General features: G+C 37.8%; 1 protein-coding gene across 2 annotated transcripts; it reads right to left on the bottom strand.

Moving 5' to 3' along the window:
• Window positions 1-33,025: 33,025 nt before the first annotated feature.
• Window positions 33,026-119,619, bottom strand: LOC150086763 (uncharacterized). Of its 2 annotated transcripts, none has more exons than XM_090371567.1 (2): window positions 119,565-119,619; window positions 33,026-34,895 (listed from the first exon to the last, which is right to left on the bottom strand). In XM_090371567.1, the coding sequence occupies exon 2, from the start codon at window positions 34,824-34,826 to the stop codon at window positions 33,189-33,191; it is 1,638 nt and encodes a 545-aa protein (XP_090227693.1). In that variant the 5' UTR covers window positions 34,827-34,895; window positions 119,565-119,619; the 3' UTR covers window positions 33,026-33,188. The 2 variants fall into 2 exon arrangements, with proteins under 2 accessions (XP_090227693.1, XP_090227692.1); XM_090371566.1 differs by lacking the exon at window positions 119,565-119,619 and adding an exon at window positions 66,565-67,151.
• Window positions 119,620-144,179: the final 24,560 nt, after the last annotated feature.

Genomic DNA, 144,179 nt, shown 5'->3' with positions numbered 1-144,179 from the left:
GGTATTCAATCTTAAAAAGAAATATTCATAACCTATTTAATAATTAAAATTTATTAATCGCGTAGTTTGCCTAACTGTTAATTACTAAAGGCATTTGTGAATAGGAGGTACAGTTCTAGAGTAATTACACCAATTTTATTATACGGTTTCTACAGAGTCATCATTCTCAAAAACATTCAATTAGAGAACAAGTCTCAAACATTAAATTCAATTAGTTTGCCGGTTTAGCATATACTGCGTTTTAATTTTTTATGTGGTCAAGATGTGAGATTGTTTTTTTAGAACACAGAAATTAATATAAATATTCTGTTTATACTAGGGGACGATCACAGGAATTCACACGGTAGAGATAATACAAGAGACAGCACCGTATTCAGCAGTCACGGGCTTGAACCCGGGTCACTCAAGGCACGTGTACTTATTGTATTGCGGTCATACCTGTTGTCACGTTGTTTCATATGCTATTCGCTGTTCGGCTGTAAATATTTGTGCTTATGTAAATATGGTGAAACTCTCACTTGTGTGTGTTTAAGCACAAGGTATGCTTCAATTGTCACGGTATTAAGTTCTTACCAGTTTATACTAGTTAAGTAGTAAAAGCCTTAGCGGGTAATTAATAACTCAAGTATTTTATATTCCAGCTAAGATGTACTGTACTTATAAATAAGATAACATGTATTTCATGTATTTTAAAATTGTATTACATTTTGTAACATAATTGTATATGTATCATCACCCCCTGGCCAGTGGCTGTAACCGGGTGTTCTCCTAAGGTGTTCTCCTATAAACTGATAATAATAATAATTATTATGTACCCGCACGCCTGACCACTAGGCTACGGCGGCCTCAAATTTTGCTTGAACTTGGGGTATCTTGCAGGCAGATAATTGTGGTAGTTAAGTGTGAAGTCTTCACACTTACTTCACAGTGTGAAGTCACCCCCCCCCCCCAATGAGTACGCCCAAGAGGTTGGGCGTACTCATTTTCCAGTGATGTTAATCAAGGAGCCATCTGCGTGTTATAAGTCTTGATCAAGCTACCGCTTGGGAGACTAAAGCACTTCGACGGGGTCGAAATTATACACACCCACACGTATACACATATAGAGCTCTCAGTTGTGACCTGCATATTACGGCCGCCGCAGCCGAGTGGTCAGGCGGGTGGGGGCATAAATACACATTCCTTGAATGACCGGGGTTCAAGCCCATGACTGCTAAATACGGTGCTGTTTCTTGTATTCTGTCTATCTTGTGAACTACTCTGGCCGTTTGGTCGTCCCGGAGTATAAACAGAAAATTTATTTATATTAGCCCCATCAGCATAATGTAAAAGGGATATAAATGGATACTGGAAGTGATCACCAGATGTAAACCAATATAGGCGGGGATTATGGCGTGGCGCTAAAACTCCCACAAAACTGGGAAGCCATCGTGGAATTAGGCAATAATAGATTGTTCATGCCCCTCATTACCCGTGCAATACTAACGCCTTGCTTATGGGAGTCCTCAAGTGGTCAAAGTCAATGTTCGGCTATAAAGCAAAGCTCTGGATTTCCTCATCTTTTCTACCTTATAACGACAGTCATCACTTTTGAGGTTATGACGGGCACCATGTTATTTGATATCCTAGGATGTGGTATCTGCCCTACCTCCTGCAAACATAGGAACCCAATTCTCATGATTACCATGAATGCCTCCTAAACCCTTTGAAACAACTTTGCAACAAACCAGAATCTATTTGTGCTGACAACTGGAACCTCTGCAGCAGTCAATGCTGATTTAGGACAGAGGAAAAGTCTTAATGACATCGCTATTTACACACTAACGGATATAATACCTGATATTATTTGTAAACACTTTGAAAACTACCCTCACCAGGTTCTCATATACTGTTCGAAATCTCAAAGAAATTAGCACTTTCTATATATGAGAAATTAAACAAGCTAATAAATGAGAATTAACTACCCACGAACCAAAAATATGGAATTTCTTCGTGAGCTCAATTCCTTAAGGCATAAATAAGGTGAAGGACCTGACAGAAAAAGGAAGGACTCAACAAACCACATGTGAAAAACAGCCAATGACTACAAAACCTCTAGGAAGTAAAACTAAGAATAAGGATGCGACTACAAGTACAACCCACTTTCATCCACAAATAACATACAACTATCCCTCAACTCAGTGGGATACCATTAAGATTAATGAAAAGGTGTTCATTCAGGGCTTGCCGTTGCCCTGAACTTCCCACCAACACTTCTGATCCTACCTTGACTGCATATTAACAGCTTATAGTCCTGAAGTGCCTTTTACTGGCGAACTACCTCAGTTTCAGGAGAGTCCTAATAATCCGCATTCATAGAAGCAAACGTATGCGAATATCATCCACGAGTTGCTTTCAATCAATCAGTCTGGACCGCCAAAGTAAAATCTGCCTGCTCAGCGTAATCCAATCTACAACTTATCAGCTGTTCAAACAAGGGAAAGAATATTTAATCTTTAGTGAACCCACAGACAGCTCCCTCTAATATAAAAAAACATGCCAACTAAAGATTATAGCATATCCATCAAAATTAAGCAATGAGGGACTAGTCATCCTGCCTATCCTCATTTAATTTGACTTGCTCTCCCTTAAAGACCAACTGCATGATGCATGAAGTGAAATCGCTGCCTGCATGCTAGTTAAGTTGTACTAAGGTCGGCCATGAGCAATGTTAATGCAAGCACCCGAGGACATCTAAGAAGATTGTAACCAGCCTTACTTGCGGCTGCGAACCTAAATGCCGATTTCAACCTCCTGAACTGTGAACAAATCCTGCATCATGAACAAATTGCATACCATCCAATCTCTGCTCGTTCATGCAGATTATTATTATTATTATTATTAAAAAGTGCAACCTTCCGCTGCACGTGCTAGAGGTGGTATGTCATGCTGCAACAATGGGTATCATTATCGATGCTCATTGAAAGAAGCAACCTATAAGGGGATGGCGAAACAAAAGAAACAGCAGTGGAGGTGTATATTGTGCAGGAAAGAAGAGAGGGAAGAAAGAAGTGAAATTTCCTACTCGGTGGAAGAATTTCACGATTTGCTGCATTCAACAACAGTAGCAAATGAAGACTTAGAGGTTACACAACCGCAGGCGAACATCCTAAATATAGAGGACGTACTAAGGAAGTTATCCAGTAAAATCCATTTGCTGGATTTGTTAATAGAAATAATACCAATGAAGAAGCAAATGGAAGACCTGAAGACAGAAGTAGACGATATCAAGAAATCGATTACATTTGTCTCAGATTCCTTTGACAAGGTACAAAAAAGCATAAGTAAACTGCAGGACTTCCACGCTGCAATCAGCAAAAGAATTGTGGATCTGGAAGCTTCATTCAAACAAAATGAGGAAAATTCCAACCTACTTAACTTAAGGATTGACTCGATAGAACAGCAATTACTAGCAAATAATGTAGAAATAGTAGGATTAACAGGACTAGCGGGCCGAGATCTAGAGCTAGTTATTGCCGACCGGGCTAGCCAGGCGGGTAAAGTGCCTACCTAGCAACCCAAAGGTAAGTGTAAGTGTAAGTGTGTGTTGTTGTCTTACGGCACCAGGGGTTTCCCCCATCTCCGCGTTGCTTTCATTGTGGTGAACCAGTTCACTGGGAAATGCCAGAGATTTAAAAGTGTGTGGGAATTGTTCATGTGTTGTGTTCTGTACCGTTGTTCATCTGGTCATTTAGCCGTTGGACCCCTATTGAGGCCCAACGTTGTCCCACTTACGCCCCGTGGAGGCAGACCAGGAACTCAGTAGCTGTAGATTCACTCTGGCAGGTCCTGCCGCTTAATTTCCTGGGATTTCGGCGGCTAGGACCTTAAAAAAAAAATAATAATAATAAAAAAATAATAATAAAAACATAAATAAAATAAAAAATAAATAAAATAAAAAATAAAAATAAAAAATAAATAAATAAAATAAAATAAATAATAATAAAAAAATAATAATAAAAACAAAAATAAAAAATAAATAAAATAAAAAATAAAAATAAATAAATAAATAAAAATATATATAAAAATAAAATAAATAAATAAAAAATATATAAAAATAAAATAAATAAATAAATAAAAAAATATATAAAAATAAAATAAATAAATAAAAATATATAAAAATAAAATAAATAAATAAAGAAAAAATATGAATAAGTGAAAAATCTGCGCTATCGTAGGGGTAATATCGCTTTGGTTTGCTAGGCCGAGTTTTGGGCGTAGGGTAATTTTATCATGTTAAGTTTTTGACGTGTGGGGCTTTCGCTATGATGAAGGTAGAGAGGGGAGGAAGACTGGAGATTGGGGGGGAAAAGACAGAAATATAGGGCCAATAGAGTAGATAGCCCCAGTTTTCAGTGAGGCATGCCCATGCCCGACCAGAGTAGAAGTTTGGGGGTGGAGGAGAGGGAACAAAAAACGTCCCCTCCCCCCAAGGAAGTGGGAATAATAGGTGAAGAGGGCTAGGATGTCCTCTTCAGATCGCCATCAGGCTGTTTGCAGCTGTGCTGCGTTTAGTCTGTTCTCTACTGTCTGTGCTGCATTCTGTTCTGTTCTGTTTTGTCACACATGGGGCGAGCCCCGTCCTTGCTTTTCTTTTCCGTGTGATCAGCACTCTTCTTGTCTAAGTACCCTCCGGGGTTTCAGTTTTCTGTCACATTTGGCGGCGATTGTTGTCAATCTCTGTGTACGTTGTCGAGGGTTCGAATCCCGCCTCGGGCTTGGATCAGAGTTAAATGCAAAAATTTTGGGAGGTGCATTATGGCCACAGAAGTCGATGCGCCATCAACTAACAAAAAAAAAAAAAGAAAATAAAAAAAAGAGAGCTAGTTATACAGCAACTAGGACTTGCATTGAAGCTACAGCACAATAAAGAAGTAGAACACACCTAACAATAAGAAAATAAACGACAAGCCTACACTAATTGTAAAATTTTCAAACCATGTGATAAAGGAAAAATGGATGAGAAAGGCAAAGGAGATCCGACTGACAGCAAATGATGTATTTCAGAACAACAGAAATATCCAGTCTACATAAATGACCAATTAACAACTCACCTCAAGCAATTGTTTTGGGAAACAAAACAATTAGTAAAAACGCACAGTTACAAATGTCTATGGATAAAACACGGAAGAATTTATGTGAAGAAGAATGAATCTTCAAGAGCCATAAGAATTTCGAGTACAAAAGATCTACAGTATATAAAATAGATCCTTATATTGTGAAAAATTGAAATTTCCTGAAATCTAGACCTAAGTTAAAGTTAAGACTTCAGTTATGTTTTTTGAGGAATCACAGATTTTCAACTCACTTTTACATTTTTTTAATAATCCAAATATTCAAGATCTTATAATTGATAAAAATCAGTTCTTTCTGGTAGCTGTAAATATTAGGTCATTAAGAAAAAAATTGGAACAACAATATATAAAGGCAATGAAAGAATATATTTCATGTATAGTTTTAAAGGTTAACATAAAAAGTGAAAAAATTTCTAATTATAACATACAAGGTTATGGCAAGGTCTATATGTTGAGAGAGTTGAGAAGGGGTGGAGGAATAATAATATACAATAGAACATACTTTAAGGCAATACAGGCTTACCGCTCGACTCAGTCTTGTGAAAACTGGTGTGTCAAATTATTAGGAGAAGATCCAAAAAACACATTCATGATTTGTGCTTTTTATAAGCCACCATTAGATTCCATAAACAACTTCCTAATAGAATTAGATAACATAATTTTGCAATGGGATGACATACAGACTGATAAGACCATACTAGTAGGAGATTTTAATATTAACTTACTAACCGATGAAACTGATAATGTGATACTCAGATATACTGCAATCTTAAACAATTATAGATTTGAACATACCTTATTTGGAATAACTAGGCAACAAAGGATAGAGGGAAATAGAACAGTAAGCTCTTGCTTAGATTATCTTATAACAAATATAAAGTTAAAATATACTAATTCTTACATATTACTAAATCAACTTTCACATCACAGAACATGTGTACTAAGAGTAGATAAGTATTCAAAATAACATCCATGTGTAGATATAAAATTAACAAATATTAGTAAGGAAAATCAACAGGTAAACTGAAACAGAACATAGAAAACATGTTAATACAAGAGCAAGCATCCTACACAACAGATGTAAATGTCTTTTCAAATAAGATAATACAAATGATAAACAATTCGAGGTTTAATGAGGAGAGTAAAGTAAATCACGCAGCTTGCAACATAAATTCTAGGAGTAGCAGGATTAAGCTTAAGAAACCTTGGATGACTAACGAAATAGAAGAATTAATGGTAAAAAGGGACAAATGCTTCAGGCAGTATAGAAATTGTCCATCAAAGATAGAACATTATCACAATTATAAAACACTCAGAAATAAATTGACAGGTGTAATAAGAAAACAAAAAAACACTTATTACAATCAACTTTTTATGGATAAACAGATAACTCAAAAGGATAAATGGAACATTATAAATAAACTCTTAAGTACAAGGAAGAAAAAATCAAAGGGAAATCAAATTAAAACACTATTAGAGCAGCTTTCTGGTACAAACAAACAATATGAGGCTGCAAATAGGTTTGCCAAAGCTATATTATATCTCAATAGATATTATATTCATTATTACCAAAATTCCTTTAATCAACAAGATAGTCTTCCTGAGATAGTAAACTCTTGTGTAGTCTTAACTCCACAATACTGTATACTGAGATTCTTAAGATTATAGAACAGTTAAAGAACAAGAAATCTTACGGACTGGACTGTATTACAGTAACCGAAGTAAAGAGAAATAAAGAACAGTTCTCTGTTCTCTTGGTGAAGCTTATAGAGTCGGGAAGCTAGCCTACTAATTTACTTTCATTTAAGGTAATTCCAATATACAAAAAGGGATCACCAGATGACTTTTGCAATTATAAACCAATAACAATACAGTCAGTTATAAATAAGATAATAGAAAATTATATTTTTTCCCATATAAGCAAATATTTACATCAATATGGACTGTTAAATAACTCTCTATTCTCATATCAGAAGGGCAAGAGCACACAGACATTATTAGAGAATTTAGTAGTCTTTTAACTTACATTTAAACAACAATAACTGCATAATGATTTTATTTATAGATTTGAGCAAAGCATATGACTTAATATGGTATAAGGGGAAGAATCAATCAACTCTTAGCATGTTATTTAACCAAAAGAAAAATAACAGTTGAAGTAGAAAATACAAAGGGAAAATCATATAATGTAAAGAGAGGAGTACCTCGGGGCACTCATGCAGGGCCAATCATGTTCAACATCTATATAAATGACATATTCGAAGTAATAAATAACTCCTTTATAAAAATGTATGCAGATGATATAATCTTATATACAATTGGAAAGAACATGACAAAAATGACAATAGACTTACAGCAAGATGTAATCCATTTACAAAAATGGTTGCATGATAATAAATTAGCACTCAGCTTTGAAAAAACAAAATTCTTGGTAATTAGACCTCCTCATCAAACCGTGGACATACATCCGTCTATTAAATTACATAAACATGAATGCCTACATGATCAGAATTTCCAGAATTGCAAATGTCAAACTGTGGAAGAAGTTTCAAATCACTGTTACCTTGGGTTATGGATCGACTACAGTCTAAGTTGAGCAATGCATATAACATATTCCCAAGTTTGGGAAACTGTAAGCCCCTGGCTTTATGGCCGTGAAGGGTAATAAAAGATTATCTCTCTCTCTCTCTCTCTCTCTAAATTTATACAAGAAAATTAGATTTTATGTGTACTTTTTTTAGTACATTAAGAATAAATTAAATCTAAGAACAAAAGTAACCTTATATTATGCATTAGTGGACTCCCAACTCAATTATTTAGTAAATGTATGGGCAAGAGCAAATATAACGGAAATAACAGTAATAAGCAACTTAATTAACAGGATTTTGAAACTATTAATGGGGAAAAACTCTTGGAATGACCTGAATAAGAGAAGGCAATTCTTGTTGAAATTTAAAACACTTTATCCAGTTCAAAAACTGAAGTTAAATCTTGAAAAATCTTAACACTATTTTTGAAGAATCGAATCTACAAAGGAATGTCTTACTTAATTTAAGGAACCCAAAACCAATTGTTTTGCCACACCCTAGGGTACTAAATAGATTTGGAAACAGGCACACAATGAATATAATAAACAGCATGTTGGCTAGTGTTGATTTCAGGCTCAGGAGAAGCTATCCTATCTCCAAATTAAAATTCCTAATAAGAAAATTTTTGATACACAATAATACAGTAGATTAGTATAGATATGCAGAAAATTACTATCTCTGTTTGCAGTGTGGTTTGTACTATAAATAGTGACATCATTGTCTTTTCTGTAAGATAAAAAAATATATGCAAAAAATGTAAATGAAGAATTACAACTTGTCAAGAAATTTACTTTTCTTAACAAGTTCATTTATTGTAAACAAATTCTCTTGATAAAATTGTATTGTATTGTATTATTATTATTATTATCATCAATTTATTTGTCTGTGGAGGCTACACTCCTGGGACAACCATTGGCTAGAAGGGTGTGGGTTAGATTCTAAGGCGTGAAGCGGACCCCATGAGCAAAAGGTTACAAAGTCCATGGGTCGTTCACTCTGAAAGATTGAATATAAAATTTTGATATGCATGTGTAATTATGATCTTATACTAGAATATTTCAAATTTTGACAGCTTAGGTTGACATTTAGAATAATGAGAATATATAGTTAAAAGGGGTCAAAATTAAATACAGTTTTGGGCCGAGTGGCTGTGCACTACAGTTGCACGAGACGATAGGAGTCGGCAAAGATCTGCAACCTGAAGGCGTTATCTTTACAGAGGTTTTCCGGTTCAACTCTTAGTTTATTGAAGAGTTCTGTCGTGTTTGCTGGAAAAAGCGACTTAGGCTGTCCAGGTTTTTTTAGTTGCTTTGAAGAGGATGTCTTGTTTCAGCATTCCTGTGGCTTCTGGAGGAGAGTGAAATAAACCATTAATGCTGGAAGCGTCTAATCTTCTTATTAGCAGTTGGGCTAATGTGAAAATGTTTCTTGTGTTAATTGTCTGTTTCCAGGGAGGAATACTGAGATTGGAAAGTAGGATGGCTCTAGAGATAGTAAATGGGTGATTCGAGATCCTGTTCGGCCATCTCAAGAGCCAGTATTCAATACTGAGGAAAGCTTTCAGGTTGTTCGGTGGGGCAGAGGACCAAATCTGTGAAGCATACTGTGGGATGGAAAGTATATATGTATTTCAAGATATACTTTTTAACAAGATCTGGGTTTATAATGCCGATTAACTCCTGTTTGGCAGTTCAGAGCGCTGCATATATTTTTGATTTGATGTAATCAAAGTATTCGGAGAATGTTAGTCCCTCATCCCATTTTAGGCCAAGGTCTACGTGCAATTTAGCCTTTAGAACTTCGCATCCGCTTACCGGCATGGAGATATTGTTCCTGTTTTTTTTCTTCTTTGTACTGTAATTGTCATCTGGGCAGATTTTCTTGGGGTTAAACGTAGTCGAATACAGTCGAGGTAATACTGTACTCCAGGTTCATTTATTGTGTTCGCTTGTTGATTTGGTTGCTTAACTTGTTGATCTTTAGATTTGACGAAGAATTTCCGGTCATCAGCATATGTAATAAAGTGTCTTTATGGGACCCAAAAAATGGTTCCAGAGCTGCAGCAAATAAAAGTGAGGAGAGAACGCCCGCCTGTGGCACTCCCTGCAAAATGGAGTAATGGGCAATAAAATCGTCATGAGAGATTATGAGGCGTCTTTTCTTCAGAATGTTACATAAAATCTTCAGGAGATTGCCTTGTATTTTGAAGTAGTAAGACAGAATTTGTTCCAGAGCCGTTATCGAGATATTGTCAAAAACTGCGGATATATCAAGGAAGGTAATATGACTTCTTCTGTTTCGTTGAAAGCTAGTTATGTTCGAGAAAACAATATGAAGCTTCAACAAATCGATTTCATCGGGAATGGAAGAATAGACAGAAGAGGCGGGGCTGAAGCGCTCAACTATAGGAACACAGTTACCTCGATAAAAACTGAACGGAAGAATAACTAAATTTTGAAGCAATATATGTCGTCCTCCAAGCGAATAATAATATCTGTGAAAAACAACGTCATTTGATCCCCACCGGCTTACCGAACTAATGGGGCACCTAAACTTCTTTAAAAGGTTACTAGATGAAAAAAAAAAAAACTGATCGCTATTGAATTAAAGCAACCAATAACCCCTACAACGAGAGGCAAAAATCAACGTGACAATCAATTTTGACATCTATATCATAATATAGACGGTATAAAAATCACTGATAGCGTGGATAAATTCCGATCAGATTGCACTCTATGTACGTATATCAATCCCATTATACTCACAGCGCAGTCGGCCATTCCATCATGCCAGTGCTAGCAATCGAAAATATTTACTTTTTAAACCTTCCTCAAACTCCAGATTATTATGCCGTATTGACAACCTATAACTGGGAAGATATCTTCAATCAAGATATTGAGAACATATAGACCCCATTAAAGAACTATTGAGCGTATCGCAAATGGAAATGCTTGCTGACAACTAACAATAACAATTACAAAACACACTAAAACGTGCTCAACCCTCAGATTAAGCAAACTTGCCAAAGTAAACAAGAAACAGAAAACAACAGAAAATTATAAAAAAAAAAACAAAAAAAAAAACCGACCTACTCAATGTTACAAAAAAAGAAAGAACTAACTTCCTCGAATGTAAAAGTTAAGCCAGCTGTCCAAGATGCGCACAAAAATTAGTAAAATCTAGAAGGTGAAATGTGATATATGATTTAAATGTTCAGAATTACTTAAATAAAAAATTAAAATTATAAATTAAACTTAACTAGAAGTTAAACTGTTAAAATAACAATATTTATTTAAAAAATTAATATACTTCAGTATAAGAGACTCATAAGATGTTACGTGATGTATCTTTGGTAACAATTGATGAAATTGGTACTTATTTGAAAAAATGCGCTATTATTAGCAACCTGCTATAATGATAAGCTGTAACATACAGTCTTCCCCTCCTAGGCATTATTGCCCTATAGGGATGAGTTCTGTAACTAAACTGAAATAAGTAAATAAAAAATGTTTATATGAGAAGACTTTTCATTGATTGGGCATATACAACTTAAATAAAATAAATAAATTTTCTGTTTATACTCCGAGACGACCAAACGGTCAGAGGAGTTCACAAGATAGACAGAATACAAGAAACAGCACCGTATTCAGTAGTCACTGGCTTGAACCCCGGTCACTCAAGGCACGTGTACTTATGCACCCGCGCGCCTGACCACTAGGCTACGGCTTTCAGTCGTCCTGACTCCCAATCAAATAACCGCCCCCATTATAGTGATCTGTTGCGCACGGAATACGAGGGATGTGTAAGCTGATGTGAAATATTTATTTATTTTGCTGGTTGGGATCAGTGCCGGATTAAGATTTCGTAGGTCCCTGGGCTACAGGTGCTGTGAGACCTCCGTAATATTTTCAAAAGGGAAAAAAAGTTAAAGAAAAATTAAACTGATTTTTAAAAGGCTAACAGCAATTAAAATTATGCATTTGCTTTGCATAATTTCTTGGAAATAAATTTCTCCAAAACATCAGTAAATTGTAAGTTCTTGAGAACATCGTTTTCAGTTGCCATGAGAGCGAATCTGTTTAGTCGTTGTTGTGCCATTGTCGATCTGTGTACATTCTTTAGACATTTCATCTTGGAGAAACTTCTCTCGCCAGTCGCATTAGTAAACACAAGTAAATCCGTAGTGCTATTTCAACATTAGGGAATGAAGAAGTTAATCCATTGTTTACTACAAGGGTGTAGATATCAGAAGCTTGTAGTGTTTCATGCTTGTGCCTGAATTCATCAAATTGCCCAACAAAGTTCCTGAAGTGAAGAATGTCTGGCACAAATCCAGGCTTGATGTCATCTGGTAAATCTTCTGAAACTTGGCTGCTGCTGTTGAAATGACTTCATCATTCATTGTTGGAAATTCGACCAGGAAACCAAATAATGAATGAACATTTTTATATGCTTCAATGAGATGAGAAAGAGCTGAGCATAACTTGTCTATGATATTAATTGAACCCTTTTTTAAATAGATAATTTGAGTACTTATACTTTGATTCAGTATTCACAAATGAAATAACTTTTCACTTAGTCTCTGAAAGCCCTCCAGCTGGCGGAAGGCTTTCAGAGGGCTTTAGGGGCTACAGATTCAGCATTTGCTGAATCTGTAGCCCCTAAAGCCCATGCCTTAATCCGGCCCTGGTCGGGATGTTGAGTGCTACCATTAATTGTTTCCATGGTGCAACTTCTAAGTTTGTGTATAAAATCGATGTAGAGATGGTATATGGTTTCCATGCGACCCTGTTCATCCAGTTTAGCAGCCGATATTCAATGTTGAGGAGTTTCTTAAAGTTCGTTTGGTGGAGGAAGGAGACTTTATCAAGGTATACAAAAGTATTGAGTACAAGTTATGTAGCTTTGGATGTACCTAGCGGTGAGTTTGATGTCACGAATGCGAATACTTGCTAGCTCCTATCGTATTGCCCACTTCACTGTTAGAAGATTGGGCTTTCATCTCACGTGAGACCGAGATCAGTATGACTCTTTATCTTCCATGTAAGCTATTCGTCATCTGAAACTTCTGTGTTGTTCCGGATCCTTCTCTCGGTAAATATCATTTGAGCTCTTTTCTCCAGATTTATTTCTGGCCCAATTGATGTTAGGTATTTCCGCATTTGCTGAATCTTTTAGTTTGTTTACTGACTTATGATGGGTACGTGTTTGGAATATGATAATCTTATGTACACTGGTCTGCAAAACTTAAGCACCAACACTATTTCTAAAGGTTACAACCACAAAATCTTTACTTAAGATACTCTTTACTGATGAAAGTAGATTCAGTCTCAGCAGCAATTCTGGACGTCGGCTAATCTGGCTAGAGGTTGGTACACGGTATCACCCCGCAAACATCACTGAAAGGGATCAATATGGCGGTCGAGATATTCTCGTCTGGGGAGGCGTTATCTTGGATGGACGTACACAACTCCAGATACTGGAAGGCGGTACTATAACCGCTGCACGCTAGTGTACTGAGGTAATCCTTCCCCATGTGCGTCTGTTCCGAGGTGCCATTGGCCTCGAGTTCGTGTTTATGGATGATAACGCCACATCCCATCGCACTGCAGCTTCTGATATGCTTTTGGAAAGTGAGGACATTGTTCGTATGGATTGGCCTGCCCGTTCTGACAATCTAAATCCCATCGAACACATGTGGGACGCTCTGGGGAGACGCCTAGCAGCACGTCCACACCCACCAGAAAATGTTCACCAGCTGAAGATGGCGCTGACAGATTAATGGATGATGTTACCGCAAGAACTTATCAACAACATTGTTCTAAGTATGGACAGGCGGTGCAAAGCCTGCATCGACATTAGGGGTGGCCATATCTCCTACTGAGTACCACCTCTTCCCTTTGTTCCATCTTTGGCAGTGATGCATTTGTATCGTGGCAGCCAGTGCTATGTTGCCATTTTGGAATAAAGTCCTTCTGTATCGTTTTGTTTCCATTGTTGTGTCGGTGTTGTTCCCTTCATGATTTCTATACCTCACGAGGTTCCTTTGGTATGCTTTTCCCATATCCGGGCCACTCCTATGAGAAGCTACAGGTGAAAACCTGACTGGTTCTTAAATTTTGCACACCAGTGTATAATTTCAAGTCATCAGCATGAGAAAGAAAGTTCTGCTGAATGGACAGAGAGGCTCTGGTGCAGTAGCAAAAAGGTTGGCCGATAGTGCACCTCCCTGGAAATTGTGCGCATGTCGTGGAGATTGTGATGGGAAATAATCAGATACTTTTGCTCCAGAATTTCTTAAATTGTGGATTCAGTAATATTAAAATACTATTTTAAGATTTGGATTAGTACTGGGTTCTCCCGTCATATCAGAGACAATTTGATGTCAAAGAATACATCTAATTTTGCCCTATCGTGTGTTATCTAGACCCGAAATAGCGTATCCATCAAGCTAGTATTAGTGAACTTACTCTTAATTACTGTGTGCGAGCAGAGAGGTTTGTATGAGCAACAACGCCCCGAAATTTTAGGTTGTATTGTTTTTTTTTCAAAAACGTTGAGTAAAATACAGCTGATGGTAGTAGGCCTGTAGTCCTTATGGCTCTTAAGCTGCTTATACAGGGTGTCCATAAATGATGTTTCCGATTTTGATATTTTTTTATTCAGAATTATTTCAAGCTACACTCATGAAACACATACCAGCTAAAAGATAAATTCAATAAGTTTTATTTAAATTGGCACTCGACTGCCAGTTTTGCATTCTACCCGCTACGCAGCGCTATATTCTTTGGTCTTCAGTGATGAGGCGACCTTCCACCTGTCGGGACGAGCTAATCGACACAAATTACGAATCAGTGAAAATCCCCATGAGTTTTTTGAACATGAACGGGACATTTTTAACGTTAACGTTTTTGTCGCAATGTCTCGAGAATAGCTGTACGGGCCTTTCTTCTTCATCGAACCGACGGTGACAGGGTTCGTCTACTTGGACATGGTCAGTGAATGGTTAATGCCACAGCTACAGGGGGACATTACAGATGTGATTTATCAACAAGACGGTGCTCCTCCGCATTTTCATAATGAAGTGAAGTCGTACTTGGACGAACATCTACCTCAGCGTTGGATTGGGCGTGGAAATGGAATGGCCCCCGAGATCACCTGATCTGACGGCGATGGATTTCTTTTTGTGGGGTTATGTGAAGGACAATGTGTACATCCCTCCGCTACCAACGACACTGCAAGAGCTGAAGGCACGAATCACAGAGGCCTTTGGTAAAATTGATCGCGAAATGAAGCACAGCGTGTGGCAGGAGATTGAATATCGTTATGATATCACTCGAGTTACTTATGGTTCCCACATTGAACTTTACCAATGACTTTATGTACCATCATAAAATTTATTGACTTGATCTTTCAGGTGGTATGTGTTTCATGACTGTAGCTTGAAGTAATTCAGAATAAAAAAATATCAAAATCGGAAATATCATTTACGGACACCCTGTGTATTTCAAAACTGGCCCAACATAGTAAATGCTCTTGATGGATGGGAGCTTTCTACTGTTAAGGATTTTGTTCTAGACGTGATGCAGAAGGTCAGCAATGTAGGTACTGCAGATTTTGAGAATGAACAAGGAGAAAACTGTCGGAACCGACCACTGCTTTCTGGGGGGAGTAATTTATAACACCAATGAGATTTTACCTTGTTATAGTAAATTTTGTAATGGGGAAGATTATGTTGCTCTAATCTCGGATATGTCCGCTGTTTCTACGTAGGTTTTTGAAAGGTTTATTAAGCCAACTCTAGGAAAATTCAAGTGATTTTTTGATCTGCGTTTCGACAGTGCGTAGATGTGCTTCTACTTCTTTCTTCCAAATCAGTTCAAATATGTGCATCAACTAGCCAGCATTCACGATTCAGTTGAAAACTTACAGAAGTTGTAGGCCTTAATAGAAGGTATAATCACCCCTGAGAGTAAGACAGCACTTACAACGGGCTCTCTTGCTGTTAACGACTGCAACTTCTGCCACTGACTGCTCAAGAGGCCTAACGATATTGAATCTGACTTTTCAGAAGAGCTATTCTAACCCATGTAAGTTTCCATGGAGAAGAGATTAAGGATTCGAACTTTGTCTCCACAGAGTATCCTGTACATGTTCAATAGGATTCAGGTCTGGTAACCTTATTGGCCACTGTAATTGGATTGTTTTCACACGAAGAAAGTTCTCTATCAGTTGTGCTCATTGAAAGGCAATTATCGTCCATCAGAAAGAACTGAGGGTTTATTGCATTTGTAAAAGATTTGGCCGAGTCGAAGAATTTCGTCCCTTGGCAACATTAGGCATAGTTACTTTCTCAAAGATATGTTGATGTTTATAGAATAATTTTCCTATCCAACCCCCCCCCCCTCTCTCTCTCTCTCTCTCTCTCTCTCTCTCTCTCTCTCTCTCTTGTATAGCTCTTCCGGATACGGCTCCTGTTTTCTGAAACTGTCTACACACTAAAATGAAGATGTCATATTTTGGTGGGCATTCAAAACTCTTACTGTCTCTGCACTGATTGGCCAACTCCCCCATTGGAATGAATTAATAATATGGTGCAGTTGGTGCATGATGGTAGTGGTGCGTTGTTACTGTTTGGCGCCACGATAACTAAGGGCATGATCGTGATTATTGGTATTGGGTTTTAGGCGCATCAGTGGCTTAGACCATATTGCACCGTATATACCCTGATGGAAAAAATTAACAAAACAAAATGTTTTTCATGAATGTTTTATTGTAAACAGTGTCACCGAAGTCGTAAATTTGTTATAATAAGCATCCTGGCATGCAAATTCCAAGTATCTAATATAAATCGATCTACCACCATATACAGCCGCACATTATGCAAATTATTCATGCCTATAAAAACACGGGTTGCGATCAGTCACTCCATTCCTGTTTTTTGGCTTGCCCAGTGGGATAACCACATCTCCAGTACTTAGAACGGCAAGTCATCATCGTTTAGATGATTTTTTGAGATGGCGAGCTGTTGGACGACTTGAAGCCGGACAGTTGCAGATGGAGGTAGTATGTTGGCTTAAAGTAAGATGTAAGGTATATTGATGTCATGCAGCACCAGGGATTTCCCCCAACTCCGCGTTGCTTTCATTGTGGGTGTACCAGTTTGCTGGGAATGCCTGAGGTTTAAAAGTGTGTGGGTATTGAACAGGTGTAATGTCGTGTACCGTTGTTCATCTGGTCATTTAGCCGCTGGAGCCCAACGTTGCCCCACCTTCGCCCCGTGGCGGCAGACCAGGAACCCAGTAGACTTAGTTACTCTGGCAGATCCTGCCGCTTAGTTTTCTGAGATTTCGGCGACTAGGACCTAAACAAAAAAATAAATAAATAACTTCATAATATTTACACATGCCCGTACACGCCGCTGGGGGTTTGATATTACGTAGATGGATAGGCCGAGACTAGGCGAAGATTATTTTGAGTGTTGTTATTTTTTTGTAGAATTTTTTTTTTTTATTCACCAATGTAGCTAATGCAAGAAACAAGTAATAAGAAATAGGCGTGGCAAGCATTAATAAGAGGTATCAAGTGCATTCTGTAAGTCAGTTTTTAAAAAAAGTGGTATTTATGCAGTTTGATCATCTTCCTTATTCACCAGAATTTTAACTCCCTCTTGTGACTTATTTTCTATCCTTATTGGAAAAGTTCAATAAAAACGAGGAATTTTCAATATTGATGTTATTAAGAAGAATGTGACTATCTGCTGAAGAGTATTTCCAAAGCTTAATTCGAAATGGTAGTGTCACCATCGTCTGTTAAAGGCATACTTTTTTATAAAATTAATCTGATTACTTTATGGCCTTACCTCGTGTAATAAAATATTCCACACATTTCTTTATTCAATCAAAAATACATGAAAATATATTTTTAATTCGTGCACACTTTTTTGCAAGCAGTTTTTATTATTTTAATCATAAAAATCTCACATAAAAAACTTCCCTAAGAATTATAGAAGCTCGGAAATAAAATTCCCCAAAGATACATCCACGAATTAAAAATTGATTTTGATTTATCTTATTCTAAAATCACTTTCATGGTTTCGACTACGCTAATATCAAACAGCAAAAAAAGTCATTTCAATCTCCCTCCTGAAATGTTTCTGCAGGGAATAATTACGAAATTCCACACTTGACTGTCATTAGTGCATACGTTTACTTTCTAAAGTAAATAGACTCCAGACCTTTCATATCTTGTGAGATAAGAGTGAAAAGAAATTTTTAGTGAAGTTAGTGAGGAAAAAACCAACTAATAAAAGATGGAACTTTGAAAGCATGGGCGTTAATTTTTCAGAAGTACAAATGTCTAGAGTTAAGATGTATAGAAAAAGCGGTGATTTAAAAACAGAGCTCGTAAAATGCAACTAAAAACCTTCATCTTACGAAATTATTATTATTAAATTATTTTAGAAAATATTAAATTATTTAAGAACCAGGCTTAATTCAAATTAGTAAATTGATAGGCTTTTTTTAAATAAACCATACTGCCCTACCATTAATATCCTGATACCTGCATATCTATAAATAAACTTTATTTACAGGAAAACTAATGTGTGCTGGAACCTTTAGCCTTTATGTTAACCTCTAGTTTTCGTGGAACACTGCTCAACAGTTTAGTGTAAATGTCCTCAGATATTTTCCGCCATTTGACCTTCAAAGGGGTGACCAATTCAGCTCTGTTTTTAAGACGGTCCCTCTTCACACGTACCCTACGATCCAGTTCATTGCAGAGGTTCTCTGTAGGGTTAGGGCTCTGGGCTGGCGGGTCCAACTTTTCAATGCTCTTGTTTTTAAACTAGCCTGGCAACGCGAGCACTGTGATTTCGAGCGATGTCCTTCTGATACAAGTATGAGCTTTCTCTAACGTGCTGCCATAGCATAAATAATGCATTGTCCATGACATTTAGATAGACCCTAGCATTCCTGGCCTTGTCCAAAATAACCAATGGTTCCTGGCCAAACCATGAAAACCAGCCCCAGACTATCAAGCTACCTCCGCTAAACTTCATTGTTGGGACGATACAGTCCTGCAAGTAACTTTTTCTGCGCATTGGCCACATCAGGTACGACGTCAAAGTTGTAGACCCTATATTCTGACTAATAGCTACAAAGCACAGCTTTCCATTGATCTACAGTCCAAGAATGGCGGCCTTACACCAAACTAGACGGAGTCTGGTGTTAGTCGGGGTGATTAGTGAATTGTGGATGGCTACACGACCGTGGTAACCCATATCATGCAGCGTCCTGCGCACTGGTGCAGACGTGTCCCAATCGTCTCACTGAGGGTTTCCGTCAGCTTCGGAGGTTTCCCAAGTCTTTTTGTGAGGTTTCAGCATCACCAATTGCCAACCTAGTGATCTTTATGCCGTTGGAATGTCACGTACAACTGATTTCTTATGTGGCACCCTATCATAACCCCATCGATGGAGTTAATTAACTCCGTCAATGCGTTCTCAATTGTATTACTGTCTTCTCGAAGGCCTACGATCATATTTATAGTTGATCACAGGTTATCTTGGATAGGACGTGACCTATATCAACGGAGGGATGTTTGGATATTAATGGTAGGGCAGTGTACATTGGGTTTTATAATTGATGCTCATGATTTTACAAGCAGGTTGAAGAAGAAAAATGTGAATGTTTTCAAATACTTTCAATGTTTTATGTCATTGTTTTTATGTATTTATTGGTTTTTAGAATCCTATTTTTGAGGCATTTGCGAATGCATAAAGCGCCTATTGTCTTCATCATGCTTGTCTGTCTGTCTGTCTGCATGAAACAGTTCGACTCCCATGGATAGATTCTCATGAAATTTATATTTCGGTCTTTTAGAAAAAATATTTGTAAAGCCATCCCAATTTCATTAAAATTGAGCAAATAGTAAACAGTAATCTGTCAACTATTGATATTATTTTGTATCACATAGGCTATCGATATCCTGTATGCTGCATGCTTAAATGATGGACATTATGTCAATGACAATGTGCTGAGTGGAGGAATGACTGGGCAATATGGAAGATGTACAGAAAAGAAAAATTGTAGGTTTAAAGACTGCACATTCGAAAGTGGTTCTTTTTGAAGAGCTGGATTGTGTTATTATTGTTAGTATTATAATAACTAAATTATGCAAAGACGCAGATTTTTCCTGCATCTTCAAAAAAAAAAATAAATAATAAATAAATGTGTCATTCATACCTTCCCTGTCTCTAGTTGGTTAGTTGTAGGGTTTTAGGTGCATCAGTAACTTAGGCCATTTTGCACCGTTTATAATATGTCTCTAAATTGCGTGTGTTCTGTGGTCGGTTTGCTGGCGGAAAAAACCACGCTACCCTCGCCTGAGACCGACTGACTCAGCCACGTTTTGAAAAAGGCCCATAAAAATTCCTCGTGTCATTGACGACATTCGAACTGTCTTTTCCATCTGGTGTGGGATGATAGCAAGTCTACCAACTGTGCTACCTACGAGGACTTCCCCTTCTCCAAAAATTGCCTATCCAATTCCAATCATTTGAACTTTACAGTTTTGCTGGAGGAGTTTGCTTTTAATAACCTTTACCGGTTATTAAAAAAACTTATGTACACATATAAGCACATACACATATATACACAACAGTGATACATAATATATATGCATCCATGCAATCGTAATTACTTTAGATGTTTGCATACAGCACGTGTGCATACATTCATATGGCAGGAGTAGGGCAGTGCGTAGGATAATTAGGCTGAGACTGGGCGAAGATTATTTTTGGGCTAGATTAAATTTAGAGTGTAGGGCGCTCGCGTCGTGTATAGATAGAGTGGGGGAGGGAAGGAAGAAGGTTAGGGGGAAAAGGCAGAAGTATGGGGGACACAGAAGAGATTCCCCCAGGTGGTCAGTGAGGCATGGGCATGCCTCACTGAAGCCTACTAAGGAGAACTCCTGCCTTAGATCCTGATAACAATGACAATCGTTGAGTATATAGTCAGCAGTTTCAGGCTCGCTGCAGTGACATTGTGGTGTCTCTGTTAGGCCCACTTGGTATAGTTTGGTGTTTATACTGCCATGGCCCGTCATTAGGAAGGAGACATACAGGCCTGGGGCAAGCCATAATTTTTCCTTCTTGACTAGCTCTTGCATATTCGGGATGTATTATTGTCTTGTTGTTGCTCCCTTTTCCGTGGTTGTCCAGGTGTTTTGCTATTTCTCCCTTATCACATTCCTTATTCTTGCTATTTCTGTTTTCCTTTCAGCCTGCAGGTCAACAGCGATGTCATCAATAGTTGTGGGTATTCCTTTGTTTATTCTGTACTTCAGGTATCTGAATTGTACTTCTAGATTTTCTGGCATTTTCTCTAGTAGAGCTTGTAATGCCATTGTTGAAGTTGTTCGGCATGCGCTTGACATGGTTAAAAGCGCCAATCTTTGTGCCTGTTCCAGATGTTTGGTTATTATCACCTTGTTTGCTCCATATCTCCACGCACCCGCTCCGTAAATAAAAATAGAAAAGAAAACATACTTATAACATAACCTTAGCGTGTGGGCTTTTAGGCCCCATTCTCTTCTGGTTATTTTCTTGAGGGACATCAGGAAGGTCTTGGTCTTCTCTCTTAAGTATTTCATGTGTGGGAGGAAGCTGAGTGTTTCATCCAACACGACACCTAGGTATCTAGTTGTTTGTTTATATTTGATTCTTTGATCTTTGTACTTGACGAGTGGTGGGTGCTCTCTATCGAGTTTCCCCTTGATCAGCATTTGCGTCGCTTTTTTTTTTTTTTTTTTTTTGTGGATACATTCAATTTGTGTTTATCGGCCCATGTGGCAAGCTCTTCTAGGATTTGGTTTGCATTATTTTCTATCTCCCTCCTGGAGTTGCCGGCCGTGACAATACTGAGGTCGTCTGCGAAAGCTATTAATGTTGTTGATTGGAAGGTCTTATGTAACCAGGTGTCGAAAACAAGGTTCCAACATGTGGACATGTGTATATGTAATGGGCGTCACCTAGAACGTGTGTTCAACTCCGCTTCGTGTCTCTGTGAAGAAGAGTATCACTACAAATGGGCCAGATATGTGTGTGACCTAGGTTTGTGTGTGTGTTCTGTTGTTATGTTCTGGCCACTTGGCTACCCAGAAGCATCAGTCACCTGAACAGATGATTCTGGGTACTCGTCCACACCACTCGTGCTCTACTGGAACTGGCCCACAGGAAAGTGGGCCAGTTCCAGTAGAGCACGTAATGCCTCAAAAGAGACTCTGACCCACCTGATGTTGCCAAAAGGTTCCAACAGGAGATTTCGACCGTGCGGTCTGATGTTGCCAAAAGGTTCCAACAGGTGGTAGACGTCAGAATGCCTGGCACATGGATGACTGGTCCCAGGGTATCCCAGCAGAACATCGCTCAAAGCATGACACTGCCGCCACCGGCTTGTTTTTGTCTGACGGTGCATCCAGGCGCCATCACTTCCCCAGGTAAACGACGCACACGTACCCGGCTGTCCACATGGTGCAACAGGAAACATGATTCATCGGACCAGACGACATTCTTCCAATCACTCAAGGTCCAGTTTCGATGCTCGCGTGCCCATTGTAGGCGCTGTCGCGGGTGAACCGTGATTAACATGGGCACTCGGAGCAGCCTACAACTACGCAGCCCCATTTAAGCAGGGTTCGACGTACTGTGTGTTGTGACACATTACTCCAGCCACCAGCATACCAATTACCGGCGGGCGAGTTGTGCCACGGTCTCCCTTCTGTTGCCACGTACCATCCGGGAGAGCCTTCGCTCACCTCGAGCATCAATGAGCCGTGGTCGTCCAACACCTCGCCGGCGGTTCGTGGGGGCTTTTCCCTCCTCAGACCACTTTCGGTAGGTACTAACCACGGCTTACCGTGAGCATACCACCAGCAGTACCGTTTCGGATATGCTCTTACCCAGTCGTCTGGCCATTACAATTTGGCCTTTGTCAAACTCGCTTAAGTTCGCTGACTTTCCCATCTGAAGAACAAGCGTAACACTGATTAATGGAACTCAGTATCGGGTGTTTTTATACCGTGTCCCGACCCGCGCACGCACCGTAGTTCACCTGCAGTTGCTTCCATTTGCATGACGACTCGCTGATCATAATGTTTTGGCTCATCGGTGTATATAGTCTTGTTTATACTCTGGCACGACCACCAGGTCAGTAGAGTTTACAATAAATCAATCAATACAAATGTTAATCGTATTTAGCAGTCATAGGCTTGAATCCCGGTCCACTCAAAGAGCGTTTGCCACTGCACTCGCGCTCCTGACCACTCGGCTACGTCAGGCCTAAATATGCTTGTAGTACTCAAATTAGTGTCTCGCAATAGTTTTTAACAATCGTATGCTTAATTTAAAAAAAACTATCCCATGTTTTTTATTTTTTTTTATTTTGCTCAGTTAAAACCTTTAAACCTCTCTTTGTCATCCACTTGCGAATCTTTTGCAGAACTTCACTGAAACAAATGCATTTGTAGATTCCAAGATTAATCCCTTTAAAACTTCCCCATGATGAACTCTTATGTAACAGCTTATAGCTGTCCCAGTTAATAGAACCCAAGGAATACATTAAACCACTATAATCCCCACTTTTTAAATTGATTTCTTCCAATACTAGGTTTAAAAGGCCTGTGTTTGAATCTCGTCAATAACGCGAGGAATTTTTATGGGCTCTTTTTATTTCTTTTTTTCACAAGGTGGCTGAGCTAATCATCTCATGAGAGGATAGCATTGTTTTTTTCTCCCGGAAACTTGGGCTATAGACATAGTGCACTGATCTCATAGCCTCACTTGCTTTGACGCTGAAATACATGCATATACAAGTATATGCATGTATACATACTTTAACTTGTACACATTCTTGAAACTGGTGCCTTCATTATATATTCTAAAATGCAGTACCCTGTATGTGATTGTCTCATTGTATATATTGTATATCCTTTGACCATAGAAATCTATATGGACACTACCCCTTTTATGACAATGTGGTCATTACCACGTTGGTTCCAGCACTGTCATATTTTGGATGCAGTTTAGATACGCTTGCGCGACTGATATTTATCAGGATAATAAGTTGAAGTTTAACCTCAACATTAGTGTGCTTGAAACAGTTCCTGCACTGAATGTTTGTGCAGAAGCTTTTAAAAATGGATGGTGATATGTCTTGGTGAAAACCAAATTGCGTATGTTAGATTTTGCATTCACATACGAAAATAAGTCTTTTTCTCCATATTTAGTCAAAGCAGACATACTCTGGTTCTGTTCCACTTGTCTTTATTACATAATATTTATATCCGGTTTCCCTTACTATAGGTGGTACTATTATTATTATATAAAAATATATCTATTTTTTATTTAAATTATACAGTAATAACCGTTCTCTATACGCAACTTAATAGCACTGCTTTATGATAAACTGGTGTTATAGTAATTTTTTCTAAGCAAAAACTTTCTTATAAACTCGTTTACAGTATTTCATGAAATCCAAGTATGGCTCTTCAAGTGCAGTCCACCTCCGCTGCATTGCAATAAAGGTATTATTTTAAAATCTTATGGTTAAAAATATTAAAATTTTTTTTTATTATGGTTATCCCAGTTGTCTTGAATTTTAGAAGTGAATTTTTTTTTTTTTTTGGAACGTATCTTCTCATCATACCATTATATTATATCTATAAGAAAATAGCTCCTTATTTATGAACTTTCGCTTTACCAACTAATTTTCAGGAATATATGGTGTTCGTAAATCGGGAGGCTGCTGTAACGTTAAATCAAATTTGATAAGAAGTCATTAAAGACGGGACGAAGATGTATTAGACTGTGATTATTCTTTTCATTTTTTTTTATTATTATTATCTGTTTATTTCTCTTACGAGACACCCATAGACAGCACGTGGCTAGAGGGTGTGGTTACATTATATCAGTATTTACAAGCATATTTACATGAACTTACATTTGTATTTACAATATTTGGAGATGAAAAAACACAAGAGTATTTTACTTTCAGGAAAGCGCAAAGAACAATCGCGTACACCGTATGCATCTCACAATTCATATTCTCGATCGCTGAATATTGAGATAAAGAGCCATCCTTTAAGTGTGGTAAAAATTTTGCTCCCGAAGAAAGTGTTTCATCAAGTAGCGAAAACAGATCATTTGATTAGTATTTTTCGTAGAATAGAAAGATATATTGTTAAGCATGTTATGCTAACTTTAATAGCACTAAAATACTTGACATTGCATGATGTACACAAATACTTATATCTTTCTCTTATAATATCTATGTTTTTTTTTTTTTAACCATCATTTTCTTCTCCTACTCAACAAGCAGCATGCTTAATGGGATAAGAAGAAGAAAACTTAAGAATTCTTTACCCGAACAATGCTACTCATAAATTTAGGTTAATTCTTACAGTATTATAAGAATAAAAGCTAAAAATCTTCTCTGAATGAAAAACATATCTGCAGATCTTGCTAATTGTCATCATTACCAATAATAATAGAACAAGGCCCGTTTACCACGCAGAACATGGAACAATCGCTGCCACTCGCTCTACAAGAGTCCACCCGTCCCCTGATGTTAAGAATGCAACAATACATGTAATCTATGGAAAAATGCCTAAATATTAATATATTTATAATATTTATATTACCAAAAATAAGCAAAAATATATTAATAAATAATGCAAATACGATTAGTTAATATTTTAAGAACCCGGCAAATTACATTCTCCCAGAAAGCGAAAACGGTATATACGTTTACTACTACTAAATCAGTAACCTATAGACTGTATTGCCAAAAGTAACCGAACACCCTCGGATTTAGAAAAATTAACTATACCCATCATCAAAAGCAACAGCGTTTACACTAGAAGTAATCGAATGACCTTAATGATTTCAAACATGGAGTCATCATTGGATGTCATATCAGTAATCAGGTTTTCTTGTACTATTCCAGCAAAACTACGACACACTAGATCAACGATGGCGGACGTAATCACTAAATAGGTATGTCATGGTGCCACCACAGCGCGGAAATATCAGGGAATGACCACCGCATATCCCTGGAGCAATATGGCCTTAGTTGCTAATGCTCCTAAAAACCAAATAACAACAACAGCCACTACAGCCAGGATACTTTCGAGTAGACCGCACGAACTGACGGAAACAGACCAGATAGCTCTCAGAAGTGTGGTACACACGAGGATTATCCCAAAAGTAATGCACACTGAGCATATGCTCTCGCTCCATACGCCTGCGCGACTGATATTTATCAGGAAGTTTAACCTCAACTTTAGTGTGCTTGAAACAGAAAGAGTTCCTGCATTGAATGTTTATGTAGAGGTCTTTTAAAAATGGATGGTGATATTGCTTCGGGTTAGATTACAGATTCGAATCATAGATCTTTTATCAAAATTTAAATTTTACCTGGTCGAACGCCGACACAAATTTATAAATTGTTGCGGAAAGTGTGTGGTGAGTCAATTGTAGGTCGTAGCACGATTTCAGGTTGGTCTTGAAGGTTTTGTCAAAGTCAGACCAGTATTCAAGACAAGCAACGCTCAGGAAGGCCGAGAACATCTACATCGACAGGTGTTATTATTACTACTGTTTTGGAAGAAGGCAAATCTATATGACCTGTGAAGAAAAAGCCAACGAATCTGAAATCAAATCATCTCTTCATTGAATTTTAATAGAAGTACTATATAAACGAAGGGTCCCCACCCGATGAGTTACGTATTTTCTGGCAGTTGGACAACGAGCAAACGTAAAGAAATTGCAACGCAGTTACTTGCACATTATCGACATGAAGTTACCGTTATTTCTCAACAAATATTGTCAAACCATGATTTCAAGGGACCACAGGAACTGATATTATCATCCTTGTCATAGGATGATAATATGTATACAAGGAGGTACGTAGGAAGCTGCATAGCATCAAACTGTACGGAATAGCTGCGGCACACAAACCAAACGTCACAGCACAAAATGCGGTGTCGATTTACCTGGCAATTGGTTCCTGGAACGTTGGAAAGCTGTGTTATAGATTGAACAATCACGGTACACGTTTTTCCAATCTGATGGCCGTGTTTGGGTAATGGCGCACGCGGAGAACGTTATTTACTAGAGTGTGTTGTACCAATAATAATAACTGTGGATTAACTCATTACCCTGTGAATTAACTCAAGGCTTGAAAGACTCTGCAAGGCTTTTGGGGGAAAATTTCTATCAGCTTGGCGCGCGCTTGTAAGTAGAAGGAATCTGTTTTCTAGAGACGGGATACATTTAAACAAAGGTGGTGTAAAAGTTTTTGCCAGTATTATTGAGGATACCTTAAAGGTTCAGAGAAACTGCTACTTTTGGGGGACAAGGGTAATATAGATACGTGTTTATCTGATAGTATTGGTCAAATTAACTCTTGCACATACCTCAAGAGTATTTGTTTGTTACCGCAACAGAACATAGTAGCAAGATGTTCTTAGGGCAAAAGCGTTTCAAATGAGTGGGTAGCAAGATGTTCTTAGGGCAAAAGCATTTCAAATGAGTGGGTAGCAAATGTCAGGGAAGCGTGCTTAAATATCTTTAAGGGGGGTGTCAGGGTAGTTAAACTATACAAGAACACTAAGTCTTAATTGTTTGTACAGTAATGTCAGAAGTGTCGTCAATAAAATGAATGAATTCGAATTGCTGGTTAGGACAAGTAACGCTGACATAATAGAGCTTACAGAAACGTGGTGTCACCCGGAGATAAGGGATAATGAGTTTCAGTACGGTATGTATAATGTATTTAGGAAGGACAGGAAAGATAGAAGGAGCGATGGAGTCATGCTTCTTAACAAAAATTGCCTGAGTTCGACGAAAGCTTTCCCGGATTCTGACGTTTCGTATGCAAGTATAGAATCTGTATGGTGTGAAATAGTTGGAAGCAAAGATATAATGAGAGTTGGAGTAATATACAGGCCAGGTGATTGTGAAGATTATAATGAGAACCTCTACATGCAAATGGAATGGGCAAGTAAGCGTGAACGTCTTATTATGGGTGATTTCAATTTGCCTCTAATTGATTGGAGCAAATGGGAAAGAAACTCCACATTGGGGGACAACATTTTTAAATCAACTAAATGATTGTTATTTGTATCAACATGTCAGGGAAAGTACTAGAGAAAAGAATACTCTAGACCCATGAACCAGATGACATAATGGGGCTGACAGTACAGGAACCAGTAGCAGGAAGTGATCACCGTGTTCTACGGTGGACGATGAAGAGAGAGATAGCAGTAGTTAAAGGCAAAGGAATGGGTTATAATTTCAGGAAAGAAAAGTACGATGCCTTAAGTGCTACATGCCTCTATTAACTGGGTAGATATCTCACAGAGAGCGAATACAATTTAATTATGGTATACATTTAAAACATTAATCACAGAAGCCTTTAATTCTTATATACCTTAAAAAAAATTACTCCACGAGGAGGATTCCAAGTTGGATAAATAATGAAGTTGCCAAATTACTTGAGCAGAAAAAGACGGCACGGAAAAGTTACAGAACAATAAAAAGTACTGAAGCCTATAATAGTTACAATTTGATCTGTAATAATGCCACTGAAAAGGTTAAGCTGGCAAAGGCAGATGATTGAGAAATTGCTGGCAAAGGCAAATGATTGAGAAATCGCTGGAAAAGAGAGCAAAGAGGGGGGGGGGGGGATAAGGAATTCTTCACATATATAAATGCAAAGAAGAGAAGGACAAACCAGATCGGATCCTTATGTAATGGACGTGGGATAGTATTAGATACCCCAGCTGAAGCTGCAGATGAACCCAACAGTTACTTTGCATCGATATTTACAGAAGAAAAAACGTCACGTCAATGAGAAATTTTGCGAGTGAAGTTGAAAAAAATGTAATTAATGATGTTGAAATTTCACACGTTTATTTAATGAAAAAACTTTCGAGCGTACAGGCCAGTAAGGCTCCTGGGGCTGATAGCATTTACCCTATGATCTTAAGGGAGGCGGCAAGTGAGTGCATTGAACCATTGAGGCTAATTATGAAAGCATCACTGGACTCGGGAGTGATTCCGTTGGATTGGAAAAGTGCCAATGTATCTCCAATACATAAGGGCGGTTCTAAGAGTGAAGTGGGAAATTACCGGCCGATTAGTCTAACTTCAGTAGTAGGGAAAATCATGGAGACTATGATCAAGGGTGAAATTTAGGATCACTTATATAGAAATAGAATTCTGAAGTCTATTTCAGGGAAAATTCTTAGATGGATAGCAGGGTGGCTTCAGGGCAGGAGGCAGACGGTTGTCATAAATGGTTATTCCTGAGATTGAGTTGATATAAGAAGTGGGGTTCCCGAATGATCAGTATTAGGACCATTGTTGTTTTTGATTTTCATAAATTACATCGATGAAGGGACAGAGGGCATGATGTCTAAATTTGCAGATGATGTAAAGATTGGTAAAGTAGTTAATGATTGCCGCCAAGCAATCATTAACGAGCTTCTTCAGAATGACCTAGATAGACTTCAGAGATATTCAGAAAAATGGCAGCTATGCTTTAATCCAGCAAAGTGTAAGGTATTGCACCTGGGGAACAGTAACCACAAAATAACTTATACACTTTGCAGAGTTGAACTAAAGCCGCTAGTGGAGGAAAGGGACTTTGGTATTACAATACGGTCAGATATGAAGTTCTCCGAGCATTGTAGACTTGGCGCCTCCGTATCCAGGTGGGCAGGAGCAGCAGCAGCAGCACACGCTTCTTAATTAGACCGCGGTTCGAGCCCGTGCCCACCAAATACGGAGAATGCGGAAAGGTCAAGGAATGACCACCGCATATCCCCGGAGTAATATGGCCTTAGTTGCTAATGCTCCTAAAAACCAAATAACAAACAAACAATGTAGACTGGTTGCAAGGAAGGCCCATGGTGTCCTATCGATGATTTAACGAACTAGTAGAGATAAGGACGTCATAATCCCATTATATAAGGCCATTGTTAGACCACACTTGGAACACTGTGTTCAAGTATGGAGACCGCACCTAAAGAAAGACATTGTTCTTCTTGAAAGGGTCCAAAGACGGGTAACTCGCCTGGTGAGATCGGCAAAAGGGCGTCCATATGAGGAAAGGCTTTGAATATGTGGGTTGCAAAGCTTGGAAACTAGGCACCTTAGAGGAGACTTGATTGAGGTTTTTAATGCTCTGAGAGGCATAAGCAAAATGAATAAGGACGAAATTTTCACGGTTATAAATGATTCTAGAACTAGGGGCCATAATTTCAAGTTATAGGGGGAGTTTAGACTGGATTACAGGAAGTTTTATTTTAGCCAGCAAGTTATAAATTACTGAAATAAGTTACCTACATGGGTGTTAGAGGCTGACAGTCTGGGGGAAATTCAAAGGTCAGCTGGATAATTACCTAAGAGGGAAATGCATAGGTTGTCCATTTCATTTTCTCTTATTAATTTTTATTTTTTAAATTTTTAAAATTTTTTTTTCTTATTATTATTAATTTGTTTTTATTCTTATTGTTTTATGTTATGTAGTTTTTGTTATTGTATTTTATTTTATTATTATTTTTTATTATTTTATTATTATTATTATTTATTTATTTATTATTATTTTTATTTATTTATTTATTATTATTATTATTTTATTTATTTTATTATTTTTTTTTTTTTGGCTGGTGCAGCATAAGCCATAGGCTTCCTTGCACTATGTGGCCATTACTAATACTAACTGTGAAATTTGGTGAAGGTGCTGGTACCATCTGTAGCTGTTTCTTGTGATTTTGACTTGGACGATTGGTGCTCGTTTCCTGAAACGATGAATGCGGTAAAGTGTAAAGTAAAGTGTATTGATGTCTAGCGGCACCGGGGATTCCCCCATTTCCGCGCGTTGCTTTCATTGTTAGTGTACCAGTTCATTGGGAAGGCCAGAGATTTAAAAGTGTGTGGATTTTGTAAATGTGTAGTGTTGTGTATAAATAAATAAATTTTCTCTTTATACTCCGGGACGACTAAACGGTCAGAGGAGTTCACAAGATAGACAGATTACAAGAAACAGCACCGTATTCAGCAGTCACGGGCTTGAACCCCGGTCACTCAAGGCACGTGTACTTATGCACCCGCGCGCCTGACCACTAAACTACGGCGGTATCGTTTTTCATCTGGCATTTAGCCGCTGAACCCCAACGTTACTCGCACTTTGCCCCATGGGGACTGACCAGGTACCTAGTAGCTTTATTTTAGTTCACCCTGCAGGCCCTGCCACCTAGTTTCCTGAGATTTCAGTGGCTAATATAATGCGGTACATATATATGATGGCAATTTCGTTCCTACACTGTAGAAACCGTATGTGGAGGGCTGTTTTCTGCACAATGACAATGCGCCATCTCATACTGCACAGCCTGTAGTGACTAGTGTAGTGTCTGAAGACAAAGGCATGCAGACACTTCATTGGCCAGCCAAGAGTTCCGACCTGAACAACGCTGAACATCTTGGGATCAACTGGAACTTCGGGTTCAGCCTTAGTCACCACGAACGCAATCAACAGCTGAATTAATCGCGAAAGAAGAAAGGACGAAAATACCGCCTTTCTGTTATCAAAAATTGGTTCGGACTGCCGACGAGGACACATTGTATAATTAAGGCCAAGCACTCGGTGGGTTGATACGTTATTAAATATTGTTTCAATAAAAGGCTCCTTGAAACATGCAGGGGCCCGCTGATTTTTTGCAATGTATTGCCAAATATACCTTTGATGCATTATCATTTAACTGCTAAATGAATATATCAGTTTTCTGTGCTCAATGTTTGGTAAAAAAAAAAAAAAAAAAAGAGTAAACAAGTAAATAAGACAACACTATTTCACGGGGAGATAAATTTTTATTTGTTCTAAACATGACATGTTTAATGGCATTAAATAGCTGCCATGATGGCTATTTAGTCTAAGAGTTACTAAGTCGCAATAAACCACCAAATGAATGATGAGATTGAATGATCACGAAACACGATAAACATAATTAAACCATCAGGTTTAAGGACAGTGTTCGATCTATATGATTTTTAAGAGTAACTTGTTGAGGGGTTTTAATCACCTATCGCAATTTCCTTCCAGTTATCAATTCCATTTTCCACTCACAGCCTTTAAAATACCTGTAACAGACCAAAAAACATTTCTGCTGTCCATACCACTAAATGCCACACAAGAAAGTCCTACTCACGAATAGATACTGAACTTTTCTATAATAAATAAATGGCAAAATAAATAAATACAAAGTAAATTTAAATTGATTGGAAGTGATAAGTGTATGAAAATTTTATGAATACAAACCTTAACATTCAGTCGTGTATTGACACTCATTAAAAACCCACTCTTACCCGTAATGTTCAGTCCTACGCACGAAAGAGAAGCAGCGTTATTGCTCATCATCAGTGGTTATATAGATACAATGTTCTCTTGGAGGGTGTAAATGTAATGCTACAGTAACTTTTGTAGTTAAGTATGGTTTTACATTTCTTTATATACGTAACTATAAAAATGTCAGAATCAGAAAGTTTTTTTTTTTTTTTTCAGTTTTTCTACTGTTCCTGGATGAATTAATATCTGCATCGTCTATACAGAAACGACATTGCTTAACAACAGGACTATCTCTATATTTCAATATGATTCTGAATAAATAACACCAGAAATCCTATTCTTTCTAGATGTCAAACTGCTAGTTTAATAAGTTAGTAAATCCGCTAATAGAGGGCAATCATTTGAAAGAACCTACCACAGTTCCTTCTTAGAAAAACAATAGCATATTAAGTAATACGTTGAATCTTACACCATATGCTTAAGTAGTTTTCGAACTCTACAACATTAAAAAGCAACATGAAGTAGATCCTTAATTATAACAATTTAATGTCATTTAACTGCAAATGAATCATTGCAAGTCAATTAACCCAAATCTTAGACGGTTGAGCCATGAATACGAACTTTTTTTTTTAATATTTGGATCAATCATTAGAACAAATCAGTGTAAACTATATTAAACAGAATTGTGCAAATTAGATGTTCTGAGAAATCATAGCATGTAGTGTTTATGATTACTTGAGTTATGATACTAATCTTTTACTATCAGTTTATTAGAGTTCAAAACATTCCAGATTTTAATGATTATATACAGCTATGTATTCCTGATGCATTTGCACTATATTTATACATAGTCTAGACTCCTACATAGCTTGAGGCTTATGCCCTAAACGCTTGATTATATGAATCAAGTGAAGGAGTAGCAAATCCAGAGGTCTTCATCTTAAGTACTAGTTATTGGTTCCGAGAGTTCAATAACTATGGGAGATTCATGCCAGCATCCTAATGAAAATCATTGTCCATTTGATATATTACTATCAGATCACAGAGCTCGTAGGTGCTAAAGGATTTGTCTGTTACATGATACCTGGCAATGATTCTAGATAAGTACTCGTAGTTGGAGGTACAAAGAACGGATTCACCAAACTTACAGTGACGGTGGAGGATGTGTGACTGGATCCAGTAACTGGTATTCCTCCAGATGTATTTGAAGTAGCTACGTTACTATCATGGAGTTTCCTCATGTGTTTTTTAAGATCAAAGTTCCTGCAGAATCCTTTCCCACACACTTTGCAAGTGTAGGGTTTCTTATCGTTGTGTGTATGCATGTGAAAGGTGAGATTGTAGATCTGATGAAATGCCTTGTTGCACACGGTACACTTGTAAGCTTTCTCACCACTGTGGGTTAGCTTATGGTTTTTGTAATTGCCCTTTTGGTGGAATCCTTTTCCGCAGAACTCACACACCCAAGGTTTGTAGCCAGCATGTATCCTAATATGCGTATTCAGAGTTGAACTTCGGTTAAAAGCTTTGCCGCACGTCTGACATTTATGAGGTTTCTCTTGGGTGTGAATGATTTTGTGACGACACAGGGTACTGGCTTGACGGAATCCTTTTCCGCACACTTTGCAGACAAAAGGCCGAGCACCCGTATGAACAGGCATATGACGGGTGAGATTGTAATGAGCATTAAACACCTTTCCACATTCTGGGCAAGTAAAGGTCTTTTGTTTGCTGCTACTCCTCTTCACCCGGAGTGTACTAGCACCTTGGTGAGCAGCGGTGTCACTGGTGTCATTCGAACCTTGACCTTTGGAGTTATGTCCTGATGATGAATCACCGGTTACTGATGTAGATCTGGAAGATGATGTCCGACTTCCTAACAAATGACTATTGGTTCCCCCTGTGTGGGAGGTTGTTCCACTTCCAGCTGATGCGTGCAGTGGTTGAGGTCTGAGCACCTTGTGGAATGTGGGATCGACTAAACGGGTTGATGGAGAAGAAAACAGTGAGAGTTCCTTCCATTGCCTGGCAAAGTGATCAGTTTCTGGTCGATGGTTACTGCTATCCCTTAGAGTAAGCATGTGACCGGCTGCTTCATTAGTGGCTGGAGAGGGATAAGGCGAATAAAGGAGACCATACTGGCGTAGCAGATCGTGAGAACGGGTTTGCCACACTCGTGAAGTAGCTTCTGAACCGTAATTGCTAAGCTGGTACCTAAAATCCTGAAGCCCAGACGAATGTATAAGTCTCTTCAAAGCAGCTTCGTACACAGAATCTGCAAGTCCAGTAGGTCCATTACCATGGAACCCATTTCGTCCTTCAGCCATTGGAACGTTCAGAGGCCCAATGGTTCCCGGATGGTGAAGTGGAAAATTAGTTGCCACGAGAGGATTGACACATGAAGTTGCAACATTGTGAGTGAAAGTAGCATTGCTTATCCTCTTCTTGAAGTCTTGCAGCATAGTGTCTAGCAGAGGATGGGTACCTGATTTGGCTTTTTTAGGGCCAGGTTCCATTATTTTGGCTATGGAAAAAGCGAGGGAGTGTCGTTTGGTGTCATCACTACTAGGGGACTGCTCCTGACCCAAGTTGTTCCTCTCATTCTCAATAGGCTTTGGAGTTTTGCAGGAAGTGGCGCCTTCTGATGGCGTTATATTTCGAAAGGATGCGGATGTCGCCATTGTGAGCATCGGGTCTGAGATGCTAATCATTAAAACAGTTATATCAAATTGAAGAACCGTTGTCGAATCTCTGTGATTTCATCATCGTAGTCAAATTACCTGAAAAATAAATTAAAGCACATTTCAGTATTCCGTTTTATGGTATTCTTTTCTTTGTAGAGTATGCAAAAGTATGGCAGACTAATGAACCTCTTTAAAATAAATAATAATAAATAAATATCATTTTATTGTAAACAAATGCCATGGCACTTGAAGCATTAAGAACATTTAAACTTACGTCTCCTGTATGGCCCACAGACCAGAAGAATTAAGTGATTAACAAGATTGCAATTAGAGAGAATTAGAGACTAAGCAAAAGACAAACAAAGAAAAACAAAAGCACTTCCAGCAGTACACAATATTCCGTATCAAGCCACAAAAAAAATTTTGAAGTTTAAAAAAAAAAAAAAAAAAACTGCCGTATTATAGCCACCCGAGAACGATCTCATCTACCCATGTGTATTATGTCTATAAAGTGCGTGTCTGGTCGATTTTCCTGTTTTACTGTACGAAAAAAAAAAAAAAGAAAGAAAGAAAAAAGAAAGAATTTCAGGAACAATGGGGTGGAACCTTGCTGTGCCTAAGACCAACTTACTCAGCCACGGACTGAAAAAAACAGCCTATAAAAGTTCCTTTCGTCATTGACGGGAGTCGAAGCCGGACCTTTTCCACCTTATATGGGGAGGATGGCGTTTATAACCAGTGTGCTACTTGCGCAAACATTCTGAAGAGCAAAAAAAATTTTTTTACAGTAGTGAGAAACATAAAACAACATTAAATAAACATTCAAAATACACCTTAAAGTACAATTCAGTTCATTCTAAACGTATCAACTCCTTACATTGTGTACTGAATGTTTTATTAGGTACACTGTCGCCTTATTAGGATCATGAGCTAAAACAGCATATTAGACCACCGTTGATCCGAATTCCCGCTCCAATACGACGTATCGTGGAGTCAGAGAAAGTGTTCGAAAGTAGAACGAGAAATATTGGACCACTCTTGTCACAAAACTACCCTCAATGGCTGGAGTAACGTGTCAGAGGGTTGTGCTGAAGAACGGGTCTTTTCACTTCATTTCGTAGGCAAGGTACCTGATTTGGCTTTTTTAGGGCCAGGTTCCATTATTTTGGCTATTGAAAAAGCGAGGGAGTGTCGTTTGGTGTCATCACTACTAGGGGACTTCTCCTGACCCAAGTTGTTCCTCTCATTCTCAATAGGCTTTGGAGTTTTGTGCAGTGCTCAATAGGTTTGAGATCAGTGGATTGGGCTGGCTTCGGCAGATGCCTAAAGACTTCCTTGTTTTTCTCAAATTACGCTTTTCTGTGCCCACAAGGGTAAACATGCAACATTGCCGGCGTTCCTGATTCACAGTGATGTTCAGATCTTCTGTGGCGTTCATAGTGATCTAGTAGAAACAGAGAACCAAGGGTATGTCGTGAAAACATACTATCACATCGTTGCACCCATTCCAGCAACCTACACCGTTGTTACACAATAAGATAGTTCTAGTGCCTCATGTGGTTTCTTTCATCTGTGCTAAAATGAGTAAATCGGGACTCGTCGAACCATATTACTTGCATCCTTTGCGTTCTACACCAACACTGCCGTATTTTTTATTTGGTGTTCGTGATCAGTGGCTTCCGCGATTTTTCGGATTTTGAGGTACTGATGCCCTGTGGCGTGTTTCCGCATTAAATACAGAGCTTAATTGTTCCATCATTTGGAGACGATTACACGTAAAAATCGGCTTCAGAACACCTCCGCTCCATCACCTTCTATTTGTGGCTGCAGTTGCATCTGTTCACTTATGTTTTCCAGGAATTTTTCCATTCGTTAAACTCAAATGGCGTTAATCTTTGAGCAATCGACAAAAATAGGCCGCCGTAGCCTAGTGGTCAGGCGCGCGGGTGCATAAGTACACGTGCCTTGAGTGACCGGGGTTCAAGCCCGTGACTACTGAATACGGTGCTGTTTCTTGTATTCTGTCTATCTTGTGAACTCCTCTGACCGTTTGGTCGTCCCGGAGTATAAACAGAAAATTTATTTATTTATTTTAAATGCAGCCATCTTCTCTGGTGGGCGCTAAATTGTCGGTGGGCGCTAAACGCCCACCGACACTCATTCTCTTCGGAAGTCTGTGAATTCTGCCCATTTCCCTATTGTGGTGAACTGATTTTGGCGCTAGTCAGGTCACACGGCTTTATAGCAATTTTCTCCACACGCCACACACACACACACACACACACACACACACACAATGATGTTGTAGGGTTAGGCGCAACAGCAATTAGGCCATATCGTGCCGTATATAATATATCTGTAAAAAATGTTGGAAAAGCGGCAGTGCGCGTGTTGTGTTGATTTGCTGTTCGCTGGACGAAAAATCGAAGTTTCCGGGGGAAAAAACCGTGTTACTCTCATCTAAGACCAACTAACTCAGCCACGTTGTGAAAAATACCCATAAAAATTCCTCGTGTTATTAACTGGATTTAATTCAGATTTTTTCCACCCGATGTAGGGAGGACGGCGATTATACCAACTGTGCTACCCAGATCACGAGGGTCATACACCTACTCCATTTACATATTTTTGGCATTGTAACAGAGTGGTCAAACACGAGGATACGGCAATATTCACGTGTTTCAGTTGACTCTGGCTTACGTAACTACGCAACAAGGTGATGTTCTTATATTATTTTTATCTCAAAAACTCCTCTGATGCCAACGCCTTGGGTAAGAAATAAACATAGCTTCTTTCTACGCAAACCTTCGTTTTTTTATCCACCAGAACAATCAAACCTGCCAAGGAGACACAATTTCCAGAAGCCATATAGTGATGCATTATGGATTTAGTTACCTCGGCATCATCTGTCCATACAATAGCACATCATGTTACAATAGAATTTGATAATAACAGTGACGATTACTATTTGCTACAGATTGCAATCTGGCAAAATTGTGCATGAAAGCAAAACTTTTATTGCATTCAGCCTTAAAAAAAAAAAAAAAAAAAAAACCTTTTAATTGTAATCCATAAAATCCTTATTCATTCTTTGATCTATTTCATTAAGTATTGATCCAATGTCTCTCTGGATAAATTGGCGAAAACTGCGGAACAGACAATAGTCAACACCAGACGCGCCGATATGAGAATTTCGGAAACTGCAACTCTGCTGGAGTTTTAAACACGACTGTGTCTCGGGTATATTGAAATTATCCAATAACCAAATAATATCTAGCCAATTTGTGGTCAGAAGCAGCTCATTAATACGAGAGGCCGACAGAGGCTGACAAGACTTGTTGAGAAATAGGGAACGGCTACAGCCATTCGAATAACAACCCAGTACAACAATGGTATCAAAAGAGGCATTTCAGAATGCACGACTTGTCACAGATGGCATATCGCAGCCGACTACCGAACCAGTTCCACTCCTATCATCAAAAAATAGGAAAATACGGTTACAGTTGGCTCAGGAATACCAACATTAGACAGTGGAAGAATGGAAAAACATTGTCTGGTCTGAACAATCCTAGTTCTTTCTGTTTCACGTTACGGGAGGTGCAGAACACGGGAAAAACAGCAAGAATCCTCGGATCCATCCGACAGATGTCATAATGCATGCTGGTAATGGCGTGATGAGTACCTTCTTGGTGCACATTGGGTCCCCCCTTGATACTTATGGAGCAATGTTTGATGCCACAGGTTATCTGGAAATTATTTTTGACCAAGCATATCGCTCCACAACTGCAGTGTATTCATCTTGGAATGAGCTTTTCCAACAGATTAATGCACCATGTCAAAGGCCAGAATTGTACAGAACTGGTTTCACGAACATGAGAGTGAATTCATCCTACTGCAATAACCTCCTCAGTCAGTTGTTCTCAATCCATGGTCCAGCATCCCTGTGGAACGCTTTTGAAACCATTTGAGTCGATGTCACGAATAATCCAGGATGTTTGAGGGCTAAAGGGGCACCTGCTCACTGTTAGATGTGTCTAATAAAGTGGTCACTCAATATTTTACATTGTTAGAAGGGGGAGCAAGATTTTTTGTACTTTTAGCAAATCATATTGTGGATTATCCAATAAAAGAGGAAGAAAGACTGTTTTTCAATAAACTTTCAACAGAAACAAAAACAGTATAATGTAATTATTGTTTAATAATTAATTTTTAATTAGTTTGTAATCGTAAGTTTTTAAAACCAAAAAGAAATACAATCGGGTCTTTACAGCGAATTTACAGATATAACAAGTTTCGATTCCTTTTGATTTAGAACGTAAAACGTTAAAGGTGATATAATGATATCACTTTTAACAAACTACTGGAAATAGCACCTATAGCTGTAAAGAAGTTTTGGGAAACTCTGCATGTTTAACCCTTTACCACCCAATAAAAAAGCCGTTATTATAAATAATAAATTCTCTTTTTATACTCCAGGACGATCACATAAGGTCACAGCAGTCTACAAAACAGGAATAATGCAAGAACATCACCATATTAGTAGAAACGTCGGCTTGAACTGCGGTCATCACTGGACTTCGGTGGCCATTGGAGATTGGTACTTTTTTTTTTTTTTTTTTCGTTTTTGCTAGATAAAAAAAAATTCCTATTCCACTTACACATACCATGTACACAAGCTGCGACAGTGGGAAACAAATAATTTATACAGTACGGTATAACTATATCGAAACCGTGAAAAAGTTCTAATTAAAATGTTTTCAGTAATACTATGCACAATAGCAATTCCAGAAAATGTCTCAAAAACGTAAAACTTTAAGCTTGGCTGGAAAAATAAACAAATAAAAATAAATACGAAATGTTATGGACACAAGAAAAAAACTGATGTGGCAAAAGATTGCGGAATTCCTTATTCTTTTGCTGCATCAGCTGCTTTTCAGTGATCAAAAACAGAGCTGAGATTTACTGCTCGAATCTAAAGATATTACAAAGAGAAAGAAGACTCGACTTGCCTTGCCTCTTGCCCTGTAACATCATTTTCAAATGACTTTTGCAATGGTTCCCAACATCTATCAGTGAGTGGACAAGTTCTACAAGCGAAAGCTTGCGATCTCGGATTAGCCTTAGGCCTTTAAAACTTTGAACCAAGAACCAAGAACTGACTAGATTCAAAGATTGACATATTGTACACTGTAAAGCGGACTAGTAGGCTCACGTCCTAGAGGTGTGTACGGGCAACGTGAAATCCCACTAGGTCCCCGCGGCCAAGTAGCCAGAACAACAACAGAACAAGACACAAATCTACATAAAGCCGCCGTAGCTTAGTGGTCAGGCGCGCGGGTGCATAAATACACGTGCCTTGAGTGACCGAGATTCAAGCCCGTGACTGCTGAATACGGTGCTGTTTCTTGTATTCTGTCTATCTTGTGAACTCCTCTGACCGTTTTGGTCGTCCCGGAGTATAAACAGAAAATTTATTTTAAGGTCGCCGTAGCCTAGTGGTCAGGCGCGCGGGTGCATAAGTACACGTGCCTTGAGTGACCGGGGTTCAAGCCCGTGACTGCTGAATACGGTGCTGTTTCTTGTATTCTGTCTATCTTGTGAACTCTTCTGACCGTTTGGTCGTCCCGGAGTATAAACAGAAAAATTTAATTTAAACCACACACGCTTCTGGCATTTGTTTTCCTCACCAGAGTACTAATGACGCAGTTGTGGGAAACCAACGGTGGCGTCTCACCCTAAACACTATGTAAAGCAGGCGTATCAAAGTGGCGGTTCTCGAACGTTTGTTGTGCGGCCCCAAGTGTCGTCAACTTTTGCAGATTAACGGCGTTAAACCTTTCCGGGGCACTTCCCCCCCCCACTCCCGACAATCGTTGGTGCGACTCACCAGCACTTCTCGCTTGACGATCTTTGCCGTAACGCTTCTTTGGCTTGCGAATCAGGTGGATCCGATGCAACTGCTGTTAATGAATGAATTTAAAACTGCGATTGCATTATAAGTAGCCTTTATCGGATATTTATACACTGACAAAACAAGACTTTTTATCAGATGTTACTGGCTGAACCGTAATGTTTCTTGGGTGATAGGTGTGAGGTGGCGGGAAGCAAGCAAACAACCCAATTGTCCTTTTTGTGATAAAATGGGCTGCAACGACTAAAGAAAACTCGCCATGTGCAATTCTGCAAAGCTTCGTTTTTATTTTGGGGGGGGGATAGATTTGACTAACTTCCCTTTACAAACAAGCATGAAAAAGCAACACAAATTTGATGAATTGGCTAGTAGGACCTGATACGGAAATAGCTGCAAAACGAAAAAATGTTTTGATGATGCCTGACAACTATACAGTACACTGTACTCTCCTTACGTTAACTGCAGTGAAATTAATATCCCTGTGTGGAACACTACTTGAAAGACTCAACTATTAAACCAAGGCATAATAGCGATTTTTAAATATCACCGAGTACAGATAATCCTACTTTTCAATCTGGACAAAGGTTTATAATTGAAGATTGATATGAAAATGTTCATTCAGTCGGCGCCAATTGTGTGAAATTGACTAACTTCCCGTATCTACATTGCAAAACCGTTTTCGGAAAGCTGTGATTGGAAATGGAAAAAAAAAAAAAATTTATGAAGCGAATATAGAAGAGCTTCGGGGTATAATAGTTCGCCACTTCACCACTGGTGGTGCTACTTTGAAGGACTTTTTTATTGCGGCTGACGACTTGTTTGTTAGCTCCATAATAACAGATCCTGAAATCGCTACTGAAGTTATAGAACAAGACAAGTGATGATGAATGATAGTAAGGACGAATTAATTATTTGGTATCATAGGAATGTGCTTCGGATCCAAAAGACAGTTTAGACAGTTTTTAACGTTTTCTAATGCTTCAAGATAATGAAGTATGTCGAGAATTCTGTATTAGATAAAATGGATTTTCTTGAAAACTTGATCGTGAGATGAGGCAAAATGAAAAAATACAAATAATACAGTTTAGTGTAATGGTTAATTAACAAGTTAGTTAATATCTGCAGTGGGTTAAATTTCAGGGGAGTTCGATTTTTATTTCTTAAACTAATTGCATTTTTTCTTTTTCACCATTAATAGAAGAGAAAAGTAATTAACAAATTATCTTGTTAGCAATTAGTTCCTAATTAATTAACTAATATACCTAAAAATTTGAATGCAAAATGTATTTCGGTGCAATATGATGTAAGTCTCTGCATCCAAAACTCTAAAACAACAATTAGCAACTCGTATTTCACGTATCTTCTGTGATTTTATAAAATAAGCAAATAGCAATACGTACCTCAGATCACAGTATGCAGTCGACATTTTTGTAATGTATGTACTTTTAGGTCTTTCCGTAGCCTAGTGGTCAGGCGCGCGGGTGCATAAGTACACGTGCCTTGAGTGACCGGGATTCAAGCCCGTGACTGCTGAATACAGTGCTGTTTCTTGTATTCTGTCTATTTTGTTAATTCCTCTGACTGTTTGGTCGTCCCGGAGTATAAACAGAAAATTTATTTATTTATTTTACTTCACTTATTTCATTTCCTCTTGGAGTTTAGTAAAAATTTAAAAATAACACGTATTTTATGTTTTTGCTGCAATTAATAAGCAAATAGTAATAATTCATTATGTATCTATTTAGTAAAATGATAACAAAAAACTAGCATATCAAAAACAGACACTTCATATTCGCGAACCGAGAACATTTCTTTTCTGCGCATCCGCCTTACCGCCCATTCATTCCTCCAGTTAACGCACGGCAAGCAACAAATAATATCTAGTGCTTCAGATATAATGCATAGCTATCCAAACATATCACATAAGCTATCCATATAGCTGAAGCTATATGGATAGCTTATGTGATATGTTTGAAAAAAATAAATAATAATTTGCCGGATTTGTATTCGTCCGATTTTAATGAAATTTGGAATTGCTCGACATATCTTTCTAAAGGACTCAAATATAAAATTTTATAAAAATCCGTTCTCTGGGAGTGGAATTATTATGTGAATGGACGGAGAGGCAGACGGACATGGTGAAGACAATAAGCACTAAGATATATATGCAGATGCGCCTAAAAATAGGCGAATTTGAACATGCTACTTATGTTTAATTGACGCTTTACTTTTTCTTTATGTTTTGCTATTAATTTTTTTTTTACGTAATACAGTAATTTGTTCGTTTCATTGGTCACTTATAACGAATTACCGAATGTAATGAACTTTTCATTAACCTTTTTTTTTTTTTTTTCAGATTGTTATAAATTAGTTCGACTAATAAAATTCTATGAAATATTTTCATATAAATTTTCAATATTTAATCAATATTGTCTAATGCATACCAGACAGTAAATCTACAAATAAATGTGCTTTTCTAAAAAAAAAAATGTTCTTCACAAAATTCTCTTGATAAGAAATCAGTTGTAAAACAAAAATAATGTTTTTTTGTGTGTGTGTGTATATACTGTTATATATATATATATAACATTTTTTTTTTACTCTTAAAATATTTATAATAAACAGATAGAGGTTTACAGACGTCTAATCATTCCTCTTCCAATTCGGCTGCATTAAAGTAGTTTCCCACTAACTTCGCAAAATTTGAATGAATGATGGATGTGCAGCACGAATGGATTACAATTTTTAAACTAATGTACTATCAATAATTATAGGCGCCATCGTAGAAAACATAAAATAAAATAAAAGGTGTCCGATTGAATTTGTTTTTAATAGCTTTAAAATTAAGAAAATAAGCTCACGTCATTATTCACAATTAACTCAATGGATCGAAACTTTATAAGAAAAGAACTTTCGACTCAAAAAAAAAAATGTCCTCTTATTAAAACGAACTTTTTTGCAGTAGCATAAGTGTCCACATACGTCCAGAGGAAAGTAGACCTGTGTGCGCATTCTTGTCTTAAATTTAATGTTAATTAAATGAACTGCCTTGAAACAGTCATCTAACTTAACTAGTCATCGCCCACCTGAAGTTTCTGTACGTTTCCCCTTCTCAAAACATCAAATGAAACTCTGATCAGCGATTTTTTGCGAAAAAAGATATTTGGAAAGTGAATGGAAATAGAATTTTTGTTTGCTCAAAACCTCTCTCTGCTCTGTCTTTTCTGTTTCGCTTTGGTTCTTCTAAGAAGATGCGTCTTCTTTTGCCTGTAATGCTCCATTTTATATGCTGCAGATATTCTTCCCCGCATTCTTCCATTTACAGAATATCCTTAGGCTAAGACTGTTTGATTATTGCTCTATGAATATTTAATACACTGCCTGTGTTTACGGAAACTATGTTCAGGGTGTCTGCTTTCAGAAATGTAACCTCAGCAACAGAAATTGCAAAAGTCAGCGGTTAATGCTTGGCAGAGAGTAGGGACTCTTGTATCTGGGCAGTCAACTGGGTAACATGCTTTCGAAAATAGACCGTGCCAGAGAAATGCTCCAAACTTTATTTGAAGCAGTAACGCTACATTTTTACGATTAAACATAATAAGTAAATAACGAGACCTCAAGAATAGAGAAAATATGGATATGAAATCAAAACGTAATGTAATATTAATGAAGTATTCTCAAACACTTGTAGAATTTTAGTAAAATCAACACTCAAGAAGTGACATTTTACAATCGAGCAGATTACACGAATTTTGTTCAAAAAATAGGAAACCAATTTTCAGTGTATGATAAAAATTTCGCAGGAGGTTGTAAGTGAAATACTCACTAACCTCCTGTAAATTTTTATATACAAATGGAGCTAAAATACGCAGTAAACTTCGGTGCAAGTGTTGGGATGCAGATTTGTTAGATAGCACAGTTTGTAGAGGATCCAGTGAGTTTCGTTCTGAAGCGACAGCGTTGAAGAGGATCTGAAATCTTCTGGTTAGCAAAGCACAACATCAGTCATTGACCGTGTTGAATACCTGCAAGCTCTTATCACACGATTGAAGATGCTACGTTATTCTTCGTGATTACTTCACGCATTGGCAAAGGATGACTGTGATTACAAACGCATTGGCAAAGGGTGACTGATAGCGGGCTTGAATGATAAACGGAAAACTTTCCTCCAGTCAAGGCTCAGCTTTCGCCGCGACTTCACGATAGTATTATGCTATAGGCCTACGTGTACTACCCTTTTTCTACGGTTATTTTATTTTAATTTGTTTTTAACTGATAATTTAATGGACTATAGAACGGGCCTATGCAAGGCGTACATTACCCATTTGAAAAGGTCTGAATTCAAATAAAATAAATTTTCTGCTTCTTCTCTGGAATGACCATATAGGGTCACAGGAGTTTACAAGATAGAGAATATAAGAATTAATATTTTTATTCAGAAATATCCATATTTTATGACATCAGGCGAATTCCAACAAGTGGTGTTAAGTAACTGCTAGAATGCTGAACAATCATTCAATCTGGACTTTAGCCTGATTTCAGATGGAGGTGGTGTAGAGTTCCCTCCGTGAATTATTCGAATTTTTCAACCCTCATAATATACAGAATGCCAAGTGAACACACGTTCCTATAAACAAAACACACATTGATCCCAACAGTAACATTGTCGCTCACGTAGGGAGAAATGTGTAGTCCCATGATCCTATCCCCCCCCCGAGATAACAAGCTATTGTTATTGTTATTTTGGTTTTTAGGAGCATTAGCAACTAAGGCCATATTGCTCCGGGAATATGCGGTGGTCATTCCCTGACCTTTCCGCATCCCCCGTATTTGGTGGTGACGGGCTCGAACCCCGGACTAATCAAGAAGCGTGTGCTACGCCCTGCTGCTCCTTCCCACCTGGCTACGGAGGCGCCAAGAGAATTTATTTTGATGACGTTCTCCGATCTTATTTGATTGGAGACAGTAATAATCTTACGGAACAGGCAATAGCTTGGACTGTTTTAGAATAAACACCGAGACAGCAAAAAGTAATGTCAAGATATCGCGTGAGCAAATGGCGACTATTCTTTGGGCATTTTGTCTATTTTTCAAGTGAAAAACCAAATTTTCTTGCTTTTAATATTAAAAAAAAAAAAACTATACAACGCTCTCCCCAAGACCCAGGCCCTTTATCATGTACGCACGCTGGCCAAAAATATGCGAACCTTTGTATTAAATGAAACTTTGATTTCATTTAAAAGCTAATAATATCAACAAACCTTTTGCTGATATTGCCAGTTTTGCTTAATTTACTTCAATCAAGTAAATTAAGTAAATCAATTAATTAAGAAGAAAGTTAGGAAGACTACGATCTCGTATGTTTACCACAGTCGATATAAAAATTCTGAAAAAATAACCTGTGTTTACGAGCACTTCCGATTGGAAAAGCTAAAAAATTCTGAGTAATAATGTTTGGGTAATACATTTAGTATTAAAACTTTTATAAACGTGTTTTAAACCAAGTAAGGTAATGCGTACGATAACCATTTCGCCACCTTAATCGTGAAGGTTATAAAATGGCAAAGTTACCCCCTCCCCCACCAAGCAACTTTGCCATCTCTTTATGATTTTAAAAAGAAGTCAAAAAGAAGTGTGCGCCTCCGTAACCAGGTGGGAAGGAGCAGCAGTGCGTAGCACACGCTTCTTGATTAGACTGGGGTTCGAGCCCGTCACCACCAAATACGGAGGATGCGGAAAGGTCAAGGGAATGACCACCGCATATTCCTGGAGCAATATGGCCTTAGTTGCTAATGCTCCTAAAAACCAAATAACAATAACAAAAAGAAGTAACTGAACTCCCAAAGAAAACTAAGACAGCTCATTGAATGGTAAGAAAAAAAAAAAAAAAAGGAGAATTAGTTCCCCTTAACCACCTCCCGTCCCCCACTGGAAAGGATAAAAAATTCATCATTAATGCAAATTGGTCTTATTTAAATTTATTTTACAAAATTCAAAGTTTTTGAAATTTTCCAGTTTTAAAATTAGAAATAATTATTATTTAGAAGAGTTTAGATAATCAGACGTTGTCTTAATTTGCTTTAGTGGTGATGTTTCAACCCTTCTGCATGGTTTACAAAGAGCATGTAAACAGATCATTACATAGATCAGCTAGTAAAGTACAAAAAAAAAAAAAAAAAAAAAACCCTTAATTGCAGCATTTTAAAGCACAGAGAATAAGCTTTTCTGATATGTATAACACTTGCAATTTAAGTTATATTGCAAAGTGAAAGGATATTAGGAGACCGAAGTAACAACAGCTACACTCAACTGTAAACAATGTCTGAAATGATAACGCGCCTGAAGTGGAGGGTGGCGAAGTTGTATGCAGTTAAAGTTACCTTGTTTGTCTTTTTTTTAGAGAAAGTGAGTTCATCTTATATTCTATAAGGTAAGAATAATAATTACCAAAAAACATATCCTGTTTTAATTTATATTTCATAATTCTAATTGGATTTTTTTTTTTTTTTTTTTTTTGTGCTTTTTCGATCAGATATGTGAACTTAAATTCCAGACCGGATAGAAACTTTCAATTGTATTTCAGTCGTTGATGCAGTTATTGAAATGGGTAAGATTTTCAAACCTTGTAATTTTAAAATCGAATTACAAAAATGGGAAGTAAAACGTGTTATAAATCCCAGTTTTTTGTTAACTAGTTTTCGGTCCTCTCGGAGTATAAATAGAAAATTTATTTATTTATTATACCGAAATCCTATATAGTCGAAATACTATCGATATAATGATTAATTATAGTGTAATTATATTTAACAATTTTTTCTATAAATAAAATATTTCATTTATTTATATTTACGTTATTAAAGTTATTCTTATCTATCCAATTATTAAATTAAGGGATATTTGAGGATTTTTACAACTTACATTGTTACAAGCAATGTAAACCTATTTACATGAATGTTTAAAGATAACGGAACCAGTAACGATCCTTGGATTTGGGAGGAGGGGATGCCAATCAAAAGTGGAAAGTTATTTTAATAATAATCATTAAATGATGAAATCCACCTGGTGATATCTATCCATAATACACCTATACAATTGTATTGAACTAAGCAGCTACAGAAGAGGTCATCAAAGCATTAACTATTATAATGAAGAATATATATATATATATAATATCCTTGAATTCAGTGAAATACCTACAGATTGGAGGTACAGAAACGATTCCTCTACTCACAAAGGTAGCTCAAGGTATTCAAAACTGGATGCAAAAAAAAAATAATTAATAAATAAGATTAAAAAAGGTTTGGATATCACTGTTTATAAAAGATGTATACCTGTTGGAAAAGAGCAACATGAGTGGTGAAGAACACAAAGGATATTTTTAACCAAAGGGACTTCAGTTCTGTAAATCACGGTGTTTGGAAACCAGCTATCTTATTTATTTGTTTGTTTGTTCATTTGAAGTCTCCTCTGAACAGCAGTATATCATCTCTGGAGTAATCTGATCGATGTGTTTAAAGATTTAAATGAATTGAGTAAACTAAATTCCGAGGACATCTTTACTTAGTCACATAATTTACACAAGGGACAGAGTTAACTTGTAATGAAATAACTGTAGAATAGATTCCCAAAAATTTTCCTACTGGAATAAACAAACCTCACCTATTCTTACGTGAAAGGAATAAGTAGTTGAAATGAGAGAAGGTGAACTAGTTATGCTCAGTTCTTTCTTTTTTTTTTTTTTTTTTTTGTCTGTTCAGGATGTACACTGAATATATACGTCCAAGGATATACGTTGACACACTAACTAAACTAAACTAAACTTACTGAGGTCCTGTTTTCTATTTGTTTTTCGAATAGTTTATATTGATTTCCATTTCTGTGTGAGAATTCCTCCGTTGTTCATTTTACCCTGTACTTCAGTGTCTTGTATCCCTGTTGTGTGTCTTGTACCCCCTCCCCTGAGGTTCCTGGTTACCAAGCTTTGTTCATAGTTTCATATGAAGGTCTCTCTTTCTGTTGTCACCAGACGAATCAGTCTTTGGACCTTTTTTACAACACATGCTAACCTTCATGTCTGATTGTATCATAAAACCTAGGTCTCTTTCTCCCTCTCTCTCACCCACCACCTTTCAGCTCTATTCTAGCTAATGAATATCACCTTCAAATTTCAACGTCGCACGTCAAAATACAAAAGAATCTGGCCCTGGAATGATCCATATAGACAATATCCATTCCAGTGTTGTTTTTTTTTTTTTTTTTTTTCTTTCTTTTTTTGTCAGTTTACATTGTAACGAATTGCAAAATTGCAAGAGGGATGTCAGGCTCGATGTCACGGTTCCACCTTGACGAAATCCATATAGTCCATATATAAAGATAAAATTGAAAAAATTCACCATTTTTCCTAACTGAAATGGGAGGAGGACGCAACCGCCTAAAGATTAAGAACAGCTGTTCTTAATGAACAGTTGTTAATGGGTTAAGAAATTGGTCATGGATTTTTAATAATGAAAGTTACAATAATAATTAGAATAAATACAGGTCTCTTAATTAGCGAATCAATTTCAGTATTAATTGAAGAAAAAATATTAAATGTCAACAAAAAGTTGCTAGTAACTCTGAAACTCTTTTTCAAAATCTCTGACCAGAAAATGATTGGGAAGGAGAGAAAAAAAAGCAATTCAAATTTTTTTTAATTTTTGCATAAAATACACGCATTTTTAGATCACCATCCATTTAACAAAAAAAAATTATTTGTTAATGTTATTTATTAGGGAAAAAATTACTTCAAGGACTTCTTTTTTGATGACTATTTACTTGTGTGGATGGTTTCCGGTTTAGTACTTTATCAACACCATGCTTCAAAACGTTGTGGTATATGATATAAGTATTAAATAGTTTTTATTTACTTGCATCTAAAAAGTATATAAAATATACAATATTATCACGTTCACTTCAAAACAGAATAGAAATTTAATCTTTTTTCTGTATTATCCTATGAACTGAAGAACAAAATCGGGAATACGAATATTTATTTATTGTTTATTTATTCAGTTTTGATCCTTGTTCAGCTTTTGTGCTGGAGGAGGATGTCTTGCTTAAACTCGAAGATGTGGCAACTCTAGATATCAGAAAGCTATCAAACAAATTAAATTTCATATATTGTATTCGATATTCTCTTCCCCTTAACTATGCTGTTCTACCTTCCTCTCCTAATCCAAAATACAGTCTATCATACAGTGTAGTTCCATCCATACCTGCCATTCTAAACTTCATTACTCTGTTTACTTTCCTTTATTCTATTTAATCTATCCAATTGATTTCTTCAAGGCGAACTGATGATAATGTGTTCAGTTTTTGGCCCTTTTTTTATGTTTTACTTTTTATCATTATTTATCTTTTTATTATGACCTGCAGTATACATATTTAGAAACATATGCCACGAACTGAACATATTTAAATATTTTAATTTTTAAATTAAATATTTTTTTGTATTATAGCATCATATAAAAGATATACCACTCATAACAGCTGTTTGTTCTGAATAACTCTCAATAAGTATAGTATTTTATGGGTGGAGGAGAGGTGAATTGCAATTGCCGTTTGCTTTTCCTTCCTGTTATATACACTCTGTATAACAGGAAATAAAAAACTTATATGTTACTATAAGTTAAATGGCAAAATTTTATATATTTATGCAATTTTCCATCATATGTACTACATAATGATCTTAGCACTGGATGCATTCTAATACTGGATTGTATTAGAACTTGTATGAGACGCCTTTTGAGTGTCTCATAAACTACATTCAAAATGTATTTCTATGTAAGTTTTGGGCATGGTGATTTTACTCTCATATATTTATAAAAGTTGTTGAGTGATTTATGTTGATACAAGTTGTGATGCGTGTATCCGGATGTGAACGTAGTTTTAGTTATATAATTTTCTTAGTTTTAATCCTTTCTCTAACTGTGTTGTAAGCTCCTATTGCCTATTTACTCACCGATGAAGGGAAAATAAGCCCTGTAACGCGCGTGTATGTGTATGTGTATGGTTTTTTTTTTTTTTTTTTTTTTTTTTGGTAGTTGTTGGCGCATCGGCTTCTGTGGCCATAATGCACCTCCCAAGGTTTTTGGAGTACTTTGATCCAAGCCTGAGGCGGGATTCGAACCCGCGACCTTTGGGTTGCCAGGCAGGCACTTTACCCACCCAGGTCGGTGTGTGTGTGTGTGTGTGTGTGTGAGAGAGAGAGAGAGAGAGAGAGAGAGAGAGAGAGAGAGAGAGAGAGAGAGAGAGAGAGCAGATATGTTCCTCCCAGGAGACGGAATTCGAACCAGACATTTTTCACACTAAAATAACTACTTTCACACTGAATAACTACTGTACTAACCGCGAGGGTATAACCAGTTAATCCAGCTTAGACTAGTAGCATTAACTGAAAATGAATATCAGTATACTTCTTTTCATAGGGAAGTACTGTTTATTTGAAGAGAAGGAGCGAGGCACCCCATTCTAATTTGTTCCACAATAAGAGATATAGGGTTTTCTTTTACTTTTTTAGCAGCAAAATTCGTTTTGATTTAGCTTCGCGAAAATTATGCTTTCGCCCTAACTGTGTGTTATTTATAGCTTATAATTTCCGTAGCTCGAAGCTTTATGTTACCTCAAATTTATATGGATTTTTAAATATGTTGGTTAAATTGAAAAATATTGTAAAACACGACGCTGCGATGATAGTAACAAGAAATTGTTTTACATTAGGAGATCTGTTGGCAATTTAGATTTAAATACTTTACTACAAAACAATTAATAAAAGTCTCACTGCAGATTTGTCTACTCTCGAAAACAGATAAACCAGCCATTAAAAAATACATAGGTAACAAAAACAATACTCTGACGCATCATAGCCAAAATTACCTTGATGGTAATTGAAAACAACCCAACTTTGATTTTGTTATTTCACATCCTACTTTTGATTTCTAACTTGTCTTAATTTTTGGTCAATTTTAGAAGCAAATTTCTAATTATAAATCAAAATTAACCACGTGAAGTCCAAAAGCGAATATCTCGTTTAGCTGAGTCCCTATTTTCAACAGGTCGTTACAATGGGCGTTTGGATTTATTTCCTCTAATTTTTAAGACTTAAAAATCACAAATTATATAAATATTACGACCTGCGTAGCCGAGTGATTAAGCGCGAGGGTACATAAGTACACATATTTTGATTGACCTTGTTTCAAGTCTGCATGACTCCTAAATACGGTTTTCTTGTATTCTCTTTATCTTCTGAACTCCTCTGGCGCTATATAGGCGTCAAGGAGCATAAACAGGAATTTTATTTTTTATATAAACAAAAAAAAAAAAAAAAAACATCTTAACTACTGACAAAGTGTGTTTGCCCATGTTCAAGCTGCCATTCACCCCTAGGGCACTCGCGCCGGGTCTAAGAGACTCCGAAGATTGGAAAGGAAGGATTATTAGAATGACTGTGGAAAACAGTGGCTAAAATTTATTTATTTTACCTTACAAAATCATTTCTTTTGCCCGCTCCTTCTAATAATTGCCTATTCCTTCCCTTTATCGGCCGATGGGTTGATTACAAATTTGGCAGAACTGCCTAAGGGTTTTGTGGTATATCGTAACTGAAAACACACCACATGCACGTCAAAACAAAAATAAACACTAACATCTTTGTTCGAATTTCTAAACAAACAAACAAACAAAAACATTTTAGACACTTGCAATAGAATTTAGCACTTTAAATTGGTTTGGATAAAGCATTGACAAAGAGACTCGATAATATCGGTGAGCCTTATTATTCGTAAGGTTATAAGACAATATGAACTTTGCAGCACGGCAAATGTTGAAGAAGTAGACCAACCGCCATCGGGAAATAAGCGCCGTCGAGAAATAAGCACGGCTATGAAATCTAAAGCAATAGATCCATCTTAATAACTGAATACAACGTACCTTTCCATGGTTAAGATTTACTAGATAGGGTTTGAATTTTTAACTCTTATTTAATCAGTAACACAATATATAATGCTTAAAAATATCGAGAATTCCTCGAGGAGAATGTAAAGAATAACTGAAATGTGCCAGTTCACCTTACAGAAATGGCAACTGCTACTAACCCTTTCAAATACTTTCCCATCCCAACCCACTTATTTTTGATGCATTTCAGTAACGGCTCTTCCATTGTTACCAGCACCACTACCACCGGAAGAACAGACCTTTCGCGGTCTATAACAGTTAAAAATAATTCCGACTCTTACAGAAAAGTGGTACAGTGGACATTTCCAGAATATGCTGGAAGTGTCCACTTACTTGTGTAGACATGCGTTCGCCATTTTTAGTGTGTTCGATGGAACTCTGTGAAGATAACGTGGATGGAATTCTCATCGTTATGCTTCCGTCTTATTTGGCAAGTCCGTTTTGATATTTTTTTACTAAATTTCTCTCTTCATTGCAATTTGAATGAATGTAATATTGGAAAATAAACACGGTTTTGCCCAGGATAAAACACATATTACGCATCGCACCAGCAAATGCTGTACTATTATCACAATGAAACGGCTTTCTGCCCCATATCTAAAAGATATATTTTAAAATCTGTATAAGATCCAGCATCAAAAAAGTAGTTTTTTTTTACTATGTGTGTTTTTAATTTTTCGTTTTTTTTTTTTTTTTTTTTTTTTTCGTTCCAGGTGCAACTGGAAGTTTTTTTAACTGGCTCCGTTCGTTTACTTATTCCATTTCTCCTTTCTGGCAAAGAAATCGTTGCCTAATTAAATTTGATATTATTTGACGCACTAATTCTAAAAAAAAAAAAAAATTTAATGTTGATATCAGACCACAAACCATATTTAGTTCTTAGTTGGTAACAGTACTGCAGTGAGTATACTCAGCACAGTTACTCGGAGCGCGAGTTTCCTATTAGCGTTGTAAACCATATCTAAGTCAGTGTAGTTTACCTAGATCTGAGACTGCCGTCAATGGCTAATCCGTGAGGGCGACTCCTGCCCTCCAACGAGGGGAAGGGATGGGGGAGAAAATGGTGGGGCGGGTAAATGCTGCTCACAGAATACAGGATAGACTCTTGGCGTGACGTAAACACCGCGAACGAAGCTTTGACGACGATGGGTTTTCAGTAAGAGGGAGAGCTTATACCGACCTCACTAAGAATGCTACTTAGAATTAAGCAGAGTTGTAATCCGACAAATCGGCTCATGAACCGGTAGGGCTGATTTTCCGCAGTCTATTTCCGTAGTGATTAGCCTGTCAGACACATTTAAGCTTCCGTAATCGAGATCAGCCGGGAAAAGGGAGGGGAGAAAAAGAAAAAGAAGAAATAAAAAAGGGACGAATGGCAGATCGGAGTTATTTGCCGAATGGCGAGACAGCCAATGAATCAAAACTTCGGGGAAAACAGTCAAATATCTTTTGTGTTTATCACTGCAGTTTGATTATCTGCTTTTTCGATGTACTACATCAAAATTGACAGTTCTTTAAATGTTTAATAAACGTTAGGTGAGACACTTCATTTAATGTTCATGTGATAATCTATTTATTATTTTTGTTACTCGATGTTATTTCATTTAAAAAATTATCGTACTTCAGTGCGTACATTCTCACTTCTAACCTGCTTTTCTTGTAAACCAATGTAGTGGCACCTTGTGGGATTCGATTTCAATAAAAGGTATAGCTGCCGCTTTCCTTTTTGGCCCAATTAGAATACGATTTTTGCGGTGAGCAACGAATAAAATGGAAGCTGCTCCAGAAATGAAGTGGAAATACTGAAGGATGGACTGCACTAAAGCATCATCTTATAAATAAAAAAATAATAAAAAAACAAGAGAAATTAAGAAAAAAGTATAATTATTTCATATTACGTAATTATTAGCAGTTTTCAAGGCTTTCGTATTCTGCGAATTTCTTCTTAGAGGTGATGTGGTGAAATTTGGATTCCCTTGGATTAATTGCCAAATTTGATCAGATTTCGACAGAATATATGAATTGCCACAGTCAGATAGTATAAAAACTTCTGTTCAAATAAATGGACGACAGAACGAAGGAAATCGGCCAGTAGAAAATACTCCAAATATCAAAATGTCACCATGCATTCAACTCCTGAATCTCGTGTCAACAAAAAAAAAAAAAAAAAAAAAAAACTTTAGAAACTCTCCATTTCCGTGATTTTAGCTATACGCTGAAATTTTATTTATTATTTAAAAGCTCCGGGTCAGTCCAATGGCAATGACAGTAATATATCGCGCACTTACGCAGCACTTCAACACGGCTGGAGTAATTAAGTCCTCTGGCTAAGTGTGTTCCCTGGACTACTTACTTTTTAAACATATTGAGAATAGTACAGTAGACTGTTATAGAGATGCAATATCTGTTTGTTTGTTTTGTTTTTTTTTATTTATGTCTTGCAGCTTTACAACTTTTTTTTGTTTTAATCGATGAGAAAAATTACTAGCTTTCCACTGAATTCAAAATCGGCTTAAAACCCCTTTAGAAACCTTCGAAACTGCATTTACAGTAAATAATAAATCAATAAACTAGCAAAGCATACACTAGATGCACAGGATTATAAAATACAACTTATCCGTTAAGCTAACGCAACAGGGCATTAAAATTATAAGCACGTAGGAAAAGCTAAGTTGATGTCTGAGGCGCATGGATATGAGTATGCATGTCGCGAGAGGTTGGGGGGAGGAAAAAGCAGATTTCTACTTTGAATCATGGGATAATGAAGAAAAATTAATACTTAACCGTAGTTTTAGAACTGAAACCTTCTCATATAAATCTGTTATTTTATTTATTTATTTATGCATCCGGAGATTATGGTCTAACCTGGGACAATTAGATGTTAGTGGGGTTAACATCAGTTATATGAAATTAATGATTTAACAATAACTGAAAAAAAAATGTATATTGCATGAGATTAAAAACGAGAAATTTGTCTGTGGTTACCGAAAATTGCAGGAAGATGATTAAAAAAAAAAAAAAAAAAAAAACATAAAAAAGGAGAGATCCTTTAAACTTAGAGGGGAGGGGACCAGATTTATTTTCTTAGATAAATCCTGTAAATATCTCATTGAGACAGTCCTAATGAGAGGTTATTTCCGCCTGCTGATAAGATCTGGCTTCCCTGACTTGTAACACGGTGGCCATAAATTGCTTCCGAGAATGAGGGTAGATTCACAAAAGGTACTTCGCTAATGTAGGATGCTACTAGTTGAGCGTCGTCGGAAGATGCTATATCAAAGATCGTAGTGATGATTAGGAATTCTCCTGACTTGTGAAGATTTAATATTGTTGGAGGTCAAGACGGCCCCGATGCTTCAGGATTGGATCAAGGAGAGGGTTCCCCCCCAAATATGAGTCCAATTGTTTTAGAGACATGATTTACTGACGTCTCTTCCAAAAGTATTACAAATCTTGATGGTGTCTGTGGGGAACATGCATGAGAAACAATGTAGATTATACAGTTGATTGCAATAGCGGTCTCAGATGGATTTGGTTTCTCTTTTCCTCTCTTCTTGAAAAAATGCAATAATATTGCTGATGCCCGAGGCATCCAGCTTATATGTAAGAAGCTTATCACCGATGTCCCTACTGGAGAAAAAAGAAAAGAAAAAGATAATAATAATATTAATGTAGGGTTGAAGACGGAACTGCACCCCGCTACGTGTCGAAGAGAGCCAAAAGGACACATCCGTCCCTGTATACTACACGCGTCTTCTTTGACCCGCTATAAAATGCTTTATTAAACTATACAAGCTTTATAAAGTCATATATAAACTATTATATATTAAGCGCCAAGGTAACTGACGCCATGAAGCATCAGTACTGTGTTTGTAATTTCGTAAATGTAGTCACAGATACTCAGTACGGCATTTGCAATATTTTTTTTTCATCGATGAGAAAAATTACCAGTTGTCCAGGAATTCAAAATCGGCTTAAATTCATCAACTGGAGAATTTTGTAATTCTTCAGTTGATGTGCTGGACGTGGACGAAAAACACGAGTTCCTGAGAGATGAAGCCATGTAAACCCTGTCGAGACTTACTCGGCCACATTGTGAAACAAGCCGATAAAACTTCCTTCGAGAGAAGAAATTTGAATTCAGTTTATAAACATGGTGTAGAGGAACGGCGATTATAACCACTGTGCTAACCCAAGCGAAATATAGTCATTGTTTCTTGAAAGATGCATATTAAAATCAATATTAACAATCTTTTCAGGTGGGTAACCAAGTCATATTTAAAGACCGATGAATATCGATTTTAACACATCTCTTTCCTGTTTATTTGAAGACGATGTCAATCTTTGCGAATTGTACTCGATTCGAATATTGCTTTGTGGTTTCTGCAGATTGGACGTTACTTCAGTCAAGGTTTTCATGTTGAACAAACAGTGGTGCAGGAACTTCAACCTTAATCTACAGGTGGTCTTTTAAAGCCCACCTGCGCTATATGAACGACGTTACCGTCCCTTTCGATAATGCTTCCCTTTAGAAGCCATTATCGCCTCGTCTTCATTCAGAGAACTCCCCCCCCCCCCCAAGTATTTCCATGAGAAAAAGTACTCAAGACTTAACTAACCACCATTTCCTAGAATGCCAACAAACTGAATTGCAACCGTACAAAAAAAAAAAAAGAAAAAAAAAAAAGCAGCTCACGTGCGCTTTCACCAGTAATCCGGTGGCAGGAAGTCGCGAGGTCATACATTCGCCGTCAGTTGAATACGAAGGTCATATAGGCTTTTCCTGCAAGAACTCACGATGATTTCATTGCTGCTCGGCCTTCAGAATTTGTAGTGTGCCTCCCACTATATTACTGTCAGACCGCGTTTCACGATCCAGTGGCTCTCCCTGGAATGGATCACTCGCACCAAACCCTGTGGTAGAACGTCGGTGTGTGCCTGAGAGAAATTGTAGACGTGAGTCCACGACTAGATCTTAGCAGTAAAACGTTCGTTTGTCCTTTGGCTATCTACCAAAATAGCAAATGATCGTTTTACTACCAGATCAGTTTTATTCGCAACTTGGTTACCCCCACTTTTTCTCACTAGTAGGCGGCATAGCCGGAGGATTTTGGGAACTAATTTATGCATTAAGAAAGTAACAAAGTAATAAAATTTGTATAATTTATTAAGACAATAATATGTACAGTATATTAAATTAAGATATGTATAATTCATAAGTGGATAAGTATGTATATAACTTATATTTGTATATATGAATGTGCACCCCCTGGATAATAGCCGTAGGCGGGTGCCTCTTAGGAGAAAATAATAATAATATAAAAAATAATAATAAATAAATAAAAACATAACTTCGAATTTTGAAAATAATAATGAGATGCGTTTTATATTTTGATTTTCTCAAATTGAAATCAAGGATATTAATCTAGCAGAATTTCATAGACTACGATCGCAATAAAACAGAAACAGCAGCTTCTATTTACGGAGAAAATCATATTTATGAGATTATATTGTGATCAACGCACCGTAATCTCCCATTTCCTGAGTGGGACAGAAGAAAATTGAATGAGTCAATCGGTGTTGGTTATCATATTTCTGCGAAGACAGAAATAATGAGTACATAATAAGTAGGGAGGATTCCGTACAATGGGCTCATAACAATGCCTGCGGAAATTGTCCTCAGACCAGATCGGGTTATAATGCAATGGGTTAAATAATTACTCATTGCGATCTGATTACACTCTAGTCGCACGCAACTTACAGGAGACTACTAAATGTTTTCCTGCATCATTCATCAAGAGATGTGAACATGATACAAAGCAAAAAGTGATATCACATATTTTGCTGCATCATTCAGGAAAGATGTGTGCTCACTTATTTTTATATAAGTTGTACAACGCGAACACGAATATTTGTTCCCATAAGCCTATATATCTTTACATGCCTTGATGCCCTCACTGTGGTTAAAATCAGCGACAATCAGTGAAAATTTTACATGCATGTCTTGTGCAATGCCCATAATAGTAACAATGCTAGGTTCTGATCTGTGGGGAAAAGGCCTGAGTTTGATTCCGTCTAAATGAAAGGGATTTTTATGCGCGTTTTTTATATATATATATACTACGGACGAGAACTGCATATTTTTTTTTCTTTCGGAACTCTGGTTTTTTGTCCATCAGAATAGACAAACCGACTAAATAAAGAGTAAACATAGTTTTACGGATCTAATATACTGAAGCCTCGTAGCAGTAGTTGAAAATTCAAAACCACCTAACATATCCCTAGTAAAAATTTATGGAAAATAAAAAAATTTCTTATATTTTCCATTTTTCTTTTCTTTATTTTCCATATTTTAACGACGCCATTAAACTAATAAGAAAATAAATATTAAAATTCTGGGGGAAAAATAAGTTGTACATATCTTACTTGAACGTTTACACGTAAACAGATCCATTCGTCACCTATAAAAACAGTATTCGTTTTTCATCTTAATGTTTTAATATATACACAGTGATCATTTAATTCGCGAACTGAAGGCGCCACCATACAACCACTGGAGTTTCGGCGAACTTCTGGTAGATGGCTTGGGAGCGCATACCCAAGAATACTGACACGGCTGCAAGTTCTGAACATCTCATAGTTGCAATATGACCTTAATTACATGCTGTAAGTGTAAACCGTTTGTGAGCTGTATAATGGCAGATTTGAAGAATCAGAAAAGTTTTATTATATTATTGTGTTCAGCAGGTATGAGTGCTACAGAGACCGCGAGAGGAATGCCAAAGGTGTGTGGAGATTAGCGATGTGTCACAGAAAATTGCCTGTGCCTCTTGAAAACTGCATCAAATGGCATGCACATGTGCGTTAAAGAAGATCGAGAATCTGTGGCTGATGACCTACAGTCTGTACAACCAGGGCCGTGCAAATGGGGGTACACTGGATGCGCTGCACCAGGGCCTCTGATCTAGGGGGACCCCAATCGACGAAGCCATCAAAGTTTCAGCATAAATAAACAAGGCCCCTTAACTCCTTTTGCATCCAAGCCCCCAAGTACCTTTGCACGGCCCTGAAACTTTCCTTGAAACTGCAATTTTCAAGTAAACCTCTCTGTAGCACTTATATCACATAGAATGCAATAGCTAATAACAAAACATTGCTTAGTTTTCAAATCTTCCATTATCCAACTCACAAAACGGTTCACACTTACGGCACATAACTCAAAGGCACTTCACAACTCGCAAACGATAGGTCAAAACTTACAACTATGCCAACATATTCTTCGAAATTCTCCTGTATTCTCCTGTTGTCTACCAGCCGTTTGCCGAAGCTTGAGAGGTTGCATCAGGTGCTGCCGTTCTACGAATTAAATGATCCGCCTGTGTGCTTTTCAATTGTTAATAGATGAAATCATGTTCAACGCCAGTGCTATCTTAACAGGAATAAATGACTAATAATTTTTTTTGGCAGAAAGCCTCCAACTGTGAAAAATTCAAATTCTGACATTGTCTAGTGCAAATCCAATTATAATTGTGAAATCCTTCACGACGAGTTGCCTTCTTCTTATATTTCGAATAAGTAATATTTTCTCATTAGAGAAATCTGCTGTTACTTATTCTCAGTTGAGTACCACAACCCAGACAGTCGTTTCGAAGCTATTTTGATCTCGTCAGTGGGCGGGTATTCAACTACGTAGTAATGATGCATTTCCACTAAAATGTCATAGGAATAATTATAACTTACTAATATAGAGCTCCGAGAACACGTTTGATTATAGAAAAGTTTGAAGATATCTTCTTCACTTCAGCGAAAATGCACACTTCCATAATATGGAAATATGCATGGGTATCTGCGATTTAATGACAAATATGTAATTAGTAAAACGTTATTGCGTTGTGTATTATATAATTGTAGATTGTGAAGGTAGTGTGGTTTTCAGGTGATCATTTTTTGTTAATAAATACTCTAGTTCGATACATTGTGAATTTTGCTTTAAAAAGTCTTTCAACAAAATTTGTCAAATTCGTTTTGAATAATCGCATGAATACAAAATACAATGTCAGAAAAATTGCCCATCCCTAAAAGAAAATTTCCATTCCAAAATTTGCACGTCAGTACATCGCGGGTTGAAATTATAAGTCAGTTAAGTTGAAGATGGAAGTGTAAATTACACAAAATGCCAAAAGCTAATAGGAAAAGGATATCAGAATTGTGAGAAATTGTAGGTATGAAAAAGAATGTGAATACCCTATATGTTTATAATGAATTAAATAAAATTATAGGCTGGATGCCTTCGTAGCCGAGTGGTCAGACGGGAGTGCAGTAGCACATGCTCTTTGGGTAGACCAGGGTTCAATTCCCTCATTGCTAAATACGGTCGATCTGTCAACCCACACTGGACCAGCGTGGCTGATTATGGTCCATTTCCCTCAATATGAATTGCTGAGGAGGCTTCCATCCTGCAGTGGGTTGATAATGGCTGCAGTTTACCTTTTTACTTCGCGATAGCATACAAATGATCAAATAGACCTTAAGTTGGAAGATAAAATAAGTATAAAGTGTTATTGGGCTGATGAGATGTGTGGCATCTGCTTATTAATTGTGAAAGAAGAAGACCGAATACTGGAGATGTAGTTCGTCAGAAAGACTTTTAAGCTGTCCATACTACCGAAGGACTCATAGTCGACCCGCGTCAGGCTGGACGGTTCTGGCTGCTTTTGAATGATTTGGCAAAATCATTCAAGGAAACCAAGGTCAAGGGGTCAGTTTTCCCACCTGCTGGATGAAAAACCGAGTTTCCGGGAGAAAATAACCATACAACCTCTGCCAGAGACAAACTCGACCGAGATTCTAGACGAGACTCAAACCCCAGCCTTTTCGACACGGTATGAAAGGAAGGCGATCTGCTAGTGGCAATGGTGGTCTGCCTGGCAAATTGCTATTCATGCTGGGTGATATCCTAGAACATAGTGTATAGTGTTAATTGTAATGCGGCTGCGCCCCCAACTCCGCGATACCCTAGAACAGCGGCCTGATGTTGAAACCGTGGATAACATTAAACTGTTTTTTTTTTTTTTTTTTTTTTTTTATGGAATACAGAAAGTTGTTTATTTTGCCAATCTTTATTTATTATCCACTACATTATATATAGTACTCTACATACATGGCTACAATATAAACAGGTTCTGGAGCACCCAGACCAACATAGATCGTAAGAACCAGATAATAAACCGGCTGCGGCTTACAGGTTTGCCATTCTGAGAAAGATGATGATCTTTGATATCCAGTATTAAAAAGTGTCATTAGTAGACGACTGGCAGAAGAAGGATTGCATTCATGTTGTGTATTTGCGTCGCTTCCCCCCGCCAACCTCATCTTATAGTTTACAGAGACTAGTGATATAAAGACAGTCAGTTGGAATGGAGACGGATCTTTAGTCAAGGTTCTGACATCCTGGTGAAAGAAGTGTTTCTGCTATATTCAACAAAGGCATTCAAATCGAACACCAGGAATCATGATATGGAATTTAATCGCTTATGACTGCCGTTGATCATTGGTTATTGTTCAAAGCACAGGCTCATCTACGGTTTGGACTGAGGGTGTTAAACGTCCACGAACATTTTGTTTATGTAATTGTACTGTTACGTGATGATACTTGTAAAAGCTAGCAGTATAAAAGGTACGAGCTTCCCCCCACTTCCAAACAAAACTTCTGGGTACGCCACTAGGTCAAAGTAACTTCACAGCCGACATTACGTTGAAATTGTAATTAAGCCTGTCATTTTTGCTATTTCTTCAACAGTTTTCTAACTCTTTATTCCCAAAGTACAGTGCTCGGCCTCATATATTTCCTCCAGCACTTATGTTGCTGTCCAGGATCGATATGTTTCCCTAGCCTGCTAGGTTCGCGGATTTGTCTCCCATTAATTCCTAAAGAGCATATCACGTACCTTTTTCAATCAATTCCAAGACTCATAACTGTTTGCATCGATGCCAGAGAGGGTGTCGTACGCCTTACGTATCGTTGCTTTAAACAGCGGTGTTTTGTTTTCATGTTTGGTCATTTCTTGTCTTTAACTTTGCCAATTTGTATATGAAAGCTGCAATAAATCAATCGACAATTTTAGGATGTGGCAATTTTTCTAATATTTAGTGGAGAAATTCATTTAGTAGAAAGAAAAAAATCACTGGTATGTTAACCATTAATCACTAATGACTGTAACAATGAATCTTATCAGATATTATTCAAAGATCTTGCTAAATTGATATATGTAGTTTCTTTCAAGTCACACTGAAAATACATTATACTGTAATGACTGCTGCCTACTATTCGAAAAGAAAACTTGCAGTTTATAAATGTGGACTATATTTGGACAAAGAAAACAGTCTAAAATCGTGTTTATAGCTCTTTTTTTTTTTTTTTAACGCTATGCAACTGGAAGTTTTTAATATACCAAGATCACTGCAAAAATTTATTTGCTTTTAACTTCTGCATCGAATTGCCCCCCCAATGCTTCTCTTAAAAGTAGAGTGGGTGCCGCTTATTGTGATCACATTTGGTTTATGAAAATTGATAACATAAAACTGAGGGATTTTTTTTTTTGATGGAATATAAGAAGTTGTTTATCTTACCAATCCTTATTTATTATCCAGTACATTCTATATAGTACTCTACATACATAACTACAATATAAACACATATCAATCGATTTCAGTGTCGAAATTTAAAAAAAAAATGAAGACAAAAACACATTAAAAACATACCGACCTATTTAAAAAAATTTCTCCAATGTTTGTTGTTTTAAATCATTAACAGTTAAATTTTTAATACATTCTTGTAACCTGTACAATAATTTGTTGTCTTCACTTTTCCCTTCTTTAAGTTTTAATGCACTCCGTAACACTTCAAAAGATTTCTAATTTCTGTGGTCGTTGGCATAACTCTCTGGACCTTGATATTTTCGTTATCAGAATTTTCATTTTCCTCAATGTCAAGTTTATCTGGTATAATTTCATCGACTATATCTTTTACTGACACGTACTCTTTGGGGATAAAAATCTTCCGATTTTTATCCACTCTTCGAAATTTTGTGTAAGATATTCTCTGTTGGCACTACACCGTAGCCTGGTGGTCAGGCGCGCGGGTGCATAAGTGCACACGTGCCTTGAGTGACCGGGGTTCAAACCCGTGACTGCTGAATACGGTGCTGTTTCTTGTATTCTGTCTATCTTGTGAACTCCTCTGACCGTTTGGACGCCCCCGAGTATAAATAGAAAATTTATTTATTTATTTACTCTCTTCAATATTTATCACAATACTTGCTGGCTGAATAAAGCCGGCTTTACGAAAACAGTTTCTGATTGTCTATTAGAAAATTAAATCCCAAGCACTAGTCATGTCTTCTTCTTCTTCTTCCAATCGCATAGCTCCCCGAGGAGCTGTTGTGGCCATCAAAAAATTCCTCCAACTGCATCGATCATGTGCTCTATGAACTGCATCGCAAAGTGTCATGTCCAGAAGTTCACTGATCCCATCCTTCCACCTAGTTGCAGGTCTTCCTCTGCACGTCTTCCCCTCGATTTTTCATATGTACTGCATTTAATAAGTTAATTTTTGTTACTGTGTCCTTAGCTTGGGCGTCGTTGCTTTCTTCAATTTCTGCAATAAATTTTTGCTGCATTGTACTCTTGCACAATGATTTGAAAACTTTCATGATTTCTGGATCCAAAGTTTGCAACTATGAAAGTTGCTGGAAGAAATAAGAGTTTTATGTTGTTCATCTGCACATTCGGTTGAGCTATACAGTTACCTAAGGTAAACGCAATTTTTTTTTTTTTTACTGACTTGCGACAAGTCTCTATCCCATTCTTTCAGAAAGTCAACAAAAATTTGAGATGTCATCTGTGCATTGTAATGCTCTTATATTCAGCTGGTAGGCTTTTGTCCCTCTGAAGGCACGTGGATGCTTACTTTTCCCAATTACGAATTATTATTATTCTATATTTTTTTTTTATTGTGCCTGTCATATTTGCATGTAAGAAGTACAGTAACTCTTTCTGCTTTTTTCCATCTGTCAAAGGTTTATTTCTGAATAATAAAATATGTTCGGGCATTGCTCTAAAATAAACACCAGTTTCATCAGTGTTGAAAACACTGTGAAGACTAAATTCTTCCAATAAATTAGTGGCGGATCCAGTAAAAAATGACAGGGGACACCATTTGTGTCAGGCGGGGCACCATTTTGTGCACTAGAATGGCGATCACATTAGCATCAGTGTTGCCAACTGTAGTCAGTTGAAAATAGCTGAGCCACAATGCAAAAATAGATTGTTCATTGAAGCGGCCACAAATCCTCTTTTCTCAACTCTGAAACTGTAAAATCATTACTTTTGGAATCGTCATATAAAACTCTACTGACCGTGTGATCTTCCCAAGTCAGCATACCATTGGAATTAACAGTGTTTTTTAAAATTATCAGCCTCTATCGGTACTTACACGGTAGACTGATTAATATTAGTAAATTAAAATGATACAAAGGGGATCTTTTCTGCATCAGCCAAAAAATAAAACTTATGGGAATCTATAGAATAATAATAAAATAAAATGAAACAGGATAGATAGTCATACTAGTGCCGTTCCCACAAGGTAGCCATCCAATTCTGCTTTGAATTTAGGAAGACTTGCTTCCTTTACGATATGGGAGGCAACTTATTCCAGTGAGATCTTAATTCATAAGATCTGGTCTTCTGTTAACTCCTGAGATTTTATATTTGAACCCTCCCTGGTTCTTGTCTCACCTACGAGGAAGAACAGACCTTCCTCATTCATTTTATTTAAACCCATTCAGCTCCTTATACACCTAAATCATATCTCCCCTTAGATGTCTAGTTGTCAAACTTTGATTCAAAATTTTGGATCACCTTCTGAGCCGTTCCTCATATGTTCATCGATTTACGCTCATCACTAATCTGGTCGCCCATTTTTGAATCCCCTGCAATATTTGTCTGCTGTCTTTTTTAAGTGCGGTTTTCAGATTCAAATTCAATATTTCAAATGCGGTCTTGTATAGAGGCAATGAATCATATTTAAAATATTATTAAACTATATCTTTGAGCTATAACAGTTTATTTCAAATCAGATTACAAATTCTGTATACTGTGACTTTAGAGATAATAATTGCATCCAGATGAACAGATAGCTGATATCAACCCTTGAAAAAAATCATGAGAACCTAAGATTGTTCTGCATTAAAAGTTTCCTCCAACATCTAATTAGATGGGAAGATCTGGAAGTTCAAAAAACGTCAGTGCCAGTGTGCCTTTTTTTAGTTTAAACTGATATTTGATAATTTTAACAGCAAAAGGAGTGTGACAGTATGAAAAGTGTTCCAACGTCAAACGAAACTAAAACTTCTACCGAATATTTGAACTAACTTCGCTGTATAACAATCAGCTGAAAAAGTCTATAGAAAACAAAAAGCAAAGTACTTAATAGCAATTATCCTACGATTAATAATTAATGATTTTAACTACTCTAATGAATGACAAACATTTAATAATAACAATAATAACAGAGGTAATAACTGTACAATGATTATATTCATTGCGCTATTACCTCCATTGTAATTAAACGTTTAATCCTTTATTAGAGTAGTTCAAATATCATTTTTAGATATTGGATAGTAAACGATGAAAAGCGTCCATTAAAAAAAGTAGACGGCTAGATAATAGACTGCAATTGTATAAACAAGAGTGGGATTGGTCTGAGACTTCACTGTTTACAAAAGCGTCCGATTAAAACTTAAAATAAGTTACAAAGAACTAAATCACACACACATGGTTATTTTCACTTTTCTCTATACTTACCATATCACGTAGAATTTTGGTTGTAATTTCTTTGACTTGACGAATAAATGGAGATTTCAAAGTCTGTGTAGAGTCTGTTGTTTGAATTTATCGGGCAAGTTTTGTTTAACAAGTTCTACTGCTGTGCCTGAAGGGAAGAACCCACATTATTGCCACTAATGAGACGAAAATGTTTACAAAGTTCTTTGTCTTCACGTCTCCGTCCACAATGCGGCAAAATCGCCAAGTCTACACCGAACAAAGCAAATGTTCTTTTTTTTTTTTTTTTTTTCATTCCTTGTACGTTCGAGCAGATCTATTGGAAACTTGAAGAGTTACAGTTTCGGTCATATAAAATTGGGTTTGATCCGGTATCAGCAACGCACACACGCTTCGAAAACTAAATCGGCCTTGTGGATGTGCACCCTCCTGATGAAACACTTCCTCTCCGTCAACGGACATCGTTTTAAAGTTCTATTGTTATTACGTAGACACGATAAGAACCCATTTTTCCCCTAGAAAGTGCAGCCGCGTTCACCATTTCTAGCCACCCATCTCCCATAGGCTGTTGTAGAGCAGCGTATGGCGAACGGACCTAACCGCACACAAGCAAACAAACAGCACTTAATAATGCACGTTCTTCGTGGCTCTTCTCCCCCTTCCAATCGGCTGTCCGCGTTGTGCTCGGAACCAGCCTATAGCGAGTCAGCGACGGGCGGGTTTCGATAGCGCGAGGGCTGCTCCCTCTCCCAACCTGCTAACGAAGATGGTGGCGTCATTGCCACGTTGGTTTGTGAAGAGCTCCAGCCAGATGGCTGCCTGCAGCCAATGGGAGCTGCGCGTCCCTTTGCGGATAATCTGCTGCTCAATTCGGGCAATGGTGATGCTGCCGCTACTTCTTGCCTGGTCGCCACTTCAACGGCGAGTCGGAAAAGGGACAAAGAAATAGCAAAAGACTCTCGGATCTTAAGCTTTGGCGTCCATACTTTGTTCTTTAAGCATAATGTATGAGGGGCATACATTTTTCTCTTCCCCTTCATTCCTTTAAAAAGAAGGTGGTGAATACTTGAATGTATTTCGGACAATAGGACAGCGCTTCCGGTGGAAGAAGGTCGCTATTTTTCAAGTTCTGAGGTTTAGAAATCTGCAAACAAACGATTAGTCGCCACATTATTCTATGAATGAATACAAACAATTGCCTGCTGTTTGTTTGTTTTTTTTTCCCCTTTTTTAAACGTGTATGTAATTAATAGTTTTTGTTTATATTATATCTGTTTAATGTTCGGTGCATTCTAAGAATAGTACGATAAAAAAAATATGCAAATATATAAATAAATTTAAAGTAATGCGCAGCTCACTTAACCAGCAGTTCAAAGATTCACCATCCTTTGGATGGACATGTTCGTAACTTGGTGGTGGTGCCTTTTTGACGTATTCAGTACGAGCTGTAATTATATAAAGAAAGGAACAGATGAAAATCCTTCTATTTTACTAAAAAAAAAATTACTTAATGAAATAAATTTTCTTCTTTTACATGGCAAGATACAGATTACGAACTATACATTAATAAGTCAAATTAATTCCATGTCAAAGTTGCCGACTTCGTTCCAGTTGTCTTATTTGGTTTTTAGGAGCATTAGCAACTAAGGCCATATTGCTCGGGGATATGCGGTGGTCATTCTCTGACCTTTCCGCATCCTCCGTATTTGGTGGTGACGGGCTCGAACCCCTGTCTAATCAAGAAGCGTGTGCTACGCACTGCTGCTCCTTCCCACCTGGCTACGGAGTCGCCTTCCAGTTGTCTTCTAGACATTCGGAAATTGAATTTCTCTGAGAGGCAACATTGATTTCTTTCTAGTAGATCGAAGCTGATGAAGTTGATGGTCCTTGACGCTGAGGTGTTGAATGCGCTGGATTTATTCATTTTTTATTAGCATTAGCAGTGGCAAAGGATGCAAGCAAGCAAGCTGATACAGCATCAGCCAAAAAATAAAATTAAAAAAAAAAACATTTCACCTATTCATTCCCTCCAATAGTCCTTGGGAAGAACTAGACAAACTAATGGAAGTTGATAGTTATTTAAACTACCAACTTCCACAACAACAGACGGAAGTTTGTTCTAGCAATCAGCCACCCAATTATTCAGTAATTTACAAAACAGGATAGGACTCAATAATTTCAATAGCTAATCTGGAAATGCAGTATGAAATTGCAAAGTACAAAATATATTTTCATATAAAATTCAAAATTTGTTATTACAAAAAAAAAAAAAAATTCATAAGAATGCACAGAATTGCGAAAAAAAAACCAAAACGGTTCTTCCACGTATATCAAGTTGTATAGTTAAAATGTATATAATGATTAAAATCTTTCAAAATGCTTTAAACAAATGTGAATTTAATTCATTAATTAGTTCGATATTGAGAGTTTAATTCAGTCACTTAAAGGTCCATGTGAACAGCACGGATTGTAATGAAAAATAAACCTTCCCGGTACACATATGTTTCTTTCTTTCTTTTTATTTTTATTATTATTATTATTATTATTATTTTATTATTTTTTTTTTTATGGTGACTCCAAACGCTGAAGCTTATTAGAACTCGCAGTGTTTACTACTGTGTGTGGGCTGAAAGTGAGAAGATAGAACATACTTATTGACATTAAACTTGAATTTCTGTAGATTGCAATTGTCGGGAAAATGTGAAGGAAGGTTGTTCCAGAGAACAAATAGAAGGAATAAATGAGGAAGAGAAAAAGTTAGTTCTGTGAGTTTGGAGTTGGACTATGAAAGAATGTTGACTAGTTGAGGCACGTGTTCGGACTAATTTGTAAGGGAGAGGTGGAATTATAGATGCCAATTCAGAATACACAGAAATAAAATGAATCCTATTTATGCTCTGGGATGACAACATGAGGTCAGAGGAGTTCACAAAATATAGAGAATACAAGAACAGCACCGTATTTAGTAGTCACGCGAGCTTGAACTGCTGTCACCGAAATGCACTTACTTCTATACCTTATCGCTTGACCACTCTGCTATGGCATGCAACAGGAATGCGCATTATAGCCTCAGTTGCTGATTCGCCAATAAAACCCAAACCCAGCAACAGGAATTGAACTTCTATGCGATAGCAAGTGGTGTGAGCTTGTCAGACACGAATCATTACTGGACTGCTATTTTGAATTGACTCGAGGAGATTTTGTGGCACCATTCCAGATATGGGAACAATATGCTATGATAGGATGGTACCGTCACATATTTGCAGAGATAATTTTATGTACGAATTTATGAAAAAGATATTTAATTCTTCTTCTTCTTTCGACAAGTGGTAACATAAGATATTTTCGTATATACTCTTGGTATTTTTCTCATGATATTTAATAGTGTTATATGCAAACTTCCATATGTTGTTGTGGAAGTTGATAGCTTAAATAAATTCAAGGAAGAACTAGACAAACATTTCGATCTAGTGGATGGGTGAAATGGGAAGTTTTTTTTTTTTTTTTTTTTGGTTGATGCTGTATAAGCTTGCTTTCTTGCATCATATGCCTCTACTAATGCTAATAAGTAAAGCAATTTGTATTTCTAATGACGACATCCAGTTATAAATGCAAACTCCATTGTGGATAATAATGAAATCATGCAAACCGTCCTGAAAAGAGCAAAATATCTGAGTTTATCTGTAAATAATTATGTTTATCTGATTGGAAAACTTCTATTAGATGCCTGAAAAGGTGATACCTAGATCCTTATGATCTGTCATCCTCAATATAACAATAAAATTTAATACAGTCCACATGTGAGCCGATAAATATTATATATGTAACATTTGCAAGCATTAATTTTATTTATTATTTATTATTATTATTATTTTTTTTTTTTTTTTTTGTAGCCCGATAGGCTGAATTTATTTGTGGCATATTTTAATATCAGTGGTCGAGACATTATTCACTATAACATAACGAATAATAAAAAAAGTTAACGTGACTAAATTAGTTTTATGAATTGGACCCGGTCGACTGGATAGAACAGCCCGTCGATACTACTTCATGTATTACAAATATTACGGAAAAAAGTAATTAATATCCTTGAAAAATTAATTTTATTTCTTTAATATTTTATTAATTTCAAAGATAAACTTTAAAAAAACAAATTCCGAAATAAATAAGTTCTCTCTATATACTCCGGGACGACCATACTGTTAGAGGAGTTCATGAGATAGAGAAAACACAAGAAACAACACCGTATTTAGTAGTACACGCATGATTGAACCACGATTGCTCAAAGTACTTGTATTTATGTACTTTCGTACTTGACCACTCAGCTACAGTTACAAATAATAAGTGACATTAATTTTCTCAAATAACGGATATTTTTCAATATGTACACTATCGATATTATTTTTTACTACAGAATATGCAATGTGTTTTTTTTTTCTTTTAATATAGAACGGCTGCCATAACCAATTGATCAAACGTTAGGGTACATTTGAGCACGCGATTTTTTTTTTTTTTTTTTATGAAAACCCCAAACACGAAAGGTATCGAAACCTATAGTACTTAGTACCGTGCATGGGTTAAAGGAGAAGTATGGGGGGTGGCGGATGCCGGAAACTTTGCCCTAGAGACTAAACATGGGTTTCACCACTTCAAGCCTCCAATAAGCAAAGTGGTGGTATTTCACCGGTTGATGAAAGTCATCTACCACCTAAATTGAGTTGACCGTGGTTCAAGCTCGCGTGACTGCTAAATACAGCGATGTTCTTATATCTCTCTATTTTGTGAGTTCCTCTGCCCCTATGCGGCCCTAGAGTAGAATTTTGGAATTTATTTATTTATAATCCACTGTTAGTAAAGTAATTAATGGCAATATGATTGTGAGGTCTGTTAATGACATATATTATTACGTATAGACACTTGATTAAAATGATGGTACAAATTATATACCCTGTAATTATATACATTGATAATTGTCTATTCGGGAATGATGTAGTGTTTTTTTTTGTTGTTGTATGAAGATTTATGTTTTTCTTATATGAGGAACAGATGCTATACTTACAGCAAACATGGGAGAGTTTAATGGGATACCTCCATAAATGATATAATTCCTATATAACTTTGAGTCATATTGATTTCAAATATACTTTTCAAAATTAATATTTTCCAACAATTAATTAAATGACAAGCAATGAAATAACAATTCGTGAAATATCAGGTATGGGCATACCTGATATTTGCAACGCGTGCCACCTGGTGGCACACGGGAAGATTTTCTAGTGCACGCCGATGGTATGACAACGTCATTTGCTTCTTTCTGTGTTCTTGAATGCTGAAATATCCCGAAAATAGCGTTATTTCTTTAATTATTTCGGATACACCTGCCCAGATTTTTGTACATCCCTTTATGCATACTAAAGACCCTTCATTCACTTTTATAGTTGTAGTGAACAAACTGGCATTGACAAAAAGAAAGGTTGCCACCCTTGCTCTATATAAATAAGCCGGAGTATAAACAGAAAAAAAATAATAATAATAAAAATAAATAAATAAATATGTATTATCCTGGATGACCACGTACAATAAGAGTAATTCAAAGATAGAGAGAATGACACAATTGTATTTAGCGGCCAAGTGAGATTGAAGCATGGTTGACTGAACGGCGTTTACTGCTGTAACCTTTAATTAATTTGATCACTCAGCTACGGAGACCGCGAATAAATGCATTTAACGGTTCTGTTCTTCGTATACGTTTGGTCAGGTGGATGTTAAGGGCCAAAGTAACAAAGGCTATGAGGCGTCAGTATATTGTATATGTAATTATGTGAATGCTTCGGTCGGTTTGCTGCTTGCTGGGGGCAAAAAATCCGAAATTTCGGAAAAAGTGATTATCAGGGCTAATAGAGTGATCAAGCGCGAGGTGCAGTAGCAGCACACGAGTTTGAGTGGACCATGGTTCAAGCCTGCGTGACTGCTAAATACGGTTAACATACGATAATACAGTTGAATTCATTGTTGAAATGATTAATGGTAAACTTCTCTAACTTATACTAGTCATGTCGGATTATAAAGAGTTTTTTTTTTTTTTTTTAATAATCACCGTGTTACTGGCGAGGACCATATGTCGAAGAGGTTTTTAAGTATTCCGCGCCATCGATTATTGACCGATAAGGTGACGGTGCCTTCCTCAGGTCCTGCTCACCAGTCGATAAATTATAACCAATAAAAGCTTTTAAATAAATAAATAAATAATGGTTATGCTGCGGAGGGTGGAGGATTTCGCAACTGAAGAGGAGTTTTCAAATATACAAATAAATTTCAAGTAGTTGTATAACGTGCTGAACCTTGAATATATTCTGTACATAATAGCAAAACCATCTGGGTAAATCACATATGAATTAATTTCTGTAGCTGCAGACTTAACAGATGTTTCGCCTTCCACTGTTAAAATATTCAGAGTTTAAATACAGCAGAAGACTTTTTGAACTTCTGGGAAGCAGCACCACGACGATGGGACGTCTCGAAGCTATCATTGATAACCAATGAATTCCAACTATCATCTTCATAGCAACCTACCGCATTCTGAAAGCTGTAGTGTAGATAAGTGCTTTGAATCCTACAAGGTTATAGGCGATAATATCGTCTAATCTACGAAACCCACATTATGAAATCTTTACATTGAAGAACTCTTCCTTTGGTAATAAAATGATCACAAATCTCTGATACGCTACCTACCCCACTGTATGTTCTGTAGAATACAATAATATTATCTTTTTTTTTTTTTTTCGTACCATTATTTACTGGACTACTATGATTAATTTTTTTTTGTATGTTTTTAACCACCTATAAGCATCAGCACGGGATTTGATAGAGTTAGTCGCGAAACGTATCCAGTTTCTATCGAGGTAACTTGTATTGTTCAATAAGTTGTTATTTAAATGGCCTAGTTCGAATCATTAACCCTTTCTCACTTTCAAGTTTAGGCCTTTTAGACCTGTGATCCCTGATGACGATAATGGGTCATAAACGCTTTAACACCCTGTGCTGGAGCAGCAACACGATTTAGCCCGTTTCCAGATTTTTTTTTGACAGTACCAATATTACGCATCTTTTTATGAAATCTTGACACACAAGACTGCTTACAGTGGCTCGACATAGCCGAATGATCCATAGCGAGAGTGCAGTGATACACATGCGTTTAAATGGACCGTGGTTCAAGTATACATGACTGCTAAATAAGGTTAATGATTATATTCTTTGTCAAGATAGTAAACTGTAAACTCCTTTGATCTAATGGCATTACCCTCGCTATTAGGGAATCACTAATATTCTTTGAATGGTCCTTTTTTTTTTTTTTTTGAGAATGGGCACTTCTATACGAAAGTCATCTATGTATCGTAAGCTTTCAACTGGCCGTAACTGTCTCTCTCATCGTCATGTTAGCATGCTACACATTGTTCGAATGGCAACATTCGAACATGTGTTTTTGTGGCCAGCTGTAATTAAACTGCGTAGTGTTGTCTTTTACAGTAGAACAAATTTTTCTTTCACAATGAGTTATCCTAATATTGTACTATTTTCAAAAAAAAAAAAAAAAAATGGAATCGCCAAAAGTTAATCTGCCATTCATTTAAAAGACTTAACACTGCTCTAACGGCCTATTTCGGGACTTATTGGTTCTGAAACAAACCGTTGGTCCCTCATCATATATTAGATGGTATCTTCTAAATAAATGGGAGTTGGCTGTCATTTGTTTGAAAGTAGTGCAATACACGAAAAAATGGTCGCTATTTATGGAAATGACTACCCAGGTTACAGTGTTGTTGCACATTGGTATAAACAATTCAAATGTGGAAGAATCTCAGTGCATGATGAAGAAATCTCAGAACGCCCATCACTGCAAAAGAGAATATTGCAATAATTGAGGCATTAATCCTGGAAGATCCCCGGATTAGCGTCAAAGAACTAGCTGCAGAGCTCCAAATTAGTGTAGGGTCTGTGGAGAACATCATTCATCAACAGTAGCATATGAGTAAAGTATCTGCTAAATGGGTTCCGAGACTTCTGACCCCTTACCAGAAGAAGAAGAAGGAAAGCGCACAATGTGCACATGAAATGTCGATGTGTCAGGAAAAGGAAGAGGAGTTTTTCACGGCTAGTCACCATGGATGAAACTTGGATCCATCGTTATAATCCCGAAAATGAACAAATGTCAACATAATGGAGGCATGCAAGAACTCCGCCCCCCGTCTGGTTGCACCTTTTCCCAAAAAGACAAAGGTGCAACCAAGTGCTGGCAAGGTGATGCTGTCAGCTTTTTGGGATCAGTATGGTTATAATACTAACAGATTATTTTCGAAAGAGCTGTACTATGACGCGAAGTATGACGTAGCCCAGTGGTCAGGAGCGAGAGTACATAGCACGCGTTCCTTGAGTGGACCGGGGTTCAAGCCCGTGACTACTAAATACGATAAATATTTGTATTGACTATTTATTGTAAACTCTACTGAATTGGTTGTCGTGCCGAAGTATAAACAGAAAAAAAAAAAAAAAAAAAAAAGTATTATTCCAACTTCTTCGTAAGCTGCTATAAAAGAAATATAAAATTTCTCGCGTGCTGCAGTGAGTTGTGCCCACGAATCTGGGTTTGAAATATTGCCGCATCCTGCTTATTCCCTGGACCTTACACCCTCGGATTTCTTCCTCTTTCCTGCCCTGAAGTCTTTTCTTCGTGGGAAACACTTTGGAGCTGATGATGAGGTGATTTCTGCTGCCGGGTCGTAATTTGAAGGATAGTCAGAGGACCTCAACAAAACTGGCCTGCAGAAGTGTTTTGAGAGGTGGCAAAAATGTGTCATTTTGTCTGGTGACTACGTTGAAAAAGAGAAATATATATTTGTTTGTTTGTTTCAATCCTCTATCATAACTACTACGTCTGGGTAAATACAAATTTTTGACCCCCCCCCCTCGTAGTAGTCGATTTTCCCAAATTATGCATAAAAAAAAAAAAAAAGAGAGAGAGAGAGAGATAAATCAAGTTCCATTTGTATAAAGTGAACGAAGTGGTTAGATTTTTACGGTTTCCAACCATTCCCCTCCGTTCGGTCAGTCTAGGATATTATATGCAATTATGTATTAATTATGAGTATCATATAATGCAACGATGACGAACCGTTGACACGGAAGAGGGGTTGACGTTCCGCATTGAAGGCTCATCGGGGACTTGAATATCAGTAGGAGTCCTAGTTATATAATTGCAATGGCAAATGAAGAATGTCTTTAGAGTTGCATTTTTTAAAACAAATTTCATTAAAGGTCCGCCACCACTTTATAGCCTATATGTAATTCATTAAAAGATTTATGTATTAGAGTTCCATGACCTAATTCGCGAAATTCACTATTCGCGATCATCCCAGTTACGCATCTCTAGTGAATATGCAGGATAGAGAATATGGCGAGTAAAAAAAAAACATCCCTGCCAAGAGCAGCAATTATAGTTTTCTTCAGAGTTAACGGTTCGTGTGCTGTATCGCTGTCGAATAGAAACTGGCAGCGCTGATGCACAGATAATGCAAAATCATGCACTGTTACACAATTTGCAAATGAGAAGCATTTAACAGGGTAATTAAATTTTTGTAACCACTATTGTATATACTGGCCAACTCTCTTCACAAAATGGTTGAGATGGCTTTGTTGTTGTTGATGAGTGAAGCCCTATTTACATATCACTTGTAAATTTGAACAGTTGGTTTCTGTTCTTTTCTCTTTATTTCTTTCTCTGCTATTTTACAAAAATTGCATTTAGTAATGCGCGGTACAGTTTTCGTACATCCATTTTTCTTTTTTTTTATTATTATTTATTTATTTATTTATTTTTTTTTTTTTTTGGATTTCAGCCAGTGAACTCCACTAATCAGCTTTTTATTTAGTAACAACCTTTTTTAAGAAAACTACACACAAGAATCATTATCATTATCAACTTCAGTAATTTCTGTTTTCTTAACGCTATTCTTTTTTTTTTTTTTTTTTAATTTTTCTTGTTTTTAATGTTTTCAAAGAAATTCAAACTGACGCTTGTTGCTTTCTCGTTTTGCTAGTAGGTAAATTTATTCTATGCACTGGGCTCAGTACACTTAGCCGCTAAGTTGGAGTTCCTGGAGTTGAGCTTCTGAACGACCAATTTTCGGTTCAACATCTTTTCAGGCGGCCTAGATCTTTTTCTTGTTCTTTAGAACACAGATTTTAAAAATAAATGGATAAATGCCACTAAATTTAGAGACTTAGGCTATAAAGGTTATTCAGAATTTTTGTATTATTTTACTGTGGAACAACCGAGGGTATTCAAAGTGTTTTTGTAAGTTACTGGTGGCCGAGGGTATCATTAATGAGGTGAGTTCAGTATATATTTTCGCGGTTGACACTGTGGTTACCAACGCCACTACAGAACACCTAAATTCCAATCTCGCCAAGACGATAGGAATTTTTATGTTTTTCTTTCTTTTTTTTTTTCCCACACTGTAGCTGAATTAATGGGTCTCGGGCGAGGGTTCACAATCCCCCCTTCCTCCCGCCATAAACTCGGATTCTCCTCTGAGACGACTATAGAATACACGCAATTTACGGTGACGCCTGATAGCCTTAGATGCTTTGGAACAAAAGCAATAATAAAGCGTGTTTGATAGGGTAAAGGTATTGTGAAGTATGGTAGGAAGAGCTTTACGAAGATTATCCTATACCAGCATTAGAGACTTTTGGAATTCTCAAAGTCAGTTTTGGATTCATTAGTAAGTCGCCTGCAACTATTATGAACCTTGGCGACCCCAGAAAATGAAGCTAGACATTTATATGCAAGCTAGTTGTAATATGTCTTATTCTTATCCTGATTAGCCTTAGTGCATACGCTAAGGCTAATCACGATAAATTGACAAATTTTGTTAACTTTCGCAAGATGCTGTGTCCTTTTACAGAAGTTATAATTTAATCTTTTCTTTTAACGATTTGGATACTATTTATGAAGGAATTTATTTATTATGGTCATTTTAATGAAATGAAGAATGAAATTTAACTTAAGGCAGCCCAAATCCTCCCTATTAGTTAACTCTGGAATTTAAAAAAATTGGAGGCCGATACTTTTTATGAGATCTTCGCTAAAATCAATTTTAAAATTAGTAAAAATTCTTCAATTTATAAATTAAAATTTCATTTAATGACTTATTTCCTCCCTACGGCAAAATAAGTTATAGATAGACGCTGTACCTGGATCAGTATTTCTCAGCACGTTTAATCACCAGGAGCATTATGTTCAGATAAAGTAAGGAGTTAATATTCCTATGAAATTCTCTTTAAGAATTAATACAACGACATTATTACTTACGCTATTTTAAATAAAATCATCGTCATATTTATGTGTCTGTTGTTCACACACACACACTTTTTATGCGTGACAAATATGCTGTACAAATACTCTAGTGTTATTATGAACATGACTGGTGACATAAGTTCTCAGATGGGCGTCCCATTTTCCACCGTTCAGCATCCATGATTTATATAAAAATCATGGCCTCAACCATAGTACCTACACTGTTTCACGAAGGACAAACGTTTTCCATTAGTTACTTTGATGTATGAATTTATAGTAGCGCATTTCTCACTCTTAGGGATCTGAAGTCGGAGTTTGCCAAACTCCTTAGATGTATGTAAAATTCTCAAAAAAAAAAAAAAAAAAAAAAAAACGTATGCACACATGCCTACATATGTACAGCTAATAAATAGATTGTATAATTAAAGTTACGCGAATAACGATTCCATAGTTAAAACCAATCACACGATTTCACTTTACTGTTTTGTATTGTATGATTTCTAAGGGAATGAAAATTAAGTTGGTAATTTTTATAAATATGTATTAACCATCTCTGTGTGCATAGGCAAAATCTATTAAAGTGCTCTTTTTTGAAAGACATCTAGAATTTCCTAGCGTGAAGGAAAATTTAGACGGAACACTTGAAATTTTTGCGTTAATTCATGCAAAATTATTCAACTGAAATCAGCTTCTCCAAGTTGGAATGGACGAAGTTTCATTATTGTTTTTATGGTGACCGCAAATACAAAAGGTTCTTGAGGCATATAGTACTCTAGTGCTTACTAGAGTACTAGTAAGCACTAGTACTAGCATATAGTACTCTGGTGCTTACTAGAGTACTAGTAAGCACTAGTACTAGCATATAGTACTAGTGCTTAAAAGATTGGACTTTTGAAAAGCCAGAAGTTGTTAACATTATAACTGAATTTCTGTGGGCTGTAATTTTCAGGAAATACACTTGGTGAAAGATTGTTTCCTGGAACAGAGGTAGAAGAGATAAATAACGAAGAAAAGTTTGAGAAATTTTCACACCAGCTGAGACGCAAATGTTCAGGCCGATTTCGAGAAAGAGGTAACATTACAAATGCCCCTTGAAAGAAACTTTTACCCACAATTTACAGAAAAAATACATTTCAATATATACGCTCCCGCTTGGGTAAACTGTAACCTGATTTTTTTTTTTTTTTTTTTTTTTTTTGCTAATAGAAATATCTGTAGAAAAGGCATATCAGAACTTAAATCTGTATCCTGACAGGGGTAGAGTGAGTTAGAAGGAGAGAGAAAGCTTTATTAAACCTCTGTTCTTTGAATAGAGGTGAAAGTTTAGGGGACTTTCCCAGAAATACAAACAATAATTTCATGTCAGAATTCGAGACTTGTGCACGATTAACAGCTGCTCAGAAGAAAAGTAACCAACCTAATAGTTTGATACCGATATGGGAGGTACGTTCTGAAGAAGTAAAATAAAAATCTGTCTATACTCAGGAACGGCTACATAACATCACATTAATACAACACGGACATTACCGTATTTAGTAGTCATGCGAGCTTGACCACTGTCACTCTAAGCGTGTATATTTCTTACCCCTGCACTGACCACTCGGTTACAGCGACCTCATTAAATCATTAAAAATTCTGTTCATACTCCGCGTATAAGGTCAGAGGAGTTCACAAGTTAGAGAGAAGAGAAGAATATCGCCGTATTTAGTATTATTATTATTTTTATTATTATTATCTTTATTTCTCCTAGGAGACTCCCGGAGATTCCCCATTGACTAGGGGCTGTAGATACCTATTCTGTTATGAAACAGAAAATAATATATTCAATTTTACATTATATGTAACACTGGTTACTAACTTATACATGTAGTACTTATTATCAGAATTATACGATACATTAATAATAACTTGTAATATGCTTAAGACTTACACTACTTAATAAATAAACGAGTAAAATTTTACACTGCTGCATTTAAAGCATAACATCACCATATTTACATTAGCACGGATATTCTGCTGCGAATATCCGTGCTAATTTACGTAAAATTAGCACGGATATTCGCAAAAAAGCGTAAAAGTTCATTTTTACTGTTTTCAGCAGTCTGTTTCTTTTGTGGGAGTAGAGTGGAGTAGGTAAGACATATCCAGGAGAGTGTTTCCAGATGATGTCGGGATTCCTGTCAGCTACTGTATGGAGGTTCTTAGTGCTGTTTATTTTTTTCTTACATCTGTATTTGCAGGTAGCAGTTTTCAAGAACTTCTTTTCTGTATGTTTTGCTTATGCAGAGTTTTACAGGGTTTATATTTATACTATTAAACAGCTTTAGAGTGTTTCCTGGAAAGAATCGTCCCAGACTGTCCAACTGTGTAAATGCGGGCTTGAGTTGCGGTTCATGATCCGCAACTCGTCTTTGTTTTTCTCCTGGTGTTACTGTCCAGTCTCGGGCTTTCGGTGAATCCAGCCGTCCCGTTAAGATCTGAGCAAGTGTCATTATATTCTTTGTAGCGATCATTTGTCTCCAGGGTGTGACTTCTAAATTGGAGTATAGTGTAGCTCTTAAGATGGTAAAATGCTTAGCTGTTATTCTGTTTAGTCATCTCAAGAGCCAGTATTCTATTCCTAGAAAAGCCTTGATAGTGCTTTCAGGAGCTGAAGACCAGATTTGTGACGCGTATAGAGGAATAGGGATAACACATCTATTAATATACCGAATCATTAAATTGGGGTTTCTAATACGGTGAGCTCCTGCCTAGTTGTCCAGAGCGCCGCGTATATTTTCTTACGGATGTAAGTATAGTGCGGAAGGAGGTTCAGTCCTCCGTCCGTCCCACTCGAGTCCAAGATCAACACGTGACTGAACCTTTTGGACTAGGATTTCGTTCACGTATATGGTTATTTTGTTTGGATTTATTTTATTTGTGAAAGTCATTTGTGCAGTCTTGTCTTCATTTAAGTGTAGCCTGATAGAGTCGAGGTATTTTAGTAGTTCTTTTATTTTGGTGTTGGCCACTTGGTTGCAGTAGTTGCAGATTTCTGGTCTTCTGAGGTAATAAAAAAATTTATATCGTCTGCAAATATGTGAATTGCTTCTTGTTTTGAGCTAAGAAGGGCTCTAGTGCTATGGCAAAGAGTGTGGCGGACAATACGCCGCCTTATGGGATTCCTTTATGGACTTGGTACGTAACGCGCACTTTCCCGTTTGTTTCTGTGATTTGTCTGCGCAGAAGCGTATTCTTTAAACAATGGAGGGTGTTTCCCGTAATGAGGAAGTAGTCCCTCAGAATAACTATTAGAGCTGGGATGGATATGTTGTCAAATGCTGCTGCCACATCTAGAAAAACAACATCAAGTTGCTGCTTGTTATTTAGCGCTTGCTGGATCCTTAGTAGTGTTCCCATGAGGTGGGTGATGGTCGATCTCTGAGGAAGTATTGAGTGCAGGTATTCACGTGAGCTTGAACCATGGTAACTCAAGCACGTGTACTTCTGTACCCTCTCGCTTGACTACTTGGTACCGTGGCCTTCGAAAATATAACCGTATCTGCGATCACTGAAACAAAGTGGTTAAAGAGAAAAGGTGGATAATAGGTACTCAACACATATAAACTATTCCAAACCAATAAATGAGAAGAAGATAGTAGCGAGTGCTGAACTCGCTACTATCTTGATGATGATGACGATCAGGAATACGTAGATGAGAACGGTGTAAATGATGGCAAAGACCCGGGATTCTTAACCAGAGAAGCTCGACTCCTTAGGTGAGTGAAATGGTACACCAGTTTTTTTTTTTTTTCTTTTTTTGTTTCAAATTTTCAAATCTTTCAATTTTTTTTTTCTTTCTTTTCCATCGGTTGATTTTCAGATTGTAATAGATAGAATGCACCTTTAAAAATCAAGGTCTTTTCAAAATTTAATTTTTTGACTATATATTTCATTTACAAATTTTGGATTTAGAATAAGGGAGATGAGTTGACAGCGCAAATTGTAAAGGAGATGACTCTGAGACTTGTTAAGAACCTCTGCTACCTTCCCTGTTTCCATCAATAAAAGAGAAACATTGAAAATTGCATACAGTCTCCTACAACGGAGGCGTTTTTTTTAATTAATTTATTATTATTATTATTATGCCGATGACACAGCACTAATAGCGGATTCAGAACAAGATTTACAGACCATCTTGAACGAAGTGGACATAGAAAGTCAAGCATGGGGGGCTACGAATCAACAAAAAGAAAACAAAGGTGATGAAGGTCAGCAGGACTGCAAGCAAAATCACGATCAAACTAAACAACGAAAAATTAGAGCAAATACACCGCTTCAAGTATCTCGGAGTACTCATTGATGATCAGCTGAACCATGAGGCCGAAATCAAAAGCAGAATTGAACAAGCCAGGCAGGCATTCACCAAATGGAGAACCCTCCTCACCGACAGAAGCTTGAACATCATGCTCAAATTACGCACATTGAAATGCTACATCTGGCCAATACTGCTCTACGGTGTAGAACCTGGACTCTAACATCAGCCACTACAAAAAAGCTCCAGGCCTTCGAAATGTGGCTCTACCGAAGAATGCTGAAAATTCCGTGGACAGCCAAGATAACCAACGCACAGGTCCTGCAGGACATGCACACGGAACGGGACCTGCTCAAAACTATCATCAGCAGGAAATGCAAATACCTAGGCCACATCGCTAGGAACCAACAAAAATATCACCTACTACCACTCATCCTGGAGGGAAAGATCGAAGGCAAGAAACGCCCAGGCAGACCGAAAATGGCATGGCTAGATAACATCAACACCTGGCTTCACATGACAACAGCACAAATTCTACACGCAGCGCTAGACAGAGAACAATATCAAAACGAAGTCGCAAACGCCATTCGGCAGCATTAAAGAAGAAGAAGATTATCATTATTATTTTTTTTTTTGTGGGTGGCTTCACTTCATCGAGTAATATTCAATCAACGTTTTGCGTAAATGCATGACTTGGAAATATTTAACAATTAATATGAGAAATGAAACGATATTCATACGTGAGTAAGACTGAGTAATTAGTTTAAAAATAAAATGTTTAATTATAAATGTAGATTAAAGTTGATTAAGCTCTTGGGCAACATTTCTGAATCCTCTTAGTGATTTTGTTGGCCTGACGACAGAATCCCAAAAGGGATTCAGAAGCTTGCTGTTATGATTTAAACTGAGCGGCCACTTTATTAGGTACCCATACCTATTTCTTGAGCGCTCCTTCACAAACAGCGTTACGAGTCCATACCATGGTGAACTGATACGTAGGGATTCGGTAAATTTGCAATTCAGTGCGAGACGAAAGAATTAAGTTATTTTGAACGTCGCATGATAGTTGGCACCTGATAGTAGAAAAATTGTTATTGTTGTAGAGTTTTTTTAGGAGCATCAGTGACTAAATCTATATTTGCTCCGTGTGTATATTGTCTGTAAATTGCTTGTGTTCTGTGGTCGATTTTCTGTTTGCTGGACGAAAAAACCCGAATTTCTAGGAGGACGGGACTCGAAGTCGGGTCTTTTCCACCCGGTGTGGGGCGGACGGTGATTCTACCAACTGTGCTACCGACGAGGACCTGGTAGAAGTAACTCGGAAATTGCAATCCTGCTGAGGTTTTCACATACGAATACGTCTCGGATATGTCGAGATTGGTCTAGCAACCAAAATAACATCCAGCCAAGGGAAATCCTGTAATCAGAAACAGCTAATTGACGCGAGAGGCCAGCGGAGGCTGGTAAGACTTGCACAAGGTAACAGACTATTCAGAAAGGCTACGGTTAGTCAGATAACAACTGTGCAACAGTGGTAACCAACTATGCAAAAGTGAGGCATTTCATACCATACAACTTATATCGATATCGTAGACTAGGACCAAACCAAGTTCCACTCTAGCAAGCAATAAATAAGAAAATGCGATTATAGTGGTCAGGAACACAAACGCGTACAGTGGAGGATTGGATAAACTTTGGCGGGTCTGACAAATCCCGATTCCTGCTGTGTCATGATTATAGCAAAAACTGCATGAGTTTATGGACCAACCCTCCCAGGTCAACAATGCAGGTGGCGGTATAATGGTATGGGAAATGTTTTTGTTAAAAACATTGACCCTCTGTCCTCTTCCCCCACATGATACCTTCGAGAATCGATCTCAGATCTCTCCAAACAAGTGACAGATATTAAAATCCAATATACTGTGGAGACTATTCAGATACATTTCTTTTCTTATATTAATTGTTCTGTTTATATTCCGGTACGACCGCATAAGCCAGAGTAGTTTATACCTAATCATTTGAGAACATTCTACTATTTCATCAAATTCCATCTTCCGAAATGGGACGAAAAGTGCACCTATGATAGTAGGCCTTGAAAACAAATCCCCTTGTTGCGATATCTGTAAGAATGAAGTTGTGCTGAAGCCAAGAAAATGCTATCCATATTGGTATGAGTTAACTTTAAGGCTTTAAAAAATATGCTGGCCATTTTCGTGGATGAAAAAAAAAAAAAAAACTATAATACGAGATGCTATCCATAAGTTTATGGATTATGAAAAAAAAGAATATTTACACGCTAATCTTTTCAGGGTATACGAAAGAACTTTTTGAACGTTTGGAAGCTCTCGTGCAAACTTGACATAAATCACAAATTTTTCCGCTATTTGTCGTGTAGCATGTTTTTTTTTTTTTTTTTTTTTTACTTTAGATTGCATGTGCAGGTTCCATGTGAAAATATACTTGTTCTTCCAAGTCGTGAATAGTGAGACGCTTCTTTTGCTCTGTGTTTTAAGCGCGAAAGCAACTAAAGCTATGAGGCGTCACTATTGTGTCTGTTAATTCCTTGTATTTATTCTGTGCTCGATTCGCCTGTTTGCTGGACAAAAAACCCAAGATTCCTGGAGAAAAACTATGCGATCTTCGCCTGAGACCGACTAACTCAACCACGTTGTGAAAAAAAAAAAAGCCCATAAAAATTCCTTGCGTCATTGATGGAACTCCAATTCGAACTCAGTTCTTTTCCGGCCGGTATGGGAGAACGGTGATTATATCTGTTTTATACCCGTAAGGGTACCCTCTTTTCGTGAATTAGCTCAATAACTTGTGCAATATTTTCACCTTATCTGGCCATAGAAGGAATCCCTGAACGTTCGACAACGTCAGTAGAGGTCAGCCCATTTTTGAACTTCACAGAGCTCGCTCAAAATCTTTGTGTTCTGTCCATTGTTTGTTTTCCAAACAATATTTCACAAACCGACTTTCCAAGTTTGTACTCATAACAGAACTTGATACAAACTTGTTCTTTTAAACGTCACAGTAGTAATTACAAGATACTCAACATGATCTTACTCAGAAGAACATAAAATAATAAAGAAAGCTAACTGAGTAGTATTAGTGCCAAAGTGCTTACAAGGATATGCATTCTCACCGCTAGTGGCAGAACTCCATGCCGTCATCCGTGGTGCCTTTCCGCCGAGGCACCACGGATGATGGCATGGAGTTCTCCACGGAGGGAGAGACGACAAGCAGTATTCTTTTTATTCCCTTATATAATGAAAATAAAAGGTAGATGCGTTGTCTTTTGCAGAGTGGCCCCTAAACGTTAGTTCAACTTCGTCGTGGTACAGTGTAATGATCCAGAACTCTATAAAATAACCAGAAATGTGAGTGTTGTGTGTTCGTGCATGTGTATTGTTGTTTTGTTTCTAGCCACTTTGTTACTGGGGAAACAGCGATAATCAGGAAGGCTGCTTTCGAGTATCCGTCTACGTCGTAAGGAGGCAAGCCGCAACGATATACAGTACTCTGTAGTACCAATAAATTTAGGACGAAAGAGATCCAACGCTCATAGGAAGACAAGAGGCCAAGACTCTGAATGCCCGCAATACCCTACTTCCGTAGCCCACGTAAGAGGAACCAGCAATCTGGCCCCGAAGGACTAACAAAAAAAAAAAAAGGGAAAAAAAAAAATAAAAACTAAAGGAAAAAAAGAAAAATAATAATAAAAACTAAAGGAAAAAAAGAAAAATAATAATAAAAACTAAAGTAAAAAAAGAAAAGGTAAAAATTGGAGTCAGTTCGGGTGTCAGATTCTTTCAGAAAATAACTGTTCCAGAGAATTCGTGTCCGCACATCAGTCTCAACATAAATATCCTGGAATAATCCTGTTGTATAAGGTGATTGTTCTACGTGTCTTGTTTGACAGTAGAAGATGCTGGGAGAGATGTAATAGTGGGGAGAATGTGCATGTCCACCCTTTATCCTATGAATTCACTGGAGGGCACCTTTAATTCCAGGGCATATCTGAATATCCTTGCGGATCAGGTACACGCGGAAATGCATATTTATCTCTATGGACAAGGGGTACTTTAAAGATGGCACCACACCATGCCAAATGTGTAAAAGAATGATTTGAGGGCAGACCACTCTTTCACAGGACTGACCAGGGCAGATACTTCAAGTATCTGATCCGGCCTGTCCTATCCTTGGATCTCAACAACATGGATCATCTGTAAAATGAATTGGAAAAGGTTGTTCGCCAGCATAATCTTCTGTTCACATTGCTCCAAAAATTGTGACAAATAGTTTTGACAAATAATTGTGACAAATAGTTGAGTGGCCCAACGTTCCTCGTGTGACGTTTCAGCTTGTTGTAATTAACAAATTGGAGCAGTGATTTGGACGAACCAAAGGCAGCCCTGAGCCTGTTAGTTCATGGTCCAAATGAAGTGGCCAGGCAGTACAGTTTCATGCAATTATCAAATACCATATCTGATATCTCAATATTTGAAGGGTAGTATAGCATTTACTGCAATAGCCCATAACACAGTCGGTTTTTTTTTCTTCTTCTTTTTCTTCTTAACGTGCCTGTTTTGGAATATCATCTCTGAGGTGTATACAAGAATAAGGCTTAAACAAACAACCCACCTCCTCTTGGATGAACTGACGCAACACATTAGGAACTGCTTCGCGCCATTGACGAACATATACTTCACAGATGTCTATTAAGCACACTACAGCCACCGCAGCCTAGAGATCAGGAGGCGAAAGGGTACATAATACCCATGCTCTGAGTTACCGTGGTTCAAGCTTGCGTGACTATTAAATACGGTGCTCTCTCTTGTGAATTCCTCTGACCATGTAGTTGTCCCGAAGTATAAACAGAAGATTTATTTAGCGGCCACCGTAGCCGACTGGTCAAACGCGAGGATGCGTAAGTAATCAGCGACTAAGGCCATATTGCTCCGTGTATACTGTCTGAAAATTGCATGTGTTCTGTGGTTAATTTTCTGTTTGCTGGACGAAAAACCTTAGTTTCCGGGAGAAAAAACCGTGCTACCCTCGCCTGAGATCGTCGGACTCAACCACGTTGTGAAAAAGGCCCATAAAAATTCCTCACCTCATCGACGGGACTCGAACTCAGGTCTTTTCCACCAGTTGTGGGGAGGACGGTGGTTCTACCAGCTGTATTACCCACGAGCTCAAGACCACGAAACACTAAATGCGGTGGTGCTGTTTTTTTGTATTCTCTCTATTTTGTAGTTCCTGCGACTGTGTGGTAGTCTCGGAGTACACTGGTGTTCAAAGAAAGTGCATCACCTAACAATTTCATATTTCTAACCATTTTTCGCGATGGCATGTTACATTAATGACTAGCATCACAAATAGAAATTAAAACAAAAGATGTTGCATAAAGGTTGCAAATGCTCATTTTGGAATATTTTGAGAGCACCTGTCAAATATTACTTAGCTTTGCCTTACTATTAATAAATATCTTTTGTTTATATTTCAAACAAATTGAGGGCTTCTGAAATGTTATCAGAAGCCCTCAATTTGCTTCAGTTTATCATTTTAAATGAAAAACAAAATTAAAAGTTCACCAGGTGCAAACTAATATTTAGTTGAACCGCCTCTGGCCCTGATGACAGCAGCACACCGTCGAGGCATTGACAAGATCAATTTCTGAAGATAATCAACTGATAGTTCGTGGTTCCAAACACGAATTATGGCTCCCTGAAGTTCAAGAAGGGTCTTTGGTTTCTTTCTGACAACTGCAGATTCCACACGATGCCAACAGTTCTCTATAGGATTCAGGTCTGGGCTATTTCCTGGCCAGCTAAGAGTTGTAATGGACCGTTCTTCCAACCATTTTTTCACCTTTAACAAATGTAAACACATTACTGTCGAACCTCTAATGCAGAAATGAAGTAAAGTAACTCCAGAAGTGCCTACTTACACTTTTCGCCCGATGACAAGGAGCAGAGTCGTCCTGAAATATGCAGTTACTTGGCAGGTTGAAATGGTCTCTAATGGTTTGCAGAGATTTTCCTTCCAATATAACCAAGTATCCATTAGCATTTACGGAACCTTTTATAAACTACAGGTGACCTACTCCGCGATACGAAATGCACCTCCATATCATTTGGATGATGGTAGGGAATTTCACTGCAGACACCATACAGTCTGGATGGTATACTTCACCACATCTACGGCGAATCGTTTGTCTGCCATCAGAGCCATACAGGTTGAATTTCTTCTCATTCGAAAAAAATAATTGACTTCCACTGCTCGGGGTTCCATTTGACACGCTCCTTACACCAAATTAATCGGGCCTTTTTCATATTTTGTGAGGAGGGGCTTCTTCTTAGGACGACGGGCTACAAGTGCATTTTTTAAGAAGCTCCATTTTTTTAAGAGGTGCATTTTTTAAGAGGCTCGGGGTTCCATTTGACACGCTCCTTACACCAAATTAATATTTTGTGAGGAGGGGCTTCTCCTTAGGACGACGGGCTACAAGTGCATTTTTTAAGAGGCGTCCTCTGATTGTTACTGCACTTGCTCCCACTCCTGTAGGTTCTTGCCATTCTCTTTTCAGCTCGGACGAAGAAGCTTTATGGTTTTTAAGGCATGAGCGCTTCAAAACGCGGTCCTGTTTTGCTGTAGAGACTCTTTTGCGTCCGGTTCCTTTTTACCTATCAGCAGAACCAGTATTCTTGAGTTTGGAAAGAAATCTACTCACTGTCGACTGATTACAAGACACTCTATAAGCAATATGACGGGAAGAACATCCTTCCTCACGTAAATCAACAATAGCACTCTTTCTTCGCGGCGTCAACTGCACGTAACTCGCCATCCTGACAAAAGCAAGGAATGACTACAACTCTTGCAGAGCGTGCTTATATAGCTGAAAGTAACAGATGATGCAATATTACGTCATCGCCTATGCCTGTCAATCTTATCTGATGCAATATGTAAGAAATATTGCCAGATACTTCCGTTATTCGGACAACAATTACAATTTTAAGGGGTGATGCACTTTCTTTGAACATCAGTGTATAAACAGAATTTTTTTTTTTTTTTTTTTTTTTCACAAGTGAGTAGAAGTGAGTCTATACGAGAAGAGCGCACAATTCTTAAGCAATTTTAACTAACTTTTGTGTTTGTGTTTAATAAAATTTTGTTCTGTTGAAAACTGGACTGCGTTTTAATTGGATAAACCAGTATTTGTAATCATATCAAAGATATTTAACTTTGGATATGACTGGAATCGTCCTGATCCCATTTCCCATTGGAGAGTAAGAAGATATGCTTTTTTCCATAATAAAAAACAATTGCCTTATTGCTCTGTGAACTTAATCCTTTTAATAAACAATGATAATTTAAACAAACTGATTATTTCATTCGCCGAATGACAGCGCCACATACCTCGTGACTAGCCCAAATAATATAATCACTGTCTTTCCCACACTTGGTGGAAAAGACCTGCGTTCGAATCCCTGAACCGCGAGGAATTTTTATGGATTTTTTCACAACGTGGCTCAATTGGTTGCTCTTAGGGGAGGGTATTATGGGTTTTTTTCTGTGGAAACTTAGGTTTTTTGTTAGCAAACAGCAAATCGACCACAGTACACATGCAATTTACAGAAATATATTACGGCGCAACATGACCTAAATTGCTAATGCTCCTAAAAGCCTACAACAACCAACCAACCGACAGTGCCACCGAACAATAGAATTTTTTTCAGCCTGGACTGTACTTGTTAACAGGAGAGACTGATTCTACAGGGATGGGATACACTTAAATAGAAAGGGTGCAAGAATATTTGCTGATGCTATCGAGGCAGTGTTAGGTGGGTCGGAAAACTGATAGCTTGGGGGGATACAAGGACTAATAGTTTAACAGTAGCCGCAGTCAGAGGTGAAGGTGATTCTTGCACAACTTCTTTTAGAATAAGTACCGACCTGGACCGAGGGGTGTTGGGGGTTTCAGGGACGGATGGTAGTCATCGTGAAACAGGTGGGTATATGGGATGTGTTAGAGTAACTAAAAATAAGAATAGGTGCATGTATACTTGCATGTATACCAATGCTAGAAGTATAGTAAATAAATTTGATGAATTTGAAGTGTTGGTCAAGACATCAAAGGCGGATATTGTTGGGATATCAGAGACGTGGTGTCACACAGATATAAGGAATACCGAACTGGAATTTGGGGAGTACAGTGTGTACAGAAAGGATAGACAGGATAGGAAGGGAGGAGGTGTTATGCTGTTAATTAAGAAAAACATAAAATCAGAAGAAGTGCATCCAGTTGATATAGATGAACAGTGCAGTGTTGAGTCAGTTTGGTGTGACATAAGCACTGCAAAAGCAAAAATAAGAGTAGGAGTGTGTTATAGGCCTAATGACTTGAATGAGTACAATGAACAATTGTACAGAGAAATAGAGTGGGCTAGTAAATCGGAATGTCTTATAATGGGGGATGTTAACTTCCTAGATATTGACTGGAACTTGTGGGTTGGTCACTCACACACTAGTCAGACTTTTGTGGATTTATTGGATGATTGTTTTTTACAGCAGCATGTTCGAGAGGCAAACAGAGAAAGTAATACTCTTGATCTGGTTATCAGCAGTGATCATTCATGTATTAGGAATTTGCAGATAAAAGAACCACTAGGTGACAATGATCACAGTGTACTGACGTGGGATTTACTTAAAGATTTAATTACCATCAGGGGTAAAGGAAAGGGTTTTTGCTTCCGTAAAGGCGAGTACAGTGGTCTCCGACAGTTTTTAAATTCTGTACAGTGGGATCAACTGACGATGTTACCAACATTAAATTCTAAGTGGGAAGCATTCAAGGAATTAATCGTGGAAGCTACTAAAAGTTTCATACCTATTAAGAAATATTGTTCAAGGTTTAGGCCTAAATGGTTGTCAAATGAACTAATGAGACTCGTAACAGAGAAGAAAAATGCATGGGATGCATATAAATTATCAAGCGACTCAGAAGCCTATCGCAGATGTAAGCTAGTCTGTAATCAGGTCACAAAGGAGGTTCCGCAGGCGAAGGCAGATTACGAGAAATCCTTGGCAAAAGATGCTAAGAAAAACAGCAAGGATTTCTTTACTTATATAAACTCTAAAAGGAAGGGGATGAATCTGATTGGTCCACTTGACATCGATGGTTCGACTGTTGATGATCCTGCTCAGATAGCAAATAAACTGAATGAGTATTTTGCATCTACATTCACACTTGAGGAATTATTAAGGTTTGAAAATGACAGAAGGTTATCAAATTGTAGCAGGATACTTAATGATTTTGTAATAACTGAGAGCAAAGTGGAAGAGAGATTGTTGAAGTTAAACGAAAGAAAAGCACCTGGGGTGGATGGGATCTATCCAGTTATATTAAAGGAGGCGGCAAAGCAACTAAGCAAACCCTTAGCCATAATTATGAGAGCGTCCTTGGACTCAGGGGAGGTTCCCACGGACTGGAGACGTGCAAATGTATCCCCAATTCACAAAGGGGGATCGAAGGGTGACACGAGTAATTACAGACCAGTTAGTTTAACTTCTGTTCCTGGTAAAATAATGGAGTCACTGGTTAAAGATGCATTGCAGGATCATCTAGACAAGACCGCAGCAATAATTCAGACACAGCATGGGTTTGTTAAGGGAAAGTCTTGTCTGACAAATTTGATAGGATATTATGATGTGGTTACAAAGGAACTGGATGCAAAAAATAATTTTGATATCATATATTTGGATTTCAGGAAAGCTTTTGACACTGTTGCGCATGGAACACTATTGGAGCAGAATGGTATTAAGGGTAAGTTGCTACAATGGATAAAAGGATGGTTAAGTGGGAGAAGACAGAGGGTGGTAATCAATGGGTACTGCTCTTCTTGGACTAATGTTATTAGTGGGGTCCCACAGGGTTCGGTGTTAGGTCCACTGTTGTTTATTATATTTATCAATGATATTGATGAAGGTATATCAGGCTTAATGTCGAAGTTTGCAGATGATACAAAGGTTGGCAGGGTTGTTAATGACAGTAATAGCAGAGTGCTACTGCAACAGGATCTAGATAATTTGGGCAGATGGGCTAAGAAGTGGCAACTGAAGTTTAACCTTGACAAATGCAAAGTACTGCATATGGGTAGAAGTAAACCCAGAGAAACGTACCAACTGTGTGGTACTACACTTAAGGTGGTAGAAAATGAAAAAGACCTGGGAGTAATTGTGCAGGCAGATATGAAGGTTTCTGAGCAATGCAGACAGGCTGCCAGGGCAGGTCATGGGGTTTTGTCAATGATATATAGGAATTTTGCTAGCAGGGAAAAGGAGGTGATTATCCCTCTGTATAAGGCAATGGTCAGGCCACGCCTTGAGTACTGCGTACAGGTCTGGAGGCCTCATTTTAGGAAGGATGTAGATTTACTTGAACGTGTACAGAGAAGGGCAACAAGATTGGTGAAGAGAATGAAGGGATCCTCTTATCAAGAGAGGCTTAAGTTCTGCAAATTGCAGTGGCTGGAGACTAGGCACCTGCGCGGTGATCTGATTGAGGTGTATAAGGCCTTGAATCGGTTCAGCACGCTGAATTCTGATGGGATCCTTCCACTTGTTCAGATTACGAACCTAAGGGGGCATAAATTCAAATTAAGAAAGGACAGAGGTAGAATAGATGTGTGGAAATTTGCATTTAGCCAGCGGGTGGTTAATTGCTGGAACAAACTTCCATCTGTCGTTGTGGAAGTTGATAGGTTGAATAAATTTAAGGAGGAACTGGACAGGCATTTGGAGGGAATGGTGTGATTTTTTTTTTTTTTTTTTTTTTTTGGCTGATGCTGCATAAGCTCATACATTTGCTTTCTTGCATCACAAAGATTTGTACCATTCGTGTTCGATCAGATTTAAGTTTAGTGATTGTGCTGGCCACGGCAGTCGTTGGATATCTTCAGTTTCAAGATATTCCTCCATCACTTGAGCTCTATGTGCAGATTGACAGACTCAAACTGTTGGAATATTGATCTTTCTACACACTACAATTCTACAGATTGTACATAATTTACAGGACATCACAGTTTATTGGATGTCACATAGTAAATTAAAAATAAAGATACATATTTCACTTTTTTATCTTTTTTGGAATGCACCTTTTGAGTAGTAGTAGTGGCATGTGATGCAAGAAAGCAAGTGTATGAGTTTATGCAGCATCAGCAAAAAAAAAAAAAAAAAAAAAATCACACCATTCCCTCCAAATGCCTGTCCAGTTCCTCCTTAAATTTATTTAACCTAACAACTTCCACAACGACAGATGGAAGTTTGTTCCAGCAATTAACCAACCGCTGGCTAAAGGCAAATTTCCGCACATCTATTCTACATCTGTCTTTTCTTAATTTGAATTTATGCCCCCTTAGGTTCGTAATCTGAACAAGTGGAAGGATCCCATCATAATTCAGTGTACTCAACCCATTCAAGGCCTTATACACCTCAATCAGATCATCGCGCAGGTGCCTACTCTCCAGCCACTGCAATTTGCAGAACTTAAGCCTCTCTTGGTAAGAGAATCCCTTCATTCCCCTCACCAATCTTGTTGCCCTTCTCTGTACACGCTCAAGCAAATCTACATCCTTCCTAAAATGAGGCCTCCAGACCTGTACGCAGTACTCAAGGCGTGGCCTGACCATTGCCTTATACAGAGGGACAATCACCTCCTTCTCCCTGCCTGCAAAATCGCTATATATCATTGACAAAACCCCATGACGTTCCCTTGGCAGCCTGTCTGCATTGCTCAGAAAACTTCATATCTGACTGCACAATTACTCCCAGGTCTTTTTCATTTTCTACCACCTGAAGTGCGCTACCACACAGTTGGTACGTTTCTCTGGGGTTACTTCTACCTATATGCAGTACTTTGCATTTGTCAAGGTTAAACTTCAGTTGCCACTTCTTAGCCCATCTGCCCAAATTATCTAGATCCTGTTGCAGTAGCACACTGCCATTACTGTCATTAACAACCCTGCCAACCTTTGTATCATCTGCAAACTTCGACACTAAGCCTGATATACCTTTATCAATATCATTGATAAATATACAAAACAACAGAGGCCCCAACACCGAACCCTGTGGGACTCCACTAATAACATTAGTCCACGAAGAGCAGCACCCAAGAGTCAGACAATCTTGGAAAGGGGAAATGACATATGGTGAAAAGGGTGCATGGGGCAAAAAAGGTTGAGAACCACTGATCAAGCAGATTTATAATGATTAAAATTATGTAATACAAGCAGGCTACAGCATGACAATAATAACTAATTTATTCAGTGTAGAAATATATTTTATAACATGCCTTCGAGGTTTGTGTAGTGCGTTGTGATCCCCACCATGTAGAAAGGTCTGCGTTCTTGGACAAGTTTAGATGTTTTAACTTTTTTTTTTCTCTCTCGTTTTATTTATTTATGATTTTTTTTACCGAAAATTCATTTTTTAAATTCTGGTCAACAAGCAAACTTTGCTGAAAATAGAGGCATAATGGCCTTAGGATACCTATAATTAAAAAATATTAGTATATTTTTATATACAGTAGAATTTGTAAATTTAATTGCTCTGTTTATAAATATGGTTCTATATCACAAGCGTAATATTGTAAATTTAAATAATTTATACTAACCATTTTATTGTAATATTACCTTTATTTATTTATTTACGATTATTTACCTTTATTTTAGTTTTATTGTAATTGAACATTTAATTATAATTATATTATAATAACAGAATGTAACTCCTACTAACAATCTACTGTTTAGGGAAAAAATCATTTGGTTAAAAAACTGAATAAATAAATATTTTAAAATAATCCAAGCATTCTGTTAACAAATTAAATCTATAATACTAATCTTCTCTACCACTGGTAATACTGTCAACTTCAGGTTCAGGTTAGTTGGTTGGGATTTCGGTTCCTGTTACTTTGGTTGTATCTTGTTCATACAATAGATCATATCTTATGTTTAGTGCAAGTGTAGGCACCTCCGTAGCCAGGTGGGAAGGAGCAGCAGTGCGTAGCACACGAGGTTCGAGCCCGTCGCCGCCAGATGTGGAAAGGTCAGGGAATGACCACCGCATATTCCCGGAGCAATATGGCCTTAGTTGCTAATGCTCCTAAAAACCAAACAAAAAAAAAAAAAAAAAAAAATAGTGCAAGTGTGCGTTTACGGTCGAGTAAACGTTGAGCGAGCTGAAAAGCCAAGGATAACTCACCAAAAAACCGTACTCACTGACTTCATGTTTTTTTTTTTATGTCACGTAATCGCTTCTTTTGTCCGTAACCGCTTTTTTTTTTTACTCCAAAAATTGGAATTTTTAATTCTTTTAACAAGCAAACTTTACTTAAAATACAGACAATGCTGATACCTCCTAGCCTTAGACTACCTAATTTTAATTATTTGTAATATATTATAAAGCCGTTATTATTAAAGAACCGATATTCATACATATGCACGCGTATACCTGTGTAGTGTAAAACCACACGTACTCTTTCTTACCTGTACTTATAGAAACTATAAAATCTCTTGTTCTTGTCAAATGATTCATTACCTATACATTAATCCTAAGAGCTATACATTAATACTATACATTAATCCTAAGAGCGAACTGAATTCTCGCCGAAATTATATTAACAACAGTACGGTTGGCTATTTGATGCAGAAAAATGTCAGCAAGTCCTCTCCTAATACTGTACTGTTTTATTACCCTTTTAACAGTAGTTCAATATACAAGAAATGGACTTTTATTTGCAGTAAGTAAAATTTCTACCGATCATTATTCGCAGTTAAAAACATTATCGATTCATTTCCCACCAACAATAGAAGACGTTTATTGATACAAAAACAATAATAGTATATTGTTGTCGCACAAGGACGGTCATAAGAGTGGCGTGGTTCATCTAAACGAGCCTGACAGTCGCTGGTCTAATGATGCGTACCTAAAGAGATTTCCCCTTATTCGTTGTGGGATAGAGTGATCGAAAAAGACGGTAGTTTTCTCTTGCCAGGGACATAATCCTCCTTCTTCACGCTTGCTTTCTACCACTTACCCCTCATTACCCGTGAAGGGGACGGAGGAGAAGGAGGGGAGAAGTTTCTTGGGTTCCTTCTGTTTATGTCTGCTCGGGTACGTCTTCTAAATATAGCCGATTACCTTGCTTGGTTAAAACAGATAATATTCTATTTGTGTTTGGTCCTCTTTCATGCTGCCGCTTGTGTACGGGTGTAGCGGACAACCTTTGAATGTGTGGCGGTCGTACGGTTGATGTTGAGACCTCACCTGCGCTGTGGAAGTTCGTTCGCAGTTTGCTTCAAGTACAGCTGCGGCTAGGCACAAAAATGGAGGGTCTGAAATTCATTTTTTGCAAGGGGGGGTGGAAAGTACGGGAAAATCGCGCGTCTGTAGCGATGGCCGTTGACAGTCGTCCCATGCGCCTCCCCAAACGCTGTTCACAACCCAACCACAGTGTTCCTACCTTCCAATTAAGTGGCCGACTGCAACTGGAAAGGGGAGGGAGGGAGGCAAATGATACTTCCATAACCCCCTTTCTTCCCCTAGTGTTGTATACGAACGAAACTACATAAAGAACCCTTGTGAATTGCTGTTGGTTTTTCTTGGGTTTTAAAGTTGGTCGAAATTGCCTTCTAAAAGGTACAATGTGGGAAGGGATGCGAATCAGTATTACTTCACGTGCAACAAAAAATCTATAGATCCCGAGGAGCGAATGGTGAACTTAATCCAGACCAACAGTATCGTGAGTCTCAGTGAATGACAGGATATGATCGATCTCGAGAGGTATGCCATTTAAATGAACGTAACTTGCATCCCACTCAACACACCCCCTCTCTCTCTCTCGCTCGCTTTCTGCGATTGTCCCCGTAAGAGTAGACAGACGAATGTGCAGATGTATGCAAAACAAAGCGTCTTCGTGGGAGATCGTGGACAAGCGATTCAAAAATCTCTTGTCCGTGATCTCAAGCACAAGCTGCTTCTATAAAAAGGAAAATGAAACAAGAATAAATCGAGGCATTACAAGAATTAGCGCCACCTGCATGATAGAATAGGTTATTCATTCATTCTGTTCAACTTTCTCTTCCATTTTATTCATTTTTTTTTTCTTTTTGCCTTTCCCAGCTGTCTATCTCTATCGCACAACAATGATGTATAAAGTCCTATATAATACAATATATTTCCATCCTTATTACTTCGTATTCATAGGTGAGCTTAGTTAATGACATTCTGGCAAATAATTTGAGACAAAAATATAAAATAATATAAACGATTGAAATATTGATGCTAATTAGAAACCAATTATTTTGCCATCATTATTGTGTACTATCTCCTGTTATACGCAGAACCATATCATAGTTAATGAATATAATACAGTATAGCATCTTTGAATGTATCGAGCACTTTAAAGTATTCAATTATCACAGAATTTCTCATAAATACATTTCCTTCTTGTAATCCGGACAGTCACATAGCGTCAAAAGTCTTAACAAAACGCGCTTTTCTTTTAAACTTCTTAAAATAATCAGAATCAAATAAATAAGAAATTAAGAAATGTATACTTGGCTGTTTCTTGAATTTTGGGAACTTGCCACTACGGGAGTTTGATATCCTTCCTACCAATAAGATCTAAAAATATTTCGTTTACGTTATCTGAAAAACATAAATAAATAATTTACGAATCACACAAACCCAACATAAAAAAAAAAAAACTATTATTTCAAACTGTGCAGATAGATTTGGTTTATTTCCCGATATTTTCTCCTGTAGGTGAGCTGTTTTCATACCTAAAGTGGTCTTCATTAATTACCATTATTGTTAATTAAATAATTACTATTAAAATTAGCAATTCTTCCTTTAATTCTATAAAAAATAAAAAGAATAAAACTAGCACAAATGTCATTGCTTTACGACTGGTCCTTTATTTTAAAAAGTTCTTGTGCATTTAAAATAAACTATAAATTTATTAAAAAAACCAAAAAAAAAAATAAACTCATAAATTTCAAATCACAACCATTGATTGTGTTTGCATCTTACCGAATATCTCAAGTACTACAATGGCAACTTACCTGTTAATGGAATTAAAAACAAAACAATAGCATCATCTTATTTCATCATTACCTTCCAAAACATCCATTGTCACATAACACGATAAACTGTCTTACTGAGCTTGGGTTATCACAATACAGTACACGGAAAACGCAAAGCTTCTCTGTGCTCCAAAAAAAAAAAAAAAAAAAAAACGTGTGCTCCAAACATGACAACATGGGAAGCTACCGTTGACCATTGCGGGGTAAGAGAACACGTATGTGAACAAGCGACACGATGGGGAGGGTGGATCCCACCAGGTACTTTGTCGGAACGTCAGTTTTGTGTAGAAGACGCACCTAAGGATAATTCTCGCGCATTCTGAGCAGCCATCCACTAGTTATTCCTACTTTTATGTTAAGGTAACTTAAAAAAAAAAAAAAAAAAAAAAAAAAACGTTGTATTTCATCTCCGTAAAATATCTTTTTTTCTCCCCTCTGTACACTGTCTTGTATATAACTTAAAAATTCTAGAGTGCAACGCACATATGGTTTGTATTACATTGCACAAGCCATTTAGCTTTAAAAAAAAAGAGCATACTTTGAAATAAATTTATTCTACGTAACTATAAAATTCGTATAACAAATATAATAAATTATTCTTTATAAGGCAGTGTTCCAACGCCAGTTTGATTTTAAACGTTAAATAAGTCAGTATGGCTTATTTAACGTATACATATATTAAAACCATTTTGTGGAAGAATGCGATTTCTCAGCTGGTATGAATGGCTTTGATTGCAGCTCGTTGCCTTCAATTTATTTCATTATTCAGATAAATTAATAACATCAGTAGTACATAATTTTGTCAATTAAAAGTAGTAATATAACAGCTTCTAACTTGTCTTTGATTGAAAAGATGAACACCGTCAAGTGAGTCAGGTTTAAATTTGACAGCTTAAAGTCCTGTAAGTAAATAAAAATATGAATTTAAGTGCATCAAAACCCTGCTAAGCGGAATCTTAAGAGGGCCGAAGTACTTTTACCAGAATTTTTATGAATGTTGTATATTATAATGTTGTATATTATTTTATAAGACATCCTTTTTTTATCGGTATGAAACGAATTCTTTGTTACTGTGCTTTCTAATAAGTCCCTCTTAGCATGCTTCATCCATCGAGTTTATTACGGATAAATTTATATTTACTGTAGTACTCGGGGCCTCCTGACATTTAACAATGATTATAATTTATGATCATTCCATGCAACTTTCTTTGCTACTCATCGTTTCTACACTACACTCATCGCTTTTGTGTTTGATTTTTGTGTCATTATTTCAATAAGTGCTTTTAAAAAGTATAAAAAGATTAATAGCGTCTAGAATAAATTATTATTATTATCTGTATTATTTCTCCCTGATTGTGGGTTCCACCTCGTGACAGGTATTGCTACCAAGTACTCAAGGTGGTTATGTTTGGTGTTAGTGTTTGGGCGAGGATCTCTGTGACCTACAGGTTTTCAAGATTGCGACTTTCTGGACTTCCTTATAGGTGTCCTCTGGGAGACCTATTGCTGCTAGACTGTTATGTGGGGTCTTTGGCACCATACCGGTGGTTGACACGATGATATCGGGATGGTCGTTACTTGTTGCATATGACTCATCTCTTTGATCTCCTGCCTTAGGTTCGTATACTTCCTGGTTTTCTCTTCGTGGGTTTTCCGGAGATTGCCAGTGTTGGGCACTGCTATGTCAATTAAATAGGTAGCCTTTTCCTTCTTGTCCACAAAGGTTATGTCTGGTCTGCGGAATTGTCTTATCCGTTATATTAGAGTACCAGAGTAATCAACCCACAGGCTGTACTGTCCCAGTACAGAATGGGGTTGACGACTCTGGTACTGCCTGTTCTTCGTACGTGTAGTACGGTACAGTTTCTTTGATCAACTGGTATTTCCTCGCTAACTTCTGATATCCTAGCTACCTGGTCGTGTCTACGAGTGTACTCAGTCTGGATGATCACCTTGCATTCCGCGGATGTGTTGAATCGTTTCTGAGGCCAGGTGGCATCATCGACATGTGTCATCCGACACTCCGGACTCTGGCGATGTATTTTATATTATTATTCATTTCTGTATTCGATGTATTATTATTATTATAGAATTATTACTTAAATATTTCTCATTTACCATTTAAGCTTGGTAGAATTACGTACTTAGTTTATCGCGGATAGGCCTGACGTAGCCGAGTGGTCAGGAACGATGTGCAATAGTACACTCTTTGAGTGAACATAGTTCAAAATTTGCTGTCAGCTTCCAATAGCCACTTACTGGGGGGGGGGGGACAGGCTCCCCAAATTGGTCTCCCTTCTCTCAACTTCTTCAGTCTGCACATAGCAAACAGAACGATCGTGTTCCCGCTCCAGAAATCCACAAGATAACCCCTCCTCTGTTATCTGAGGCTGAACTTAAATTTCCGTGGAATTTCTTTAGCCTCTGTAGCTGATCCTTAAATTTTTTTATTTATCAGCAAAGCTATGTGTCGCAACTCCACATCCTTCTGCTTTGACTCTGGTTTATAGTAGTGTATCCAGGTGTCATCATTCATGACGATACTACCAAGAAAATCGTCGCCCATAGTCTAATACCGTTCCAGAAAATCGGCACAACTCACTAAGCACACAGGTTCCCTTATCCCGACTGCTTTCAATGCATTAAAGCATCACACATTTCAATGCATCACATTCTCGCACCCATTTCTCAGATTTTAATGCGCTGATTTACCCATATCGGTTATCTTACTCTTTCTCAGTTTCTGTCGATTGCTGCAGTGGGAGGGCGGTCTATCTTGGACATGCTTTTCAAACCACTACTGCCATCACTGATACGCCTAATCCACCACTTAACTGTTCGCTCGTTTGTACCGTTGAACGTTAATAGTGACATTACATTGGCTACCATTAACATGTCCCCATTTACTTTCTTCAAACTTCCGTAAATCTCAATAATTCAATGTTCTCTGCATTCGGGAGCTCCATAACACACTGTTTATCATGTACACACGTCATTATCACCCTTCGTTTTTGCAGACTAACAAATCCCTACCATCTGGCATGGAGTGTTGAAACTTAGCGTATTGTAGAATATTGGCGGTAAAAATTTTAAATTTCACGTGGCGCCATTACATTTTGTATGCAACATAACACGAGCGGAAAATCGGAGGCATTAATTTCGGAGCGGTCCCTGTACATTCTCATTTTTCAAAAATGCTACTATATTTTGTAGCATCACATAGATTCGAACATACGCGAAAATCACCTCTGAGAGAGAGAGAAATTAGATGCTGGTGCTGGTTCAGTTTCTGCAGGCATCGCAGTTTTCTATTATGTTTCATTTCGATTTGGGGTCGAAATTTTGGGCCAATTTCTAATTAAATTCTTAAATTCGTAAAACTAGGTCATGTTTTTTTTTTTATTTATAATTCTGTTTATCTGAATTTTTTTGCTGTTTATTTATGAATTCTGATATGCCGATTATTTCATTTCAGAAATTGAAAAAATCTAATGTGCATGTTAATGTACCTGATCCATGTTTATTATTAAGGGTTTGTCTGTCAGAAAGCGAACATCTCCGTTACCAAAGGAAGTCAATAAATCATCTCAGAATGACAAATCATTTAACTATAATCGCGCTCAAGAAAGATAAACTAGGACACTAGTCTAAAGCGAATGTTTGAATGTCTTTTTCTAGCCAGTTGGTAGAATCGCCATCCTCCCCACACTGGCTGTAGAAGACCTGGGTTCGAGTCCTGTCAATGACGAGAGGAATTTGTATGGGCTTTTTTCGCTACGTGGCGAGTTAGTCGGTCTCAAGCGAGGGTAGCATGTTTTTTCCTTCCGGAAACTCGGGTTTTTCGTCCAGTAAACAGAAAATCGACACAGAACAAATGCAATTTGCAGACAGTGTATACCAATCAATATGGCCTTAGTTGCTAATGCTCCTAAAACCCTACTACAACAACGTCTTTTCGTCTTGTGATCATGATCACTACAATCGCCTCGAAACACAAATCAGATGCAGTCACCCATGATAACTGTATTACACCTTTTCTGATAGCTGTTATCCGTTGCTTGAATATCTTGATGGAAACGTTTCTCCATGCTCTTCACTTACGTCACAAAATTTAATCTGTTAAGTGTGTGTTTGCCAATATTGTAGCTTTGGCATACTAATTTTACTTCCTGTTCAATCACATTTCCAAAGAGGTCTTAATGGTGTCCGCTTTGTTTTATGTAGAAACTTGTACACTACAAGCTTTAAATGCCTGTCAGTTATTTTTTACAACTTCAGTCATTTTTAATTTATTTCAGTTGAACTATGCAGCCGTGGCAGAAGTACATATGTATTCGGATACTCTTACCAAAGAAATGAACAAGAATTACTTGTGGGGTCCTGTGCAAAAATAAATACGGGATATTTTTGTAATAGTGATTTTTAATTTTTTTTTTTTTTTTTTTTAATTTTTACAGTATTCAAATTTTCAAATTTTACAGCTCTTGCAGCGACGATAATGTGGGTAACTAAACATTAAGCCGGCGGTAGGCTCGTTGATAGAAATGCGGAAAAGACGCAGATGATATTATTATTTAGACCATTTGAGCTCGGGGCTCTGTTCGACAGAACCGGTTGAACATGCTTGTGGCCAGCGCTGAACCTGTGCGACTGAGACATATGCAACGCAAAAGCAATGTTTAAAAGTATGCAAGTAATAGCAGGGATATCAGAGCCAAACACAATTAAGTTGCAGCAAGACGCTTCCGTTGTTTCAAAGAGTCTTAATCGTCGGATATTATATAAGAAGTTTGTCATTATGTATGATAGCCATCTGAAAAGTCATCATAATTGATGTAGTGAAAAAGTGGACAGGGTTCCAACGTAACATCTTTGGAAAATATTACATTGGAACTCAGGATGTAAACAGGAGTATCACTAAGTAAAGCATGTCCACCATCCGTAAGGAGCTCACACACGAATGATAGACGTCATTTGCTGTGGTACCTAGCCCATTGTTCTTGAACTATGGAACAGGGGGAAACAAGTTCTGTGGAGCACCGAGTCGCATTTCAGTCTTCAGATCAGATGCTCGAATATGGGTGTGGAAATGCCTTGGGAACGTGAGCTACCGCAACGTGTTGTTACCACAATGAAGTACGGAGGAGGCGGGTTCATAGCATAGGGCTGTTTCTCATGGTTTGGACTCGGACCATTGGATGTAGTATTAAAAACTATTACTACAGAATCTATACTAGCATCTGGAGCAATTCCGTGGAATCACTTTGGCAGTTCTGTGGAAATAGGCCCTCATCCAGAGATAATGCTTCATCCCATATAGAGAAGTGTACAAACTTGAAAAACTTGAATTGAGGACAACGAAGTTCAACAACTCGCCTGACAAGATCAGAGCCCAGACCTGAATCCGATCGAACACCTTCGGAATGAACTGGAACAATGGATCAGGACGCGACCAATACTTTCCTTTTATACAACTGAATTGGGCACTGCACTGAAGGAGGAATGGAATCAATTACTGATGTGGGCTACGAGGAACTGGTTGAATATTCCACGATGGATTCGATGCTGTCATTGGAATAAAAAAAAGTGAGCCGGCACATTTTTAGTTTGTTCATTAAAACTCCCCCTTTTCCAAATGTGACGTGCGCCCGAATACTCTTGGTAGCATAATACATATACTCCATTCAACTGGTTACTGCAAACCCGTTAGAAATTTCCAAATTATCTATGCTTTCAAAATTTTAAATCTTTTATAATTTTTATTAGCAAATCATGTTCAAAATCAGTTCCAAATTTAGTTCTAAGCTGTGTATCAAAAATGCCCTTGTGTATAGACGGCGGTTATAATTAGCGCCCTCACACACTGGGTGGAAAAGAGTTAGAACCCTGTCAATAACGTTAACAATGTCCTGGTCGTCCAAGGCCTGGTAAACACAATTTTAACCGCACTGCATTTACCAGACTTCCTCTTTGGATGTCCTCGCGCTAGCACAGTGGTTATAATCACCGTCTTCCCACAACGGGTGGAAAAATTTTGAGTTCGAAAACATGGCTGAGTTAGTCAGTCTCAGGCGAAATTTCCATAGTTTTTTCATCCAACAAACAGAAAACCATCCGAAGGATTCGCATAATTACAGACAAAATATATTGACACGCCTCATGGTAAAATTGCGCTTAGCACAAATTAACTAACTCGATCTCTCTGGATACATGCTTGCCTCTTTTTGTCTTGTCTTATAAACAGATGAAACTTGGTGTATTACCAAGTTTCATCTGTTTATAAACAGAAGATACTTGGTGTATTAGGAACTTTCGCATCTTGAAGTCCCGTGGTCCTAACAATTTCAGAGTCTTCCTTCAGATGAACTGAGTAAGCTACAGGTAACGTTGGAAATTTATTCCCGTTGGAAAACAAAAGAGCTATCAGGCTTCTTGTTTATCAGTCGATGAAAAAGGGCCAGTACCAGATCAATAGCAACTTCTTCGAAAAAGACCATTCGCATCTGAGTAGTAATATATAGAAAATCAACAACTACATAGAACGATGCGAAAGTGAAATTCCACTCTTTTAGATCTGATGTCAAGAGCTTTGTACTAGGTTTGATGAGACCTAAATAAATAAGTCACTGACTTATGGGGGTTCGAAGCGGCGGTCTTCACGGGAAAGCATGGCCGCATGCTGCAAGGACTATGGATAGGCGTTGGTAAGAGCTGGTTCGGGAAGATATTCGCACCCGTTGCCAAGGTTACTAGAGCTACCAGACGAACATCAGCACGGGACAAAAAAAAAAAAAAAACACAAAAAGAAAAACTGTTAACTCATCCACCTCATGTATATTATATCATTTATAATTGCGTGTGTTCTCTGGTTGATTTGCCTGTTTTGCCGAACGAAAAACCTACGTTTCCGGGAGAAAAAGCCTTGCAATTATCGCCTGAGACCGACTAACTCAGCCACAGAGTGGAAAAAAGCCCATAAAAATTTCTCGCGTCATTGACGGGCTTCGAACCCATACCTTTTCTATTCGTTGTGGGGAAGACGGTAATTATAACCACTGTGCTACCTCAAGGACATCAGACAGGACAATTTTTAATGGGTAATCATCAAGTACAACACCGTACTCTTTGTCTAGTGCTTTGTGTATATTGTCGTAAAACCCATACTTTTGCCATACATTTGCCATGTCCCAACCAGATGGCACAACCGTAGCCGAGTCGTCAACTGCCAGTATACAGAGTTATTCACGCTGCGTATTCGAATCCTCTCCAAAATACAATAATACTCTTAGTTTCTGTCTTGCGAATTTCCCTGACGCTATGCGGCCGACCTGAAGTAGAAACAGAAAATTTATTTACGAGAAAAGTTTATTTATTTTCGTAGTTAAATATATATTTCAGCAAGATGCTGCTTGCCCATATTTGCAGAAATATCCAGTGTCTTCTTGATATTAAATAAATAAATAAATCTTTATTGTGAAGTAGAATTACAGCACAATATCCCATCACGGCGACGAGCGCCAGGGGTTCACATAAGTACAAATTCAAATGGCTACAAAATATAGCGAACACATACAAAAGGCTACAAAATACAGATTACAAATGCAAAAAGAAATACAAATACATCATAGAAACAAGGAGCTGAACACAAATAAAGAAAAACAAATACAACTTGGCAGTGATTCAGGTTTCAAGAGCTTTGATAAAGTTGTGTCTGTCCTTCTTTTTACTTATTATGGTGTCGATGTCGGCGTCCACACGGTTGAGGGCAGCGAGCATCTGCTTGGGCAGAAATCTATCAGTGAGTACAAGCCTGTTGTGGTGAGCCACAAGTGCTGGTACCGACCTTAGGCTTGGCTGTGGAATCCTCCACAAAATCCTCCTCAAAAACTGAAATCCTCCTCAAAAAATACATGCCTTGCCTCGAGGAAATGAACATTTTCTGATCAATGAGGAAGACCAGTACCACGCTTTTTCTGCCTTCGCCCATGATCTCTTCACCAGAAGAAGATCACTGGTACAACGTCCTGGAACTGATGCACATTGATGAACACTCTTTCTCATATCAGGCCTGACGTAGCCCAGTGGTCAGGAGCGAGAGTGCATAGCACGCGTTCCTTGAGTGGACCGGGGTTCAAGCCCGTGACTACTAAATACGATAAATATTTGTATTGACGATTTATTGTAAACTCTACTGACTTGGTTGTCGTGCCGGAGTATAAACAGAAAATTTATTTATATACTGAACATCTTCACCTAGATTGTGACCACTTCTAGCTACTGGACTTGACATTCAGGTCGCTTGAATTATTTCATCCGTGTCTCTCTTGATACGTGATTGCCTTCCCACCCCCTCGAGGGGCCTCTTCTTCCCCTTCCGCTTAGGTGAGAGAATTCCCACCTAACCTGTGGAGGATGCCTTCCCTTACATCCTCCGTCGCTCTGTCTATACTTCCTTTCCTTTACCCTCTCCAGTACATCCTGTACTCCCTGTACCCTATTATTTTATATATACCTTTTTTTTTTTTTTTTTTTTTTTTTTTACTTGGTCTCTTTCCAGGAAGCTCAGGTGACCTGGAGGAGACTAGCCAGAGAATTATGGGCAGCCTGGCTACCTCCTAGTGGTGTGTGCGGGCAACGTGGGGTCCTATCAGGGGCCCTGCGGCCAAAAGCCAGGACACCCAACAGAACCCAGCACAATACTTCATTTACAACACAGAAAATTTTTCTGGCTTTCACAGTGATACTGTTTGTCTCCACAGAGTATATATGGCGCAGATGTGGGAAACCACCGGAGGCGCCTTTCCCCCAAAACTATGAAATGTGGAATCCTCCAAGAGCAAGCATTCCAAATATTTGGAGATGATATTTGGCCTGAGATGAGTTTGGCTGTGAAGACCAGCCTCTTTTCAACGATCAGGAACTTCAACCTCGGGATGTCGAGTGCTTGTGCCATCATGGTAGTTGTGGTAGCGGGAGGTAGCCGAAGCTTGTTATTCGCCCATTTCAGTAGCCAGTATTCAGCAGTGTACACCCGCTTAAGGTTTGTATGTGCAGCAGAGGCCCATATTTCTGCACCATAGAGAATGGCAGGGTAGACGGTGGAGGTGATGAACCTTTTAACAGTGGCAGGATGTCGGACGTGTAGCAGCTGCTGCTTTGAGATCCACCGTAGACGAGAAAATCTGGTACTGTGTTTGTCGATCTGGTTGACAAAGGACATCTTTTGGTCGAACAGAACGCCAAGGTCTGTGTGCGAGGGTACGTTTGGTATTCGTACCCCTGCGAGTGAAACGTTGAGTACTGTCGGCATGGATTTAAGGGAGAATAAAACCTGAGCAGACTTCAGAGGGTTAATTTTTAGATTGAAGTTTGCCAGGTACAATTCTAGATCCTTAAGTTGGGAATTGATCCTGTTGCTGAGCTGGGCGGGGTTGTCGCCAGGGTTAATTGGAGTCAGCAGTTTGAAGACATCGGCATAGCATAGGAGACCATTCGTTGAGGCAATAATGGGCACGATGATGGCTGTGAACAGGACACCAGACAGTAAGCTTCACGGCACGGTTACCCGATCTGTCTTCAGGAGATCATGCTTGGGACAAAGTAGGATGTTGCCTCAGAAAGTGGAAACTTTCCCAGTTTAGAGCACAATTGCGGCAAGCGTAGGGAAATCTTCCACAGGATGACAATTCATTTGCCTGCGGAAGTTATATGTAGCTCCTAATTTTGAAGTAAGGAGTTAATTTTGACTTTCAGATATAACTATTTCTTCTTAAGTTGATACCTTTTTTATATGCATGGTTTAAGCTAAATATAATTTTTTCTATTCTGTTCTCTGGGACTGCTATAAGTCAGCAAAATAAATGTAATATAATATTATTATATAAATAACTTAGTTTAATTTAGTATATAAGAAATAGTATATTAATTAATTTAATATAATTTACAGTGAATTGCTAGAATTTTAAACGTATTTTCAAATACGGATGCATTAATGTATTCTGGCAGATTTATTGATTCAATCATTCTAACCACGTGCAGTTGTTAGTGTATATATATATATATATAATATGTATGTGTGTGTGTGTGTGTGTATCATTAAATTGGATCTTTCAAAGTTAACGAAAAAGAACAGATGCTTTACTAAAGTTATTTGAAAAAATACACTTGCAAGGATTGAGATGTTATCATCTCGATACATACTTAATGTATTAAGCCTTCACAACGTTTCGAGTTTCTGCTGAAACCCGTATTCAGTTTCTGCACTGTATTCCCTTCGCAACCATTATTTGGTCTGAAGAAGTTTCGCTACAATCCCGAAATATCTTTAGTATGTATGGAAATGATAACATTTCAATAAACAACTTGCACGACCTCAGACGTAGTAAAAGAGGTTTTTTTTTTTTTTCAGTTAATTTGGTTAAGTTTCAAAGTACGCACCCCCTCCTTTATTTTGTGGGGGGTGAAAAACAATGATATTTTTTTATATTTTTTTAGTTATTGTTTTATTTATTGTTCTTATTTTTATTTCGTTTTGTTTCCTATTATGTGTTTGTCCACTTTATTCTTATTTCCCCCACTTACGCATCTGACTTTACTTCCTAGGAGAATTCCAGATTAGTGGGAACTTCTCAGTTGTGTATAATTCCCTTCGGAAAGGCTGAGTGTTCAGGAATGACAAACAACGCACACATTAATATATAATATGACATAGTTTATTTACACTTATATATACAACATAATATGCAATTGAATAAAAAACATGTAATATGCATACAAAGTTAAATATAGGATACCTTGCAAATATTATTCTTATATTAACAATCAGTATGCTACTTTCATCATTATACTCTGTGTTCTCACCATTCTGTTACAATAACTGAAGACCAATCTTAATTTTCCTGAAGTCTCTATTTGTTATTAGTCTTTCAGTTGGACCAACAATTCTTCATTAATACAAACACTATATTCAATTACCTATCCTTAAAACATTCAAAGATTCTCACTATAAACTTTATTATCCTTCTAACATATTATAATCATTTGAACAACAATTTAATCTATTACTTATCTTCCGTTTCTCTTGCATTTTACAATAACCATTTTGAATTAATTAACTCTGTTAGTATATATATATATAATTTACTTAAGGGATAATTTATCTATCAATTTACTTCTAGTGCTATCTCTGTTTTTCATTAATTAATCACTATACTGTTTCACTAAGAGTCCTTGTTAACTTACAGTACTTACTATTATCTTTTTTCTTTCCTTTGCTTTCCGGGGTGGTTTCAAACTTCCATTTTTGGCTCACTGTGGATCTCCTTCATCAGCTACACTTGAATTTGCTACAGATGATTTTTAGGAACTCTTTGCTGCACTGGGACTGGCGTTCTTTCTCCACCTTATTCGGGCTACCATCCATTCGCTGCTTCCTTCCTTCTCGTTGAGCCACTAATTTTTAGGGTTCGTTCCGTCTAATCGGCTAGCACTTTTTTGCCTTCGCTACCTGTTAGCTTCGATACAGGATCTGCTTCCTCCTGTCTGGGACATCAGAACTCGATACCTTCATCAAAAGGGACTTCTTCCTCTCCTAAGCACTTACGCCTTCGCTGATTTTTATCACTCCATCCTTTTACTTTCTCTTTATTTTTGTTTTTCCACCTTGTTAAAAACACCTTCTCAAAAAGGAAACCTCACAGACTCACCTTTTTCCACTCCGGTTCTCTCTTTTTTGTTCATCTCAATTTCTGTACCGCCTACATATGTCAAATACGCCCTAGTTTTTAGATTAACCAATCTTACTCATTTTATCAACTTTTTCTCTCTCTTCTTATTCGCTAATTTTAATTTCCTCAAGCTGATTCCTTGTTGCTCGATCCAACTTCTCAATTTAAGAAGTCTGCAAACTTTCTCAGGCTGTCAGTACCTTTGAAGTCAGCCGCTTATAGTTACACTGTAGCAGACTAATTTCCCACGATCTAAAAACTTGCCATCACCGACAGCCAGAGCCAGACTTCCATCTAATTCCCAGCATTGTTTCGTATTTTACTATCCAGGTGTCTTCAGGTGTCACTGATTAAAGAAATGTCCCGACAGTAGCATGGTCCTTCGCGCCATTGTTTACCAAAGTTAACACCTTCTACTAATAACAGTTGCAACCAGTTTCCATTGTTTTGGATGCTCCTGTGCGCTGGGAACCGAAGTACACCCCTTCCTTGCCATTAGCCTTTGTCAAGCTAAACGCTGACCTTCATAAACGTTATCTAATTTAATCCTTGCCAGTGATCTTAGTAATATTCTTAACTTGTAATGTTCCGCTCCCCCATATTGCTTTATTATAAGTTTTACTTTAAATAAATCTCCCTCTTCCACAAAATATTATATTTGTAAGATTTTACATCTTACAATTTATTTAAAAATCCCTTGAATAATAAAAAAGTATTATAAAATAGTGTGATTTTAGTTTTCTGAGGGCCTTTTGTATATTTACCTATTAATTTACTTCATTTTAGCAAAAAACGAAAAAAAAAAAACTGCCTTTTTTTTGTCCTCGCTTTTTCTAATTATTATCGGGGTCAGCGTTTTTTTTTATTGTTTTGGCATGCAATTTTTACGGCCGGATGCCCTTCCTGATGCCAACCCTCACCCTTTATCCGGGCTGGGGATATGCGGTGGTCATTCCCTGACCTCCGCATTCGGTGGTTGCGGGCTTGAACCCCGGTCTAATCAAGAAGCGTGTGCTATGCACTACTGCTCCTGCCTACCTGGCTACGGAGGCGCCTCTATTTTAACAATAATTCGATTAACTAAGATTATAAATTTAGTAAGGAAAATTAGTAAATTTATAATCTACATCAAATAAAACACTTCTTTTTTTTGCGGATTGGTTTATGCAATTATATGCAGTGAAAAAATTCTGTACAGTACTGCAACCACATCAGAACATCTGCTTGTGTAGTGTGCACTATGGGTTTATTTTATTCGACTCGGAATTAGTACACTTTAATTTTAAAAATTGTTACAAATTATCTTGCAAATTAACGAGAATTTAATATGATGGCTACTGTAGGTGTTCATCAAAGTAAACAAAATAACATCTCGCCAATAAAGTAAAAATGGCCTAAGTGATAAACATTTATCAAATCTCTCCATAAATCTCTCTGAAAGTTTTGCTATATGCATGCTAATGTTAACTGCTTTTTTATTGTTTATCCGTGGCTTCTAGCCAAATCGCTGTTGTATATTATGCACATTAGGGATTAATGTTACTTTTTTTTCTTTTTGCCACCTTACTATTCGTAAGCGGTAGTCCAACAAGGCTACTTCGGCTCGAAATTTAAATTAGGCTTCCTATCTAGCAAAATATGACCGTGGCAACTAATGTTACTTGAGCAGTTATAAAAGATTTTAACACTCACTTTACTGAGGCAAATTGCTTGCAAGTTGTGACAAAGGGAATATGTAGTTCGATTTGGTTTCAAAACGAGGCTTTAGCCTATTGAGAATGCTTGTGTAACGGAAGGGAAAGGGAAAATGAATTTTCCCCGTTTGGCAAGGTGCCAGACTATTCTAAAATATAGGCCAAAAGTTTTTATCTCTCTCTCTCTCTGCGTTTCTTTTATGGACTCCCAAGAATGTCTGAGTTGAGAAGAGCATTCCACTCTCTTGCACATTATGTGACCCCGCAGTTGTCCGACGCACGTGCATCCCAGTCCGAAGAAAGGGCTATACAAACTAGCGATGGGCGTGGGTCTACACCGCACACATTCACTTTAATTTTCCGTCCAATTCTGCATCGCAAAAGAAAAGCATAGCAGTAGCAATCCACAGGACGACACTACTGAATCCTCCGCCCCATTGCGCGGCTCGTTCTGTGCACGTCACTGCGTGGCGGCGCGGTGATGAGTCGACGGGGAGTATGATTCCGCTCTCCGCAGCCGGCTGCACTATTGACCGGGGGCCTGGGAACCGTTCGCTCGCTACTGAGATGGACAATCGGTGGGGAGCCACCAAGGGCTTTCCCACCTGCAGCGTTCTCGGCTTCGCTGCCAGCCACGTTCTCATTCCCTTATCGGGCCGTCTATCTTTCAGGCGAATTTAGGCGATCAAAACGACCGTACCTGGACGACCGCTTATCTTCAGCGGCCTGCTGTAAGGTTTGATTGGCCGATAATCCCCGCTTTGCGGCTACAAGAGATTCCACCGACCGCCGACGTGAAAATAGAGTCGTCACGTTTAGAAGGCTCTTCTCAAATTACAAAGTGGTTACGGTAGGTGGGGGAGATGACCCAAGCATGACCCTGGTATGTGAACTTTGCCCCATCACCACTCGAAGCTTTCCGCACCTGGCAAAAGGCTGATGGGAATGATATAAGAAGATGCAACGAGAGACGAAAGTCGTGAAACGACTGCGGGTGGAAAGGGAAAACGGAGACCAGCCTGAAAGAAAGTGGAGAGCGGTTATAAAGACGTTACTCTTTAAAAGGTTTTTTTCCTTCGTCCACACAAGAGAGATTTCCATACTCGCTGAATGAAGGAAGGAGTGGTGTTACGTTAATCATAAGTGTGTCTGAAAGACAGTAAAATCATTAAACAAAATGAGTTTTAATGAACCAAATCAACACCGTAAGAAACCATTTGAATGTTATACCAACAAGTGTAAATAAAAGTTGGAAGTCAACAATGCAAATAAAAGCTTGTGAAAGCCATGCAGAGTGAACAAATGTAAATAAAAGCACGTGTAAGCTGCATGAAATTAACAGAAATGGAATTTGCACAAAATCAGAATTGTAAAGGCAAGAATGAGAGAGCAAAAGAATGTAGATTTATTTTAGTTTCTTTATTTTTATTTTGCATTCTGTAAAAGCAGATATTATGTTGATCGTTCAACAGCGACTGTAGCTACTGTCAATAACTTGCCATTAACAAAACAATGGTGGTTATTAATAGAGCGTATTAGCAATGAGGCAGACTAAGAAGCTGTTTAGAGTGGTTAAATTTTAGGGCAGTAAATTATAAATTTTTTCATTAACTTTTAAATCTGTACCAGTTTAACCCTGAAAAATAATCTCCTCTTCCTCAGCCCTTCCATTTAAACCAGATCCGTGATGTACTCTGAAATAAGCTGATGCCAGTTATGTAGCTTGCAATTTCTGTAGCTGTTTTCATTAAAATTCAGCGAGAGATAACCTGATCTTTTAATTTTGTATGTATATTTAATCGTTTTTGTACTCTGTTAGAAAAAGAAAGAATATAACCAGAGATGAATAGGTCCGTTTGGTGAACAAATTAAATAAAGCAACCATGTGACAAAATCAGCTGAAAGAGGTTAGTAGTGCAGGATAGGAACGACGGGGGTAGTAATAGTGTACGTCCTTGCTGCTGTCCGCGAGGGAGTGATAATTATTGTTAGAAGTGCTTGAGCGCATGCTAGTCACTACAACTACTGCCGTCGGAGAAGGCGATCCGGTCCTTTCAAACACTTTAACGCCACTTTTACGAACCTTGAAGCAGTGCCACCTTTTGACAGCTCCTCTAACACGGTGTAGGAGAAGAATAGTCGCACCAAAACCTACTGCACGAATGTGAACAACTTGTGCAGATCCAGTAAGCGAACACGCATACACGCATGTAAGGTCTGCTTCTTCGCATTAACATGTGTGGACCCGCGGCTGTTGCACGTGCATTTGCTGCGTCCATGTAGCCCTGTTGTGTCGGTGCAAAGAGGTTGCTTTGAAGAGCGCGCGGTCTATTCATGCATTCTTTACTTTTCTCGCAGGAGTCGTCGTACAATGGAAGCCGGAATAGGGAGGCTGTGCCGGGAGAGTGAATGTCGAACACGGGACCTAAGTTCATGCAGGCGGAAAGGAACGGACCACAACATTCACCTTCCTCCCCCTCCACTCTATCTTTTCCTCCCCTTCCCCCCAAAGCTTGTCCCTTGACAATCCGACAAATCTCTCACTTTACAGCACCGCTGACAAAAGACGATTGTGGAGAAGCAGGCTAATTCCCTACCGATGAACTGACTGATGGCGGTTATGTGGTGTTGTGTCTACAGGCCACTCTGTCATATACATTCCCCCCCCCCTTTGAATCCCCCATTCGCGAACGGGTCTAATCCTTGGTTCTTCCCTTCACACATAAGCCACCGATATGGCAACCGAACAACATACACTACTAACCCTGGATTTGCCTTTCAAATTTGTTTGCCTTTTTTGTAGGACACAAGTAGTTCTTCACGAAAAATGTGTATTGATGGTGACATTGCTTGGACACACGGCAGACCTCCGTATTGTCACTCTTTCTGGTATTTAGAAGGGGAGTGACTGCTGTGAAATCGGCATTGACCCATAGTGTGTAGATACGGACACAACTGTAAAACCTACTATTTCTGTCTCAGTGAAGGCAATAGGAATGTAAGTTCCCTAGAACGAAAGGCTCCAACTGAATTAACTATCCTATCCCCATCTATAATTCCTTTCCACCTTCGCATTCCTGAAATTATTCTGGATGTTTCGGGCGTGATAAGTTGTAATTATCTGTAAGAAAGAGAAGCTATTTTATTTCCCCACATTGTAGTAGAGGAAAGATTGCGTTACGTGCTGCACTTCTCTAACCATATGTGACCTCTCCGAAAAACCAAATTCTAAACCAACAGGTTAACAAGAAGCAATCTGTTCATGGACCATCATCGCAAGCCAGATACCAGAGTATTCTGATATTCATTAGCCATACTGATAAAAGTATCACACATTTAGCGTCAGAGTTTTCTGATGACACATATGTGGTCGGAACGGTTAGCAGTAATGAACAGAATATGCTATATCAATAAAGCCCAGATTACACCAGCCTAGAGGATAGTCTGAAAATATGGAAGCTAAAATATATATCAGTAATACAAAGTCTTTATTTGGTAGCGATTAGCCCAGTTAATTTAGGTCTATTACTCAGTCAATAACAAACTTAAAGTGGTCGAAAATGAAAGATTTTGGATCAGTGACGCACAGATCGAGTTAATTAAAAGACATACGAGGGGGTATCAAAAAGTTCGTACCCTTACCTAGAAATAATAGCACTGGAACTTTAATCCTTTTCTATGTACTATCCATGTATAGTAACACATTTCTCCCATCTATGGATCAGTTTAATGCTTTCATCATAGAAGTCCGCACTTTTTTCCTGAAACCACGATTCCACTTCATTGTTGACTTCCTGAGACGAATCAAAGCGGCGTCCACGCAATGGTTTCTTCATTTCTCGAAACAAGAAGTCTGACGGTTCTAGGTCAGGAGAATAGAGTGGGTGCTGCAGAAGCACAAATCCAACAGTTGGCGAGAACATTGCATTCGACATTGCTTCTGCAAAGGTGTCAGTAATCTTGGAACCCATCGTGCGGAGACCTTAGACATGTGCCAATGGTTATGTAAAATGATTGGCTTGTTTGATTCCGTGGCTGAGTTAGTCGGTCTCAGGTATAGATAGCAAGGTTTCCTTCCCCCGGCAACTCTGGTTTTTCGTACAGCAAAAACCAGCACAAATCGACCATAGAACACACGCAGTTTACGGGCATAATGCACAGTGCATGGCAAATGAACTTAATTATTCGAGTGGCCTAAAAATAATAGCTAATAGCTTGGTCATGTAAAGTGCTGTGGGCAAGCCCATAACTAATTCCCACTGCATTTGCGATGAAATGAATTGTCACGTGTCTGTCATTCAGCACCAGCTGCTCAACCTTTGCAACCGTCTCGCTGTCTGTGGACGTTGATGGCCTTCCTTCTTTTGGCTCTTCAAAGACACTTGTACGACCGCACTGGAACTCCCGTTTCCACCTTTTTACAATGTCATAGGATGGACAATTCTGCCCATACACAGCTTTCATTTCTTCGTCAATTTCATGAGCTTTCTTGCCCTGCAAATGCAGGAACTTGATCACTGCTCGATACTTCACTTTATCAACCATAGCGTCCTTCCTCAGATTCCGGGCTTCACCTCCAGTGTGCTTCACAGGAACATTCCGGGCTCCACCTCTGGTGTTTCTTTCCAGAAACATCTACTTAAACGCCCTATTCTGCTGACCTAGATCATCTACGGAAATGACATTTCACATGTTAGTTATTGAATATGTAGACAACTTATATTAAAAACAGGCATCTTTCCACTGATGTTTTATCTAGGTCAGGGTACGAACTTTTTTGATACCCTTGTATCTTTAGGTTCGAAGATCCATACTCTGTAATTACATTGTTTGTTTAAAACTTGTATTCCCCAAGTTGAATTTATGTCACCCACATAATACCAACCTCACGAGTAACAGTGAAATTCTTCAAAGGAATATTATTAGGTATCTAACCAAAAGCAAAAGCAGCCTATATACTATTATAGTATTTTCTGCACGCAACTATTCAATTATTTCAAGCTTCGATTACTGTACGTCTCTCTCTCTCCATCCATCCACACACACACTTCTTTCCAGAAACATCTACTGTACTTACTTAAAATTCACAATATGCATAGTGTGGCCGCCGACTATATTTTACATTGGGAAAAATTAACCTTATAAAAAATTATCGTGAAAAAACTTGCATCGTCATGGAACTTAATATTTTTCTTAGAATAGTGTATTCCGTTTATTTTTGAAACAACTGGCTGGGCACAAATTTTCTTGCTTTTTTTTAAGATTGAGTACCAAGACTTGCAATTTGTTAGTGTTCTTCGGTACTTCAGATTCTACGGTTTCTGTGTTTATGCGCCCTAACATACATGCGTAAAGCGCCTATTGTCTTTACCATGTCCGTCCATCCGTTCGCATGTAATAACTCGACTCCTAGTGGATGGATTTTCATAAAATATTATGTTTGACTCTTTTAGAAAGATTTGTCGAGGCATCCCAAATTTTATAAAAATCGAACCAATAGAAATCCGGAAATTATTTTTTTTGTCCGTCCGCCAGCAATAACTCGATTTCCATGGATGGATTTTCATGAAATTTTATATTTTACTCTTTTAGAAAGATTTGTTCGACCTCTCCATTTTTCATTAAAATCAGACCAATAAAAATCCGACAAATTACAGTATTTATTATTTTTTTCTTGCATATAAACACAGTTTATCTATATACCGTTTATTGTATCTGAAGCTGATTATCATATTTATTGCTGATGGATGGGGAATATGGAGGATGCGTAGCAACGCAATATTTTCGGTTCGCACATAAAAAATCGTCGCTTTTTTGCTTTTGTTTGTTATAAATCGTGAATTATTACTATTTGTTAACGCACTGTGTACATTAACTAACTTGCTGAATACTGACATTTGGATACTATTACGTGTAGTTCTTTACCATCTGTTTTGAATTGTTGAATATTCTTTCTCTGCTGTTATATTTGGATAAACCAAGTCGACTGAAAGTAAATCTAGTTTCTCCATCCCATCTTCGAATTAATGAATTCAACATTGTAGATTAATCCATCTTTTGATGTACGTTATTGTTGGGCACATACCCGTCGACATTTTCCTTAAAATAAAAAAAAATTCGCTATTTCTGAAGGTGCATTACCTACATTGTATTGAGTGTTGTATAGAGAGAGAGAAAGCGGGGCCAGGGTTGAGCAACAGCTGATATGATAAGGCAACCAAACCAGACTCTTGAAGAACAGACATGATTGGCTGTACTTTCTTCATAAAAACCAACAGCGTTTTCATCTCTCCCAAAATGCGACAGAACTAGATAGATCGATTGATGGCAGACCGTCGAGTGGGGCGGGGGAAAGAAGCTTAGAAGACCCACATTTATGGGTTGACGCACATAAAGTAATGTCTATGCAGACGTCAAAAAAAAAACTCTAGCCAATAGAAAAAAAAATCTTGTGCATTCATATTGTTTCGATGTTGGCCGATGCGAAACAAGATTTTTTTTTTTTTTGCTTAACACCGTGTTATCCCTTCTGATGTCAGGATTGTAACGTTTTCTTCCGAGTACATCATTCTCTCTCTCTCTCTCTCTCACACACACACAGATACACAAACCAAACTATCGCCTGCATACCCTTTACAACCTTAAAGAGACTATGTAAGTGATGATCGAAACTGTCGCACTTAGCACTGCACATAATTATTCAGTAAGCAAGCACACACACATCTTCCCCTCCTCCAGCATTCTTTTGATTTTATTAAGAACCTGCTTTTAAGCTATGTGTTTAATGATTTTACACTTCTTTGCAGTGTATTTCATTGTCTATCGTGCAGTGATGGTACCAGGACTGCCAAACAACATATCTTTAAAAAAATAATAATAAATAAATAAAAATAAAAAAAAAAAAAAAATATATATATATATATATATATGGTAGAGCTCGAATCTATTAATTTTATTGATTTTGCCAAGGATGAAAACTGAACTACTCATATTCATTCCTCGGATAGTAAAAAAAAAAAAAAAAAATATATGCATATTTTTTAATACCGTTGTATTATTTGATTGATATTTGCAAACAAGTTTATAGTCCACAGAGAGTTTACTTTCTCTAAAGATGCGTTATAAAACAAGTTCACTGAATTCACTTAATTTACAAATATTATTTACACAAGAGGTAATCTTAAATTTCGTAATGGAGGATTTTTCGGCTATCTGTAGGATAGCCGAAAGTTGCTAAGCCTTTACTATCTCACTCAACAACGATCCAAAAAAACCCATTTTTTTTTATGAGGTTAGGTTTTTCTTGTAATTACGACTCTGTCTCCATGTTTCTCAACCTGTTTTTGAAGCCGCGGACCCCTTCCCCACCATGAAATCTCGCTGCTCCTGTACCCATTAAATAAACTTATGCATATTGCGTATGAAGACTACAAATTGTCATTCACAGTTTACAGAAGAATACGATGCTTGGACTTCTATGGATCCCAGTTTGTTTGCTGAAGAAACACTGCGCTATAAGACGTGACATCTGATCATAACAGTTAAGTGTCACTAAAATAATTAAGAAATATCACAGCTTTATATGCTTATCTTTTTGTTTGCATTTTCTTTCTCTCCCCCCACCCCCCACCCAAAGCGCAGCGTTCAATGTCATGCTGAAGAAAGCAGATCGCCAAAGCTATCGAATAAAAGTAACCAAAAACTGCATTTAACAATTAAAACTCACTGGCAAATAAAACAAAAGGTAATCTTTCTCTTTCTGCTTGCAGTTCGAATGAGGATTAAATAGAATGCTCTTACCTCTCCCAGTAATATCTACCTATAGGAAGGGATACGCACCGTTGGCGAACATCTTTCGCACTTGTAACTGGTATTCCAATCACTAGGTGGGAGTATCCACCATCTCCAAAGTAGCACGGAACGCGCAGCATCAGTTACCGACGTAAGAGACGGGTGAATGCATGCACGTGGGGGGAAGGAGAGAGAGAGAGAGAGAGGAGGGGAAAAAAGAAAAAAGATTCACTTGCTATTGGCGGATTGCAAGGATGGTCAAAGGATAGTTGCAACGAAATGGGTATGCCTTGGCGACAGTGTCCGCCAGACAGACACCAATCTCCCCGCTTCGTGGTCACGAAGGTCAAAGGGCAACTGTAAATCCCTTGATAGATGAAAAAAAAAAAAAAAAAAACAAATAGAGACGGAAAGAGAGAGCGTTGTTGCGTATATACAGGTAGTGCTCTGGCTATTTGATGCAAATCTCGGGGTTGCGTGACAAGCTTTTCCACCATCACCGTCCGCTGCCACGCGCTCGCGCTCGCTACTTTTGCGAAAACGCTTCGCGTACCGACTCGTAATGCAGCCGCTAACACAAGTCAAACATCGTCTCTGAGTGGAAAATGATGGGACACACGAAGCCGAGGAAGCCTTGTGTCAATAAAGGTAGTTCTCGTACTAAGATAAGCTGCTATTTTTACGCCCAGTGCCATTAGCATGGGCTGCTTTACTGTCCGAATTACACACTTCGTCGGGAAGCTTGCTATCTAATCACGTTTCCATTATCTATCTCTGAGAGAGTAAGGTGTTTTTGGGTCCGCTGCACTTCTCTGCATTCTATGGGGAAATGGGAAAGAGAAGTAAAAAGGTGTTACTGCCAGAATGTCACCAAGAGTCGGTAACACTGCTTGCTAGCCGTCTACACGCCTTTTATAATATGTTCGCTCTTTTCTCTGCCCTATCATCATTACCTGCTCCATCTTTTAGTTAGTGTTTACTTTAATTCTTATTGTAAGATAAACTAAGTTTAAAGTTAATTAAGAATTTTGTTCAGGTCGGGGCCATATTTTCTCTTCATTGTCGGATCTTGAACTTTTATTCCTATGAGAGTGTGCTGATTTATTCTCTTATTTTTAATTTCCCCTGTTTTTTTCTCTCCTTCATGAATAACGCGAATGCCAAATAAGTTTTCTATCCTTTTGCTCAGATTCTTCATGAAGATATTTCTTCTGCTCCTATTGATCGAAGATATTATTACACTTCTGTCACTGACCGTAATGATATTAGACATATTGATATTCCTTGAAAAGAAATGCAGAACCTCTTAATACTGAGCGCTTCTGGCCAATGCAAGCTGAATACCAGTCCAAAGACGCTGTAATTGATACATTAAAACGTGAGGTATAAAGATTTAAGAATTAAAACTCCTCGTCTCATCCTCAACAAAGTAGTTATAATAGAAACTGTGTCCCATAAAACCTTGAAAGGATTGCTTCTTTATCTTCCTTCTCTAATATAAGAATTTCTACCGATATATCCGACTTTGCTCATTTATGCAAAGGAAACTACAAAACAAGATATAGTGGGTGGCCTTATTTACAAGAACCTCAAAGACTGGCTTTTCTCGTGAGGAGGTTGCACAAGAAACGCCATTCGCTTTAATACAGCTTCAGAAGCAAAGACAACTGTAAATTGGGTTATTAGCTTCTCTTCAAGAATTATTCAGTGCTTGCAGAGTAACGAAAAAATATACTTAGGGTATAATGCTCACAAATACCGGAGGTTCACCATTATAACTAAATTCTTTAAATGCTTAGGATGCAGACATCCTTCTCATGACTGCTCCCTTAACTCAACATCTTACAGCTATTATGTTAACGGTGAACACCTTTTCTTGCAGATTGCCCGCATAAAAACTGAACCACTCAAATGCATTATGTAGGCGTACACTCTTTTACTCTGTGTACTATATATATATATAATTGTTTACTTAATTTATATATATATTTTTTACCATCTACTGTTAATTTATTATTTGGGTAACTATATGTTACCCTTGGGCCTCTGACTGCGTATACTGGTCCAGGGATTTTGGGTTAGCTAGAATAGAGTGAGGCAAACTGACAAATACACAGTTAATTGTAACATGTTTAATACAAGGGTTCAAACTCATGCACATACAAAATTTCCACTAATTGCCCAATACAGGCAAACTCCACAGGGATGTACCGTTACAAAAGTTCTTACTACTCATTACCAAGAAGAATAATTTACAGTTCTTTTAAGACCTCAGTTGGGTTTTATCCTTCCACTTTACTGGTTAATCATGTCATTCGCAGGTAGGAGTACAGAATGCCTTATATTTTATTCTCTTCTCCCCAGGGACTATATCTTGGCTAAGTATAATAATGATAAACAGTACTTACAATTAATTTTCCCTCTCTCCAGGTTGGCCAGCTGCTTGGTTTTAGAACGACTTTCCAGTATGGTCTTCATTTCGGATTCCTTTGTTCGTATCTCCAAAAAAACTCACCGACCAACTCTCTCTCCAAACCATCAACTCACTCTAACCGACCAACTCTCTCGCCATTTCCCGCCGAAAAAATCCTTATATATCCCATTTGGTCCTAAATTCTCCCTACCTCTTATTTTAATATAATCCCTGATTAGTTCCTTCGTCCTTGACCTTCTCCGTATATTTCTTCTGCCTCAGACTTTTTCGAGGAATTCTGACCTGACCTTCTTTCTCTAGGTTCACCGTCCTTCTGAGAAATTTTCCTCGCCCTTAAGCACCTTCCTAACGGTTAATACCTGATCATATTTTAATCTTTCATTGACGGGTATAATTAAATGTTCGCCGAATCAGTCTAATTTGCAAGAATTTGTAAGATCTCAATTTTTTGAGATCCCCTTTCCTTTTTGAGATTTTACCCATGTCCCTCTTTTTGAGATTTCCTCATTTCCCCCTCTCTTTTTGAAATTTCTCCCATTCTCCCCCCCCCTTTGTTTCAGTTTCTCCTTTTTTCATGCCTTACCGAACGGCTGCCGTAGCCGAGTGATCAGGTCCGAGGGTGCATAAGTACACGTGCTTTGTGTAGGCGGGGTTCAAGCCCTTGGCTGCTAAATACGGTGCTGTTTCTCGTATTCGCTGTATCTTGGGAACTCTTGTGGTCGTACTGGAGTATAAACATAAAATTTATTTATTTTATTTACCTGGTTTTGTGGATGCACATATGTTTTTACGTTGTCTATAAATTCATGCGAATCCATAAGCTGAAGGAATAATTAAAATACTTCGTTTAATTAAATTTATTAAGTTATTTGTTAATATGTGCAAAATCTTAACTCAGTTCAATGTCATTTTCAGAAATCATAGCAAGTTTTCATAAACAGTGTATAGATTGTCGGAACCACGCAGATATTCCCCGAATGATAATTAATGGCCTTTTCATTCAAAACCGATATTCCCATTCTCTTTAACTACTACTGGGATTTCACAATGAAAATGTAAACGCCAATCTTCCTTAACAATGGATTGTCGCATGGCGTGCACCCCACTCTGTACAGAACACACACTATAAATTGGCGTCATACGGACTGTGAAAGGTTTATATTATTTGATCGAATTGTCAACCTTAAAAGATGTCACCCGCCGCAACCAAGCGAGAGAATAGTGTAGTGTGTAATAAAAGCATTCTATAGTTAACTAAACATGGCCAAAAAAAAAAAAAAAAGAAAGAAACAGCAACGTAGTAGCAACACAGATTCAAGCTAATTTTAGTGGGACTTAGAAACACGCGAAGTACAACGATCCGTCATGATTTTCAATGCATGATAAGAGAAATCGTGTCGTTGTGTACACAGCCAGCCATTAGACGTTACTAATAGTCCTCCACCAATTTATACCTCTCGGCCAGCGCTCCATACCATTTCGTGTTTATTGGTAGCCCATAGAAGAAGCTGTTTCATGTAAGTAAATACATTTTTATGGCTGAGCTAATAGCTGCGTTCATAAAGGAAAAAAGTTATTTGTTATTCTGTCGCGAAGTTAGGCCAGAAGTAGCGATGGGAAATGTGAGTGCAGCTAGAGATTTATGCTCAGAGAATATACGCATAATTCTGCTCATTCATGATTTTTGAAGGGGGGGTCCAAAGTGCGCGAAGATATTTTTGGTTATTTTGTACATACGTAAAGGGTTATCTCACAATAGATTTTTTTAATGCTCTTCATTCGTTTCACGATTGAATCAGTGGAACCCTCAAGGGTTAAATAATCCCATCTATGATGCTCCTCATTATAGAAACCCATTGTGTGTATACACTCCTCTTTGCCGATTCTATCTTTTAACCTTTGTCCGTATAAAGAACGCTTTTGGCATAATTATGCAGCCCCTGTGGGAGATTATCTAACGATGCCCGACTCTAATACTGTAATCGTATGCCACGCTGGATTAAACTTGAAATCCGGGCACCCTACAGGAAGTATCACAGCTGTCAGTAGCTTTGGGTAGTGGTGCGCGCATGTGCCTTAATCACAGAAAAACGTATGTTAGCTGGTCACATTTCCCGAGTGTAATAGCCAATGTGAATTTCATGAACAAGTAATTGTTGGTCCTACACCTGCACACAGCTCAGCTCATTTCACGTCATCTTTACCGGAGAAGTTCATTAATGGCAACCATCTGCCTCTGAATTTAACTATCTGTCGTGTACCTCTCCGTGTCCTTTTAGATCGCTGCACATTCTTTATCATCGCATTAGATTTAGTCTCATCGGAAAGTAAAATAAAGTTACTGTAATTATCTAGTTCCCCTACACAACGATAAGGATCTTAAAGATTATTATGTATATATTTTAGGAGAGTATTTGTCAATTCTCTTTAATTTATTGAGTTGGAAATGAAGGTATTTTTTTTTCCTTTGCTGGCGCAGGTGTTTGTAAAAATGTGTCAATCTAATAAAATCTCATATTATTGGAGAATTAATAATCTCATTAGAGAGAAGGGCAGAATTAATGTTTTCTCTTTCATCGTAGTTTTTAGTGGCTACAATTAAGATTGCCTTTATTTATGTTTTGCAATCGGTCAGCTGAAACCAATCATTTATTCGTCCCAAAATACAATATTATATATCCATCTATTATTCTAAACAACGAAAAGGTGTGTGTGTGTGTGTGTGTGTGTGTGTGTGTACAATCGTGTATGAACTCTTTGCCAGAGTACAAAGATTTTAACACTACAATCATTCCAATAATTCTCGGACTATATTTATGCACGCGTCCATCAAAGACTCAAAAAGGTTTGCGGTTATCTACATAATTGAATGATTTATAGCCGATACTCTGATAACATCTCTTCTGTCCCCACCTACCGGATAACTCGGGAACGAACAGTTGACACACAAATTTGTCTCTTAACCGACGCCGGGTCGACGAATCGTTGGAGGTTGCAGATGGAAGTGATAGGATAAGTCACATAACTTGGCCATGACGCTGGTGAATTGACGAGGGAAACTAGGCGAGCGAAATGCAATATCCCTCCGGCTGTGTTGGGGCGTTCTTTGCGCTGAGCTCTTTCGGAGATCGGAAATAACATACTTATTGGTTAGATCACCGCAGGATGTGGAAGCTGCGCGTTATTATTATCCATATTTGTCGCCGGCTGTTGTTGCAATGAGACATGCGTGTCACAAGAGAACGGAGGGAAATTAAATCATAGGAGCAGAGAGATGGTGACTTTCACCTTGTTAGCCCATCGCTGCATTCGATAGATGCCCCTAAGAAATTTCTCTAACTTTGAAAAGATGTTAGTGAAATGCTATGTACTTGTAATCTGCAAACAGATCCTTTGTCTTTGTATTTTTGTTTTTCTTCCATTTTTACTATTTACGCACTTCGTTTGGCTTTAAAACGGCTTAAAATATCAGCAGTGGTCGGAAAATTTTCTCCTTTCCACAAAATCAAAAATTGACAGAAATAACCTCTGTTGGTGACCAATAGTGATAATAGAGTGATGAAAACAGAGTATCCAGGATGGGAAACTATGCAACCCTTGCCCAAGACGGAATATTTCAGCCATGGTGTAGAAAAATCCGACAGAAGGTGCTTTTGTCACTATGGAAGTATTTTTTCAACTTCTGCAAGCGACAGAAATTAACCCAGACATTTTCTGTATGTTTCAGACCGCCTGTGCTGTCAACGTAGGCCCGTCACAGAAGACAATACTGTAATAATAATAAATAAAACAAAATAAATCTTCATTTTTTTTTAAGGAAAATACTTCGTAGAGTATTACCGATACGGCAAAAAAATACCAGTGGTTTTTCAGCAGTGACTACAGTCCAAGTGTGGAGAGTAAGGTATGTAGTGCAGCTACCCCTCGCACAATAAGGCATGGAGATAATTTATACAGGAAAAGGGAGGTGGGACAGTAATTAGAAAATGAATTAAGAAAGAATATTCTCGCTGATGACCGAGATAAGAACCAGAGAACATGGCTATAAAATCCAAGGGAAGAACGGTGGACTAAACTTGGTGAAATTTACCTTTCGGCAACTCGTTGTGGAACGTTGCTTGCGAGATAACCGAGGCTGAGAGGTTGGTAAAATTCAAGAAGGAACTGGAGAGAATTTTTGGCGATGGAAATAATATGAGAGCGTGGTTTTTTTTTTTTTTTTTTTTTGGTGGATGCATGATGTGGGTGGTTTCTAGAAGCTACATTATGAGGGATCAGAAATTCCCAAACGGGTTGTCATAGCAGTGTTTCAACTTTTAAATGAATGGCACATTAACCTTTTAGAACTGCTATTTGTTTAAAAATAGTGCAACAACACCAAGGAGAATCTGTAAGACGGAGTTCTTTCTATAGTCAATATTAAGATGATTACATTTATAGGTAATCTATAGGCATAAATGGATAATTAAATCCTGCCGTCCACGAACATAAAAGGAAACGAGAATGGCTTCCTACTTTTGAAAATGTCAAAATAGCATCAGCTATTTTATAATTGTTTTACAAATTTGTTTAAAAATTTATAAAATTTATTCAAAAATTTATTTTTGTTTCTTGAATGACCGATATAACCGTACAATAGACATATACTGAGCAGTAAAGCGTCCCATATGTAATTGTCAAATATTTTTAATATCGTTGTTATATTTGCTCTATAGCAAATATATAACAGCAAAACTGATTATTTTTATGACTGGATAAACATTTCTTGCGGTTTCCATCTGTTGATAAACTATTATGGGAACTTACCTTGGAACCAAGTATTCACTTTCGATAGCTCAACGTTGTGCCAGACGAAGGACTAGACCCTCACTCCTCCAATACCCATTTTTGCTATCTGACTGCTATAATCGTTTGTTTCACGGAAGATTACAGGGATCAGAGGGTATTAGATTTCCTTTTATAAGTTCCAAGGATTATATATATATATTTTTTATTTTTTTTTCCCCCATGATAAGCAAAATGCGTTGATATATTTAATAGACATATCAGTATAAATAAATTAATTAAATTAACCCAGAACTGATTAATGCCATCTATATAAGATTAAACATTACATCCGTCTGTATATTATTTAATATAGTCTGAGTATTATATCTATTTAAGTTGTTAGTAATCGAGGTTAAAGTTGTAGAATACAAAATATATTTTGAGGTATAGTTATTGCGGAATATGGTGCAGACCGAGAACGATCTGTGCGCCGCAACAACCCCGGGAAACATACAATGGCCTATGCACCAATGGTATACTGGAAAAAAATATATATATGCAATACAATTTAAGGAAGACCTTACATATAACATTAAAATAAAATATTAAAATTATGTTAATTATAGGTATATCCATACATTGAAAGGGACTTTTTTGAGGGCTAACCCTCTCAATGTATCAACCGTAATTAACGCAGCTATCCGTTTCTGTTGTCATCTTCCAGCATAACCATTTCCAAATGATAGTTAAGATATGTTATGAAAACATTGTATTATATTAATTAGGCTGCACATTTTAGTTGTTAACTGGCTAGATGACTGTTAGCCCGACGGATAGCTTAATTTCAAAAGAGAATGACCATGTAGAAAGAGATCCATCCACTGTTGTTCATATGAGTATGTGGTATAGTTTATAATTTATCATATTGGTATCAAAAGTATCATAAGCTGAGAGAAGGTGAACGGAAGCAGGGTAAAGTATAGCTATAGTACCTCAATCCCCCTCGAATTGCTCTAATAGTTCATGAGATATGAAAAGTAGGGTTATATAGTAGAAAGTAAAAAGTATAGAAAAAGACTAAGCATAATATTACGTGGGATAAAACCGGGAGCGTAACATCCCGTCCCTTATAGTAAGGGATCCTGATTTTTTTTAAAGAATAACAAGAGGAGTTAGCAGATAATTATAGGTATAAACATGCTTACCACCAGTAAAAGGAATGTTAGAAAGACCAAATAATATCGCACATGTAGTACATATCCGACGCAAGACAGAAGCGCCCCCTTGTGGATATGTAGTTAAAGTCACTAAAATAGTCATAATTAAATCAATTATCTGTAGCGCCCTCTGTAATTTTGTATATTAATATGGCCAACAAATAGATGGTTCTCGGAGTCAAAGTAGAGTATAACAGAATAATTTCATACCCATGGAGTGAATATAGGTACGACTTTTTCAATGAGTGTAAGCTATATATGATATACTCCATGGGCAGTGCCTACTATATACATATATATACATGCCCAGTAAAAGTAACAGATGCCAATAGAATCGATAACGAAATAAGACTATATAAGCTAAGCAGTCTATATGCAGCACAAAACTTTATCCATGATACGGTATGGGTTAAGGTTATTATTATGTCTATTGTTAATAGGTATCGTGTAATAATAGAGTGTGGAAATCCATTTTTTATTAACTTAGATTGAATTCGATAAGTGTATCTATAATATTATCTTCATTGTTACATATGTTGGTTCTTCCAATACATTGAGCAACTATAATATTTCTGTGAATACGTTTGGAGATGTTAGAGTTCCAATTAGTTAGGTCTATGGATTTAAATTGAAATTCGTTTCGTTTGTCATATAGTTTGGTATGTACGGTATTATTTACTATGCGTATGTCTAAGTATAGATATGTTGCTAATTTGGAACTATTTGTATTAGTACATTCTAATGTTAATTCAGGTGGGTAGTGTTTAATAGCTTCTGTGAGAAAGTTAGATTTGTTGATAACAATCAAATCATCTAATATACCTGTATAGTATGATGTCCTGTTTAAAGTTATTTTCAAAATGGTGAAGGTATAGGTTAGCGACGAGACTGGAGCTACAGGCTAGCTTTCTCTAAGCAGTCGAAGTACATGTGTCTCGTAATAACTCAACTCAGAATAACAATCAAACATATAATTTATTACAACATATTAAGTACACTAGAAAATTCCGCTACTCATAATTTTGGCATACACAATCAATATAGGAAATACTATTTTCAATTAGAACTTACTACATTACCATAATTACAATTATATTCCGCAGACAATATATATATTTATACACGAATTTGTCTCATCTCTTACACTATTTGGGCTCACGTAAGGTAGTAAGTATAAATAAATAAATATGTTTTTCAATATTATTTATCTACCTCAAGTTTATATTGCTAGCAGTATTTCCCTTTTTTCCTGCGCAGAGGATTCTCCCAAATACTAGAATATTCCAAGAATTTTATTATTTGGATGCTAATAAGAAATAAATAAGTTTTCACAAACATCCAAAGAAGTTTAGATTCTTCAGTACCATTTCTCTATTGAATGCGAAGTTTTCACTTTCACATTCAATAATGAAATGAATCTTACTTATTTTCCTCCTTATACTCCAGGACCAGAACTGGCTCGAGGTACTCTGGCATCCCATAGTTTATTTTGTTGTCAATAATAACTTTTAAGCATGTGCTTAAAACTTATTATTGACAACAAAAATAAACAGTATTAACAACACGGTAAATCATTAACTACTCAACTTGGCCACTCCTTTCGATATTATTTTCTTGTAGTAATCTAATTGCTGCGGTACTCCAACAGTATAAATTCAAAAGATTTGTATGTCATTTACTAAACTTCACAAATGATTTAGTGATCTATCTTGATCATACAGAGACAGATCTGATATCATGTTTATTATCATAAATTATTATCATGTTTATTATCATAAACATGATAATTGTAAGTGAAATTTTCTCTTACACCAATGCTTCAAGAGAAAATTTCACTTAAAAGTAGGTCATTATTAATCAAGTGGCTGGCACGAGAAGATCTGTGTGGATCACAGGATTGTCAACCCGAAAGATATCGCGGGGAAGTGAATGCCGACTTCGCGCTTAGAACTTAGACAGGCAGGTTGGGAATATGGCAATAATAGTTTAGGACCGGTTGAAAAACGCTGATGCAGATAATGGATGTGATTTCCTTAGCCAAGGGCCATCGAAACTTCGTGCCAAAAAATAGAGAGTTTGAGAGGGTCAACATTTCAGGACGTTTAACATTAAAACTGTTGCAACATTGAAACTGAATTAAAAAATACCTAAAGGTTATCCACACATAAGTATGTTAAATGTTTTTTTTTTTTTCAAGAGAATTAAAAATAATAACAGGTGAGGCGTCTGCAATTTAGAACCGGATCTTTCTTTCCTTTTTTATGGATGAGTTAAATAAAGCCTTTCTTTTTCTATAAATGAGATGAGCCAATACCCTAACCATTACGAACTGTTTTATCAGTTTGATAATAGTCTCCTCATCTACTAATGTTTTTCTGAATTAGCTTCTGTAATTCCCCTGTTTTCTCCACGCCAATACAAATATGTGTATTAACTAATCGACAGCCAAACGTGCTCGCGCAAGTAGAGAAGTGGATAGCCTCTCTCATTTTTCGCACTGTGAGAAATGCTTAGATTGGATTCCTGTGGACATTTTAATTTGAGAATTACTGTCAGAACAGGAGTAACTTATGAACTTCTCTCATCCTGTGGTCTAGGGTTATTTAAGGACACACTATACCGATGCCACGCCGACCGCGCTAGCCGGGTGGGTAAAGTGCCTGCCTGGCAACCCAAAGGTCGCGGGTTCGATTCCCGCCTCGGGCTTGGATCAAAGTACTGCAAAAACCTTGGGAGGTGCATTATGGCCACAGAAGCCTATGCGCCAACAACTACCAAAAAAAAAATACCGATGCTACACGGGCTTAGCTCACTCATTGCATATTCAAAAGAAATCTATCAATGCACAGGACAATTATAAACTCACAAAACTAACTAAATAAATTTTGTGTTTGTATTCTGGGACTAGCCACATAGGGTCAGAGGAGTTTACAAGCTATCGTGAATACAATATGACAGTATTTAGCCATACACAAGGGCTAGTACCACGGTCAGCAAAAACGCGTGTACCACTGTACTCTCGTATTTCAGTATTCGGCTACGGCTGCTTCGAAACTCACTTTTCTCATTCTTCATATATCCGGAACACGAGAAATATTTCATATTAACTTTGCAAATTCATGTTCTTTAATGAGTAAACATTCGTAAACAGAAAATGGCATTTAATTTTGTTAATACAATTAACGGTAAAATGATGATGAATACATATGCACAAATGATGGAGGACGATATAATGGCCACGAGTGAAGTCGTAGATGTAATGTCAGTATGTTTCCTTCTACCCCCCCCGCCTCGATGTTGTGGGGGAGGGGAAATAATAGGAAGGTCTTTACTTCTTATTTTGTCTAAATTATTATTTAATATTAAATATTCTTTATTTTGTTTTGTTCCCTTATAACTATATAGACCTCTTTTTCTTACACCCCCACTTACACATCTGACTTTGCTTCACAGGAGAATTCCAGATTCAAGGGAACTTCTCAACTATGTATAATTCCCTTCGGAAAGGCTGAGTGTTCAAGAATAACACACTCACTAATTAATAAATAACAATGTTTATTTACATATATATATATATAACATGAGATACAACTGAACTAGATAGCATGTAAAAGACATACAAAGTTAAATCAAAGATACCTTGCATATATTATTCTTATTCCTGTTTCTCTTCACTAGCTAATCTGAGTTGACCATTATATGAAAACACTTGATTCATTCTTCTTGCCCTAACTAACTCCTAACACTTATACATTCACTATACCTATTTCACTTACTCCTGGATACAATTCTGTTTCATATATTAACAATCAAATATGCTTCTTTCATCATTATGCTCTGTGTTCTCACCACTCTGTTACAATATTCTTGTAGACCAATCTTAACCTTCCTAAAGTCTCTATTTGTTATTGGTCTTTCAGATAAACCAACAAATCTTCATCAATAAAAACACTATATTCAGAGTTGCTCATATAACTCAATTATCTATCATTACAACATATTCAGAATCCCTCTTTATAAACGTTACTATCCTTCTAACACATTATAGCTATTTGTACATCAATTTAATCTATTACTCATTCCTTCATTTCCCTTGCATTATACATTAACCCTTTTTTAACATAATAATCTGTTAGTATATCTACTTCAGAGATAATTTATAATTTTTCTTTCTAGTGCTGCTCCTTATTAATTAATTACTATACTGTTTCACTAACAGTCCTTGTTAACTTACAGTACTTAATATATCTCTCACCTACTTCTATCTTTTCCTTTTCTTTTCCGGGGAGATTTCAAGCTTCCATTTTAGGCTCTCCAGGCTGTCTTCTAAGGCTTTCCTTCATCTTATTTCTCCTGAATCTGCTACAGATAATTTTCCGGAACTCTTGGCTGCATGGGTCTGGCGTCCTTTCTCCATCCTGGTCGGGCTACTAATTTTTCGGCTTCGCTCCGTTTAATAGGGCTGGCACTTTGCGCTCACCACCTGTTAGTTTCGATACAGGGCTGCTTCCTACCGTCTGGGACATCGGAACTCGATGTCTTCATCAAAAGGGGCTTCTTTTTCCAGGCACCTTTGCTTTCGCTGATTTCTATCATTCCACTCCATTACTTTCTCCGTTACTTTCGTCTCTCCACCTTTAAAAAAAAAAAAAAAACACATTCACAAGGAGAAAGCTCACAGGGTGCTACCCTCGCTTCTGCGCTCCACCTTTTAAGAAACTCTTCCACAAGAAGAAAACTTCACAGGGCGCTACCCGCTCTTCTCTGCTCCACCTTTTAATTAAAACTCGTTCACCAAAAAAATATTTCACAGCGCTGGTTTGCATATGGGCCACTACCCTTGCCTTCCTCCATAACGGATTAGACTTTCTGCATTCGGCCACTGCCCTTGCCTTCCAATAACGGACTGGCTTATTCTCCTTACACTCCATATATTGTAACACGTCAAAACTCAACTGTCAATGTTACTAACACATATTTTATACCACGACACAATCCTCAACTGTCATCTCCTAACTCATTTTTACTTACACCGACGAAAAAACTCAACTGTCCATCTCTCAACTCATTTTTACTTACACCGACGAAAAACTCAACTGTCTGTCCTTCTAACTTATATTAAAAACACCAACATAAACTCAACTTTGTGTTCTTTTTAACCCATTTCCACAAACACTGACAAAATCTCAACTGTCCTGTGTCTCCCCTAACTCATCTTCACAAAAACACCAACGAAAACTCAACTCAGTTACTTTTTTAACCCATTTCCACAAACACCGACAAAATCTGAACTGTCATCTGTCTCTTAACTCATTTCCATAAGCACACACATAAAACTCAACTCTGTGACTATTTTAACCCATTTCCATAAGCACACACATAAAACTCAACTCTGTGACTATTTTAACCCATTTCCACAAACACCAACAAAATCTCAACTGTCCTCTGTCTCCCCCTTTCACTCACTTTTTGTTCATCTAAATTACGTACCTCCTCTATTTTGAGACCCGCCCTAGTTCTGAGTCTTAATCAATCTTCTCATTTTATCAAACTTTCACTCTGTCCTATTCATTTTAATTTTTCTCAAGCTGTCTCTTCAGTGCTCTATCCAACTCCTGATTTTAAGAAATTTGTAAATTTTTCCAGGCAGTCCGCTGCTTTGAAGTTCGCCGCCATCTTTCTGTTTCACTTAACACTTTTTCTTCCTAAGATCCCAAACTTGCTATCACCGACAGCCAGACGCCAATCTTAAATCTCACCTGAGCATTTGTCCCGTATTTACTACCCGTCTCTTCTCCAGATGTCACCGATCAAAGGAATGTCCCGACATACTCGGTCCTTTGCCGTATTGTTCTTTCGGGGCCATAATTATTCACACGTACTTGCCAATAGCCGCTGTTACCTGTTTCCATTGTTTTGATTTATTCCTGTGTGCTGGGAGCTGAAGTGCACCCCCTATTGCCACTAGCCTTTGTCAAGCTTACCGCTCCCTTCTCTATTACCTTGTCTAATTAAATCCCTAGCGAGTGACCCATTATCTAAATAATATTCGTGACTAGTTATGCTTTGCTGCCCCATATTGCTATATCAGAAGCTTTACTTTAAATTAATCTCACTTTTGTATAAAATATTTTACTTGTAAGATTTTACATCTTACAATGTCAAAAAACACAAGGCTCACAGCGTTTATGAGGCTAACACAAGCAACAGTGATGCCCAATATCCTACGAAAATAGTTCAAACTCATGGAGAGATTGTAACAGTAGTTGGAGGGCAGCAATAGGTTCTTAAAAGTATCCAAGAATGCGCTATAGGAATGAGTCGGGAGATCGAGCTGGGAACGCCATGTAGTGGCGTCTCCGTAGCTGGGTGGGCAGGAGCGGCAGTGCATAGCACACGCTTCTTGATTAGACCGGGGTTCGAGCCCGTGACCACCAAATACGGAGGATGCGGAAAGGTCAGGGAATGACCACCGCATATCCCGGAGCAATATGGCCTTAGTTGCTAATGTTCCTAAAAACCAAATAACAAACAACAAACACCATATAGATAATAGTGTTCATCTGCAGATAGCGAACTGCCAGTCGGGTGAGTTGTGTGGTTGGTCCTGAAAAGTGACATTTTCTCCTGCTGCACTTGGATAAGCGCTCACATAAGGGACCAGGATATTATCTCTATATCTGTATGGTCATTGTACTTTTGGAAGTCTCTTTAGGTCGGTGTGGTCAAGGATAGAGAAACTTGCACCGACCTGTATACATTGCCCACCCTCACAAGTCCCTTTCAGCGATGCAATCAGCGACTGCCTTATTCTTGACTTCCTCCAGTTGAATGCACGCTGAAATCACTCTGTAAAGAAAATCTGGACTCATTAGTAAACAATACACGCCATCATTGGTCTTGGATCCTTGTAACCTGCTGTCTATACCAATTGAGGTGCTCTTTACTATGACATTGGTAAGAGGAATACTTGAACAGAGCCACTCTTGTCCAACCTTCATTGATGAATGAGGCAGACAATGTTCCCACGGTGGCTAAGAGGTCCAAGCGGAAATGAGAGGGTGTTGTCAACTTGTCTTCCTGCTAACATTTGAAGGTGCATATTTGCCTTCATTCAAGGGTGTTACTCTTGGTCTAAGTGCATCGGCTGTTGTGGTACCAGGCTCTGACTTTTGAAACTCACTCAAAGACTGGATAACAGCAAGCCATCAGGTTACACTGCTTGATACTGACCAGGCTCATGCTTTTCAATGGTATGTGAAATTATAACCCTCGTTTCGTTATATAATGATTAGTTCATTACATGATAGCGATATAAAAAGTGCTGCCCAAAGTTTTGGATAGCACCTAATACATCCGTGGCAAGGTGAATTATGGGAGGAGTTCTGCTGCTGTATTATAATAGTGTATACCTTTGTGGGTAGTTTACTGGAAATCCCGCTCGCCTAACTTAATTGAATATTATTTTACACACCTCCAAGTAAGATCATGTTGAATACCATTTATGATAACTGTGTTTTATTGCAATGGCGGTCTTGAAAGAACAACGAATTTATATCAGTTCTGTTTCACAGTTGGAAAAGCAACTTCTAAAACCGCCAGATTCTAAAAACAGCTTTTGAAGATCAAAAATGGGCTGATTTTCTCCAATATTCAGAGTATTTGGGGGTCCCATCTACAGCCAGACGAAAATGTTACGTAAGTTAGCGAACTAATGAAATCGTTTTACCATACATCACTTGGCCACACGATTGGACCCTTTGTGAAACTCTGAAAAGCATTTTGATCGATAAGCTGAACATGCGGCGGATTATGACAAAATTTATATTATATCACGGGTGTTACTGACGACAAAAAGCAATAGCGCGTCAAAAAATATATAATATAAATAAATAAATAAAATATATTTGAGATAATTCGAACGTCTGGGGGCGTTTCTCGCAGCATGAACTAGATCCACTCGTCGCCGTGCATGGGATCATGAATGCTGCTTCTTATTGATGTTCTGGATGATTCTACATGCTCTACATTTTAGGAATTTTATGGAAGCATCCCTCATATCTTCCGAGACGTCAATGCTCCACATGTTACAAACCAAATATTGTCAGTGTGTGGTTTGGGAGAATAATATCGGAACACCGTAATGGTGCGATGGTCAGCACAGAACTCAGGGTAAACCCAATTGAATATATTTTGGATGAACTGGAATGAAGAATTAGGGTAATGCCAAGGCATTCTTTGTCAGCGGAACACACGAAATCTTTAAAGAAAGTAGGAGCGGAGAGCACAGTAGCCACCAGCTGTCTACCTGAAATTACAGAATGCTTTCCACGACCCATTGAAACAGTCATTACGCAAAATCTAGGTCAACACCTAATTTATTTGAACATGTGTTTTGTAAACTAGAGATATTCCAAGACTTCTGATAGGATAGCGTATTTGATTGTTTCATTTTATAATATAATAAAGGACTATTACTGTTTCATCCTATTACTATTTAGAATAACCAATGGGCTAAATGGAATGGACTAGTGCTATAGCCAGTGGCGGAATACCCATTAAGGCAATGAGGCACGTGCCTAGGGGCCCCAGGCATTGGGGGCCCCCAAGCCAAGACATTTTCCTATAGTGTTTTAAAATAGATTAATGTTTTCAGTAAACATCATAAAAATCTTGATTAATTTAAGCGAAAATTTAAGCAAAAAATTCAAAAGTACAAAATTTCATTTATTTGCCACCTAACTTTTATTTATTTTTTATTCTTTTTTTTTTTTTTATAATTTTTTGGGTTCCCAAATATAATTTGCCTAGGGGCCCAACTATCTTTAATCCGCCACTGGCTATAGCACCCTTAATCGTCTGATCTCAATCGATTGTTGACATCATGTGACCATGACGAAACTTTTGTCAATCAATGAACTTGAAAGGCCGAATTAAAAGTGCCACTTACAATTATTCCAATAATAAAATCATCAGCTAACCGAGATGGAAATTAGTCAACTCGTTCTATTGCAATAAAGAGGCAACATTTCGACCATTTCCGTTCATTCAATTTATTTTGGAACATTGCATAAATGAAAAACTTTAATTGATCTGGTTATCCGTTATAATTTTATAGATGACTTTATCATCATAGCGCTGCAAATTCTTTTGTCGAGTATATTGCGTTTTAATTCGATTTTTTTCCGTATTCTTACAGATCACTAAATCTCCTGTTTCTGTTTTTATATATGCATTTTATTGTATTAATGTAGAATACAATAATATTACACAATACAATTACACACACATATTGGCCAAAAAATACGAACCATTGTATTAAGAAAGTCACAGAAAGAAGAAATGTGAATAAATGCAAATAGATACAAAGAAAGTGTGATGTGTTGCCTTGTTGAGTATATGCTGTTCGACTGCAGCAGTAATAAAAATAAATAAATTTTCTGTTTATACTCCGGGACGACCAAACGGTCAGAGGAGTTTTTTACAAGATACACAGAATACAAGAAACAGCACCGTATTCAGCAGTCACGGGCTTGAACCCCGGTCACTCAAGGCACGTGTACTTATGCACCCGCGCGCCTGACCACTAGGCTACGGAAGCCGGAAGGGGAAAACGAAAACGCGTGATCTATCAGATTTTGAAAAAGGTCTTATTAGGTGCACATTTAGTAGGAGCTACGATTAAAGAAACGAGAGACATAACTGGTTTCTCAAAAGCATCCATCTCAAAGGTTTTTAATGACTAGAAAGCAAGCGGTTCTGCCACATCTCAAAGGCGTAAATGTGGCAGAAAAACAATACTTCAAGAGCAAAGCAGTCTTATTCTAAGGAGGGTTGCACGGAAAACTAGGCCATCCAGTGTGAAGCAAATAACATCTGAATTCAACCAAGCCCAGAGCTGCTCTATATCAACCCGTACCATGCGCAGGGAATTGAAGAAACTGGGTATTGCCAGTCGCCTGCCTATTGGGAAGCCATTTGTTTAACAGCAAAATCCGCTTGCAGTAGTGCCGAGAACGTCATCATTGAACAGTGGAAAAATTGAAGAAAGTCAGTTGGTCAAACGAATCACGATACACTTTGTTTTGCATTGATGATAGGCAGAGAGAGAGAAAGAGAGAGAGAGAGAGAGAGAGAGAGAGAGAGAGAGAGTGGCGAGAACCTCAAGAAGCGATGGACCCTGCTTGCCTCTGGAAGTGGTATCATGGTTTGGGGAATGTTTTGTTAGTACAGTATTAGTATTAGTATTAGTCAGTAGCAGGAGTGCAGTAGCACACGCTGTTTGAATACATCGGGGTTCAAGCCGCTGACTGCTAAATATGGGCGATCTGTCAACCCGCACTGGACCTACGTGGCAGATTATGGTCCATATTCCTCAACATGAATCGTTGAGGAGGTTTACATCCTGCAATGGTTTGATAATGGCTGTAGTTTACTCTTTTTTTTTTTTTTTATCGGTATTAGTAATGGCCATATGGTACAAGCAAGCCTAAGGCCTATGCTGCACCAGCCAAAAAAAAAAAAAAAAAAGAAAAAGAGATTAAAATAATAATAATAACTGGGGGCTTCGCCCCCTGCTCACTGTGCTCTCTTCTTTTGATAAAATAAAATAAAATACTTACAGAAGCTTCCGACACTGTGTGTGTCTGTCTGTTCCTCATATATGAATACACAAATACGTTACATATGATAATCAAGAATGGTACTGCGTGGCCATGCCAGATAAACAAAACGCGTGCACGTGGTTTATCTCGCATGCCACGCTAAACCAGAAGCTTGTTTTGGTTTAGCGTGGCATGTTATTTGTTACGTATTACCACGTAACCCACATTCCTGTTCTCCCATTGGCTGAATAAATATCACTAGGAGGAAAATTATTTTAATATATAGAAAGATAATAAAATTAAATAAAATAAATACGTAAGAAAAGGAAATAGACAACCTATGCATTTCCCTCCTCCCGTAGGTAACTATCCAGCTGACCATTGAATTTCCCCAAACTGTCAGCTTCAACCACCCATGTGGGTAACTTGTTAACTTATAACTCGCTGGCTAAAATAAAACTTCCTGCAATCCAGTCTAAACATCTCTCCTCGTAATTTGAATTTATGGCCCCTAGTTCTAGAATCATTTATAACCATGAAAATTTCGTCCTCATTCATTTTACTTTTGCCTCTCAGCGCCTTAAACACCTCGGTCAAGTTCCTTCTAAGGTGCCTAGTTTTCAAGCTGTGCAGCCTACATATTCGAAGTCTTTCCTCATATGGACGCCCTTTTGCTAAACTCAGAAGGCGAGTTACCCGTCTTTGGGCCCTTTCAGGAAGCTCAATATCTTTTTTTAGGTACGGTCTCCATACTTGAACACAGTATTCCAAATATTGTTGGCACGGATTGGATATTTGATACCGGTAGAACGTTGTGTCATCGAGGGAGTATCTGAATTTTGTATCAGATCTACTGCACCCTGCAATGTTACATTTTTATCCCCAAGGTGATGGCCACTTTATGGATGACAATGCAACAGCGCATCGTGCGAGAATGATTCGGATAACATGACACGGATTTCCACCGTCTTCTCTGGCCGCCACATTCTTCTGATCTCAATCCTATTCAGTAGTTGTTGTAGTGGGGTTTTAGGAGCATTAGCGATTAAGGCCATATTGCTCCTTGTATACTGTCTGTAAATTGCGTGTGTTCTGTGCTCGATTTCTGTTTGCTGGACGAAAAACCCTAGATTTCGGGAATAAAAACCATGCTACTCTCGCCTGAGACCGACTAACTCAGCCACGTTGTGAAAAGGGCCCATTAAAATTCCTCACGTCATCGATGGAATTCGAACTCAAGTCTGTGGTGAGGACGGCGATTCTACCAACTGTGCTAACCACGAGGACAATCCTATTGAGAAGTGTGGGATATGCCAGAGAGAACTATTCAGCAACGAAGTTCTCTTCCTTCAATTTTGTCGCAGCCACGCGATATTTTGCTGGAAGAATGGTTACAATTCGATCAAAGCGCACTAAAACACCTTATAGATTCGCGCCTCACACTTACTGCTATTCGAAACAAAGGCGACCCGATTTGATACTAAATAGAGGTTCGTATTTGTTTTGACCAATGTGTGTAGTTGCGTATGTATATTCTATAATAGTTTCGTTTAAAGCAAGTCTGTGGAGAACCTGAAAGGTCAACTTGATGTGACATCATGATGACGTGTGGGACCAGTTATTTTACAACCTACTAGAAGACAAAGACTATTTAAACAATTGTCGAACTCTTTTTTAACACTCTCCTCGTGTCCTTTTATCTCTCTCTCTCTCTCTTTCTCCCTCTCCAGAAAAAAAAAAAAAAAAAAAAAAAAACAATTCAATATACAAAAATAAGCAAAGTTGAGTGTTTAATCCAATTGGATGTTCTCTTAAAAAGATGTTAACTTGGTTGGCCCGCAAGTTATGAGTACGGAAGAGGGTCAAGAAATCGACGCTCAAAGGCGAGATAAGCTTGACATCATTTTAATGTTTTAATCGACAGACCACATTTTCCCAGTCGTTATAAGTCTCCTCTTCACTGATAATTACAGTCGGGGATGTAACCAGGAGTACGCTGCTCACGTGCATTCCCTCCCCCTTCCCGTTTCGACATGCACAGATGGTCCGACAGTGACACAAAAGACTGATGTACTGAAGGAGGAGCAGTTGGTGCGGACAGTGAGTGTCAGGTCAGGTCCCATGAGTTTCATCTTCACAATAGAGGGCCAGTGATGAGTCTCGATTACACGCGGGTTGACAGCAATGTAAACGCTGCTTACATCACAGCGCTGATCTATGTTGGACAGTCGCTATGGCAGGAGGCAGTGATCAAGTTCTCTTGGGATGCACAGTATCCCTCTCTCACTGTTATCCCTCACTGTTCACGAAACGGGAAAAGTGAATGAGGAAGCTGGGGATTTAAGCTAACTTCACTTCTGCTATTAAGATACCTCTGAAGCAAATAGACAGATCAGCATAAAAGTTCTTATATCAGTCTTCCATTTTAACAGCACAGAACAATGAAGGCTGTCCGACCTTACCTATTGCCCCTTCCCTTTCTTTGTAAAGAAAAGTGATAATCATTTATCGACCGCAAGTATAATGTGGTAAGCATCAATTTATCACTTAACTAATGGATTCCACCAGTGTCGATTGACGGAGAGTCTTCTAGAATACCTCATCCGCCTATAGACAAATGCAACAAAACTTGGAGAAAGTGAAACCGTTGCTCTTAACTTATCAAGAGCAAATGATTGGATTTGGCACAAAATTCTTCTAATTAAGCTCTCACACTAAGGTCTATTTGCCTTATACCTTTTGTTACCAGGTGCCAGTCTCCTTTCTGACATCCCCTTGTTCGTGATGGTATATTGCTCACTTTTTTTTAAACGTCTTGATTAATTCTGGAGTGTTCTTCTGAACAAGGTTCTGTTCTTTCAACCACTCTTTTTCTCTATATAATAAAATGCAAAATATTCAACACAGACTATACATATCGTCTTTTTTTTTTTTTTTTTTGTAAACTGTCCTGCACAAATGTTATCAAATCAACAAGCTAAATCAACCCGATTTAGCTTGTTGGGTTAGGTATGCCTTAAGAGTCAAAGCAAATACCACTAAGAGGAGCTGGTGTATTATATCTCTAACTGCATCTGTTCGTCGGTCGGTTTGCTGTTTGCTGAACGAAAACCCAAGTTTCTGTGAGGGAAAAACCATGCAACCTTCTCCTGAGACCGACTAACTGAGCCATGTTGTGAAAAAAGCCCATAGATATTCGAGTGTGTCATTGACGGGATTTGAACTTTGGTCTTTTCCAACCAGTGTGAGACGACGGTGATTATATCCACTGTGATACGCGCAAGTGCGACTGCTCCGTCAAAACATGGGAATTACAATTGTTTTCAGCCAAGCAGTTATAAAGAAATGATATGACGGTTGCAGAAATTTTTAATGTTACGGTTGAATTAAAAAAATAATAATAATAAATCTATATAAAAAATAAAATCTCTCGAAGATTGAGCAAAAACTTAGTTTTCGTTTTGGTGAATCAAAGGTTTTTACAATTGTATTTTCAACAAACATTATGTAAAATCGTTTGCTGAAAGTTTTCAGCAAACTTTACAATGAGTAACTTAATTCTATGTACGAATGCTGTATATGATTATCAGGGAATGGCGCAACAGTTTTGAATGTTTATTTATTTATTTATTTTTATTATATAAATGTTGAATTTGGTGTCACGAACATGGGAATTGTTTTTTGGTGGGAATGTTTTTAGTATTTTTTTTTTTTTTACCGGTTACTGATCTACCCTAGCAGAATATTCTGTAAGCAAGATAGGTACGACAAGCAAGATTTAATTATCTATTTCACACACAAAACACAACAGATCTGTGTTGTTTTTAGTGAAAAGATTTTATCAAACTGTTAGTTCTGTTATAGCGCAGACGCTCACCATTCTCCCGGCACCAGCTGGAAAAAACTTGCCTGAGTTCGAATCCCGGCGTTTACATGTGGAATTTTTATGAACCTTTTTTCATAACATGGCTGAGTTAGTTGGCCTCAGGCGAGGGTATCAGTTTTTTTTTTTTTTTTTCTCTCCCGAAAATTCGGGTTTTTGTCCAGCAAACAGACAAATCGACCACGTTACACGCCCTGGTGGGTAGCACAGTTGGTAGGATCGCCGTCCTCCCAATACCGGGTGGAAAAGAACTGAGTTCGAATTCCGTCGATGACGGAAGGATCTCTCTCTCTCTCTCTCTCTCTCTCTCTCTCTCTCTCTCTCTCTCTCTCTCTCTCTCTCTCTCTCTTTCTCTCGCACAATTTAATAAACATTGTCGAAGTATTTGGTTGTTTTTGAAACAGTAGAATAAATAGTGATTAAAGTAGCATTTCTTGATGGGTTTAGTTCATTCTGCAAACCTATTGAAACCTACCGAAGAATTTTTCCATTGTTTAGGGCAGCAGCACATGATTATTACGTAATCCGTTTCAATAAGTTGTTCTCATCACTACCACTAACTTCTCTATACTTCTCTGAAATCTGGAGTGTTGATGGAACTCTTACAGGTAACACGGTGGTTGTAATCACCGTCTTCCCACACTGGGTGAAAAAGGTCTGAGCTCGAATCATCAGTAACCGAAAAGTTGAACTAGTCATTCTCAGACGAGGGTTCTTTCTCTCAGAAAATATGGTAAAATATCCAGCAAACCAATATTGGGATAAATAAGAACACATACAACTACAGGAACAATATACTGACGTCTCATAGCCTTAGTTGCTTTGGCGCTTAATACACACCTAAAAAATACTATTATATTTAGGCCACCCGAATAATTAAATTCATCTGCCGTGCGGTGTCTTATGTCCGTTAATTACGTGTGTTCTATGGTCGATTTGTCTGTTTGCTGGACGAAAAACCCCAGTTCCTGGGGGGAACCTTGCTATCTACGCCTGAGACCGACTAACTCAGCCGCGGAGTGAAAAAATCCCATTAAAGTTCCTGGCGTCATCGACGGGATTCGAACCCGGGCCTTTTTTCCACCCGGTGTGGGAAGGACGGTGACGATACCACTGTGTTATCCGCGCAGACAATACACACCTAACATATTCTTGAAGTTTAGCAATTGGAAAGGACTGTTTATTGTACCCCTGGGAATCCAGTTTAGTATTTCCAAGGGGGAACCCTCCGCCGGAGCCTATTCGACACGACACATGACCGTCTGCCATCCGTTTGGAAAGGTCTGGGTTCTTCGTGTCCCATCGATGACTGAAAGAATTTTTAAGATCCTCTTCATTCGAGGCTGTCTCAGTACAGGGTTCCCCCCCCCCCCTCCGCGAGTTATTCTTGATTTTTCGGCCCATGAATACACATTTCCGCACACATAATGCACATACGGTTACAAGTTCGCGCTTGGGTTCCAGAGGATAGCAAAGTGGGTATAATCACTGTCCTCTCCCTACCGCTTGGAAAAGGCCTGAATTAGAATCCGGTCAATGGCGTGAGGAATTTTAATGTTTTTTTTATTGTAAACATGCAGGTTTTTTATCTTCCGGAAGCTTGGTTTTTTTCGTCCAGCAACTGGCTGTTGTTGGATTTTAGGAGCATCAACGACTAAGGCCATATTGTCCCGTGTATATTGTATGTTAATTGCGTTTGTTCTGAGGTCGATTTTCTGT

The sequence above is a fragment of the Mastigoproctus giganteus genome, chromosome 4 (genome assembly GCF_048544385.1).
Source record: "Mastigoproctus giganteus isolate SK-2022 chromosome 4, ASM4854438v1, whole genome shotgun sequence".
In the NCBI taxonomy this organism is placed as follows: domain Eukaryota; kingdom Metazoa; phylum Arthropoda; class Arachnida; order Uropygi; family Thelyphonidae; genus Mastigoproctus; species Mastigoproctus giganteus.
Note: the sequence above shows the minus strand (reverse complement) of the source record. Positions and strands in the feature narration are given on the sequence as shown.

Excerpts from the sequence above, each read along its gene's own strand:
- LOC150086763 (XM_090371567.1), bottom strand. The coding sequence starts at position 34,826 with ATGATTAGCATCTCAGACCCGATGCTCACAATGGCGACATCCGCATCC.